The sequence below is a fragment of the Vigna umbellata genome, chromosome 5 (genome assembly GCF_029865625.1).
Source record: "Vigna umbellata cultivar VRB3 chromosome 5, Vumbellata_1.0, whole genome shotgun sequence".
Lineage (NCBI taxonomy): Eukaryota > Viridiplantae > Streptophyta > Magnoliopsida > Fabales > Fabaceae > Vigna > Vigna umbellata.
The window spans coordinates 28237255-28359150 of NC_142169.1; the positions used below are offsets into that span (position 1 = coordinate 28237255).

General features: G+C 33.7%; 11 protein-coding genes and 1 long non-coding RNA gene across 12 annotated transcripts in view; 4 read left to right on the forward strand and 8 right to left on the reverse strand.

The window, feature by feature from the left end:
• The window catches only part of LOC124823815 (putative pectate lyase 12), a 2845-nt gene extending 80 nt beyond the window's left edge, over positions 1 to 2765 (reverse strand). Inside the window, exons 1-4 of the mRNA XM_047296124.2 lie at positions 1996 to 2765; positions 1340 to 1800; positions 199 to 847; positions 1 to 114 (exon numbers count right to left, since the gene is read on the reverse strand). The exon at positions 1 to 114 is cut by the window's left edge and continues 80 nt beyond it. Coding sequence (XP_047152080.1) covers positions 1 to 114; positions 199 to 847; positions 1340 to 1800; positions 1996 to 2126 — 1355 coding nt within the window. The 5' untranslated portion in view covers positions 2127 to 2765. The remainder of the gene's footprint in view (positions 115 to 198; positions 848 to 1339; positions 1801 to 1995) is intronic.
• A 5690-nt stretch (positions 2766 to 8455) lies between these two features.
• LOC124823812 (carbonic anhydrase Nec1-like) lies at positions 8456 to 10537 on the reverse strand. The gene is made up of 7 exons (XM_088091887.1): positions 10398 to 10537; positions 10034 to 10242; positions 9782 to 9888; positions 9270 to 9384; positions 8964 to 9149; positions 8773 to 8829; positions 8456 to 8664 (listed from the first exon to the last, which is right to left on the reverse strand). The coding sequence occupies exons 1-7, from the start codon at positions 10483 to 10485 to the stop codon at positions 8584 to 8586; spliced, it is 843 nt and encodes a 280-aa protein (XP_087948013.1). The 5' UTR covers positions 10486 to 10537; the 3' UTR covers positions 8456 to 8583.
• Positions 10538 to 25778: 15241 nt separating this feature from the next.
• LOC148198047 (uncharacterized) lies at positions 25779 to 32927 on the reverse strand. The gene is made up of 4 exons (XM_088115704.1): positions 30428 to 32927; positions 29398 to 30337; positions 27035 to 29223; positions 25779 to 26989 (listed from the first exon to the last, which is right to left on the reverse strand). Exons 1-4 carry the CDS (start codon positions 32925 to 32927, stop codon positions 25779 to 25781), a joined length of 6840 nt encoding a protein of 2279 aa, XP_087971830.1.
• A 7782-nt stretch (positions 32928 to 40709) lies between these two features.
• TIM (triosephosphate isomerase) lies at positions 40710 to 44610 on the forward strand. Its single transcript, XM_047296126.2, has 9 exons — positions 40710 to 40971; positions 41231 to 41257; positions 42080 to 42149; positions 42798 to 42921; positions 43158 to 43242; positions 43343 to 43475; positions 43574 to 43747; positions 44080 to 44162; positions 44259 to 44610. Exons 1-9 carry the CDS (start codon positions 40795 to 40797, stop codon positions 44313 to 44315), a joined length of 930 nt encoding a protein of 309 aa, XP_047152082.1. The 5' UTR covers positions 40710 to 40794; the 3' UTR covers positions 44316 to 44610.
• Positions 44611 to 49120: 4510 nt separating this feature from the next.
• GAMMA-TIP (gamma tonoplast intrinsic protein) lies at positions 49121 to 50415 on the reverse strand. Its single transcript, XM_047296127.2, is given in 3 exon segments — positions 49121 to 49501; positions 49504 to 49827; positions 49923 to 50415. Coding segments are annotated over 3 exon segments (744 nt in total). The 5' UTR covers positions 50304 to 50415; the 3' UTR covers positions 49121 to 49462.
• Positions 50416 to 65600: 15185 nt separating this feature from the next.
• On the forward strand, positions 65601 to 66692 carry LOC124823810 (zinc finger protein ZAT5-like). The gene has a single exon (XM_047296118.2). The coding sequence runs from the start codon at positions 65764 to 65766 to the stop codon at positions 66541 to 66543; it is 780 nt and encodes a 259-aa protein (XP_047152074.1). The 5' UTR covers positions 65601 to 65763; the 3' UTR covers positions 66544 to 66692.
• A 10878-nt stretch (positions 66693 to 77570) lies between these two features.
• LOC124823820 (ras-related protein RABC2a) lies at positions 77571 to 80746 on the reverse strand. The gene is made up of 6 exons (XM_047296128.2): positions 80287 to 80746; positions 79792 to 79860; positions 79545 to 79610; positions 78812 to 78933; positions 78034 to 78162; positions 77571 to 77894 (listed from the first exon to the last, which is right to left on the reverse strand). The coding sequence occupies exons 1-6, from the start codon at positions 80423 to 80425 to the stop codon at positions 77784 to 77786; spliced, it is 636 nt and encodes a 211-aa protein (XP_047152084.1). The 5' UTR covers positions 80426 to 80746; the 3' UTR covers positions 77571 to 77783.
• A 5421-nt stretch (positions 80747 to 86167) lies between these two features.
• Positions 86168 to 87394, forward strand: LOC148198048 (uncharacterized). Its single transcript, XR_015786635.1, has 4 exons — positions 86168 to 86576; positions 86719 to 86766; positions 86901 to 87053; positions 87203 to 87394. It is a non-coding gene; the product is annotated as an uncharacterized LOC148198048 (long non-coding RNA).
• Positions 87395 to 87694: 300 nt separating this feature from the next.
• LOC124823822 (phosphatidylinositol 4-phosphate 5-kinase 9) lies at positions 87695 to 94633 on the reverse strand. The gene is made up of 9 exons (XM_047296129.2): positions 94457 to 94633; positions 92243 to 93766; positions 91221 to 91388; positions 90667 to 90832; positions 90093 to 90203; positions 89670 to 89857; positions 88968 to 89125; positions 88691 to 88853; positions 87695 to 88160 (listed from the first exon to the last, which is right to left on the reverse strand). The coding sequence occupies exons 2-9, from the start codon at positions 93460 to 93462 to the stop codon at positions 87881 to 87883; spliced, it is 2454 nt and encodes an 817-aa protein (XP_047152085.2). The 5' UTR covers positions 93463 to 93766; positions 94457 to 94633; the 3' UTR covers positions 87695 to 87880.
• Positions 94634 to 103259: 8626 nt separating this feature from the next.
• LOC148198049 (transducin family protein / WD-40 repeat family protein) lies at positions 103260 to 113380 on the forward strand. Its single transcript, XM_088116452.1, has 12 exons — positions 103260 to 103548; positions 103624 to 103839; positions 104312 to 105439; positions 106147 to 106269; positions 107378 to 107559; positions 107656 to 107887; positions 108034 to 108243; positions 109111 to 109239; positions 111595 to 111663; positions 111806 to 111928; positions 112718 to 112768; positions 112845 to 113380. The coding sequence occupies exons 1-12, from the start codon at positions 103315 to 103317 to the stop codon at positions 112980 to 112982; spliced, it is 2835 nt and encodes a 944-aa protein (XP_087972578.1). The 5' UTR covers positions 103260 to 103314; the 3' UTR covers positions 112983 to 113380.
• A 1404-nt stretch (positions 113381 to 114784) lies between these two features.
• On the reverse strand, positions 114785 to 116123 carry LOC124846849 (expansin-A16-like). The gene is made up of 3 exons (XM_047324217.2): positions 115874 to 116123; positions 115403 to 115721; positions 114785 to 115297 (listed from the first exon to the last, which is right to left on the reverse strand). Exons 1-3 carry the CDS (start codon positions 116073 to 116075, stop codon positions 114985 to 114987), a joined length of 834 nt encoding a protein of 277 aa, XP_047180173.2. The 5' UTR covers positions 116076 to 116123; the 3' UTR covers positions 114785 to 114984.
• Positions 116124 to 120138: 4015 nt separating this feature from the next.
• LOC148198050 (expansin-A32-like) lies at positions 120139 to 121323 on the reverse strand. Its single transcript, XM_088114758.1, has 2 exons — positions 121042 to 121323; positions 120139 to 120911 (listed from the first exon to the last, which is right to left on the reverse strand). Exons 1-2 carry the CDS (start codon positions 121256 to 121258, stop codon positions 120319 to 120321), a joined length of 810 nt encoding a protein of 269 aa, XP_087970884.1. The 5' UTR covers positions 121259 to 121323; the 3' UTR covers positions 120139 to 120318.
• Between the last annotated feature and the right edge of the window lie 573 nt (positions 121324 to 121896).

Below are 121896 nucleotides of genomic sequence, written 5' to 3' on the forward strand. Positions count from 1 at the left end.
AAAAGAGACGGCGGAAGGATTGTTGCAGTGGTGGACATGTCGTCGGTGTATTCCATGCCGGACTCCATAGATTCATCACCAGGTCCTCTGCTCCACATTCCGAGGTTGTTGTCCCTGTTCATGGTGAGGTGAGATCAACCAGAAATAGATAAACAAGAATTAGATAACATGTAGAGAGAAAGATTAATTCATTGATACCTGGCATTTCCAAGAACACCGGAGGACATGGTGAGAAGAGAGATACGATCGGCTGACTTAGGTTCAACGCTGTAGGCTTTCTCGTACTTGACCTCGAGGCCCTCGCCAGACGCCACGAAGAAGGCACCGTTGAGTAAAATGTCACCCTCGGACCTCCAGTTCCAGCCCTTCCACTTTGACTGTTGGGTGTCCACTCGTTTCGTAACCTCCTTGGCGAAGGGGTTTTGGGGTGCCATGTAACGGTTCCCCTGACTGTTAATGGTGGGTTCGCCGCTGCCACCGATGGCGTACATCTCCCACTCCGTGAAGTCGTTGTTGACGACGTGGATGTAGCCCCTCCGGCAGCGGGGCATTCTCTGGACCAGCTTCTCTCCGAAGTGGTTGAAGGCGATGGTTACCTGCATGCCGGAGTCTGGGAGGTAGTCGTCGCTGTGGCCCAGGAGCATCACCTCATTGTGGTGTGAGAGGTAGTTGTTCGAGATGGTTATCCCCGTCGACCCCATCACCGCGTCTATCAGCCCGTCCTTGCACCGCGACAGCGTGCAGTGGTCGATCCATATATCCTTCGACCCGAATATAGATATTCCGTCCCCGTCCGACTCTGTCCGGAATCCGTAGTGCTCCGGGCTTGACCGAACATTCGTGTTCCCTGCACAGCGCAACCCGCTTTATCTTCGTAACTCAATTTTATTCTTTCCATCATCCTCATTAGATGTTGGAATCTAACCATGTACAGAAATGCAGGAATCAACCCTAAAATTGCTGCTACTACTACCAAAGAAAGAGTATAGGTATGATCATTAAAGTAACTTATCCAAACGATTTTTATCAATATTTACTAAAACTAAAACGACTACTTTTTTAAAGCTTGTCCAAATATAAAGCAAACCAATCTTGAAATACTTTATAACTTTATACAAAACCCCTCCAAAACAAACACAACTTTATCTATTTATCTATTTATCAAGCCCCAGCGACTTGGTCACTGAGATGGGGATTCGATCGGATAAAACAAGGATGTCCCTACTGGAAGAAAAAGAAAATGTATCATTTTTCACAACCTTCCAATTTGGTGTCATTATAATTGTAGTTATTCTCATTCAATCAACAATGTATCATTATGTTGAGGAAAACAACAGACCTGAGGGATGACAATGATGGATGTGAATGTTGTGTATGATGACATTGCTTATATACTGCAGAGTAATGCAGCCTCCTCCAACGATGTGCACATCAGCACCGCGTCCATCAATGGTCTTGTAGCTGTTAAAAATCAGCTCCTGGGACAGCTTAATCATCATGTTACTGGGGAAGACGATCCAGAGTGGCTCGTTCTGTATCACAGCGTATCTCAGCGTCCCAGGTTTTGGGTTCACAGGGTCCCCGTCAGAGGAATCGGTGACCACGTAAAAATCACCACCTTTCCCTCCCTTTGCATACTGACCAAACCCAATGGCGCAGTCAGCCAGCCTCTGCCGGTTGTTGGGCCAATCCGGGTCACATTTCCAACAATCATCAATGGGGTTCCCCGTTAGACACGAAGACTCGTCTCTCTCTGACACTGATAACATCTCCCTTCTTGCAATTGAAGCATTAACCTTCCTACACAACAACCAAAACAAGGGTCAAAACTCTATCCTCTATAAAAGGTACAACTAGCGATGGAACGTCACCCTTTTTCCAGATCTACTCTATATTTATGTAATATTGTACAAAACTAACTACATTATCGAGTTCAACTACGATGATGAGCATAGCATGTGGTATACAGTGTATACATAGTGTGAATGTATGTACCTATGAACTTCGTGGGCAACAGCTTCGGGGTCTGGATGTGCTCCTGGAAGGGTTAGGTTAAGCATTGCCGTTCCAAGTGGTGAAAAAGAAGTTAGAAGTGAGAGTAGGAAAAGGCAGCTTGTCTGGAGCATTGTCGATGAAGAATGGGTTGCAGTTTTTGGTTGCGCAATGCTCTCAGTCCGAGTCACTCTGAGAGTTACTAGTTACTGTACCATGGCAAGTTGTCGAAAAGTGTTAGCCAGTGTTGGGTTAGCCGAATTAATAAGCAGGGAAAGTGAGTGATTGCAATGATAACTAACGAACGAGGTTTAGTGTGAACAGAGGCATGGGATAAACGAACTTTTGTGTATAAGTATAGTAATTATACGTGGTGGTATTTTACGATGTTCGGTGGTGCTGAAAAATAATGATTGTAGAGTGGTTCTTTTGATTAATTTATTGATGGAAAAAGGCAAAAAAGGGAGCGGTGAGTGAGAGAAGTAGAAGAAAGGGTCGCGCATTGTCAAGGAATCACCCTGCTCTCGAGGAAATGGTCTCTTCATTTGTTTGCGGGACAGGTAGACACAGACACTGTCACTGTTCCAAACAAAATTATCATCAATATTACTGCAATCTCTCTTCTTTTCCTTTTTCCTTTTTTCATACACAAACAGAAACTAAAAATGTCGTGTGAGATTTTTATGAATATACTTAGTAATGGATTTTTCGTTAATTCTGAGCGTTAATGAAGTGATGAATGCATGGAAGAAGATGAAGTAGGCTTTTGACTATTGGACCTATACCTACGTATGGGCGGCACAGGTTACGAGGTTTTGGCATGGTTGAAAGCTCAAGCATCCATGTAACAAGGCGCTGATTTTGAATGCAGACACAGATACAAACTTATTTATAATTCTGCTGCCGTTACTTTTCAAATTTTCTATTCACGTATATCTTAAATAACAAGTATTTTAATGTTTCGCAAATATTTCTTAATTCATTGTTAAAGATTCATTTCTTTTAAGATATCAAAACCAGTGAAGACTGTTTTTTCTCCCTAGATAAAGTGTGGTAAGGTTAAACTTTAACTACTTATTTGTCCTTTGTATTATTTTATATTGAAAACTATTTCCTACAAACATAATAAAACAAAAGGGTTAAATATGTTTTTAGTCTCTAAACTATTGGTCGTTTCTGGTTTTCGTCCCTCTTTCAAAGTAAGGTACAATTTGGTCCTCATTCTTTTTGAAACGTTCGTTTTAGTCCTCAGAATTTTGGTTTTAGTCCTCATTTGTTGCTAAATGAGGACCAAATTTTTAAACAGTGTTTAGTTTTCGAGGACTAAAACGAACGTTTCGAAAAGAATGAGGACCAAATTGTACCTTACTTTGAAATAGGGACGAAAACCAGAAACGACCAATAGTTTAGGGACTAAAAACATATTTAACCCTAAAAAAAAATAAAGAATACTTATTAAAACAGCATTTCCAATGCATTAGCTTTAGTTATGACATTAAATTTAAAACTAGGATCCCAGAATAAAAAATATTTAATTATAATAATTTTTTGAAATTGTAAAAAATGAAAACAACATTTTAAAAATTATAAAAGTATAAGTCTTCTAAGAACAATTGAGTATATTTAAGCCAAAATAAAATGTTAATGTCTTTACAATGAAGATGGTCTAATATTAAAAGTTGATAAAGTATTTGCATGCAACCAATATGTTTAATGGGATCAGCATGCTTTAATTTTATATTATAGTTAGTGCACATAAAAATGCTCTTAACCTTAAAATAAAAAATAGGAGAAATTATTAAAAAATGAATTTATTTGAATTAAGTGACGTAGAGCGAAACATTCCACAAACATGATCACATAAACTTAATTTTTAGCAATAAATTTATTTGAATTTACATAATCATAATATATAAGCCAAATTCAATTTTTTTTACAAATCCATTATAATCTACCTCTTCAATGGTAAATCAACCAATTTAAACAATTAAGATACTCGTCTATGAAAAATCTAATCAGTACTAGTAATATCAGAATTGATAGTTTCTCATAGTACTCGTTTATACTGTCATAACAACATAAATATCACAGTATCATATCCACCACAACAATATTATAATAAAGACTTTTGGAAATAAATTCAATCGTGAGAAAAGATTTTTGGAAATAATCTAAATATGAATTAAAGTACTTAATTGAATATAAATGACAAAATTAAATAATATAAAAGAAAAAAGATTCATAAACTCACTCTTAAAATTTTTGGAATAAAAGTGATATATATCAAGTCTGTATATAAATTGGACTTAAGCCACACGAATATAATTTCTAATTACTCATTTAAAAAAAATCATCATAAATGAACCCAAAATTACTATAGTATTATAATGTATCTTTAGAATGCTTATTATTCTTAGCACTAGAAAACTATTCTACTTAAAGACCCGTACAAAAAAATGTACAGTATCAATTTTCATGAATTTGGGATAAATTGTGGAAATGCTATTACCCAAATCAATGGGGGATGACATGCAGTCACTGTTCTACGGCTAACTTTTGAGAGTGCTTACATTATCTATTCAACCTTTTCTTTTGGTGACATATTATGGCCCCAACATTAAAGAAAAAGGTCAAAAGAAACCACAAAAGAAAATTGTAAAATTGAAAAAAGAAAATAATAATATACGTATCTATATCAACTACACACTAATCATACAGTTGCTTTGCAAAGTGTTGTCTTTTTTTATATTATCCCACTAAACCTTTATAAACTGTTGTAGTTTTGAACCAAATATAAAATGGCTTTTATGACACCGGAAAATAGTTACGAAAGTAAAATAAATATCTGCTGCATATTCCATTCACACATATATATATTCTTTTCGTCTCTTATATGTAAAGTAGAAAAAAACATCTCTATATCCGCGAGATACTGCTTCTTTATTTTTATATTGTTATTTTCTTTTTCAGACAGTTTGCTACCCTCTTTGAGTGTGGGTCCTCCTCATCACTTACTAAATTTCAAAATGCCTGTGTTTTGGTTTTGACAATTAGGTAACTCAATTTGCATTTGTTGTCACGTGTATTCACTTCATAAAATTAACACATGTAATCTCAAATATGTCTTTCAAATAGAGCCTTGCCACGACTGTGAGGTGGATGAAATCAAGAATAAACGAAGAGGAAGACATAAATAATAAAATAATTTTAAATAAAAAATACTCAAAGAACATATTACTTTTAACAAAAAAGTTCCATTTTAAAAAGTAAGTGTCGAAATTTAAAATAATTTAAATATTTTTATTTTATTTTTTAAGACACATTTTTAAGATAAATGTGATGGATAAAGTTTTAAAATAAAAAATACTCTAAATATATATTTATTGATCTTGTTAAGAAGTTTGAGCGTGATAATAGACATTCATGTGTAATCTAATAGTGGGTGAAACAATATATTCACATAAATCTCATCAGGATTGACTCACTCTGATAGCATATTAAGGTGGATTTAAGTCTGATAGCACCCACTTATGTAATATAAATTGGGCTAATGTTTAACCAATGAAAAACTTTCTAACATATTTAACTATATTACTTGATAAACTTAAAAAAGAAGCACAGTGTGAATATTTATTGTCCAAAATAGACCCATCTACGTTTCACGTTGAGGATTTGATATATAAGAAAGCGAATCTTTTGGGTATGCAATATCCCAAAAGACATTTACCTAATAATGGTTGTAATTTCAACGTGAGTTGTGATTCATGGTTTGAATTAGGGAGTCATTAAGGAATATAAGTGGTGAGGGACGACATACTGACATTTGAAGCAAAGTTTATGGTGGTACTAAAACTCATAATTATATCCTACATTTTCTCTATCACGTTCATATAATTACCACTTATCACTAATAACTATTTTGACCATTTCTTGTGAAAGAAAAAGAGAGTTGAAGAAAATGTTAAATAAATTATATGATTATATAATTTACAGTAGATATGATAATAATTGGAAGTGAGGTTTTGCGAAGATGCAGCACACTGCTACAGACTGGGAGAATTTATGTGCACCTTTTTGACTTTGTTATAGTGATGTGGGATCCACTGTCTGTGAGACAGTGTAATGAGTAATCCCCAATATGTGGCAGGTGAGGTTGAAGATTCTCACTCACAAAGAACGTAATTAATGGCAATTTATTTTCTGCAATTCATAGAATGGATCTATATGGGCCTTGGCGTTCTACAGTGTTATTTTGGAACTATCAAAGTATTGTAGTCTATTAAAGGATATAACAGATAAAATATTCGCTTTAAATTAAAAACAAAGTCGCAAAAAATTTTTACTAATATTTTTCTATTAAATTAATTATAAAATTATATTTAAAAAAACCTCATTAATATATTTTAGTATTAACATATTTTTATTAAATTAATTATTAAATTATATTTAAGAAAAATTATTTTATTTTTTAATATTAATGTACTTCTATTACATTAATTATAACTTTATATTTAAAATTAAAATTTAATTAAACTATATATTATAAGTATCTTTTAATTTTTTTAATTAAAAATTATATTTAATGAGTTTTTTTTCAGTAAAGTATAGTTTTGTTTAGAAAACAAAAATAGAATGCTTAGTATATTTATTATTTTATAATCAATTTTAATTTGTATTTTCTTTTTTTTATATTTTTTATTTATTTCTGAAATACTGATTATACTCATTGTCTCTCTTTGTTTTTTTTTTCTGTTTTTCTTTTATAAAAATATCATGCCGTAACACCTATAATAACAATGTTAATGTTAATTTAACGAAAATATCTAATTGAATCGTTTTAACAAAAAAATTAAGAATTAGTTGAACAAGAAATAAAGAAAATAAGGGGATCAAACATTGGTGCAAGAAAAGACTTTGAGAGTGGTTATTTTGAAAACTTCAATTAACCAAAGCATATTCAAGCAAACTAAAAAATGTAGGACATTAGGCTTCGGGATCATAATCGTCTTAAGACAAGATCGTCTAAAGATTAAATAATTTAAGCAACTCAGGCTTTGAAGTTTAAAAAAAACATTAAAGAAATATCGCTTTGTATGAAAAGTTTTAAACAAACAACGTCTAAGAAAAGAAAGTGTCTCTCTTATTTAAATCTTCTAATAAGACGTTATGGGTAACAAAAGGTGTTTTATAACCACATACAATAGCAGCTACAAAACACAAACAAAATACGATTCTTTGTCAATTTACTTTGAATTAAAGTTTTGTAATGTACATATATAAAGTAAAATAAAACTCAATCAAAGAAACTACTCTAGTAAACTATTATACAAATTCACTATAACTAACTCAAAATCTTAAAGCCAACTACAAGCCTTAAAAATGTTTAGAGCACCAAGTGAGGAATTGTGTATTGTGTGAAGAACCTGAACAAATAATACTTACATTAAGAATAAAGAATTATGAAACAGAAAAGAAAAATCACAAGACAAGAGAAAGAACCTCTTGTTGCTTTCAAAATGGAAGGAAAGAGAGGATCATAATCACAATGCAACAACACAGTTTGTGTTAGTGACATGGAAGAGAAAGGAAGGGAGGAGAATGGAAGAGTGCTTGCGAAAGAGGTGACAATTCACGTTTGGTGAAAGGGAAGAGAAAGCAGGAGTGGTAACGAAAACGAAATCGTGGTTCACATTTGATAACGAGGAAGAGAAGGAAGTGAAGGAGTATGACTCTTGCATGGAGGAATGATGTATTGTAAAAAGTGTTTCTTAATAGTTGAGTGTAAGCGATGCAATGGAAAAGCTTGGTGCAAGAAGTAAAATTTTTGAAATTGTAACTCTAGCGGATGAATCTCGATTATTTAAAGAGCTTAATATTATAATTGTGAAAAAAATTCAAAAATATCACAGCATTTTAAAAGATTTCATTTTCCTTGAAAGTGAAGTCTATTAGGCGATTTCGAAAATATTTTTGTATTAGTAAAATTGAATAATTGAAAGGAAAATTAGAACAAAAGATAATTTAACCTTATTTTTATTATTCTTGCAACTCTTCTGTTTATTTTAACATTTTATTTTTGACATCCCTTAATTAACTCACTAGACAATAAATTTTGTTAAATAAATTCTAATTCATAACTATTATACTGTTTTAAGAAAAAAATTATAAATTTATCTCAACATTATAAAATTATTAATGAAAGGAAGATCAGTATTCACTTTTATGCTAAAAATCTCATGTGAAGATATGCTTGCATGTATAAAATTATTAATGAAAGCAACCAAATACTTATTTTAAAACTTCAAAACCCATCGTTCAACTATAAATTTAAATTGGATAAGCCAAAAGACCAAGTATAACTCTTCTTCCTCGGTCAACAAAATTTATAATCCGAAAAATATCAAACAATCCTTTTGGTTCTATATAACAACGATATAGAGATAATAAACAATAAATCGAGGAAAAATCAATTCAAAATATTTATTCGTCTGTTATGCGCTTCCCCTCGGGAAAACGCTTATTTTACATAAAAAGAATGAAGCAAACCAATGTAAAGTGAATAATAAAAAAACAAATAGAGCAATGCTCGAACTAATACAGAGGCTTATTAACGTAGAGCCGTACGCTCCTCTGATTTAGAGGCTGTAGTGGCCTTGCGTTCCTTGGAGCATACTGTGTACATAACAAATATTAATATAAGATGAAGTCCATGAACAAATTTCAAGGAATAAAAACTTAATTTTGAATTAGGGTTTATTTTACTCAGAAGAAATTACTTACAGGTATAAGTACACTATTCTTCAGTAACTCCACTTGTCCTATTGAAACAGTTCTTATCTAATGAAATTTGGTAAAAATGCAGAATGATTAGAAGGTCATAATGATAGTTAGTAATAAAGGAAATTTACGTGCATGTGAAGTTGATTATGAATAAGAAGGATAACGTATAGAAAAGGTATCTAGCTATATACCTCCTTATCAATGGTCCAAATGATGCCTTCGGTGCAAGGAGGTGCAGTGAGTGATCCTATGTACCTGTAGAACATCTTACCACTCATGATCTCTGAGGGATCAATTTCTGTAACACTTTCTTCTTCGTTTTCTTTAACACTTTCTTCTTCGTTTTCTTTAGGAATGTCCACTAGGTATTGTTCCACCTGAAAGTAATGTATAAATATATATATATATATATATATATATATATATATATATATATTATCCATGCAAGATAACATATAGTTTTTCTCTTCGTTTATCGTAAATATCATTGCACGTACCCTAGAGAGCAATGGATCAGGAGAACCGAACTCGTACAAAACACCAACAACAGCAGTCTTGTTTGTTCCATCAGGCTGTGGGCTAACATGCACCATGTGCAACTCCAAGTCATACCTAGTAAACACCAAAATCAGAACATGTCATCCATGAAAATATATATATATATATATATATATATATATATATATATATATATATATATATATATATGAAACAACTACAGTCCGTAACTCCAACAAGATCATTTCAGGTATCAAAGAGATGAAGACAAATTTTTTCAAGTAAAACATTAATGATATGACAAGATTATCTCTCTCTCTCTCTCTCTCTCTCTCTATATATATATAATATATATATACATATATATATATATATATATATAATTTGAACTTCAAATCTTCTTGACGAAGTCAGTTTCTACTTCATAAAGCTTTAAAAAACATGAATAATTTAGAATATTTATATTTGAGAAGAAGGAAACGAGAAGAAGTGATTGTGAAGGGAAATTAACCTCCGGCCGTCAATGGTGTGTTCGGAGGGCCAGTGCCAATGGATTTGTTGGAGGAAAAAAGACGATCCATCTATGTCTATTGAGCCTGCATCCCCTCTCAAATCCACCTGCATCAATGAGAACGTAAAATTTTAACCAGAAGTCAAATTTAGTATATGATTGTTGAAGTTAGTAAATTTATAAAGTAAAACAGTCACATATTATGTTGTATGGTATTTAATGCAATATGAGCAACCAGCATTAACTACTTACTGCAACATCATGACCTCTGTTGGAGAGAGTAGCATATTGAGGGTTATAGGTCCAATACTTGAGACCCCCTGCCTTGGGAATCAGTTGCACAACGTTTCTGGACAAATCAATAGGAGATTGCATTTGCCCTGTTTTGCAGGCTGCCCATGCTTCTTTAATATCACCCCAGTACTCAGGCCCATTTGGACTATCTTCATCGTAACCAAACTCTGCACCATATCAAGAAAACATATTTACAACACCAATATTTAATCATACTTTATATGTAGCTTTACTTTTCATTTTTTATTTTTCTATGTTTCTTATGGAGCGAATTTACGGAATTGAAAACTTGAGCGAGAGAGGTTATAGCAATAAAATTTACCAGGTTCATCCTCATGAAGAGCTCTAGTTAATATTGCGGAACAAAATAAGATGGATATCAGAGAAATTGCAATCGAAATTCGCTTCATGTTTCAGGTGTTTTTTGAGAGAATGCTAAGTGCCACAGAGATTATTAGCTCTTGAATATGTTGTTGATGGAGAGATTTGGTGCATGTGCTTGGGTATTTATACACTGCCAAGAGTAGAAGAAGTGGTTTTGGATTTGGTCTGGTGGTAATTAATTAAGAAGAAATCTTATTTGAACTTTTCTTTATATGAATGTTACCAAAGTTTTTTCTTTAATTAATTAATCTTTCTCCTTTCAGCTTCTCCAATTTGCCTCTTATTACGTTAATTCGCTACTTTGGGTAAAAATGGTTGAGTATCCAAGTGTGAGTTCAAGTTTCACATTGAATAAAAATGAAAAAATATAACAGTATATAAAGGAGAAAGAATCGTTAACTTATTATCCTAAAGTTTTGGGTGAAAAGTGATATCAATTCCTTTGTCCCAATGTTATATCGGTGTGTTTCTGTAACCTATTAGTAAGTAACATAGGATAACCTCCTGCCCAACAAAAACCAAGAGAATCATTCTACTGTCTGATTTTTATAAGATACAAGATGGAATATTTTACGATGTCAGACAGTGGGAAAAAGCAAGTTCAATTTTCGTTTGTGGTTGACCTAGTTCGATGTTTCACCTTATGGAATTATTGACGTAGAGAGGTACTCTGTAAAAGAATTAAAATAGTAAAGTCAGTTTGGACATGGTCAGAGTGATCGCAACCACTATGGGGCGAATGAGTTCATGAACATATTGGCATTTATATATTGCATGTTGAAGATATCAGATTGGTTTTAACGAATGTTGCTGAAGTTGGTATGAATGAAGAGATGTAATTGGCCAAATGTTAGAAGCAGCCTATAAAGTTTTGTTAGGTGATTGAGACGCACACATAAGCCATTTGAAGGTGTCAGATTGTTTAACAGGTAAATAGATGAAGTGATGTAATTCACGTATCTATATATTATTTACAATTGATCGGAACATCACCAACTGGGGTAGCCATTATCCACCTTGCTTCAGAAACCATGTCTTTCATTCGACTGATGAACATGCATGAATTCCATCACCATTGGCATCCGACACTGACATACTTTTGCCTCCTGTGCTTAAATTACGTCACCTTTTAACTCACTCTTTTGCCATTTTCTAAATTAATTGTTTTTTTTTTCCTTTTAGTATGAACTGATAACTTATATATTGTCCATGATACGATGTATGAGTTCGACCGCATCATCTAAATCAATATCTTATCTGCATATGGCAGCAGTGGATTTTTTTTCTTCTCGTCTGTATAAATTCATTATTGACTTGTTAAATTCAGTTGTAAAGGACATTAAATTCAGGAGATGCTTAATTATTTGCTATTTTCCCAGGTATCATTAATTAAGTATTTTGCCTACCACCACGACATTCAAAAATTATGGTCCTTTAATTTTTACTGAAAATAATAAATAATTTATTTTCAAAATTTTGATTTAATTTATTTTTTCAATTTTAAAAATAAATTGATTTAATCTCTTTAATTAAATTTATTTGATAAATGAAATAGTTTAATGTATTTGAGTTGTTTACACGGATACATTTTTACTTTTTAATGTTAATCGAAAAACTTGTCTTAAATATAAAAAAAAAATTAATCAAATTTAATAAAAAAAGGGCTAAATTTATTCTTATTATAAATATTAAACACTAAATTAATTCAAAATTTTAAAACCAAACTCGTAAAAGTTAAAAAATTAAAAATATATTTAATTAATATATTTAAATCTTACTTTTTCTTTTATTTTAAAAAATATGCCGAAATCAGTGTCGTAAATATGTATAAATCTCTTAGTTTTGTGTCTTTTATTCGGTTAATTAAGGGAGTTGTTATTCTCCTTCACAATTGCTTCAACATTTCTTTGTTTTTTCTTTTGTTATTGCAAGAAAGTAATACATTTAAAAATGATGAAATATTCTATGAAAAATTATTTGTTTAAATATAGAAAGATTTCAAAATTTATAAAAATATAATTTGGCTATTTGAAATATTTTATAATTTCCTTTCTTTTTCAAATTCATGTGTTTTTTTTTTCATATTCTTTCTTTGACTTTAATATTGTGGGTTTGGAACATCAGTAACTTGATCAAGTCCAAGATATCATAAATTGAATTTGTTTTTTCATTGATGTCAATGGAATAACTTTTTAACTTAAAGTCAATATATAATTATTTGTTAGTTGTTACCATCAGTGTTAATTTTTTTTGTCAACCTAGACCAATGTTATTTCTCGTGCTAAAACATTAATTAGTTTGGATGTTTTCCGTCTGATGTTAATTGGAATTTTTTCATGGGCTCTAATGAGATTAATTTTCAACTAATATAAGTTAGAACCATTTAATAAATATTGATCTATAATATTTTTTAACTAATATTGTTGAAATTATTTATATGATGATATAAGATAGAACTGTTTCTTATTTAATGTTTGTTAAATTTTCTCAATCATTCTATGTTTATCCTTATTAACCAAGTTTTGTTTTAAAATGTATTATAATTATTTTTTTATCTCTACAGATTAAAATAGTAACTTTTGTATTTAATGTTAATTGAAATATTCTATTCAAATAAGAAATTAAACAATTTAAAATAAACATAATTAAAATGTAGTATATTTAAAATTTTAAAAATTATATATTTCGCTGTTCAAACGCAAATTGTCGAATTTGCAATTTCTAATACCGTTGATAGTTTGGTTTGAAGAAAAATTGCATAAAAATATTAAATTTAAACTAAAAAAAATATTTTGAAGAATCGAATAATTTCAAATAAACTGAACTGATATTATATTAAAAAAATTCTAAATTGTTACAAGTTATTGAACCTTTTTATTTAAAAGATGACTTTGCAAAAAGTTAACAAACAAACAAATTTGTATAGACTAAAAAATATTGTTCTATTTTTTCTCTGTAAGGAAAATGTTATTGATCAGCTTTTCTGGTCGTTATCCTTTTACGCACTCTTGATTCGATCTAAATACATGTAGTACATTTTTAATTCTATAAGGATCAAAATAAAAATATATCATATGAAAAAGAAATAAATTAGATTTAGATTTTTATAAGTTCAAATTTAATTTAGCAATAAGTTAATGCATAAAAAATTCGAAAATTTCTCAGTATATAAACTAATTTTAATTTATAAAAGGTTTAATTTTATTTTTCTTCTTTATGTTTTTGTCTTTTATTATAAAAGTTTATTCAAAAAAATCCTTGTACATATTTCAAGAAGGTATGAGTTTTATCATGTAATTAAATACACGCTGACATAGCGTACCTTGATAAGATGTCTACTTTTATCTATTTTTTTTGTATATTTATTGTTACTAATAAAATTAACTCTGTATTGTTTTATATTTTGTTTAATCGTTAAGTTTATTTATTTTTTAGTTATTTTGTGTTTGTTTTAGTTTAAATTTTCATTTATGTGTATGAAATAAGTAAATAGAAATATATTTTAGAAAAGGAAACAAGTTGGAATTCGAAAAAAAATAATTGAACAACAAAAGAAGGTTTTGATGAAAGAATGTCTGTATCAAAGGTCATAGGACCAACGTTCAGCATTACAAACAGATAGAGAAGCGTTACCACCTGCATAGGCCTATTCATTGGGTGAGAATATAGCTCACTAAAGCGTTGTCAATCCACATACTCAATGTTTGAGTCATTAGACAACGAGATGACTTGTTCAGTGAGTTGCAAGTTAGAGAACACCTAATTTTATTATGAATTGTTAGATAAGAGTGTTGTCGAACTTGATACACGAAATTATATATTTAGTCATGTTTCTACGAAGATTTTAGGGAATTCCTCATTTGTACAGATAAAAATCGTTTTACAGTGTTTTGGGAAAGACTTTTGAAGCTTCCTAGGGATATTGAAAAATTCTTTGTTTTCCTTCTTGGATCTCCTTCTTCATCCATAAAGGTTTCCCCTCTTTTGTGTTGAAGAGGAATAATATTGACAATTAAAAATGTTGAGGCGAATGAGAGACACAATTAAAACTTGAAACAATTATTAGGTGCCTTGAAAAGGAGCCTTCTTCTTTTCTTAGCATTCTCTAGGTTTCGAGGTAAGGAAAGCTTGTAATTTAATTGTGATTCTCGTTTCATGACTGTTTACTTGCTAGAATGATGTTATGTTTGATGATTTGGTTGATGTTGAAATATTGCATGTTTGTTTGGATGTATTGATGATTGATGAAAAGGCATAAATTGGGTAGGAATATAGTTTGATCGTGATTCTGCAATAATCTGCCAAATTCTGTAAATTGTAACTGAGAATCATTCGTGACCGTTCGTTTTTTTTTTTTGGTGTGTTCGGTCTTAACTGGATTCTCCTTCTAAAGAGAATTTCAGTTAATGACCGTTCGATCTTTTATTGGTAGGTTTGAACACTAAATACTTAGTTTAAGTTTAGTTTTCTATTTCTACTTAGTCATCAGCCTAGTCAGGGTATTCAAATAAGTTAAGTAATCAACATTATAGTCGTTTTCAGTATGTGAATAGATGTTAAGTTGTTTTCGTGGTCAGCTTTATATATATATATATATATATACATATATATATATGTATATATATATATATATATATGTATATACATATATATATATATATACATATATATATATATATATACATATATATATATATATATATATATATTATATACATATATATATATGTATATACATATATATATATATATATGTATATATATATATATATATATGTATATATATATATATATATATATATATATATACACATATATATATACACATATATATGTGTGTATATATATATATACACACACACATATATATATATATATATATATGTGTGTGTGTGTATATATGTATATATATATATATGTGTGTGTATATATGTATATATATACACATATATGTATACATATACATATGTGTATATATATACATATATACACACACATATATATATATGTGTGTGTATATATGTATATATATACACATATATGTATACATATACATATGTGTATATATATACATATATACACACACACATATATATATATATATATATATATATATATATATATATATATATATATATATATATATTTCTATTAGTTAGAGTGTTCGGTCTTTACAGTGCTAGGTCTGAGACTAGCACTCGATCTCTTCAGTGTTCGGTCTTAGACTAAAGATGAGTATTATTAGTGCTCAGTATAGTACTAGTTCTCGGTTTCTTCATAGCATTCAGTTTGCTACTGGTATTCGGCGCCAAACAGTATTCGACCTCAATAAATGGTGTTCGGCCTAGAGTCTTAGTATTCGGCCTATGCTTAGTAGTGTTCGGTTTAAACTCTTAGGAGTCGAGTCAATGAAGTGGTTAATTTGGTAAATAGCGTTCGGTCATGTTAGTTACTAAGGAATGTTATTCCATTCGGTCTCGTTCATAAACATGATAATACCTCTTTTGGTCTTGTTCATGATTACTATTTTATTTTATCATTCTGTTTGATTGAATTGATAGTTAAGTATGATGATATTGAAGAGTGATATGAATTGAGTAATATGGATGTAAAAGAGAATTCCAAGGAGGAATATCTCATGAATGGTATTGGAATGGTAAAGTATGAATGTGGACAAAGCTTAGCTGGCGTTTATCTTGATATTCTGTGATTGCTCATTCTCACGTAGAGAAGAGTAACTCATGTGTGGGAATGGCAGGAGGTCCTATACCATAAGGTGAACTTGAGCGGAACGGACTAACCTTGGGTGACAGCTGTTGAAGGTATCCCAGCTATTACATCACCCGGGTGCAAAAACGTCGTAGCTACACAAAATTCATACAGTCCGAATAGTCAGTAAAGTGGTCGGTCATTGCATGCATTGACGTATAATTATGGTTGGAAATGTATGATTGGATGATTGCATGGTTGACTTATTGATGTATATCAAATTTATGTGAAATATATGTTTTACTGAATTAATTAAATTACATAAGCTTACCCTATTTTCCTGTCTTGTCTGTATTGTCCGTTCGGCCGTCATTTTCTGTTGCAATGATCATCCTGTGGATGTGAGCAGAAGGGGAAGAGTGTCTACTGGAAGAAGTGGAAGTGAAAGTTGAACCATAGGACTGTTCGGTTGTTAGAATTGGTTCTATTTTATATAACCGATCAGTGTAAGCTTAGTCTTGGAACCGTTCGGTCTAGACCGTCGTTTTGTAAAGTTTAAATTCTGAAGTATTGTTGTAAGGCCGTTCGGCCATAAACGTACTTATTCTCTTTCATAACTGAACTGTAATATTGTTAACTGTGAATATTCTATGGTATGCTTTTATACTGTATTTTTGAGATGTTAGACTAAATGTACTCAAGTTCCTAATTATGTTAAAGAGGATTTTAAGTAACATTTTAACTATTTATTAAAATGTATAAAAAGACACAAATTCTAGTGAGCACTGTATTTATAAATCAAATTTTTTAAAAATAATATTATTAATTAATTCCGCTTACATTATTTTATTTGTTCCTCATTTCATTTTAAGTGTTGATATTTTGAAGAAAAAAATATTTTTACTCATCTATTGATTTCAAAATTAAACATAGCATTAATTATTTTTAGAAAATCGTATTCTTATTTTTTTTACATAAATTTGAGTTAATTAACACTTTTAAACGAAAATTAATGTTGCTAAGGCAATTAATGCTGCGGTTTGGTGATGGGTTCTTAAAGTCACATTCTTGTAATTTCATACATAAAAAATGTTAGATAATGCACTAAGTTGAACCAAATATTCAATTGATAGGAACATCTAAACTACTCTAAAATACATATAAAATTTATAATTAAAGAAATTAAAAGATAAGATTGGTATTTTTCTCCATTATATGCTAAGAAGAATACACTTATATAGCCCAAAAACATCTCTCATCAACAAAATTATTTCATTTTACAGAGATTAAATATTATACATATTATTTTTAACACTATAGAAACATTCTTTTAAATTCTTAAAATATTCTATAAAATTCTTAAGTAAATGCAAATACAACTTTGATTTATTTTCATTACAACTTTTTCATACATGCATTAATTTGAATTTTTTATGTAATAAAAGTCTATACCAAAACATTGTTTAATAATATATATTTTGAGTTTATTACTATATTAGAACTAAGCATTTCGATTATCAATCATACTTGTCACCAATGTTTGGGTAGTTAGTAATTCCATACACTGTTACATTAAGTTAAGCTAGTGGCATAAGAGACAGATAATAATTTATCTACAACTATTTGTAAAGAAATAAGTTATTTTTTCTACGTTTTTGTATTCAATGTTACATCTGTGATATTGTTTATATTCTCAAAATTTCATTTGTATTTTTTAAATTATTCGCATTTCTATCCAACACTACCATACAAATCATTCATTATTTATTTTAACCATAACTGTTAATTTTTTAATTTTAAAAATGATTACAATAGGTTAATAATTTTTTTACAACTTTTCTATAATAAACTATGTAACATTATTTTATTAGTTTGTATATTTGAAACTGATCAATCACGAACTAACACACAGTTATAAAAAAGTTATTAAAAAAATATTTTTTTAAATAATAAAGATACAAAAGTGTTTCTTTTCTAATAATAATTAGCAAACTTTAGTAAACGTGTGGGGAAATAAAAAAAAAAACAAAAAGAATATTTGCAAAATGTGACTGGTCTTGGAACGATCAAAAAGAACAAATACAAAGGATAATAGGCAATATAAAAGGTGACAACCAACAGGAGGAAATTATCCTTATTTGGTTTAAGAAAAAAACCTTAGAAGGATATAATAAAAAAATAAAGATTTTTTTAATTATTTTAAAGCATCTGAATCAAAGTAAAGAAAATTAAAAAAAAATAATCTCTCCACCAATTCCCAGTAATAAATTATACCAATAAAAAGAAAGTGACAAGACCAAAGAAAACCAAAACCAGGGCTTTGGTTTGGGTCAACTTGAGTCACTCGTTTAGATTCTTGAGTTTTTGTAATACGTGTCGCCACTAAAACTGCAAACCCAATATCAAGTCAAACTCCAAAACAATTTCACTTCATCAATTTCCGGTAAGGTTGCATATTTTCTTCCCACAAAAGTTTTGATGCCTTATTTCAACTGAGATTCCATTTATGTAAATTTTTCATAATACTAATTAGTATCCTAAAAGGATTAGTTAAGAAAATATATTCAGTAGAAAAATTATGAAAACATAATATTTAACATTTTAATACACTTTCATCATAATATTCAGTAAAATATATTTATTAATCAATTATAATATTCACAATTTTAATTCAAAGTATGAAGTTGTAGATACATGTGTATTGAGGATTACATAATATTTACCATACACAAAAACAATTACACATATGTAATTCATGTATACATTTAATATATTTTAAATTACTAAAAATTACAAATAAGAAAATGGTAACAAGTAACCTGTTGAAGATTCAGAAATGAAAAGCATCAGTGGAAAAATATTACTTAACTACAATTTTCTTTATCAAGAGTATTTATGGGCTAAGGATCAAATACAAAATATACTTGTCGCAACCGGAATCGCGACGGGACGACGATCCAAAGAAACGGGTTTTGAAAAGAGATTTGGAGTCGCCACCATAGTTTATTCTGGAAAACTACGGAAAAACCATAAAATGATAAGACACGGTCCGTGAAAACCAGATTCTAGGTTCGGGAGTCGGTTACGTGTAGGGAAGGTATTAACACCCTACAACGCCTGCCTTAAGGCAGTACCTTTAACTAAACGCACGAATATGATGTGGTTTTCAAAATGTTTAACTATCCCCTAAAATAAAATTATAAATAAACAAAATATATTTTTTAGTTTTTTGGGCCCGACAAGGATTGACCTTGCTCCTACGTATTCTCATTCAGAATGAGAAATCAGGGTTACGTAGTTCTTTTGGAGATTGGAAAGCTTGTTTGAGAAATTGTTTAGAAAATTTGTTTGGAAAATGATTACGGATAAATTTGGATTTTTGGGAAAATGAACCTGACAAGGTCTAGCCTTGCTCCTACGTATCTCCACTTTTGATGGAGAATCAAGGATCACGTAGTTCTGGCAAGGCGATATTGTTTGTTGTTTGAAATTGTTGATGTTTTTTAGTTTTTTTGAAAATTTCATATTTTTGATATTTTTATAACGGAAAAGGTATTTAGCACAAGGACGATGCGCGCGATCACACGTGTGCTCAACCTTTAAAATATTTTTGTAATTTTTTTTAAGAAAGAAGAAAAGGTTTTAGCACAAGGACGACGCGAGCGGTCACACGTGTGCTTAAACCTTTAAACGTATTTTTTGTAATTTTATAAGAAAGAAGAAAAGGTTTTAGCACAAGGACGACGCGAGCGGTCACACGTGTGCTTAACCTTTAAAACGTATTTTTTTGTAATTTTATAAGAAAGAAGAAAAGGTTTTAGCACAAGGACGACGCGAGCGGTCACACGTGTGCTTAACCTTTAAAACGTATTTTTTTTTTTTTTTTTTTTTTTTTTTTTTGTAATTTTATAAGAAAGAAGAAAAGGTTTTAGCACAAGGACGACGCGAGCGGTCACACGTGTGCTTAACCTTTAAAACGTATTTTTTTGTAATTTTATAAGAAAGAAGAAAAGGTTTTAGCACAAGGACGACGCGAGCGGTCACACGTGTGCTTAACCTTTAAAACGTATTTTTTTTGTAATTTTATAAGAAAGAAGAAAAGGTTTTAGCACAAGGACGACGCGAGCGGTCACACGTGTGCTTAACCTTTAAAACGTATTTTTTTGTAAATTTTGTATATATATAAATATTTTTATTTTCTATGTATTATTAAATATGTATTTTAAAATAAATAGATGTTTAGAATAAAATAAAATAAAAAAACAATAAAAATAATAACAACAATAACAATAATAAAAAAAAACAAATAGAATAAGAAAAAGAAGGAAACAAAATAAAATAAATAAAGAAAAGCAAATAAATAAATAAGTAATGAAAATAAAACAAATAATAGGGGTGCCTAAATAAGAAACTGGGGTGTCTAAACTATTTTCCATGTAGATGGACTGGGCCAAAACCCAAGCAGACAGGAGGTGTGGAAGTGAGAAACGGAGACTGCGGGGGAAAATTATTCTCGGGCTTGGCCCAGCACTGGCCCGGGGTGTATGGGGGTGCGCGGGTGAAAAGCGGGAGGTGCATGAGTATTCGCTGGTCAGGCCCAGTTCTCTCTTTTTTTATTTTATTTTGTTTGCAGAGTGGGCTTAAGCCCGAACGAAAATGGGGTGTGAAACATGAAACCGGGGTGCAGATAAAGTTCCTTTTAGTTTTATTTTTTTTGGCCCAAAATATCTTCAGCACATTAGGGGTTCATTTCCCTTCTCTTCATTCTTCCATTTTCATTCTTCCATCTCCCACAAACACAACCAAATCTCTCTTCTTCCAGCCAAGAAACTCCGGTGAAGGGTCGTCATCTCCGCACACACACTGCTGCCTCGCCATACCGACCACCGCGTGTCGCTGCTTCTCTCTCGAGCCCGTCCGCTCTCTCCGCCATCGGCAACCCAGGGAGAGTTTCGTCTCCGCCGCGCGTCGATCCGGCCATCCAGGACGTCGCCTTCGCCCTCCCTCTCTTCGCTTCTGAGACGATGACCCAAGGAGGGGTTTGCTTCCTCTACACATGCGCCACCGCCTCCGCCAAGACCGGCCGCCGCCAGTGCGCCGGTGGCCGCCGCAGATCCTGCCGGTTGCCACGCCAAGCTTCTCCTCTCCTTCTCTTCTACCATAGACGCCGCCACCCAGTCACCCCCTCTCGGACCACGAACCAGGGTCGCACCAGCGATGCGACCCGCCGCCCTCGCCGGAGCTCCTTTCCTCACCGGCGCCACCACTCTCCTTCTTTCATTCTCTATGAAATTTATTGATTAGTTTGGATGTCTTGTCTTCTGAGATTAAGAACGATGGGTGTCTGTTTTGTCTGAAACAGTGGTGGCCTCTTTTCTTTTTTGGAATTAGTCTGATGAACGTTGTAACATAGAAACTTTGAGGGAGTGGACTAAATCTGATAGATTGTGTTACAGGCTGAGGATGACAAAATTTTTGGTGCTTGGCAGGATGGAGCCGTGATTTGGTCTGTTTATTCTGTTTGATACAGGTGGAGGATGATCTTAAAGTGGAAGCTAGCTGCGACCGACATGCGCAGGGTCCAGTGGAGAGAAAAACTATTCCTCTTTTCTATTCTCTCATGAGAGTTGATATGAAAACACCTATGCTGTCTCTGTTTGCTTTTTATTACATGTTTTTCTGGATGCTAATGGGTACTGAAGCTTTGATGTTGGGGGTATGTGCCTATTTGTTATTGTTAACAAAATAGATGAAATTTACAGGCACCGAAACTGCATTTTGGGTGCAGTTCGAATGAACAGGGGTCTTGTTATTGTTAACAATATGCATTGATTGAACGCAATTTCATTCATCTTTCAGCAGGCATAAAGCAGACATACATAGAGCATATAAACGAACATGACCAAAAGAGGTTGAATGTCTGAAGAATTACCTTCGCAGCTTCAAGAGAAGATAAAACTTTCCTTTTTGTTTTAGTCTCCTTTTCTTTACTGGATTCAATCTCCTTTGCTTCCCCCGCCGAACTTCTCCTTCAGTAACCAAAATGATCTTGCAGGCACTGGAAAGTGAAGTGGAGTGGACTGCTAGGTTCCTCCAACACTCGTTGCTTCTCCTCCTTTTTTCCCTCCTTTCTCTCTTTTGACCGTGATGAAAAAAACCTTTTCAAAAGCCCACCCCCAACTTCTCTGTCCTGCATCCTGTGAGATATCTTCTGGCATGGGATTTCCCTTTTGTTTTTTTCTTTCTTTGATGTTCACTGTATCGGCCATCAGTAGGCAGAAGTTTGCTTTCAAAAAAAAACATTCTCCTTTGATGTATACTTGCAGTCGTAAGTAGGGAATTATGGGAAGAGGAGCCTCTGCCTTTTGTTACTGCCCTTGTAAATGTCCATTTTGAGCATTGTTTTTTTTGTAAATAGTATACGCTACTTTTTGCTTTTTTCTCTGAACCTTGCATACTGTTGTTTTACGCTGCAGGATGGAGTTGACCTTATTTTTTCTTTTCCTTTTTTTTTTTTTTTTTTTTTTTTCTCTTTCGTTTCAAAATAAAATTAGGTAACTAATATGTATATATGTAATAAAATAAATAAATAAATAAGAAGGTAAAATTAAAATATAAATTAAAAATAAAAATGAAAGAAAATAACATAAAATAAAATAATAAATAAATAAGAAGGTAAAAATAAAGTATAAATTAAAAATAAAAATGAAAGAAAATAACATAAAATAAAATAAACCTATTATAGTCAATCCGGACGAAATTGGGTGTTGACAGCTGCCCCTCTTTACTTAGATATTACTGGATAATATGAAAATTTGATATTTTCATATTATTGAAGTAAAAGCTAAGTAAAGAAAGAAACACTAATTTCGTTTGGATTTCAAAATGAACAAGAAACAACAGGGAATTCTGAGGGTGCCACCACCCTATGGATGGGTGAATAAGGTGTAACAACCTCGTGGAGGGTATAACAACCCTGCGGATAAGTGAATGAGGTGTAACAACCTCGTGGATGAATGAATGAGGCGTAACAACCTCGTGGAGGGTGTAACAACCCTATGGATGAAAGATTGAGGTGTAACAACCTCGTGGAGGGTGTAACAACCCTATGGATAAGGAATGAGGTGTAACGACCTCGTGGAGGGTGTAACAACCCTATGGATGAAATGAGTGAGGTGTAATAACCTCGTGAAGGGTGTAACAACCCTATGGATAATGAAATGAGGTGTAACAACCTCGTGGAGGGTGTAACAACCCTATGGATAAGGAATGAGGTGTAACAACCTCGTGGAGGGTGTAACAACCCTTTGGATGAAATGAGTGAGGTGTAATAACCTCGCGAAGGGTGTAACAACCCTATGGATGAAGAATGAGGTGTAACAACCTCGTGGAGGGTGTAACAACCCTATGGATGAAGAATGAGGTGTAACAACCTCGTGGAGGGTGTAACAACCCTATGGATGAAGAATGAGGTGTAATAACCTCGTGGAGGGTGTAACAACCCTATGGATAATGAAATGAGGTGTAATAACCTCGTGGAGGGTGTAACAACCCTATGGACGAAGAATGAGGTGTAATCAAAGGTTCGACGATTGTCCTACAGAGGAGCGCCGTCGTAGAAGGAAAACCTGTATTCAAATTTTGGAAACATCAGTAGATATTGAGCCGATCATTGAAGAGACTTAGAAGCAAAGGTTGTGTTAAACTTTCACTATTTCTCTTTCCCCTTAAGGATTTTTCAAACGTTTTTCCTTACTTCTCATGAAATGTATGATGTAATGCCACGAGGGTGCATGAGTGCATAAACACATGAGACCTTTATTTCGTTCTTTTCTCTTGCTCTCCTTTTTCTTTTCTTTCTTTCTGTTTTTTCATTATTTGTTATTATTTTATTTTATTTTTTTTGGAAATTCCATGTTTGGAACCCGTTGTCAATATTGTCATCAAACTCGATGTACATTCAAAATGCATTCATTGAAAATAATGTCGAGAAATGGTGAGCCCTTTGATGAAAAGGAAAATAGTGTAACTATTGGTTCAAATTCCCTTTATCGCTTTTTGCCATCCAAACTAGCTTGAACCCGAGAAAGTGCGAGAAATGGTTATGAAAAGTGGATGGCTGAATGACGGTTTGTGAATGATGGTTTTGTGGATGATGGTTTTGTGGATGTCGTTAATATTTCAACAATCAAGGCTTACAAGCCTGCCCCAACTTTGCTGTGCACAATAAGTGTGATTTGGAGAGGTGGACAGGTCTAGGTAGGGAGGAATGCCCTAGTTTGACGATTCTTTCTTGACGGGAAGACTTCACATTATATTTTTTTCATTTTTCCTTTATGCTGCTTTTCTCTTCTTCTAGCGATCGTGTCATTCGCCACATCATTTCGTTCAAGAGTTAAGTTCATGAGAAAGATCAGGACAAACATTCTTCAGTCGGCGTGGACTTTAATTGGCTTGTACCGTGGTTAAAGGTCAAAGGGTTTTGAAAGAAACGGATAATGAAGGCCCAAATAAGTGTTTGACGGTCGAATTGTCTTAACAAGAATCATCTGCAAGGTGTCGAGTCAACTGTCTCTAGGAGTTTGGAACTTCGGACGTCCTTTTATTTTTCATCATTTTTGTTTTGTTTTTTGTTTTTGTTGTTTGTTTTTTTTTTTCTTCTTCTTTTTTCTTTGGCTTTCTTTTTTTTTTCTTCATTCGTCTCGTTGCCTCTACTGTGACCCTTTTTAAAACTTTTCTTTTTTCATTTCTCTTTTCCACAAATCTTCTCCTTGACTTGGATGCCCCTGACGTTCCTTTGGATTGACATCGATATGCTAATGATTCTTGTTGAGGGTGATGAAGAAAAACAGTTATAACTTACGGCTCAAAGGGGGTGCAACTGGATAAATTTCTTTTATCACTTGAGTGAAGAAAAATGGCCACACGTCATTCTGAAGTTTGCTCGCCCTACTTCCCCCAACCTTAAACCTGAAGTGAAACTCTGCAGCGATTGACAAATCAATTTAATTTTCTTTTCCTTTTTTTTTTCTCTTTCTCTTTTTTTTCTTATTTTTCTCCCCGATCGACGGATCATTGGGTACGCGTATCCTGATGAAAGCTGCCCCAGTATTATATTCATGACAATCCTCTATTTTAAAGGGGAACGAGAAAGCTAGGGGTTCAAGTAGTATGAATGCAGATGCTTCAGTAGGAAAAGAACACTAGTTACTATGAATCAAGAAAAGACTCAACACTAGCATTTTTCAAAACTTTGTTTGCTTTTGCTTTTTGAAAGTACTATGCCCTCGGCAGACTTTATTGACAACGAATTCAACATGTGTCTTTTTTTTATTTATATATTTTTTTTTTTTTTTTTTTTTTTTACGACATCCCTCAGGAACGAGTTCGTGCTCGATGGATATACCTGTGATGCTTTAATTATTATCACTTTCTTTTTCCTTACTTTACTTTAAAACCCAGTGCGACATGAATCGTGTCGAAAGAAAAATCGGAAAAGTTGAATGATGGATAAAACCGTATGGTATTTATTGAATGAAGTAACACAGAATACAACATAATTCAAAAACAGTGTTAATATCCCTTAGTGGCATCCCCTATCGCGGAATCATCATGCGTAAAACTTTTTTACCGCATCAGAATTAACCGGTAAAGGTAACTCCTCTCCATCCATCCTGGTGAGGATTAGTGCCCCTCCAGAGAATGCCTTTTTTACTACAAATGGTCCTTCATAGTTTGGGGTCCACTTGCCTCTGTGATCCTTTTGTATAGGCAAAATCTTCTTTATCACCAGTTCGCCTTCGTGGAACTCCCTTGGGCGCACCTTTTTGTCGAAAGCCTTTTTCATTCTTCTTTGGTACAATTGTCCGTGGCACACCGCTGTTAGTCTCTTTTCTTCAATGAGATTGAGTTGGTCAAACCGAGTTTGAACCCACTCAGCTTCCTCCAATTGGGTTTCCATTAAAACTCGTAGAGATGGGATTTCCACCTCAAATGGAAGTACCGCTTCCATGCCATACACGAGCGAGAAAGGTGTTGCCCCAGTTGACGTTCGTACTGATGTACGATATCCATGCAAAGCAAAAGGAAGCATTTCGTGCCAATCTTTATAGGTGACTACCATCTTTTGCACAATTTTCTTGATATTCTTATTAGCAGCCTCTACTGCCCCATTCATCTTTGGACGGTAAGGGGAAGAATTGAGATGATGAATTTTGAACTCCTCACATAATTCCGCCATCATCTGGTTGTTTAGGTTGGTGGCATTATCAGTGATAATCTGGTTAGGTAACCCGTATCTGCAGATCAACTCCTTTTTTATGAATTTGGTCACCACTTTTCTAGTCACGTTGGCATAAGAAGCAGCCTCAACCCACTTGGTGAAGTAATCGATCGCGACTAGTATGAAACGGTGCCCATTTGACGCTTTTGGCTCTATAGCTCCGATAACATCTATTCCCCACATTGAAAATGGCCACGGTGCAGACAACACGTTCAAGGTCGTGGGCGGCACATTGATATTGTCTGCATACATTTGACATTTCTCGCACTTCCTCACGTGTGTACAACAATCATTTTCCATGGTCAACCAGAAGTAACCAGCTCTCAAGATCTTCCTGGCCATTGAATGCCCATTCATGTGTGTGCCAAATGTACCTTCGTGCACTTCTTTCAATATCAATTCGGCTTCCTTTGCATCCACACATCTGAGGAGAACCATGTCATGATTTCTCTTGTATAAAATATCCCCATTTAAAATAAAGCTGCCAGCCAACCTCCTTAACGATCTTTTATCGTTTTCAGATGCCTTCTCAGGATATTCTCGGGTCTTAAGATAGTGCTTGATATCAAAATACCAAGGTTTACCATCCACCTCCTCCTCGATGAAATGGCAATATGCTGGCTCTGCATGGCACTTCATTTCAATCATTGGTAATTCTGCATCTTGGTCAACTTCAAACATCGAAGACAAAGTAGCCAAAGCGTCTGCTAATTGATTATCTTCCCGCGGTATGTGGTTAAATGTGATGACGTCGAAATACTCCATTAATCCCCTGATGTAAGCTTGGTAAGGAATTAATTTCGAATCCCTAGTTTCCCACTCTCCCTTTAACTGGTGGATGACTAAGGCTGAATCTCCATATACATCCAGAATTTTCACTTTGGACTCTATTGCCGCCCGAATACCCATAGCGCAGGCCTCATATTCTGCAATGTTATTTGTGCAATTAAAGCATAATCTTGCCGTCATAGGTAGGTACTGATGCTCTGGAGAGATGAGAACTGCCCCTATGCCATGCCCCATCACATTCGAGGCTCCGTCGAATAATAATGTCCACGTTTCTTCGTCCCGGTTTTTTCTACCTTCTTCGAATAGAGCCATGATATCTTCATCGGGAAATTCGGACTGCATTGGCTGATAATCGCTGATGGGTTGATGAGCCAGGTATTCTGCTAACGCACTCCCCTTGACGGATTTCTGAGTAACATACACGATGTCATATTCTGACAATAGCATTTGCCACCGAGCTATCCTTCCAGTAAGAGCAGGCTTTTCAAAAATGAACTTGATAGGGTCCACCTTGGATATCAACCAGGTTGAGTGACTCAACATGTATTGCCTTAAGCGATGAGCAGCCCACGCCAATGCACAACAAGTTCGTTCTAACGACGAATACCTTTGTTCGCAGTCTGTGAATTTCTTGCTCAGGTAGTATATGGCGTGCTCTTTCTTCCCAGCTTCATCGTGTTGACCCAACACACAACCCATCGACTTATCCAACACAGTCAAATACAAAATAAGTGGTCTTCCTGGCTCAGGTGGACGTAATACGGGAGGGTCTTGTAGGTATCGTTTGATTTTTTCAAAAGCGGCTTGACAGTCCTCGTTCCAAACCACAGCTTGATCCTTTCGTAACAACTTGAACATTGGTTCACACGTAGCGGTTAATTGGGAGATGAATCTAGCAATGTAGTTCAGTCTACCCAAAAAACCTCGAACCTCCTTTTCTGTTCTAGGCGCAGGCATTTCTATTATCGCTCGCGCCTTATCAGGATCCACTTCTATCCCCTTTTGGCTAACCACAAAACCCAACAATTTCCCAGATTTCACTCCAAACGTGCATTTGGCGGGGTTTAACCTGAGTTTATACTTTCTCAATCTCTCAAATAATTTCTTCAAGTTGAGAATGTGCTCTTCTTCCGATTCAGACTTTGCAATCATGTCATCCACGTAAACTTCGATTTCCTTGTGCATCATGTCATGAAAAAGTGCCACCATCGCCCTTTGATATGTTGCCCCGGCATTCTTGAGCCCAAAGGACATCACCTTATAACAAAAAGTTCCCCACAACGTGATAAAGGTTGTCTTTTCCATATCTTCTGGCGCCATTTTGATCTGATTATATCCTGAGAAACCATCCATGAAAGAAAATAGCGAAAACTTGGCTGTGTTATCGACTAGAGTGTCGATGTGCGGTAGTGGGAAATTGTCTTTTGGACTTGCACGATTCAAATCACGGTAGTCAACGCACATTCGAACTTTGCCATCTTTCTTGGGTACTGGTACGATATTCGCCACCCATTGCGGGTATTTCGCCACAGCCAAAAATCCTGCATCAAATTGTTTCTGCACCTCTTCCTTGATTTTCAAAGACATCTCAGGCTTCATTCTCCTTAGTTTCTGTTTGACCGGGAGGCATTCCGGCTTAAGAGGGAGTTTATGCTGCACGATATCGGTATCCAAACCGGGCATATCATTGTACGACCAAGCAAACACGTCCTTAAATTCCTTCAATAGGACACGCAACCTTTCTCTTATTTCCTCTTTCATGGTTGTGCCGATCTTGACTTCTTTTATCTCGTCTTTCTCACCCAAGTTGAGTATTTCGACATCTTCCTGATAGGGTTTTATTTCTTTAGACTCTTGTTCCACTAACCTCATTAGTTCTGGAGAGGGTTCCGAACCATCTTCATAATCATCTTCCGTATCATCGACAGGGTGCTCCAGATTAGGGATATCGACATTGTTATTTTCAAAATATTCATTGTCATATCTGCATTATTTAAGTTTTTGAAAAAAGAATAAATAAACAAAAAAAACGATGGAGGAGGCTAAATGAGGATAAACACGATTCAAATATCACACTGAAAGCAAAATAAAAGCGTCAACCCGTAAGTCAGGAATCCTAAAGCCCCGGGTAAAGCGATAGGATCAATTAATATATTACATTTCGTTCGAATTAAACATCACAGGTAAATCCACAGTCTTCCAATTGCTGAGCCGCGCATCTGGTGAGCAAGCCCACACGAAGTTCGAGCTTTCAGATCCATCTTCCTCTTCCAAGACCGCTATAAGGCTAGTGTTCACCCATCCAGCGCTGCGAAAACTCTCCTTGATATCACAAATGTGAATCTTCCTCGTCCTTGGTTCCCGTCGTTCTATCCGAGCCAGACTACGCTCCCTCCTTTCCTCGATCAGCCTCTTCTTATCCCCCTTGCTGGGCTTGTACCCTAGGCCATACCTGCTTTTGTTCTCGACCACCTCCAATGGGGATGTCCGCCCCTGTCCGTGCTTGCCTAAACCGCTCCCGTACTTATAGCCTTCTTTCAGCATGACCTTGGCCGCCATGATAGAGGCCCATGACAGATATGGGTTTACTGGAAATGGTTCCACATAGGTGTTTCCCACGATCTCCAATGATTGGAAAGCTGTCTCGAGAGCTTCCTCGGCTGCTTCTATATAACGGGCAGAGGATGGCCCACTCACAAGGAGATCCTCCTCTCCAGAAACTATCACTAGCTTATCTCCCATGACATATTTCAGTTTCTGGTGCAGTGTGGAAGGTACAACTCCTGCAGAATGGATCCACGGGCGACCCAATAAACAACTATAGGCTGGGAGGATATCCATGACCTGGAAGGTTATTTGAAACACACATGGGCCAATCTGGACCGGCAACTCTATTTCGCCCATGACTTCCCTCTTGCTACCGTCAAACGCCCTCACAATCATTGAGCTTGGCCTCATATGCATTCCGTCACAGGGTAGCTTCTCCAATGTTGACTTTGGCATGACGTTCAAAGAGGAGCCATTGTCCACCAAGACACGCGCTATGACGTGATCCAGGCATTTCACAGAGACATGAAGAGCCTTGTTATGCCCCCTGCCTTCAATAGGTATCTCCTCATCGGTAAAGGTGAGGTAATTATTAGCAACGATATTGCCAACAATGCCCTCAAACTTGTTCAGAGAAATACCTTGCTCCACATGGGCCTCACTAAGTATCTTCATTAACAACTTCCTGTGAGATGCAGAATGCATGAGCAGTTCTAACAAGGAGATCCGGGCAGGCATGCGGTTTAGCTGTTCCACCACCTTGTACTCGCTCTGTTGTATGAACTTTAAAAACTCGCAAGCCTCTTCTTCGGATATCTCTCTCTTCTCTCCTTCGTCAGGGGTCTCTTTTTTTTGTACACCCTTCCCTTTCAAGAACTCCTTAGCTTTTGCGGTCATTGTTGCTTCCTTATTGTTGGCTCCCTCTCTTGTCAGCTCTGGTGGTGTAAAGATTCGACCACTTCTCGTCATTCCCCCGATGCCGGATATGTTCTCAATGGCCGGGTCAGCACCCTTTCCTTCTCCTAACGCAAATGCCCCATATCTCCAAGGGACAGCTTTCTCATTTTTGTAAGGAAAGGGGGATGGGACACAGATAACCACAGACGGTTTTTCTTCAGTCATCGGTGCAGGAGTGGTTCTACTGAAACGTATCACCAGCGGTTCCGGTAGAGTTACATCAGATTCCCCACCAGTTTGTGCAAACACTTCTTCCTCTTTATCCTCGCGGCATACTTGCATCAAACTTCTGTCAAGCAGGTCTTGCAGAATATCTTCTAATTCAATACACTCTTCAATAGAGTGCTCAGCATCTGGATGAAGTGCACATGATGTACCCATATCATAATCACCTTTCACTAGGCCCACTTTTAACAACGCCTCGAAAATAAACCTCCTAGAACTCCGGATTTCACTCGCATCCCTTATCAACTCCTGTTTTCCGGCCTCGATGGCGTTCGTCGAGGTACTCCCATGCCCGGACAATGGGTTATCCTCGATGCTAGGCTTATCTTCTTGAAACTTTAGCCAACCAGAGTCGATTAGAGCCTGTATCTTATACTTGAAAGCCACACACCGCTCGGTTGAGTGACCAATACCTCCTCCATGGTAACTACACTTGGCATCTGCATCATAACCCCTTGGGTATGGAGGTTGTACAGGCTTCATCGGGCAAATGGCAACCAAACCCTTTTTTACAAGTTGAGGCAACAACTCCGTGTAAGTCATAGGGATGGGGGTGAAATTAACAAATTGATTCTTTCTCGGGTTGGTGTTTTGACCCGCATTGATATTTGGACCCGCGTTTGCCCCGGCCCTCCACGCTTCAGTTGGGACTCGCGGTGGTTGATAATACCCTTGTTGTTGTTGTGGCCTAGTTTGATGATCGAACGAGGCGTTAGCTGCATAGGGGGGTTGGCCTAAGTATGGTCGATAACCATGAGTGGGAGCCTGACCTCTCCACGCAGGCATTATCGAGGCTGCATGCACCTCCCCTTCCTTCTTCTTTCCCGGATTGAAACCGGGTTTTTTGTAGTTTGTAGCTGCGGGCGGGCCATACACAATTTTCCCGTTTTTCAGCCCAATTTCTATCCTTTCGCCAATTATGATGACATCCGCGAAATTGACGGACACGTTCCCCACCATATGTTCATAAAACGGCGGCTGAAGAGTATTTACAAACATTGCCACCATCTCTCTGTCAAACAAAGGTGGCTCAACTTGCGCGGCCAATTCTCTCCACCGTTGGGCATATTCCTTGAAAGTTTCATTGTCTCTCTTCCCCATATTTTGCAACTGCAGACGGTCCGGTGCAACATGCGTGTTGTATACGTATTGTTTCACAAAAGCGTCAGCTAGATCCGCCCAACAACGAATTCTAGAGGGCTCTAAATGGGTATACCAGTTTAGCGCCACCCCAGCCAAACTGTCTTGGAAAACGTGGATGAGTAGCGGGTCATCATAGGCGTACGCAGCCATCTTTCTACAATACATGGTCAGATGGCTTTTAGGGCATGTACTACCCTTGTACTTCTCAAACTCCGGCGCCTTGAACTTATGCGGTATTTTCACACCAGGGGCCAAGCTTAGTCTTGCAACATCTCCAAAGCCGTAGCTTTCCACCCCTTCAATGGCCCTCAATCTTTCCTCAAGAATCTCCAGCCTGCCTTTAGCTCCTTCAAGGTCACTGATTCTCCCATGCACTGCGGTTTGCGATGCGGCCCTAGCTGAAGATTCATGATTAGCGACCACGTACGGCATTGCAGTTACTCGTGTCCCTTCAACTGTGTTTGTTTCGTTCCCTTGTGCACTCACCATGGGAGCTGACACGGAGACGGGTCCCCGAGTGCCGATTGGCGGTACATTGACAGTTGTGGGAAAGGAGAAAGATGCATGCTCTGTTTCTAAGTATTCTCCTACGGGAGGAGTGTAACCTGGGGGTAACCCATATGGCGGGAAAGGTATCGATTGGCTGGCGGTGTTCAACAACGGGGGATAAAAATGGGCATTTCCTCCGATCTGTGCGGACGAAGACTCTGCAGTAGTCTTCAAGGATTCAAGGGCAGCCAAGATCTGGCCAACCTGGTCTTTCAACTGGCTAACTTCGGCTTTAATGGATTCTTGCGACTCCTCCCAGCTTTCCATTATCCTTGAATTGGCTCGAGTCCTGTAGGGATGTCGCGGAAAATTGGCCGTTGTTTTCCTCACTTGTACTGTTTTATTATTTGATTAACTTTAAATTAGATGAGAACGAAATAAAGAAAACATGATGCATGTTGGTAACAGGTGGAAATCACAAGACCACGATGACATTACTGATGGAAATCAATACAAGTTGATACCAGACAAACCTTCCATATCTTTCATTAAAATACTCAGTTCAATACATCGCATAAAGAAAACGAGACACAAGGATCTCAAAATACATCACGCTCGGGCTCGAGCGATAAAGGATTTCATCTCGCCTACCAACCATTTACAATGATTAACAAAAAGTTTTATCTCTTCCGGCGGGCTATAAAAATGAATGCTCGCTTCGGCGTCCAACACCATCTTGGGGATGTCTTCAATTGCTTCGTTTGCCAAGGCCGCCAATTGGGAGAAACTTTCCTTCCAATGTCTCACAACCACTTCTTGCTCGGCGATGTGATCCTCCATTCGCTTTACCAAAGCCTGATGCCTTTCTTCGAACTCCGTCGACCTCCATCTTTCCTCTTGCTCCTCAATGTACTCCTCCATTTGTTTTATCATGGTTCGATGCTCTTCTTCTGCTTCTGCTAGCTTCCAACGCTCCTGGCTCATATCTGACTCAAAAGACACGGCCATTTCTTTCATCTCGTGCCCCGCTTTTTCTACCTGAACCTGCGCTTCTCTCAGTCTTTTCAGGGCCTCTCGCTTATCTCTTTTGGCTTCTTCGTAGAGGTGCTTCCACTGTTTTCCCTCTTCTAACGCCGCATTCTTCTCCTTCACTCTCATGGCGAGCTCCTTGCTTGCAGCTGCAAGATCTTGTTTCAGTCGGAATGTATAATCTCTTTCGGCTTTCTGACTTCTGACAATTTCTTCATAGGCCTGTGCTTTTTCTTCTTTATCATTCCTCATATCAACGAAATCGTTGCGCGCAGCTTGTAATTCCTTTCTCAACCTAGCATTCTTCTCCCTCAGTTTTTCCATCTCTATTTTCAACCCCTTCACCTCTTCGCTCTCTAGGTCTTGGGAGGACCCTTCATCAACTGGCTGATCGCTGATTGGCTTGAAAGGCAGTTTGACTTCCTTTACCCTTTCCAGGATCCAGGTATGATAACTAACTTTGTCGTCCACCACTCCCAACCTTAAATCCTTTTCAGCTCGCATAACGTTTTCCCAAGCACTTCTAACTTTCCTCAACGTTTCGGTGAGGTGCCCATCCTCATAATAGACGAACAATGTCGTAAGGTAGTCCGGTGAAGGTGCCCCTTTCATGGGATTTCCGAATTGCCTTTGAACCAAGACAGGGTTATAATTGATGCAATATCGGGTACCTATGAGGGGTACATTGGGAAAGTTGCCACAATGATGGATGGAGGGCTTAATCCCAAGCCAAGGAAGACGCCATTTTACTTTTCCACCATTCAAGCCAGCAAAGAATTGGGCCCACTCGTTTCCTCCTTTGTCCTTGGGCCCTTGGTGTGAAGGATCTCCCGATAAACACCTGACACTAACCGCCCCCTTACATACGCGCGCATTCATCCACTCATACAGTGCCGGCAAACAACAAAGAATTTTCTTCCCCTTTCTTTCATGGCAAAAACTCAAGGTCCCATAAACATCTGCGAGGACTGCTGTCACAGGGTTTTCTGATCTCGTCTTTCTTGCCACGAAGACATCTATCGCGGCATAATCCACAAAGTCCTCTACTTTGGGAAACAACATGACGCCATACACGGTAAGGGCTAACACGTCCATAAAAGTCTCCCACTCTTCCCCATCAGCTAGATGGTGCAAGTACTGTTCCAAATATCCTTGCGTCAGTCCGCGCACTTGATTCCTAGTTACCAACCTGTCTTCAAGTTCCTCGGGATGTACCTTCATTATGGCGGCGATGGTAGGGATGGAGGCGTGATGCTCCAAGTGTTGATACGGAGTGGTACCCTCTAGCGGCAATCCCAGGATGTGCTCAAACTCCTCTATAGTTGGCGCCAGCTGAAAATCTTGAAAGGTGAAGCATCTTAGCGGAGAGTCGTAATACTGTGCCAGGGCTGTGATAGCAGGCAACTGTACCTCTACCTCCATTAAATCCAACAGATTCCCATACTTCTTCTTGAAGTTTTCTCTCTTTATGGTCTTTAACCTTTTGCCTAAGTCTATCAACCCTGTCAAGTTCCCACTATGAGTCCTCAGGCGAGATTTTTTTCTTAACATGGCAGAGTCGGTCTGTTGTGTAGCACCAGATCTTGCATCAACTTCCATCTTGTACGAGATCAAGCGAATGCCTGTGATTTCCCCCTAAAACCAGCATGTTACCAAATGACGAATGAACATGATGCATGAAAATATAGTGAAGTAAAACAACATGGTTAACAAAAATGTATGCATGGTATGAGAATGCAAAGTCATTATTTTCAAAAAAAAACAAACAGAGTGAGGGTTACAGGAATGCACATTTCTCCCTTTGTGCCCTAATAAAGGTTCAGCGCTTCAGATTGAAAGTCAAGTACATGCAACCTCACAAGGATGGCTCTCTGAACCTAAAGGTCGATGGTCGCTAGAGCTATGGCCCTTTTCATTGCTTCTCCACAACAGTCAGAGTAATCAACTAGATGTGGAGACACAAATGAAGAGAACAGACTCTAGCTTGAGTTCTCACGATAGCCAGACAGGAAGTACATCCCAGAATGACACCGCTACACAACTCCTCTAATTCTAAGTTACGCTCAGACCCGGGTATAGGGCCCCACTCATGATATGCACAAAGTGTGTGTGTGAAGGGAGAATGCAATGCATACCCAAACCCTCACCTGCAAAACAACCAGAAAAATTCCCAGGCAGATATAAACATATTGTCTACCCTAGGGTTCAATATTCCACCGTTATTGCAGTTATTCCAAACATCAAGCATAGATAGAGAAAAGGGAACGAAAAACACAAAGCAAAACCACACCAAATTCGCGCATCTAATTAAATGGCTCGACTCTCTAAAAGTCCCCAGTGGAGTCGCCATCTGTCGCAACCGGAATCGCGACGGGACGACGATCCAAAGAAACGGGTTTTGAAAAGAGATTTGGAGTCGCCACCATAGTTTATTCTGGAAAACTACGGAAAAACCATAAAATGATAAGACACGGTCCGTGAAAACCAGATTCTAGGTTCGGGAGTCGGTTACGTGTAGGGAAGGTATTAACACCCTACAACGCCTGCCTTAAGGCAGTACCTTTAACTAAACGCACGAATATGATGTGGTTTTCAAAATGTTTAACTATCCCCTAAAATAAAATTATAAATAAACAAAATATATTTTTTAGTTTTTTGGGCCCGACAAGGATTGACCTTGCTCCTACGTATTCTCATTCAGAATGAGAAATCAGGGTTACGTAGTTCTTTTGGAGATTGGAAAGCTTGTTTGAGAAATTGTTTAGAAAATTTGTTTGGAAAATGATTACGGATAAATTTGGATTTTTGGGAAAATGAACCTGACAAGGTCTAGCCTTGCTCCTACGTATCTCCACTTTTGATGGAGAATCAAGGATCACGTAGTTCTGGCAAGGCGATATTGTTTGTTGTTTGAAATTGTTGATGTTTTTTAGTTTTTTTGAAAATTTCATATTTTTGATATTTTTATAACGGAAAAGGTATTTAGCACAAGGACGATGCGCGCGATCACACGTGTGCTCAACCTTTAAAATATTTTTGTAATTTTTTTTAAGAAAGAAGAAAAGGTTTTAGCACAAGGACGACGCGAGCGGTCACACGTGTGCTTAAACCTTTAAACGTATTTTTTGTAATTTTATAAGAAAGAAGAAAAGGTTTTAGCACAAGGACGACGCGAGCGGTCACACGTGTGCTTAACCTTTAAAACGTATTTTTTTGTAATTTTATAAGAAAGAAGAAAAGGTTTTAGCACAAGGACGACGCGAGCGGTCACACGTGTGCTTAACCTTTAAAACGTATTTTTTTTTTTTTTTTTTTTTTTTTTGTAATTTTATAAGAAAGAAGAAAAGGTTTTAGCACAAGGACGACGCGAGCGGTCACACGTGTGCTTAACCTTTAAAACGTATTTTTTTGTAATTTTATAAGAAAGAAGAAAAGGTTTTAGCACAAGGACGACGCGAGCGGTCACACGTGTGCTTAACCTTTAAAACGTATTTTTTTTGTAATTTTATAAGAAAGAAGAAAAGGTTTTAGCACAAGGACGACGCGAGCGGTCACACGTGTGCTTAACCTTTAAAACGTATTTTTTTGTAAATTTTGTATATATATAAATATTTTTATTTTCTATGTATTATTAAATATGTATTTTAAAATAAATAGATGTTTAGAATAAAATAAAATAAAAAAACAATAAAAATAATAACAACAATAACAATAATAAAAAAAAACAAATAGAATAAGAAAAAGAAGGAAACAAAATAAAATAAATAAAGAAAAGCAAATAAATAAATAAGTAATGAAAATAAAACAAATAATAGGGGTGCCTAAATAAGAAACTGGGGTGTCTAAACTATTTTCCATGTAGATGGACTGGGCCAAAACCCAAGCAGACAGGAGGTGTGGAAGTGAGAAACGGAGACTGCGGGGGAAAATTATTCTCGGGCTTGGCCCAGCACTGGCCCGGGGTGTATGGGGGTGCGCGGGTGAAAAGCGGGAGGTGCATGAGTATTCGCTGGTCAGGCCCAGTTCTCTCTTTTTTTATTTTATTTTGTTTGCAGAGTGGGCTTAAGCCCGAACGAAAATGGGGTGTGAAACATGAAACCGGGGTGCAGATAAAGTTCCTTTTAGTTTTATTTTTTTTGGCCCAAAATATCTTCAGCACATTAGGGGTTCATTTCCCTTCTCTTCATTCTTCCATTTTCATTCTTCCATCTCCCACAAACACAACCAAATCTCTCTTCTTCCAGCCAAGAAACTCCGGTGAAGGGTCGTCATCTCCGCACACACACTGCTGCCTCGCCATACCGACCACCGCGTGTCGCTGCTTCTCTCTCGAGCCCGTCCGCTCTCTCCGCCATCGGCAACCCAGGGAGAGTTTCGTCTCCGCCGCGCGTCGATCCGGCCATCCAGGACGTCGCCTTCGCCCTCCCTCTCTTCGCTTCTGAGACGATGACCCAAGGAGGGGTTTGCTTCCTCTACACATGCGCCACCGCCTCCGCCAAGACCGGCCGCCGCCAGTGCGCCGGTGGCCGCCGCAGATCCTGCCGGTTGCCACGCCAAGCTTCTCCTCTCCTTCTCTTCTACCATAGACGCCGCCACCCAGTCACCCCCTCTCGGACCACGAACCAGGGTCGCACCAGCGATGCGACCCGCCGCCCTCGCCGGAGCTCCTTTCCTCACCGGCGCCACCACTCTCCTTCTTTCATTCTCTATGAAATTTATTGATTAGTTTGGATGTCTTGTCTTCTGAGATTAAGAACGATGGGTGTCTGTTTTGTCTGAAACAGTGGTGGCCTCTTTTCTTTTTTGGAATTAGTCTGATGAACGTTGTAACATAGAAACTTTGAGGGAGTGGACTAAATCTGATAGATTGTGTTACAGGCTGAGGATGACAAAATTTTTGGTGCTTGGCAGGATGGAGCCGTGATTTGGTCTGTTTATTCTGTTTGATACAGGTGGAGGATGATCTTAAAGTGGAAGCTAGCTGCGACCGACATGCGCAGGGTCCAGTGGAGAGAAAAACTATTCCTCTTTTCTATTCTCTCATGAGAGTTGATATGAAAACACCTATGCTGTCTCTGTTTGCTTTTTATTACATGTTTTTCTGGATGCTAATGGGTACTGAAGCTTTGATGTTGGGGGTATGTGCCTATTTGTTATTGTTAACAAAATAGATGAAATTTACAGGCACCGAAACTGCATTTTGGGTGCAGTTCGAATGAACAGGGGTCTTGTTATTGTTAACAATATGCATTGATTGAACGCAATTTCATTCATCTTTCAGCAGGCATAAAGCAGACATACATAGAGCATATAAACGAACATGACCAAAAGAGGTTGAATGTCTGAAGAATTACCTTCGCAGCTTCAAGAGAAGATAAAACTTTCCTTTTTGTTTTAGTCTCCTTTTCTTTACTGGATTCAATCTCCTTTGCTTCCCCCGCCGAACTTCTCCTTCAGTAACCAAAATGATCTTGCAGGCACTGGAAAGTGAAGTGGAGTGGACTGCTAGGTTCCTCCAACACTCGTTGCTTCTCCTCCTTTTTTCCCTCCTTTCTCTCTTTTGACCGTGATGAAAAAAACCTTTTCAAAAGCCCACCCCCAACTTCTCTGTCCTGCATCCTGTGAGATATCTTCTGGCATGGGATTTCCCTTTTGTTTTTTTCTTTCTTTGATGTTCACTGTATCGGCCATCAGTAGGCAGAAGTTTGCTTTCAAAAAAAAACATTCTCCTTTGATGTATACTTGCAGTCGTAAGTAGGGAATTATGGGAAGAGGAGCCTCTGCCTTTTGTTACTGCCCTTGTAAATGTCCATTTTGAGCATTGTTTTTTTTGTAAATAGTATACGCTACTTTTTGCTTTTTTCTCTGAACCTTGCATACTGTTGTTTTACGCTGCAGGATGGAGTTGACCTTATTTTTTCTTTTCCTTTTTTTTTTTTTTTTTTTTTTCTCTTTCGTTTCAAAATAAAATTAGGTAACTAATATGTATATATGTAATAAAATAAATAAATAAATAAGAAGGTAAAATTAAAATATAAATTAAAAATAAAAATGAAAGAAAATAACATAAAATAAAATAATAAATAAATAAGAAGGTAAAAATAAAGTATAAATTAAAAATAAAAATGAAAGAAAATAACATAAAATAAAATAAACCTATTATAGTCAATCCGGACGAAATTGGGTGTTGACAATACTATAAAATATTTAAGAAATGGAAATTACTATAGTTTTAAATAGAATTTAGTGTGACATGCTTTTGTAGAAATCTTGTTTTCACTTACTTTTGTTTTTTCTTTCATATCAAAGCGCAGAAACCTAGGTATTAAATAATTATTTTCGTAGTTTTTTCTTTCATATCTATTTGATTTGTAAGAAAAAATTTCACACCTAAATTAAAATTCATGAATATTTTTACAGTAAATAGCTAAAAAAATATTTTAAATTTTTAAAATGAAATATAAATAAAATTATTAAAAATATATAATATAATATAAATTAAATTAAATATAAATTAAAATTTTAATTTTAATTAATTTAATCTAATCAAATATAAATTAATTTTATTTTTATTTTTTTATAAATAATAAATACTTACACGTATAAGTATTATGATACCATATTCAACTTGTTTATAAAAAATATTAAAATATTTACAAATGTTAATTATTTATTACGAATTTTATTTCTAGGGAAAAGTATTTTTGTCGTCAAATTAAATTTCTTTACATTTTAATATGATATATATTTATATTTTATTAAAAAGATTCTATGTTTAAGTTCTTGTGATCACATAATAAAAGTTTTGTGAATAAAGAAAAAACATTTAATTGTATTTTTCTTATCTTGTGGCGGTGATGGATGGTTCGTGAATAGAGTCTTGTTCCTGGACATGGTTACTCTGCTATGTTCATGTGTAGGGACCACATAGTTGAACTCAGCAATTCAAGAACCAAGAAAACCATGGCCTTCTTAAGTTACTTGTTTAACTTGGTAGGTGCGTATTAAATAGTAAAACAGTAAAAAGTAAAACACTCTCTCACCAACCAACACCAAACTACAAAACCAAAATCTAATCCAAACCTTAAAATTTACTACTAGCTTCGCACTCACCTCAACCGCAACCCAACACTGTTCTTGTTCTTCATCTTCTTCTTCTTCTTCCATGGCAGCAACCTCAACGTCACTGGCTTCTCAACTCTACATTGGCCTGCGCCGCCCCTGCCCCAAGCTCGATTCTTTCAATTCTCCGTCTTTTTCTGCCTTCGACCCTAATCTTCGCCTCTCCCTCTCTCCTCCCAAACCCTCACGCGCCGTTGTCGCCATGGCCGGCTCTGGCAAGGTGCTTTTGCTTCTTCTTTTATTCTTTTTAAAAACTTCAACTTTATTATTCTTTTATTACCCTTGATCGTTAAATAAAACTCGTCTCTTCGATTTCGGTGGGTAATACATTTCTCTTCTATGGGTTGGGTTTGCGCAATTCCATCGAAGCCTGTTAGCATCCATGCATTATTGGTTATATATTGCTTTATCTTTAGTGGTTGGTTATCCATTTGCCATTTGGTGTATTGATCTTTTTCTTCCTTTCTTCGTTGTTGCAGTTCTTCGTTGGGGGCAACTGGAAGTGTGTAAGTATCTTTCCCCCAAACTGTTTTTGTTGCTATTTTTGTTAAAATGCTATGTTTATTTTTTGTGATTCAGTACTTGAGTAGTTGATTGATGTTATATTTTATTTTAGCATTAGAGTGGTATAACAGCACACTATTGGAATGCAAATTATGCGCCATAAATCTCGGACTATGTTTTGGTTTTGAGTAAATAACCTATACTTTTCCTTGTAAGTATTGAACTTAATGTTTTTGTATTATGCATCTGGTTCAACTCACCACACTTTGCAACTTACGTCCCCTGACTTGACTTTTTTCTGTAGCTAGCAGTAGCAGTTTAGAGCTTGTTTTCAACCCTTTGTTCAAACTTTCTTTTAATTTTTTTTAGCACTAGTATCCTGGAGCCATTTCTTTCCATCTGCCATACCGTTCTTATAAAGAATGCACTCTACATTAAAGGACTAAAGGAACTCTTTCTTTCCTCTTGATCACTTTGTAGAGCAGCACAGGTTTATCTTAAATTAAACTAAATAAAAAAAAAATACAGTTTTCTTGCGATATCATATCTATCTTTCAGAAGAATTTCCTTCATACTTCATCAATTATCCCTTGGACCTATTTATTTGTGTAAAATAATGAACTTATATTCTCTTGCAGTTCTACCAGGTTATTTGAAACAGGTCCTTTTTGCATTGTTCAGTAGTTTTTGTTCTTTGGTTGTATGTGATAAACCACTCATAAGTACACATGAATCATTGGTTCTCACGGTTCAATCAATTACTAGTTCAGTAAACTCTGCATATATCTCTATCTGATTTTTAGTACTTTTTCTGTTTTCTTTAGAACGGAACAAAAGATTCCATCAGTAAGCTTGTCGCTGACTTGAACAGTGCAAAATTGGAGCCCGATGTTGGTGAGATGTGTTCAATCTTTATTTGTGTTTCTTGCTAAAAGATGTAGAAGACTATAAATAATTGTTATGCTTCTTCCCTACTCCTAAAACCTAAAATAATTCGTTGAGTTTGAACATTTTTTTTCTCTGTATGCTAGTGCAATGACACATTTGGTGTTTGGTTACAAAATGCTGATAAATGATGATATATTTTCTGGTTGGAAATGATCAAATTAATTGTTTCAAAAGGAAATGGATATAGTTCTCGATTATCCATTCCCAGTGCCAAAAAGTGGCAAAACGCATGGAACCCCATTCCAACCATGGGTCATTTGCAGAGAACTCCCTTGTACTTTGGAACTCGCCAACATGATTCATCGAACTTACCAAACTATACATAATGACTCCTCATAGGGGGTTTTGGGCACATGCCCAATAAGGTCAATATACACTATTTGTTTGGCATGTGCTGTGTGTGTTGGTGTGTTTGAAAGCTTAAGTAAATTTGCAAGCTATGATCCACAATTGGAGAGGTTCCTTGTTTTCTGGTCCCTCAAAAAATTGTATTGAGTATGTGATTCAAGTTAAAAAAAAACTCTTTCTTAATAACCTTGAAAAGTTATCATTTGCATTTGGTCATCACAAGCATTTCCATTTTGAGATGTACAGATGTCGTTGTTGCACCTCCCTTTCTGTACATCGATCAAGTGAAAAGCTCACTTACAGACCGGATTGAAATATCTGCCCAGAATTCTTGGGTTGGTAAAGGTGGTGCTTTCACTGGAGAAATCAGGTTAGCTTGCTCTTTCCTGCCAAATGTTAATTAATCCAGGTTTTCATTTTGTTTTTTGAATTATAAATTTTGGCAAGTTGGATGATTGCAGATACTATTTCTTTTATGTTCACAGTGTCCTTCATGCTGTTTTCGATGCAATTCCAATGTTTAAACCAAATATGTTATTGTTTTCTGGTTATCCTCAATTATGCTACAAGTTAATTCAGTTAGTTATTAAAACATGACTTTTGTAGTGCTGAACAAGTGAAAGATATTGGATGCAAGTGGGTTGTTCTTGGACATTCTGAGCGAAGACATATAATTGGAGAAAATGATGAGGTAAAGCAAATTGATACAGCATTCTTGCCAGAGAATACTACCAGTATATTTGCAAGAGATGATAATATTTTAGATATTAACCGAACATCGTCCAGTGCAGTTTATAGGAAAGAAAGCTGCCTATGCTTTGAACCAGGGTCTTGGAGTGATTGCATGCATAGGAGAATTGTTAGAAGAAAGGGAAGCAGGGAGAACTTTTGATGTTTGCTTTCAACAACTGAAGGCTTATGCTGGTATAATCCATTTAAAATCGTTTTTTTTTGGGGGGAAAAACAAAAGGGGGGAGGGGTTTCTGATTGCCAGCATAAAATTCGTTGTCGCTTTTATGCAGATGCTGTTCCTAGTTGGGACAATATTGTTATTGCATATGAACCTGTATGGGCCATTGGAACTGGAAAAGTGGCCACTCCCCAGCAGGCTCAGGAAGTACATGTAGCTCTTCGGGATTGGCTGAAAAAGAATGTCTCAGATGAAGTTGCATCTAAAACACGAATTATTTATGGAGGTAAATCTTTTGTTGTACCTGTAGTTGCATTGTGAACTTTTGGCAGTGTTACGGAAATTTAACATATACCATGATTTAATAAGGCTGCATGTTTATTCAATGTAACTTTGCAACATCTGAACTTTCTTATGATGCATTATTTAAGAACATAGCAGAATCATGTATTTTCACAATCAATGAACTGCTTGCCATATAGTGATAGCTGATATACTTGATAGGTGTAAAGCTGTGCACAACATATCTTGTTAACATTAAGATTGTCCCTGACCTTGTCTATGCAAAATGTTGGTTTAGTTTCAGCATATTTGAATATAAAATTGATCTGTTTTCAGGGTCTGTAAATGGAGGGAACAGTGCTGAGCTGGCAAAGCAAGAGGATATCGATGGATTTCTCGTTGGAGGTGCTTCATTGAAGGTACATACATAGTTTGTTTGAGCAAAGTAATCATAGCATAAGATAAAGAATTGAGGTTATTATTTATACTTACAAGTTGATGTTGTTGAGCTGCAGGGTCCTGAGTTTGCTACCATTGTGAATTCAGTCACATCCAAGAAAGTTGCGGCTTGATTACTTATTGTAGTTTGGGCAATATGAGAGGGCAATTCTCAAATGTGGCAATAAATAATATGGGTCTATTATAATAATAGCACTTTGCTTTTGTCATCCTGAGTTTTTCCAAAGAGCCAGTATTTTCTTTCGATTAGAGATACAGAGAGGCAATAAATTTTAAATGTTTCTGAATTATTGTTGTTTTCTCATAACGTCACTGTTAAATCTTGAATTTTATTTTCTTTTTATGGTCGCTCTCAGTCATGTGGTCTGGACTTTTGTGACTCGAAATGTGCCTTCATAAGTTCACTTTCTTCGTATTGTGATGAAGCTTAACATACTTTTTAGATTAAACTTATTTATCGTCCAATCGAACAATTCAGATAGTTATATGAGAAGATAAATTGAATTACTTAAAATTAAGTATATTTAGTAAGTCATTCAGTTCATTGGGTTCCGTTACTTGAGTATTCAATTATGTTCAATTCAATTTCATTGAATTGAGTTCAGCTTTATTTATGATTGGGCCAAAGTCATCAAAATCCAAACTAACTCACTCTTGTATGGGCCAAAGCAAGCACCAAGGATATAAAATAACCATATTGACAAGTACTTCTAAGATAATGGCTTTTTTCGAAGTCTTAACGAGTATGCTCTTTATATAAAAACTTATGATAATTAAGATATTTTTATTGTTTGTGATGATCACTTATTCACTAGCAACAATCCAAACTTGTTTGAAGAATTCAAGAAGGTGATGTCATATGAGTTTGAGATGACAGACATAGGGTTCATTTAGAGCTGCCAGGTAAACCGATTTGACTCGACCCGGTCTATCATGAGTTGATCACTTAATGAGTCAACTCAGCTCGGTTTGATCCATCACGGGTTAGTGGGTTAAAAGGGTTGATTCATTGGTTCATTTAATTATAAGTTTTTTTAAATAAAAAAATTAAAAAAAAAGTAATTCAAATCTAAATAAATGTCACTCTAAAACGATGTTAAACTCCAAAGACAATTCAAAAAAAAATTATCATACAATCCAAGCGTAATCCAAAAACATGTACAAAAGACGAACAAATAAGTTTTTAATATTGTTAATTTTTATCTCACTTGTCCATTTATAATATTAGAGTCTTAAACAAATAAATCTATAATATTTTTCTTTCTTAGAAACATTTTTTTTTATCACTATCTACAATATAATAAAAAAAATGTTAACTAATAATATTGAAACACAAAATAATAAATAATTAAATTAAATTAGGTGGGTTGGTGAGCCAACCCGACTTACCATGGATTCAACCCGGTGAGCCGAGTTCTCTAAATGAACCGGGTTGAATACTGACTCGCATAAAAAAGTTACATTTTTTTCAAACCCAACCCAGTTCAAACTCGTGGTGAACCGAGTTGGCTCGCGAGTTACAATCCATTTTTGAGAGCATTACATGTCATACTAGAGGTTAAGCAATTGGAGGAAGGTATCTTCATTTATGCAAAGGAGGTCTTGAAAAAATTTAAGATGTTTGATTATAGTCTAGTGAATACACCCATGGAAAGTGGGATGAAGCTATCAAAGTTTGAAGATGGAGAAAAGGAGAATCCCACTTTATTCAAAAGCCTCATGGAAAGTTTGAGATACCTAACATTTACAAGACTCAATATTTTGTATGTCATTGAGTAGTGAGTCGATTCAGGGGACTCCCGCTTCTACTCATATGAAAGTTGTTAAGAAGATAGTCTGTTATCTAATAAGTACTCTTGATTATGGGTTATTTTATTCATTTTATAATGATTTCAATGGATTTTGTGATAGTGATTATACCAGATATATCAATGATAGAAAGAACACTAGTAACTTATTTATATTTTTTTATAGGAAAATGTGATTTTTTATGAAGTTAAAAAAAAGTTTTAAAGGTTAAAAACAAAGATCGATGTGTAGAAGATTTCAAATTAAGAAAGAGAAATGTTATTATAAATTGAAATATAGAAATATATAAATGTCTCTAAAATTTTCTTAAGTAAACTCTAATATCTAAAAAGTCTTAAATTAGTGATGGATGTAAAAAATTTCATAGTGAAACTTTAATTAGATAAGCTCCTAGAAAAGAGTATAGATATCTCCATTAACCTTTATAAATATCCAATTCTACTTGCTCTTTTTCAGAAAAAAAATTTGACTTCTCTCTTCCAATTCTCACCTCTTCCTCTAACAGTCAGATGCTTCCAAACTATCCACATTGTATGTAGTAAAATAGTGCATTATGAGTCTGAGTCTTTCAGATTATGCCACTGATCTGAATCCAAATATGCTGTTTGTACTTGAAATTACAAAAATTGTCACGTGCTGTCATGTTAACGCTCTTATTGAATTGAAGAAAGGGGAAACCATATAATATAACTACATTTTTTTTCTTCAGTTTTCTGTGCAAATGACCAATGTTACCAACTTACGACGAATCTGTGACAGATAATATTGGTTGTACATTCAGACAATAGTAATGGGTACAACAATTCCATTTCAAAATTTGGACCAAAATATGTGACGAAACGTGGAAATAAATTAATAGATTATGAGATGATGAGATGATAAGATGAAGAATATAATTTTGCGGACGTTAGTTTATTACTAAATCAGTGGGAAAGCACACTAATGATTGCAAGCCCCACACAGTATTTTAAATTTCTTGTCAGAGAAGACCCAACAACCAGATTCGTGCTGGTGCTGCATGTTAAACAAAGTTGTGTTCATAGTTTAACTCGTTTTAAAAGTTAAACTGTAAAAATTGAGTTTTTTTTTTCTTAAAATTCATTACTTGGTATTGGAATAAAAAATAAGAGCCGTGTTTTGGGACACGCTTACGCTGAAACAAAAGGCGAGGGTAAGACAATAAAGCAACCGGAAATCACGAACAGCACCGAAGCATTATTGAGATTGGTATTGTTTTTGTTTTCTACATCTGTCTATTATTAACCTGGCATGTGAAACCCGAGAATAAGGACCCCTACAATGTATAGTGATCTACGGCTCCTGTCTTATTCATTGTAACAGAACCAGCGACAGAACTACAACAAACGCCGAATGATTAACATTAATTAACGTGGTTAGGCACATGCAAAATCTTCCCTTTAGCCATCGTATTGACTCTATTGGCTGTAATTTGTAAATCGGTTCAAATCCCTTCATTACTTGCTTCCAATATCCATAGAAATTAATGTTAAGTGATATTGCTTCGTTTACCAAATCGATGAATGGAGCCTCCAAAGTCAAATGAAATATAGCTGCAGATTATCATATGTCACGGGAAAGGATAGACATCAACTACCTGTTCGTTTTTCCGGACTGTGTACAATGTATGTAAAATCCAATAATTGTTCTACACTTTTTTCGAATTCTACATTAGTAGAAAGAACAAGTTTTTTATATCAGTATACAAGCAGACAAATTCAGTTGTATATCTAAGTGAAAAAGATTTACAAGTTTATGTTTTCTTGTGATTTTGGTTGAAGATGAGGTTATATTGTTTTGTATAATCGGTTATCTTTTTGTTTCTTCTCTCATATCAAAGCCAAAGATTCATTTTAGTAGTCAGCACAGATAAAAACAATGGAGCGGATGATGAATTTTAGGTTTGCAGATCCTTCTGATAAAAACAGTCTTTCTGACAAGGTTTGTGCCAGATTGACTCAGTGTTATATGCTTTTGTATAAAATTAGGGGAAAATCTATAAAATGTTTAGCAGGGATGGAAGTAAGAGACTGTAGCATTTTTGCGTATATGGTCTAATAAAGAAGAGATTTAGGTGAGTAAATGGTATGGATGGAGTGGACCATAGGCACATTTCCATGATGAAAAAGTGTGTTGGAGGGGCCAATTGGCAAAGTGGAATGCATAAAGTGAAAGACCTGTTTGGTTTGGATACTAGCCTTTCCAACGCTTTCTTTCACGTGCTGTGCTGTTTGGCCATCTCATCATTGGTGCGCAAAATCCATATTCCCATCAATTTACCTCCACCAACACCCATCTATCCATTCTATACCCATATTTAAGACAAAACTACCAAAACCATTTCGATCACAACTTGCTCACATTTATTTCATTTTATCCCAATTACACCATACCGCTTCAAATAACAAAATAATATCTTTACAATCTTCTCGTATTCTCTACCATTTTTGCTTTATATATCCTTATCAGATCACATAGTAGCTCATGTATATTTTGTTAGAAAACAATGTAAAGCTATGTGTTTCAAGGTAGAAAGTTCGGTGGAAAAGGAAACAGTATAGTCATAATTTGAAAATCAAGATACATAATCTAAATTTATGATATAGAATCTTGCTTTGTTATCCAATTCTCAATAATATTAGATAAAATAAATACAATAGCTTCACATATTGGAAGCCTCTGAAAGGGTGCATTATTCCCAAACAAGGAGACAAACTAGATTTCTGGAAAAAGTTATTAATGAGCATATAGATAACACTGACGATAGATGCATAGCTATATGATCCAGTTGAATCTGGTTTAGTTCCTTTCTCTAATCAACGCTCTACAATCATTCTTCCTGGCTTTTAATAGTCCGATACTGTGGTCGGTACTCGTACGTCTTCGTTAGGGAAGTGAATTACCCATCCACGCTGATGGACCCACTTCTTGCATGTGCCTCAACGATTCTCCCTTTAAGAACTTTTGTCGCATACCATGATTAACTTTTTTACATTTTTTTTTTTAGTTCAATCTTCTTCTCTGGACAGTCTGTTCATTGTCGCAATGATTGACAGATTAAGGGTTTAATAAATTAGAACTGTGCAAGAAATTAGAAAAAAGAGGAAAACATTTCAATTCGACAGAAGCAGCAGTGAAATGGTACATTCAGCCAGACCCCAATAATGATACATCCATGGTGGACCAGGTGAGAAAGAGAGAGACAGAGAGAGGATGCACAAATGATGATAATTTAACTTAAAAGAGAACATGATCATCAACCATCCAACCAAAGATCAAAGTCCACCGATTCAACACGAAAGGAACAACCCGCGAAAGTAGAATGAAGAGAAACACAAGGAAAAAAAACATACACAGAAGAGGATCGAAGAGAAATTCAATAATAGACAATTTTTTTTTTTTTTGTTTATTTTTGTGATTTCGGGTCTAGTAGTCAGTGGTTGGGAGCTGCTCGTGGGTGTGGCTGATGAAGACGACCTCGTAGATGACTCCGGCGAGGCCACCACCGATGAGAGGGCCGACCCAGTAGATCCAGTTGTTGTCCCAGGTCCAGCTAACAACGGCAGGTCCGAATGTGACGGCAGGGTTCATGGCTGCTCCTGAGAAGGCCCCACCCAACAAAATGTTAGCGCCAACGATGAAACCAATGGCGATGGGAGCGATGGTTCCCAAAGTACCCCTCTTGGGGTCAACGGCGGTAGCGTAGACAGTGTACACCAAACCGAAAGTCATCACGATCTCCAACACCAAAGCGTTACCAACTCCAACTCCAGCTGAGAGTCCAAATGCGGGAACAGTCTGTCAAGCACCGGAACAAAACTCGTATCAGTTCATCAAACACTTCAACTTAAAAGTTAGTTATGTAAAGTAAATAACGGTAATAACGGTCTTACGGAGGAGGTCACGAAGGCCAGGAGGAGGGAGGCCACCACGGAGCCCAGGAGCTGGGCGATGATGTAGACGATACCGCGGAGGAAGGTGATGTTGCCTCCGACGAAGGCGCCGAAGGTGACGGCGGGGTTCACGTGACCTCCGGAGATGTTAGCGCCGACGGAGACGGCGACAAAAAGGCCGAATGCGTGGGCGATGGAGGCGGAGATGAGTCCGGCAGGTGTGGCGGCGCCGTTGTCAGTGAGCTTGTTGTAGGCGATGCCGGAGCCTGAGCCGGCGAACACGAAGATGAGGGTGGAGATGAACTCGGCCAAAGCCGCCTTCAACGTGTCGGGGTGAGTGGCCTCCTCGGGCCTTCCGATGGCGATGTTTCTGATCGGCATCTTCAATCGACGGTGGTGATGATTACGACTGGTGAAAGATGAAGTGAACACCGAGATCACTCACTCAAATCACTCTCTGTTTCGCTGCCACTGGTTTTCGCTCCTTTGCTTGTTATATACCCACTCTCAAGACGCACCTGCCTCTGAGTCCACCGGCTCTACCCGGTTCCCGGTTATTTCTATTTTCCTATTTTTCATGTTAAGAAATCATGTTCAATACTTCCAAATATGACAGGAATCAAGCTTTTCTGAAACACCAAACCAGAAAAGAAATAATCTTATTTCTTGACAGCCTGTGACATGTTCTTCATATTTCAAATTATCAATTGTTTTCCTTTTTCAATTTCATTTTTATTTTATTTTTATTTTTGGTATAATGATGTATCCCCACCACTACTCCTTGTTCTTAATCCAGCGAAGCTTTTCGGCTATAGCCGTTCTACGATTGACACGTGTCCCAGATGGATAAGAGCCACGTCAGTCGCTGATAAGTGAATACGGTTTAATCTGTTTTTCCATCTGGATAGTTCGGAACAGCCCAATTTGCAGCCTAATATTTTATTTTCAAATGATGACTGTGCGGTTGTAATATTATATCATATCTCGTGGGATAAAAATAATACAGAGAGTATTAATTATATGAGAAAAGTAAATACTTAATCTATAATTATAAGGGCACAATTGATCATAATATAATGAAGGAGATAAGAGGATAAGCACTGTGAGTCTGTCAGTGACCCACAGGAAAAAAAGCTGGTATCATTAGCATACCGCGACTGACACCTGGGTAAAATGTTTTTTTGTTTATAATAAAAAAACATAAATATTGCAAACTGAATGAAAAAAAAAAAAATCAAACTTTGCATAAAGTTTACCTTTGTAGCAAAGAGGATATTAATAATCAAGAAATTTAAAGAATCAAAATTAATCTCCCTCTTTCATCCCTCGGTCGGATCAGTTTAGCTGCTCCCTCAATTATTGTTTTCTACCAAAATCGGTGGCTCGTGCATATGGAATCACTGATGCATTTTGTTTTTGGGCATCTAATCATGTACATATCAAGTTCTTTATGCTATTTTCCTTGAACAAAAGTTAAAAATTCATTTTAGATTTGTCCCGTTCTGCTCTCTTTTTTTGCCACCTTTGCTTATTTAATTTAATTACAGTAGTAACCATGGCTTTAACGGCTCTTGTTCAAGTTGAATGAATACGTGATCTGTAAACAATTAAACTGCCACAAGTTTACAACCAGATATATGCAAGAGTTGGATCGGAACCAAATCGTAACGAAAATGAATAACTTGCAAAATCTGCATCACATGAAGTTGTGTGCATCACGAGTTTCCTTAATTGAAAGCAAATATATATGCTCATGAATTTGGATTATATACTAAGCATATGATTTGCCAACTGAGCTACAATCACTATTTTTCTAATCATTGCATTATCATCTATTTAAATACCTTATCGTCCAAATATTATATAACCCAACAAAGAGCTCCTAGGATTTTTCGATCCACCGAAAAAATATAAAATCAAAATTATATTCATCTCACTGAAAAATAATGTTTTCAAACTTTAAAGAGTATAAAACTAACAAAAAGAACATATATATTGAGGAACAAACCACACTTTATGCTATTTAAAAAAGACACATTACCTAATTTGAACCCTCGTAGGCTATTAGTGCTATGTATTAATACTTGTTCTTTAGTGGCATAAAAACAAAATATTTGTATCGTTCAAAGGAATTCTCATTTTGGGAGGTGGAGTTTATACCAAAGATTAGCCCTCAATTAATTAGAAAAACAAAATTCCACATCATTAATGTTTTTATATATTGACTTTATTCATAATTTTACTTTGGGCCGGCACCGCTTTTCAAATTTTTAATTACATCTGTACCAAATCATGAGATCATTTTAGTGGTTGGAATTCGATATTATAAACAAGAGGGGTTATGCAAACCCAGATAGCAGATATGGCTAATGTCAATTTCAAACTAATAAAGTTACGCAATATGATTTTCTAATCAAATAACCTGTTGGACCTGTTCAAGTTCTTCGTAGTATACAGTTGATTTATAATTAGTCCCGGAGATGAGTGTTTAATTTGATATTTAGTGAAAACTCAGTCATGATTAGCTTCGTACAACCCCATTAATACTGGCCTAATGCAGTCATTTTCTTTCTCAGACTTTTTTGCCTGCATGATTTGCGTGACGCAACCAATAAAGAAAGTATCAATATCACTGGGAGGTTAAAGTATTTCTATTTATATTTATATATCATACATTCAAAACCCTTGTTTTTTCTTTCCGCTAATTAAACAGACAATAACATTAAAGATGAACAAATATAGTGTTGCATATGATAACTACATCTAAACATGTGATTAGGAATTAAACTTTTGATCATTTATGTAAAAAGTAAATAAACTTTAGGTATATCCGGCAGCATATGCCAGCTTTAATTCTCTTGTCATTTCTATTTAGTGAGTCTCTAAACATGTGGTGAAAGCAAACTCAGAGCAACAATGGCCCACCCACGCGCCAAAGTCCAAGTCTCACATAATTCATGATCTTTCATATCAAAACAAAAGAGAGCAAGTAATAGTTTTCACCTAGGGCCTCGGGCAGAAACAAAACCAACATTATATTCTATGATTTTGTCAGACGCATATAGTGTAGTTGTTTATCAAATGATTAGGTGTTGGAGGAGAAATTGTGAGGCCGAGATTCATTTTGCGCTCGCAATAACACTGATTTCTGCATAATTTAGCAAGTACGTCAACATGCTAATACAAACAATTATATAATACCTTAATAGAAGAAAAAAAAAACAATTAATGATGAAGACTAAATATTTAAAAATGAAAGACTAAAGAGAGTAGAAATGCGAAGAGATTGAGGTTTGGACCACATCACAACGTGAGACGGAGAGGTTGTCTTTGTCTGTGGTCACTTACGGTATAACCATCCAAAAAGCATTCTAAATTCAATTCCATTTGCATCATTCACCAACTTTTTTTCTCACCTTTAACCCAAATAAGTATCAAACAACTACTGTTGATGCCTTCGTGCTTAGTTCATTTCACGCTGCCATAATGTCTCAAGATGAATGGTCAGTTTCTTACTGCTGTAATTATGTTGTATTAATGGTTTTAAATGTAAATAGAAATAATTTAGAATTAATAAATCATTAGTGATAAAGGATGAAATTATGAGACAGCCGAAATAATTAATGGAAAAAAAGAATAATTAGTCTAAGTATTTATATTTTGTAAGAAATAGAGGATGAATTGTTATGTTATGTATGTAGGAAAGAGAAATAGAAGGTGGCAATAGCGTGGAGGTGGGGACAGCATGTGAGGTTACAGACTGGCGTTGTGATTGGTCAAAAGGAAAGTGAGAGCATGTTAGCAAATACAGCTGTAATCAGTGGGCCATCACGTGAACAATAGTAATTTTTTATTTTAATATTTGGCGCCATAACTCATTTTCAAAATTCCTTCTTTTATTATTTTAAACTTGTACACAGCATGTTCTGTTTTAAACACATTATCTATAGAATTTTTTATTTAATTAGTTCAGAAATTCTTATAATTTTACTTTTTTTAACTGTTTTTTCTAAATTTAAATAACTATGTATTATAGAAAAAAATACTTACATATTGAAAAAATATATATAATAAAATTATAAAAAGTATCTTTTATAACTGTTTCTTATAAAAGTATTTATACAATTTAATGACATTTTTCATTTTAATAATTATTATAGTAATACTTTTTATTAATTTCATCTAATAAATCTTAAATAGGTATTATCATTTATTTGAAACTAAAATTCATTTAAATCAATAAAAAAATTCTATTTCAGTTGAAATTAATTATTTATTTTAAATAGAATTACATATACTTTTGAAATTTAGATCAGTTTCGTTTTTATCCTTTTAAAATATTTTTGTTGTATATTATTTATTGCACAATTATTCAACTTTAAAATATTAACTATGAATATATTATAAGTAAAAACATTACATGTTTATTGTTATTAAAAAATATAATATTAAGTTGACCTTTTATTTTTAAATGGTCACTCAATTTAACCGTGAAATTTGGGAGAAAAAAAGTAAAGTATGATATTTTACTGATTGGAGTATTTTATTTTTAAGATGATTTTTTTCTATTTTCTTAAATTTTAATTTGTATATTAATAAAATTGTAACCGTTATTTATTATTTTTAATTTAGTTATATTATCATTCCATTATTTATTATTTTTAATTTAGTTATATTATCATTCCATTATTTTGTCATTTAAAATGTTATATTATTTAAGCTTATTTTTATCATGTTTTATCATCTGATTTTGTAATTTTACAATTTTTTTATTTCTTATATTTGTAATATATAATATATAAAAATAATTATTATACCAATCATAAAAGTCCTTTCTTTAATGATAAAAAGATTATGACGTTATCCGTTTAGTTTTTAATTGAAATTGTTAAAATGAAGATAAAGTTAATTTAAATCCTTAGTCAATTAATTTTGTTTCACGTGTTTATATAGTATGTTATTTTTTCTTTATATTATACATAGTTAATATGTGATATAATATTAGGCTAAATATAAGAGACGATGAATATAGTTGGTGAGTTGTTTTATCTTTAAAATTACTGTTCAAGTAGGTTTTAATAGTACACATATGTTAGATTTTTTTTTCAGCCCTTTTTTAACACATAATGTTCAAAAAGAGCATTTTCCATATTATTTTTTCAATGTTTATGATTGCCCTTTCCATTTCTCCATCTGTTAACAAAATCAATGAAATTTTGAAAACTATAATTTTAGAGTTAGAGAGAAATATTTGGATAAAATTATATTAAAATATTAAAAAATAAATTACTAATATGTAAATTATGTTTTCAAACAAAAAATTAATTATGAACTTATCTTTTTTGATAAAAATCATATTAATACTTAAATATGTTTTTTTACAAAGATAATATACACTACTGCTATTTATAATCTCTATAAAAACATGTATGATACATGTTTTCTTTATGGAGAGATTATGAATACCAATAAGTAGTGTATATTATCTCTATCAAAAATATGTTTCAATATTAATATGATATATATATATATATATATATATATATATATATATATATATTTATTTATTTATTTATTTTTAAAACATTAGAAACTGTAAAGAAACTAGAAAAGACACCAAATGTCATAATATATTAATTAATATCCTTATATATAGAAGTAGAAGTCTGAACTCGATCCTAAAAACAAATTTTCTTTTGAAAATATGACTCTCTTTTTTGTACATTTGAAGGATTTATTTCCTTTCCTAATATGTGATTATTATAGTATAGTATATTAGTAATATAACATTTTCAAATAGCCCTAAAAGTGAAATTGTTAAATACATTGCTTTCTTTAAATTTCATGTTTTGAATTTTTGTGGTGCTCTATGACCTATCATAACATTTGCATTAACCATAAAGCGAAACAATTTAATTATGAAGAGTTTTATCTATAGATAAATGGTAAATAATTAAAGAATAAAAAAAATCTATGAATAGAAAAGATATATTTGTTTTTTATTTCATTCAAAAAAAACTTCTTTTTACAACTTAAATCCTCTGAATAATTTCCAAATTTAAATAAAGATTAATTATTATTACTATATTATCAAAGTTGATTTTTTGAATAGTGTAATCATTCTTTACTAATAGTTTTTTTTTTTGCTTGCTTAAAATAGTTTTTTTAGTGTAGATGTTGTTGGTATAGCTTTTACAGTTTGAATAATATATGTCAAAGGGCCTTTTTAATTAATAGATAAACTTCATTTAGATAACAAAAAAAAAAGTTAATATTTGTATTTATTTATATAACACACACACATGTGTGTGTATATATATATATATATATATATATATATATATATATTCTAATTAATTATGTGGAGGTATTCATTTTATTATCATGTGATATTTTCAATAAAGACAAAATCAGGATTGGTTCAGAGTGTAACTAGAAAAAATAAGTAGATGTGGTATTTTTTGTTTGTGTATGTTTGATAATTGATTTAGTTTTATACATTGAATCGTTATCTTTTATTTTTTATTTTTCATATTATTCGTTTTGTTTATTTATTTATTTTTATGTGGTCTGATACAAAAGTCATGTCAAGATTTTTGTTTATAAAGAAATGACAAACTTACTAAACGTAATCTAAATATAAAGAGTAGAACAATCTTTTTAATGTCAATGAAAAGAAAACAAATTATTATATAATTAAAGTTATGAAATCATCAGAACAGTGAGACTAAAACTTTCTTCTTCATTTGATCAAGAACATAACAATGTCCCTTGTTACTACAATGCATACAAATCGTGTTAGATTCTCCTGCAACAATTGTCTAAAGCCCATCGTTTCATAATCCAAGGTTCACTTTCGTCTCTATCATATACTAATTGTTTCGGTTGTTAGGATCGAAATTATAATTTTTTAAAATTTTGTGTGCCTAAATATATTTTTTTTATTTTTTTTTCATCTTTTATTTTATTTTATTTAATTGAAAAGTTATTTACAGAAAATATTTAATGTCAAAGTTAATATTGATTTCATAATTATAAGCATTAATATTATAGCAATTAATATATAATAAATATAATTTTTTTATGTCAAATCCATATTTATAATTTTCAGATTAAGTTTTAAATTAACGATGACTTACCCAATTATTAATAATGATACAATCAATGTAGGGTTCATCACAAGAAAATGACGTACAACCATACAGTGCGCTAATATTTTAGTCATGAGAACCTAAAATTCCATCAACTAAGCAATGGTACTTTTGAAGCGTTTCACTAACTTCGTTCCGTTCAGAACAAATTTTCCTAAAATGTGATGTCTAAATTGCCACTCAATCATTTATATAAAATGTTGAAAGTTAAAGATTTAATGTAAAAAAAGGAAGTAATGAGTAAGTATTTAGATAGGAAAATGACACTTGAACAACCATTTTTGACAACATTTAGACACGCGCACACGTGTCTAAATTTGAGTGGTCCATTTTCATTTAATTTTTCCAACTGGACCACTCAAATTTAGACACGTGTGCGCGTGTCTAAATGTTGTCAAAAATGGTTGTTCAAGTATCATTTTCCATTTAGATATATAATTGAAATTTTAAAAAAATAGTTGAAGACAGCAACTTTTAGTAAAATAAGGTGTTGTATATGTAAATAATAGTGTGAAGAAGTCCCCGACCAATGGCCAATCATGATTGGAACCTTTTCCAACCAATGGCACGACACAATTAAAACACTATTCTTACGTTTTGAAATACTTCAAATCAATTAAATCTCGTTTCACTTATCCAATACTGCACATGCCTCTCTCACCCTGGATTTTCTATTACAACTCACTCATCAACTTTGAAACGCCAAAGTTCTAGGAACCAATTTTAGATAAAAAACTTATCAGAAAAAAAACTATATTCTAATATAATATTGCACCTCCTTTTTTCAATTTTACCACCTAATCAATCTTATATTCTAGTATTGAAAAGTACTAAAAAAATAATTTCATGATTAAAAGGGCTGGAGAAAAAAAATAAAAGAAAAAGTAATTGTTAAGCAAACACAAGTGTCCCCATCGCCCACCGTCCACGGGTTTTGTGGTATAAAAACCACAGCAGGAGAACAAAAAAGACAAGGATGTTACGTTTATGTATTGTTATAAAATCATAGCAGTACACAAATTAGGTGAAAAAAATAATATTGTATTATTCCACTCTAATGAGATTTCAAAATTACAACCGCTCATAAATTCTGCTCCACCTAATCATCAATATAATAGAATGTTTCGACCACGTCCTTTACATTTTATTTTGTCCGAATCATTCAATTCGATATATATAAGATAGCTAAGAAATTACCGAAACAACATTGCTTTTATTTTGTTTTTTCAGTGAAAGTCGGTTCTTAACTACAAAGTAAGCACCAATAAAGTTTTGATATATTTAATAATATCATAGGGTAGGAGGAAGTTTTGATAATTTGATTATTAAATAAAGTTTATAAAAATGATACGGCATGTGTCGTTATCGTATTGTGGTCGCATATCGTGAAGAAAGTGAAAGAAGTTTAGAGAAAGATGTGAGCGCATCGAGCAATGAATTGGTTGGGCCGAAATAAAAAAATCTTGGGCTAAGATGGGCCCACAGTGAAGAGAGCAGAGATGATTGTGAACCACAGAAGTTCGATGATGATGGAACGTGAGACAGATGGAGATGAAAACATGTTTAATATATGTGTGCGTGGCTTAGAAAAGTAATTTACGTAATCGTATGGCGTGTGGTTGGTTTTGTTGTGAGTGTTTTTGTTACAAAGCAAAGTGAGAGTGGGTGAGGGTTCTGGTCGAGGTTGAAAGGTCGGTTGGGTCGGCCACACTCGCATTATTATGAATCTGGGCACACTGCATCACAAGAAAAAAAGAAGATATTCTTCCGATTTGTGGGGACTTACACATTCCGCACTCTACCACTGTGCCTTTCTTTCTGTACAAAACAATTTCTACTACATAACAACATACTACGCCAAACACCAAGTTTCAATTCAACTTATAATAACCATAACTTACTTTTAAGTTCAAATCTAGTATTCGAAAAATATAGTCCACAGTAAAGACATGATGACTATATTTTTGATCGGGTTCGTTCTAGGAAAATGTAGAAATTTCTTAAGGTCACGTGCCTTTCTTACGGGTCAAAGATGGCTATATATCTTTGTCCTTTCAACAATTGGGTTGCAGTCACCCGCGATTGTACGGTCTGATTATTGTTGGTTTGTTGGGAGTGTCAAAAAGGGAGAAAAGTTTCGTATTACAGGGGAATTAGATATTCAACAAATAACCTATATGCAATAAAAATGTAGGATAACGATTGATTTATGTCAGTATTTATGGTTATGATTATTTGTTTCGATTGAATTTGTTTGAAGGTCGGTCGTTCTTCTTTATTCTGTTCTTTTCTGATTGTCCAATGTTCTCTAGAAACACGATCCTGAGGTCTATATTTTATAAGGATTCAATTTCGATCGGTATACTTCATATAGTACATAATTTCGATCGGTATACTTCACATAGTACATTATTGATTGTAAAATAATTTTGGATCAATTATATAATGACACGTAAATGATATTAAAATGTTACTAAAAAAATGTTGTTAAAGTATCATTATCTAAAAATTGATCTGCGTAATTTTTTTTTGTAATGTTTTAAAGGATATATAGAGTTTGGTTCTCACTTTATAATTAGAGTTGTTGATTATTGTTAGCCCCCTTTATAGCTCGACTTTGATTTCAAGGTTTGTGGCTTCATTTGATTAGGTTTGAGAAAAAGGTCTCACATTAAATGGAGAGCATCTATAAGAGTAAAATCAAATCTAAATCCTATATTATTAAATTGAATCTGAAATTTAAATCCATCTAAATTGAATTAAATTTAAATTCTTAACTCAAAATTTCCAAATTATTCAATTATATATCTTAAGTTAATTTTCTTACTTGCACTTGCCTTGTTTTTCAAGAAATTAAAACTTTTAGCGAATGAAAGAACTCAAAATCTACATAAATCCGTTGAAGAGATTCCAAAGTTAGATCCTAACAAAATTTCTTTCAAACTAAGTTTAATTTACTCCTGTTTCAAGTCAAATGCTAGATTGAAAGGAATTGTGAAGAAAATAAATCTCTAGAATATCATAGAAAAAACAAATTCTAGAAAAGTCATTTATAGTAAAAGTAAAAAGTATTTTATTTATATTTATAATCTTATTATCATTATTTAATCCAAATATCATAAAAAATCTATAAAAAATATATCCTTGTTTCATGTTCCTAGTAATTTTAATTGTGACGAGTTTGTTAGACAGCTTAACTTTAATTAATTGATATTATACAACAGTTTTACATTATCAATGCATAGTCGCTAAACTATTATTTTTATTTTTTATTTATAAAACACTGATCATTTTTACACTTTGAGCGCAAGAAAAAGAACAGCAATTTTCCATCGGGCTCATATATGCTGTTCATATGATCCACCATTTTCATTCAACAACAGATGGATCATTTCTTTCTGCACCCCGTAGTTTCATATGCAATCTCTAGGGTAGTTGAAAGATCAAACTGTTCTTCTGCCATCCTTTATTGGTGTTGCCCTTGGGAAGAGAATATTCTGCATTGTATGATCTATATATATATATTGTTTATAAAAAATAATTTTTAAAATTTAAAAGTCAAAAATTTTTTGGAACAATAAAAAATGATATTGAATTGTAGAATTCAAAAGTCATTTTCTTATAAACTAAAATGACAAAGCAAAATTTTCATTTTCTAGAGGTGCAGAAGAAAAATAGAGGTTACAAAAAGAAGTTTCCTAACAGATGTTATATTCATAGTCCAAAAATTAGCTCTCTCGACTGTTTTTGTTTGACTCGTTGTCTCTTTCTTCATGAAAATGAGAAATTATGATACTTTTAAAGACTACAGTTTGAGTATTTTTTAAAATTACGGGGAAAAAACTATTTTTATAAATATAGGAAACTGTTTCGGTAGATATTTTCGGGATCGAGACACAAACCTTCTCACAAATGAATGTTTTGTTTGGTGATTGAGTATTATGAACTCAGTAGGGTGTGAGTAGAATGTGAATAGAATGTTTTGAAATATGAATTGAGCATACTTGGCTGATGACCCTGACCTTGTATTAATAAGTTGTCTCATAGATCTAATATGATACAGGTCCAATAAAATATAAACAGACTTACCTTTCTCATAAACAACATATCAATATCTTAACTAGATATTTTAGATTTAGTGTTAACCGAACGGTTAATAATTAGTAACCGTTCGCTAAATACTATATCCGATACATAAACAAAAATGAAAATACAATATTTTCGCATAAGACATACCTAATATCTTCTTTAGATTTTTTTTTTTTGCAAATTATGACATATTCGCATGATGTAAAATTTATCTGATATTATGCGTTATATTTACAATTTAACGTGAGTGTGTCTTAATTTAAATAAGTAAAATGTTTATAAAAATATATTATGTAAAATATCCTATAAAAACAATACAAATATTTTTTTTTTATTTCCATTTTTTTTGGTAAATATATAGCTGAATTAAAAGTTAAATAAGAAGTAAGTATATTATTGAAAAAAAAATTATCAACTTCAATTTTTAAAATGACAAACAGAATATTTTCTTTTAAAGTTTTACGTTTAAAAAAGGGCATGAGGGAAGTGATATTATAATTTAAAGCTAACACATAGTTATATCTACGCAAACACTGGAGTTATTATATTATTTATTTTAAGAAAAAGAAGCAACTTTCATGTCAGTGATTTTTCTGTTAGGTGTTATCAAGTGATTTACCCACCTTTTTTATATGCGCATATATAATTGTGATATGGTTCTTCATACGAACTACAATATCATAGAGAAATTAGAAAAACTGTAAGAAATTATTAGACTGCATTTTCATAGTAAATTTCAGAAAAGACAGAAAGCGATCAATGGGAAGACAAGAACTACGTAGTTGGTGTCGCATGTACGATGAGATGTGGTGTTCTGGTGACACTTTGTCTCTTGCCTAAGCAACATTAATGATTATATATATAATAATTAGATCGATAATAAATAATTGAGAATAGATATATTGTATATTAAGATCGATAATATGCAGGTGTTGAAGAAGATGCTTTGCTTTGAGGCATTAACTGTTGCAAAAACTAAAACCTAAACCTAAACGTGATGCTGAATTGGTGTGTAAGAACTTTACGTGCCTCTATCAAATAAGCCCTTACGCTAAGAATATAACTTCATATGACGGAACCTCAACACTTCCACCGCAGCAAACTCCATCCTTTACCTTATTCTTTACTTTTCTTCATTCATTTCTTTCCCCAAAATCATTCTTCTCCAACACATATGTTATGCATACTATAAAAAACACTCATTTACTCTAAAGGTTAGGTATCACTTTCTCTATTTTATCTCAAGAAAATTAAATTACCACTCTGTTCTTTTCTCATGTACGCAGGCTATTAGTAAAAATATTATCAGTGTTATCATCTTTTAATAGACAATTTTTTTTTAGTATAAAAAAACTTCATCTATCTACTTCAGATCCTATATGCAAACAAATACTGAATTATAACGCTTTCAACAGAAATAAATATATATTTAATTTTAATTAATTATATCACAAATTCGAATATTATTTTTAAAAAAATCATGGAGCTAAATGATTTATTGATAGTTTAAAAAAGTAATTTTTAAATCAATATGCTAAAGTTATATTGTTAATACTTTGATAATACATTTATTTTATTAAATAAACATATGTTTTGTTAATAGCTTTAATATAAATTAGATATCGTAAGTAATAAAATTAGTAATTTAATAGTGGTTACAATTAAAAAAGTCATTGATCTCGATTAATATAAAAAAATTTACAGTTGTTTGACTTTTTTTTATATAAAATTGTATCATTCTGAAAATTCTTACAAAGTAATATATATATATTATATATAATGGTATATATACGGAAGTATTTAGGATATTCCTACTAATTATATAAAATAAGTGTTTCGCCTTATACCTCTATTCTTTCGTCTGTTTTACCAAAATTACAAATATGATTTTTAATCTTTTATTAATTTTCTTTTCTTTTTCTCTTTTCTTTTACTTTTTATTTAGAAAGTTTATAAACTCTTAATCTTATTAAGAGTTTATGGTCTTTCTAAAATCGATTAAGAAAAAAATATATTTCAAACTAAATTGTTGAATTCTTAATTATTTTTCGAAAACCGATTAAGAAATAAAGGATACAATGAGTGAAGAAGAAAAAAAGTAAAAAGGAAAAAAATAATTTAATAATCATATTTGTAATTTTGAAGGGGAGGAAGAAAGAAGAGAGATGCAATGAAACACCCATGTAAAATAAATATTTAAAATTACAAAATTTCCTATGATACTACATTTAAGAATCTCTTGAATCTCTCTACGCGTTTCAAAAAAAACCCAGAAAATGCACGATTCTGAATCTCAATGTTTAAAATAATTTTCAATTAAAATTAAAATATACAATTAAATATTAACCATCCACCTTGTCAAAACTCTCTCACATATGCAATCTTATTCATCCTCCCGTTAATGATGTTAATGTCGTCAATCAAAGACCAAAATCGTTTTTAAAAATTAAAAGATTAAAATGGAATTTTCAAAAACTAAATCTTTCTTAAAATTCAAATAAAATTAGAGAACCAAATTAATAATTAAGACTTAAACATGCTAAAGAAATGTTACAAACTATTAAAGTTATCCTAAGGTTTACATAAGTACATGCCTCTTATGTACACATTCACTAAACGCACCTTTCAAAGTACGTCCAATTTAACGACTTGTTGCTTTTAGTCAAAGACGCAACTATATGCATCATCTTTACCATCTTACCCCTATCAAACTCTCCTTTTTAGTAAAAAAAAAATATCATGTGGAGAAGTTGAATAATGTGATTGCCTAAAAACATAAATAAATAAAAGCTAAATTTGTAATTAAATCATGTAAAAAATAATTAAAGTAACTTAAGGTTGTTAAATTGATGTGAAAGTAAAGTGTTTACTCATCAATGTTCTTCAGTAAATTTTGTTCCCAATCATATACCTAATAAACTTTTACACTCATATCTAATATTTTACTTTTCATCTTCTTATTTTCCTTAAAATATAAAAAATAATTATCATGTTATTTTTAAAATTGGGTTATAAGTGGTTGGTAGAGTCTGAAAATATTATTATATTTTTTTGTGTGTCTTTGTCTAATTAATAACCATGTTAATATATCTTAAAATTAATTAAAATTGGTTGACTTCTATACAAATATAAATAATTATATTTAACATAAAAATTCTCTCTCTCTCTCCCTCTCTCTATATATAATTTAATAATTTTAATCAAGTTCACTCAACAATAAAAGAGTGCTTAATATTTCATTAGAACAAAAAGTCTTTTCAAACCTTATTAGGTTAATCTCCCTATTGATTTTAATTTATTACATATAAGCTAGTACTTACAAATAAAGTGGCATGAAGCAATTCTTTCACCAAACATACAGCAGTGACCAAAATCAAACAACCTAACACTTTTTTTCTCTGACATCCATAACTAGCATAACAAAGTAAAATCGCAAGTAAAATCGAGTGAATATACAAAGATATACATAGCAATATGAGCAAAAATTAAGCTAATATATATATATTTTCAAACAGCTATTATTATACAAATTTTTTATTAAGAAAAATATAAAAAAAAGAAATAAAAAATATACGAGAGACCATATCATAATTTAATTTTGATGTAAGAAGAAAAAGACAAATTCCTGGACTATTGATTATTTAGAATAGGTATACCCTTTATAACTATTTTTAATGACACAAATAAATAATATTAATATAGTCTGTATTTCCTTTTGTTAAAACGTTTATACTTATTTATTTATGTTGATTTTAAGATATATCAGTAAAATGAACATAAAAAATTTACGAACTTTTAGTCCATATATTATTTTTTAAAAAAGAAGAAAACACATTTGATAAAAGAATATTTTAGAACATATAATTGACTGCAATTTATATACCTCTCAGATAAACATATTTACACATACCAATGATTTTGGATCATGTGTATGCCTGACTTTATTATATAGTTGACTGTCTTGTGCCACACTGATGCAGTTGTGATTAATTTGTAGAGAAAGAAACGTTCAGGTCAACAGCACATGAACTAACTGTTTAGCAAGAATAAACACACGTAAATAATGAATCATTTAATATTTAATATGATGAGAGAGATATAGATGGAATTATAAATTATTGAAAAATAAGATAGAAATAATCCTACACTTGGTTAAAATGGGATTGGAATTAGTTAAATTAAGCTGCAGTGGTTGAAGTAAAAGAAAGTAAGAAGGAAAAGCTAATAATAAAAGGTGGTGAAAGTTTGGAAAATGTGTGTGGTTCCAGGCTTGCAAACCAATCCTCCAGAAAGGAATCGTTGCCAAAAAGTAATGGGTTTGCTTCAAAGCCAACCGAATCTCACTCGTTTCCTAGCCTCCTCATGCTTAACATTGCATCTTTTCTCTCTCTCTTTCTCTCTTTCTTTCAACACTTCACATCTGTAATATAAGACTTCCAAGTTTGGAAACGCAACTCTGGCAAACCCAAAACACGTTACTATAGCTATCATAGGTACCCTTTTCCCTCTACTTCAAACCATTCTAAATATTAACTCCCACTCTCTTCATTGCGCTTCTTCCATTCTCTCTCTCTCTCATCAACATCATCTTCTTCATCACCATGCAAATGCAAGAGGAACACATGCAAATCATCAAGGGCAAGCGCACAAAGCGTCAGAGGCTTCCGTCCCCACTTAGGTTAACCATGTCAACATGTTCCACCGCAGACAACTCCGCAGCTTTTGAGCCTCCGACAACCTCAGATGAATTAAGGAACGAAGAGGATGAAGACTTGGCCAATTGTTTGATTCTCTTGGCTCGAGGCCATAGCACTCCAAAACCCTCACACGGCAAAGAATCCGGGCTATATGTTTACGAGTGCAAGACTTGTAACCGATGCTTCCCTTCGTTTCAAGCCCTCGGTGGCCACAGAGCCAGCCACAAGAGATTTTCCAAGGCTGGTGCAGAAGAAAAGCAAGTTACTACTTTTGGGGATAATATTAGTAAAATTAATCGTGATGATTATTGTCTCACCTTACAATTATCAACGGTTTTGTATAATAGTAGCAACAGCACTAGGAGTAGCACCGTTAATTCTAAATCTAAGGTTCACGAGTGTTCCATATGTGGGGCAGAGTTCTCGTCTGGGCAAGCCTTGGGAGGGCACATGAGAAGGCACAGAAATTTTCTGAGTTCACCTTCGATTGGGGCAATTGCATATGCTGGTGATAGAATCCCCGAAATTCCAGAAATCAAGAAACAGAAAGATGTTTTGAACTTGGACTTGAATCTTCCGGCACCTGAGGATGATCACCACAGAGAATCCAACTTGCTTCCTTTTCAGTCCAAAGAAAAAGTCATTGTATTCTCTGCAACTTCTTTGGTGGATTGCCATTACTAAAAGCTCAACTCTTTCTTCACTGTTAACCTTCATTATTGCTTTTTCTTCTTCTTACGTTTAGCCATGTAACAACCAATTGTTCATTCTTTACATTCATTATATGGTATGTACACTATTAAATTTGAATTTATTCTGTTAGTGGGGTTTCGGTATTGCCAATTTCTTGAATTCTTGTATTTTAATTATCGTTCCATTTTTTGGTTTTTGATATATAGTTCGTATGATGGTTCCTTTTTCTATTTCACATATTCCACCGTCATGCACGTGAGAAAATTGAGAGAGAAAGTGGGTGAAAAATTAAAGCAGAGAAGAATAAAGCTGCAGGTATGAATGGGTGAAAGATAAGTTGCATCAAACTGATAGCAGAAAACGAAAGACCCAATGGCAAGCAAAGCCATTGGCTAACTTCCTAACTCATGGAACTTTAGTCATCAATAGTAATTAATGAATGAAGTTGTTTCAGGGAACAGAGTTTATATAAATTAGTTAATTAAATAAAGTGTTCTTTCATGTTTCTGCAATCAATGCTTTAGTTAAGGATATATTTCATCAAGGTTTTTTTTTCTTCTATATCTCGAATGAAGTGTTTACGAAATTGATAAAATTGATTTTGATTTCTTGATTTTGAAAGGGAATTATTTAAGTTTAAATATTGTCATTATAAAACAAAATAATAGCTAAAGTTAGTATAGGATTTTTTTTTTCTGATGTGAAAATTATTTAACATTGGTAAAAAATATATATGCTGATTACTTTTATTAAATTAAAATTATATCGATCATAGTTCACACACAAAGAATTTATAATCATAATAAAAACTTCAATAAAGGATTGTGTTTTATAGAATTCAAGTATTTTTTAATCCTTCTAACATAAATAAGATTTGATTTTGACATCTATAAAAATTTATTTGCTTTTCATCTATAAATTAAAATTTCACTTATTTTATTCTGTTGTATAATGGCATTGGTTAATGTTTATGTGTTGAATAAAAGGTGAAGTCAACATTACATACGTGAACATGTTAGTATTGTAATATAATGACAATATGCGATGTCTGAAAAAAAAGGTTTTGAATTTTGTAAATTAAATATTATTTATCTTAAAATGAATATTAGGCTCTAATTAAAAGTATAGCTTTGAAGATGAAATTCAAAGAAAATATTGTTATAACAAGAAATACAGCCAAAATTTACACATTTTATAAAGATTAAAAATAATGCTTTTAAATTTTATGGGAATAAAAAACAAAGAAATTTTTTATGAGAACGAAAATAAAAACTTCTTAATTTTATAGAAACTAAAATCGTATTTAAGTCATTTCAAAACAATAATTAATTATATGACAGTCGGCATATATGACTAAGTTTTATCACTTCTCCTCTCAGTTTCAAAAAAAATAACTATAGTTTCTTTCTACGTTTGGATCATCAAAAAATAATTTTGCTAATTGAAGAACTATAATATTATCAACAAGTGATAAAAAAAAGGGTTTAGGTACCTACCTACATTTATATTAATATCTCTATTTTCTAATACAAAATATGAATTGTTAATATATTTAATTAAGAGCACTTCAATAAAAATTGTTATTCTACAAAAGAAAAGGAGAAGTTATATAAGAAACTCTTCTATCTTAATAAATTTATATTTATGAGATTTATATCAAAATAGTGCTTTTATTGACAAGCAATTCGTATTTGAAATTAATATAATAACTTTTGGTTGGTGGATAGATTGACAGCATTTCTATTGGATGATGACATACAAACACCCCATTTTCTTTTCAACATCCAATATTAATAAAATAGTATTTTTTATTTTAAAATATAAATAATTCAGAATAAATCAACTAGAAAAGTGGAAAAAAAAATAATCTTTGTATTAGGTGTTGGAGAGAGGTATAAAAATTAAGAAGTGTACATCAAATGGGAGGCATTTCCTTATTGGAGAATGAATTCATAACATTAAAAGTGGTGTTGCTTCGAACGTCAATGTCAACACACCAAAACATGCATTCACATACTCATGCACATGATTTATATAAGTTACATGTTACCAATGTTGACTTAAATTCATTTAAATATAAATCAAATTATGCTTTTAAAATAGAACAAATAATTTGGTTTATTTTCAAAATTTAGTTTGAAGTCTACTTGCTTCTCTCTTAAGTTTATATTTATCATTTTCTCCTTTTACTTTTAAGCTTTTTTTAGCATGTTATGTGTAATATATGAAATACAATGATTGGAGTTAATGGTCATTCATAGACAATTATGAGGTATTAATAGGTCAAATTACCTTTATCAGGTATTAATACGTCAGATTACCTTAGGCTTTACAAATATACGGTATTAATTATTGATGATTGAGTTTGATTCCCTGAAAATGGATAACTAATCCATGGACTTGATTGCCACAAACTCTATAAATAATACAACTGATGTCAGGTTTTGTGCAAGTCAACAACCCATTGGAGTGGATCGCGTTCTCGGAGAGGATTGGAGATCAAAAGAGAGCAGAGCAAGTAACGACGACCGACCCTTGGACCAATTCAACCGAAACATTTTGGCGCCCACCGTGGGACCGAGCAACATCCCCATGAAACCACGAGGAACCAGACGTATAGACGTGCGTTCGACCTCGACATTGCTACTTCAGACCAATACCAGGTTTTGCAACAAGAGTACAAAAGACATGTCTTTTGTTTTGAGAACTTTCAGGAAGATTCAGTCCTATGTACTTTCAACCTTGACAGGTTCCACTTTTCATTATAATTTGTAAATTATAACTCATATTTTTGTGAGTAAAAGCATCCTGCAGAGTAAAAATATTATGCACAGGATGGTTCAGAGCTGCGTTCAACCTTGTCAGGTTCTACCAACTCTTGATTTTAAATTCTAAAATATTATGCACAGATGGTTCAGAGTTGCGTTCAATCTGGTCAGGTTCTACCAACTCTTAATTTTAAATTATAAATTATAAAATATTATGCACAAGATGGTTCAGAGCTCGTTCAACCTTGTCAGGTTCTACCAACTCTTAATTTTAAATTATAAAATATTATGCAGAGGATGGTTCAGAGTTGCGTTCAACCTTGTCAAGTTCTACCAACTCTTAATTTTAAATAAATTATAAAATATTATGCACATGATGGTTCAGAGCTGCGTTCAACCTGGTCAGGTTCTACTAACTCTTAATTTTAAATTATAAATTATAAAATATTATGCACGGGATGGTTCAAAAATGCGTTCAACCTTATCAGGTTCCACTTTTCATTATAATTTGTAAATTATAACTCATATTTTATAATTTAAAATTAAGAGTTGGTAGAACCTTGTCAGGATGGTTCAGAGTTACGTTCAACCTTGTCAGGTTCTACCAACTCTTGATTTTAAATTATAAAATATTATGCACATGATGGTTCAGAGTTGCGTTCAAGCTGGTCAGGTTCTACCAACTCTTAATTTTAAATTATAAATTATAAAATATTATGCACATGATGGTTCAGAGCTGCGTTCAACTTTGTCAGGTCCTACCAACTCTTGATTTTAAATTATAAAATATTATGCACAGGATGATTCACAGTTGCGTTCAACCTTATCAGGTTCTACCAACTCTTAATTTTAAATTATAAAATGTTATGCACAGGATGGTTCAGAGTTGCGTTCAACCTTGTCAAGTTCTACCAACTCTTAATTTTAAATAAATTATAAAATATTATGCACAGGATGGTTAAGAGTTGCGTTCAACTCTTAATTTTAAATTATAAATTATAAAATATTATATGTAGGAAGGTTCAGACCTCAACTTGGTCAGGTTCTACCAACGCAGAAAGGTTCAAACTTACCTTCAATTATGACAGGTTATAATGGCCGCTCGGGGGAAGTCAGAAAAATGACTTCAAAAATCCTTGCTCAACGGAGGAAGTCAGAAAAATGACTCCTGCCTCAAGACCGCTCGGGGGAATTCAGAAAAATGACTTCAGAAATCTCCGCTCAACGTAGAAAGTCAGAAAAATGACTCATGTCTCAAGACCGCTCGGGGGAAAGTCAGAAAAATGACTTCAGAAATCTTCGCTCAACGCAGAAAGTCAGAAAAATGACTCTTGTCTCAAGATCGCTCGGGGGAAAGTTAGAAAAATGACTTTAGAAATTCCCGCTCAACGCAGTAAGTCAGAAAAATGACTCCTGCCTCAAGCCGCTCGGGGGAAGTCAGAAAAATGACTCATGCCTCAAGACGAAGTCAGAAAAATGACTTCAGAAATCCCCACTCAATGCAGGAAGTCAGAAAAATGACTCTTGCCTCAAGCCGCTCGAGGGGAAGTCAGAAAAATGTCTTCAAAAATCCCCGTTCAACGTAGGAAGTCAGAAAAATGACTAATGCCTCAAGACCGCTCGGTGGGAAGTCAGAAAAATGACTTCAGAAATCTCCGCTCAACGCAGTAAGTTAGAAAAATAACTCCTGCCTCAAGCCGTTCGGGGGAAGTCCGAAAATGGGCTTCAGAAATCATCGCTCAACGCAGGAAGTTCGAAAAAGAACTCTTATTAGTCAACTACTCAACAAGTTCAGTTTTGTAAGGTTCCAATGTCTTTTCATTATAAAAATAAATTATAAAATATTGAAGCATTTACTTTATTTTATTTAAAAGCATGTTTTTTGGAGTGAAAATCTCTTGCACATGAAAAAGTGTCAAAGAGAACTCTTAGCATTTTCTGTTCAGGAAACAGATCCAAAGAGAACTCCTAGAGTTCGTAGCTCAGTACAAAGAGTAATGTAGACTTAAAGCATCGAAGATAGACTCCCTAAATACAACGTGAGCGACCTCTTTTAAAGCTCATAATAATCCCTATGCACATCTTTCGAATAAAAGAGCTTGTTTGGGCTTGGGGGCTTATGTACTATATGAAATATACGGTATTAATTATTGATTATTGGGTTTGATTTCCTAAAAATATACGTATAATTAATCAATGAACTTGATTGCCACAAACTCTATAAATAATATAACTAATGTCAGGTACAATCATCTTTTACTATCCCAATAAAAATATAGACCTCTTTATGAAATATATCTGACTTGGGCGCCGGAGTGTCTTGTGCAGGTCAACAACCTGTTGGAGTGGATCGCGTTCTCAAAAGATGATTGAAGATCAAAAGAGAGCATAACAAGAAAGGACGACCGACCGTTAGACCAATTCAACCGAAACATTATGAATAAGCATCTATTGAGCAACTTTATCAATCATTCATAACAGTTTGATATAACTTCAGTACAATTTATGACAGAGTAATGGCCAAGCACCTTAATCCTCATTATTCATTCCATCTAATAAAGTCTGAAAGTGCTCAATATATATTCAGCACATTGTACAAAATAAAAAGAAGAAAATAAAGAGGATTACAGCCTGTCTAGCACAATAACAGAATGCTAGAAATATCTACCAAAATCTACCACAGTAACAGAAAGCAAATAAACATAACAAAACAGGGGTAGAAACGATATTTCTCACACCCTCCCTCAAGATGGGTGGTGAATGTTTAGCAATCCCATCTTGGATAAATTGATGTTGAAAGGTCCAGGATAAAGTGACTTAGTAAACATATCTGCCAATTGATGCTTCGAAGGAACATGAGAAAGAACAATGAGTCCATCAAGAACCTTAGCACGAATAAGATGACAATCCACTTCAATATGTTTGGTGCGTTCATGAAAGGATGGATTCTTAGCCAGTTGAATGGCAGACTGATTATCACAAAATGTAGGAAAAGGACTTGGAATTTTAAGGCATAAATCATCAGCAACATACTTCAACCATTGCAATTCACAAGCAACAGAGGCTAAAGCTCTGTATTCAGCTTCAGTAGAGCTCCTGGACACGGTGGATTGCTTCTTTGATTTCCAAGAGATAAGACAATTCCCATAGAATACACAATAACCAGTGATGGATTTTCTAGAGATGCAACAAGTAGCCCAATCGGAGTCAGAAAAAGCTTGAAGTCTGTGAGGATTGCTGGAAGGATAAAAGAGGCCTAATCCAGGACAACCTTTGAGGTATTTCAAAATCCTGAAAACAGCATTGAGATGAGAGGATCTGGGCTTGGACATGAACTGACTAACTTGCTGAACAGCAAAAGAAATATCAGGCCGTGTGTTTGTTAGATACTGTAGTTTGCCAATTAATCTCCTATAAGAAGTAGGATCTGAAAGAAGATCACCATCATCATCATTTAGCTTATCGGTAGGATTTGAAGGAGAAGGTGCTGGTTTACATCCAGTGAGACCAAATTCAGCTAAAATTTCTAAGCAATATTTTCGTTGATTCAAGACAAGACCCTGTTGTGATCTAGCAACTTCAAAACCAAGGAAATACTTGAGATTTCCCAAGTCTTTGATGCGGAATTCTTGATGTAAAAATTTCTTAACAGCAACAATATCATCCATGCTATCACCAGTTAGAACGATATCATCCACATATATTAGAAGAGCAGTAAAAGAGGTAGCAGACTGTCGAAGAAATAATGAATGATCAGCGGTACTCTGAGAAAATCCATAAGAAAGTAAGGCAGTTGTGAGCTTAGCATTCCATTGTCGAGAAGCTTGGCGAAGACCATAGAGAGACTTGTGCAATTTACAAACCAAATGAGGTTCGGGAAGAATCAAGCCCGGCGGAGGTTTCATATAAACCTCTTCATCCAAATCACCATGCAAAAAAGCATTATCAACGTCAAGCTGGTGTAAAAACCAGTTATGAGAAACAGCAATGGAAAGGAGAAACCTGACAGTTGTAAGCTTCACAACAGGGGAAAAAGTATCAAAGAAATCCATGCCTTCAGTTTGTGTGAACCCTTTGGCAACTAAGCGTGCCTTATATCTTTCTATAACCCCAGCTGCATTCAATTTAGTCTTGTAGACCCATTTGCAACCAACAACTCTTTTCTTTGGTGGTAATCGGACCAATGACCAAGTTCTATTCCTCTCAAGAGCCTTAATTTCCGCAAGCATGGCCTGCTGCCAATGAGCATGTTGACAAGCCTCTTTAAAAGAAGATGGCTCAATGAAAGCAGATAAAGACATGCAAAAAACAGTGTGAGAGTCAGAACATTTGGAATATGACAAGTATGATTGTAAAGGATAAGCTGTGGAGCTAGAAGTAGGAGCAAAAGAAACAGTGGAACAATCATAATCAGACAAATAAGCAGGTGGCTTCCTAATTCTAGTTGAAAGTCTACCAGGTGGATCAACAGGTTGTACAATATCAGTAGAATCATTATGAAATTGCATAACTGGTTCAACAACATGATTATCATTATTACTAGAGATAACATCCGAAATAATACGAAAATCATTAAAGTGTGAACCAGATATATCAAAAGCAATCAAAGAATCAAATGATTGTTGGGATGCAGCAGTACCAGTGTGATGATGATGAGAAACAGAATATGGAAAATGAGACTCATAAAAAATGACATTACGAGAGAGCAAAAGCTTATGTGTAGTCATATCATATAACAGAAAACCTTTGACCCCTGATTTGAAACCAAGAAAAATACACTTAGAAGCTCTTTTGTCTAATTTGGTTCTGCCAGAAGTAATAGTGTTTGCAAAGGCTAGACAACCAAAGACTCTAAGCATTTTAAAATCAGGAGTTTTTCTAAAAACAATTTCATAAGGAGATTGGTTTTTGAGAAATGGAGTTGGGAGCCTGTTTATGAGATGTACAGCATGTCTTATAGCAAAAGACCAAAAAACAGAGGGAAGATGTGATTGGAAAAGTAAGGCGCGAGCTACATTCAAAATATGTTGATGTTTACGCTCAACTATTCCATTTTGCTGGGGTGATTCAATGCATGATGTTTCATGAAAAATGCCTTTAGAAGAGAAGAAATCAGTTAAGAAAAACTCCTTGCCATTGTCAGATCTTAATCTTTTAAGTTTAGTGTCAAATTGATTTTCAATGAGATGTATGAAATTGGGAAGAACAATTTGGACCTCAGCTTTTGATTTTAGAAGATAAACCCATGTGAATCTACTGAAATCATCAACAAGTGTTAAAAAATATTTATGACCATCAATAGAAACAGTGCGTAAGGGTCCCCATATGTCAGCATGCAACAACTCAAAAAATTGAGAACTCTTGGAGGTGCTAAGAGAAAAAGGTAATTTCTTATGTTTGGCAAAATGACAAGTGTCGCAAGGAGTACAATTCTTGTATATAATATCAGCATGTTGAGAAGATAACAATTGTAAAATGGAATTTGAAGTATGGCCTAGTCTATGGTGCCAAAGTGCACTGGTATTGACTGCATTTACAACGAAAGCATTTGATTTATTGATAACATCAGTTTGGAAAGGTAAATTGCAACGCATAGCATTTGATTCTGCAAGACAATACAAGCCATTAATCTTCCTAGCTGCTCCAATCATCTTGAAGTGAGATTTCTGGAAAAGAAGACAGTGAGAATCAGAGAATACTGCCATACAGTCAATAGTGGAAACAAGTTTGGAAATAGAAATTAGATGAGCAGAAAAGTCAGGAACAAAAAGAACATCAAGAAGGAATAAGTCACCTATGTGAATATTCCCAGAGAAATTGGCAGTGACAGTAGTGTGATTAGGCAATTTAATGTGTATGGGTGTTATGGCATGAAGGTTATGAAATAAGGATTTGGTGGGACAAATATGATCGGTGGCACCACTATCAAATATCCAGGGAATAAAATCAGAAGATATACCTGAGTGTTTAACAGAGGCTTGATTCACTGAGGAATAGTGATCCTTACTCTGTTGAAGCAAAGCCAAAATTGCTTGATACTGGTCTTTAGAGAAAGTGAATTGGTCATTGGGAGGACTACCATCCAAATCAAGGTGCTGTAGAGAGGCAGCTGAATCTACTTCAACCAAACTGGCAGAAGCTTTGGTGTTGGGCTTGTTCTTTTTATAACCAGCAGGAAAACCAATGCGAAAATAACAGGTTTCAATGGTGTGATTGGTCTTCTTGCATTTTTCACAGAATTTGTTGTTCTTGAAATTGTTCTTACTAGCATTGAAAGGGACTTTGTTGGAAGAGTTGAACCGTGGTTGAGCATTCGAAACTGCAGTGAAGGCCAAAGAATCGGAAACAGGATGTTTAGGATTGGTGCTAATGAACTCACGTTCATGCTGAAGAACCATAGAAAAAGTTTTGACAATCGAAGGCATGGGATCCATTATCATGATTTGAGAACGAACTTGGGCATAGCTCTCATTGAGACCACGGAGAAATCGAATCACATAATCATCCTCTCTTTCTTTTTGAAGTTTCGCAAGAAGTCCACAAGCACAGGGAGTTAAGCAATTGCAGTTGAGAACACATCTATAGAGCTCCAACTCTTTCCATAGGATTTTCAATCTCGTATAATACTCAGAAACAGGTAAATCACCTTGATGACAAGCGAGAATCTGATCCTGAAGATCAGAAACCCTAAATTTATCAGCATGGGAGAATCGATCCTTGAGATCTCTCCAAATCTCTGATGCTGTATCCATCCACATCACCGATTGCTTGATCGAAGAAGTCATGGATCGTGTGAGCCAGGACATCACCATTCGATTTGAGCGACGCCAAGCTTCGTGAAGTGGATCTGAGAGAGGGGGACAAGGAAGAGTACCATCAATGAACTTCTCCTTGTTTTTGGTCTCCAGTGCAACGACCATGTCACGTTCCCATTGATGAAAATTGCTCTCCGTAAGGAGAGGGGAAACAAGCACCAATGCTGGGTTTTCTGCAGGATGAAGATAAAGTGGGTTTGCCGGATTCACAAGGTGATCCGGTGTTTGTGTAATAGGATGGCTCAGGGAAGCCATTTTCAGAAAATGAGGAAGAAGAAAAAGAAGCTTCAGGCGGAAGAAGCAGTGGGTGTTAGCGATGATACCATGACAGAGTAATGGCCAAGCACCTTAATCCTCATTATTCATTCCATCTAATAAAGTCTGAAAGTGCTCAATATATATTCAGCACATTGTACAAAATAAAAAGAAGAAAATAAAGAGGATTACAGCCTGTCTAGCACAATAACAGAATGCTAGAAATATCTACCAAAATCTACCACAGTAACAGAAAGCAAATAAACATAACAAAACAGGGGTAGAAACGATATTTCTCACAATTTAGACTAACACAGTGTTGGTATTTTGTGAATTTTTAGATGTTTTAGTTTTCTTTTCTTATCTAAAGCAATTGATGCTGTGAAATTCCTTATTTAATAGTTACAACAGTTGAGAGATAAATAGGAATTTGTAATATACCGTAATTCATTTCTATTAGTAGAAAATTAAATACAAATTTAATTCATTCGAAGGTGTACTAATATTTTAAAATATAAGAACGGAAATAAAAATAAATAAGGAAAGAATAAAGTGTAAAATGAGCAATAGACCAAAGATCAATAGAACCTTTCCGTCGTATAAATACATCAGCATTAGACATAGAAGCGTGCAGAATATAAACACAAAAATACTGTTTCATGATAAAAAAAATACAGATATTGTCTATGATTTCAATTCAAGTTAATTTGATTCAAGCTGAAAATGGAATACATGAGCTTAAACGAGAAAAGAACTGTAAGTGGAGCAGCTTGTATTCTTTGACTAAGCCATCTATATAATTTGTATAGGTTTGCAAATTTACAAGTGTTAAAGTTTATGAAACATGAGTTTTCGATAAGAATATCGCTTGTAAAACATAATACTAATGACATACGAGTCCAATTCACGTAAAAGAGATTAATATTTCTTCCTCCTCAATTTTATAAATCCTTTTTATATATTGATCAATTTTCTAATTTTTATTCCAAACTTAAATTCATAATTGAATTCTCAGTCATGTACAGGTTATGTTAAGCAGAGCTTAAAATAGTAGTACTTTTGAGGAGCCAGATTCTGGTTTTAGATTACTATGGTTTGCGTTTAAACGAAGTTAACCAAATTGCTGGATAATAGAGAATTTCATGAAACTGCAGTTGTAGAATCAGGATTGACTTGGGACTAATGAGCAAATCAAATGATAGTGATTGAAAGGAAAGCAAATTTACAGAAGCTAACAGGTGCCACTGTTGCCAATTTCCCCACTCCAGTAATACAAATAATTAAACAATCAAAAGACAATGGAAGTAAGAAACTAAGGAGGAAGCTTACATATACAAGATTTGTCCAAGATGTGCTAGTTAAGACTCAATGTCCACTCCACAACGTATTGTTTTTAAGAGCAACAACCACTATTTTGGGAGGCTTGGGGCTCTTGCTTCTGCTTTAAAACACTCCTTTTAACTGCTGTTGATCCTTCTTCCAAAAGACTGGGAGCTTCCATTATCTACAAAACGGTCCCACATTCACTTATACAAAATATCATCCCTTCCAAGTAATAATTAGTTTAGTTACTTCTTATAACCAAACACTTCATTTCTTGAACAAGACAGAAACAGCGTTGAAGCAAACTTGTAATACTGTACCTTTAGAGCAAGTTCCTCAAAGCACTGCTCCACATTTTCCCTAGTTTTAGCACTACATTCAAGAAGCAAACATCCCAATTCTTTGGCAAGGGCTAAACCCTCTTCTCTGCTCACAGTCCTTTCAGTATCCTAGAAATTGAGAAACAGATGACAGAAATTAATGAACTTGAAAGGGAACAGTTTCGCCAGTCATGTCAAAATCTTAGACGATTCATCCAAGGAATCCTATGAAGTTATTTTTTTCTTTCATGAATTTAAGGATGTTATGATCTTAGCCAATGCCATATGCATAGGGAAACGACGTTGATGCGAGACAATGCCATAGTATTAGCTCACTAATCTCCATATGGCTCTTCAACAGTCTCAGAGGGTCCACTAAATTGTTAATCACAGGCTTATGCAGATATTCACTAAATTCACTGAATTGGCATTGAGTTCATAAAGAAATGCTACATGGCTATGTAGTGAAAGTGTTGTGACATCAAGAACATCATATGTAAATGGGGCTCTAATGATAATGCAGGGATCTAGTTTTCTGATGGATATCATGAGATAGATAATCATGAGTTAGTGCCAGAATAGTATGGAGCAGTGGAGTGAGAATCATGTATGCATGTCGAATTGTATCTACCATAAGTAAGTTGGATTGGACATGGTCTTAATTTGCTTCAAAAGGACAGACAAAACTTGAACAGATAAGATTAGAGCATTCATGACAATAGCAAACTCATTTGCTTTTGTCATATATTCGGGCCCTATATTTGAGCACGGAACTTACTCTATCAACTTTGTTTCCAACTAGCATCTTCACGCAATCCTGATTAGTTGAGTAGAGTTTCACTTCCTTAGACCACACTTCTGATAGGTTTGTAAAGGTTTCTCTCCTTGTCACATCATAAACTAGAAGTGAAGAAAACGAAGCACTCTATAAATAGAAATCATTAGAGTTTCAAGAATGTTAACTAGCAAATGGTCAAACACATACTTTGTCCACTTTAAATACACAAAATTATGGTTTCAGAAGGTCACCTTAAGACCCAAGAAAATACATTTGAGAAATTCTTCTTACTAAAAAAGGAACATGAAAGACAAGGGCAAGAATCATGTTACTACTAAAAAAGATAAAACAACTGGGGATGTCATTAAGAAAGGCCTATTTTCCCTAGATGCAAATCTAAAACTTATCTAACGATTGATAAAAATAACATCAGAATTCATTTACTGTGAAGTATAAACATGTAATAAAAAACATAGAGCATACCCTGAAACCAAGGTTCGAAATAAATGTCATAATACCTTGCAATTGCTTCATTTTAGTCCATCTTTACCAGACATCACTCGTAAATAAAAAAGTATCCAGAGTGTATATCGAAGCATAATGTTAACACAGAGTTCAATAGTAGTTGAAAAGATAAATTTTTCCCTAAAGATATTCTAGAAAATTCTCTCACGTGGATGAATCTAATAATCCTACATTTTTGTAGTTATGTGCATTAATAAATTGAGCATACCGAGAATGATTCCTTGTGCTTTTCTATAGTAAGAACTGGTTAGAGTCCTGAACCTTTCCTGCCCAGCTGCAATAGATGTGAATGTTATTTTAACTCAATAGATCACTTAAGTTGGTCATTTTGGGCAACAAATAACCAAAACACTACGAAAGGCATTTCATTCTATCTGTTCTAATCAAAAGCTGCTTGCATTGACAAACGGTCTAATTTCAAGAACTGAAAGCACAAGATTTGACTCTATCATTACCAGTATCCCAAATCGTTAATTTCAGTCTCTTGCCACCTACTGTGAGCGTTTTGATCTTAAAATCAACACCTGCATATCATAGGAACGACATTAGATCATATCAAAAGACAAACAACTCGTGACCGAGGCAAGAAGACGAATTAAATTGCTAGTTAATTCAAGTAGCAAAAGAACCAGAAGCAGTTAAATCCTACACAAGTAACAGGCAGAGACAATAACCGAAGACCAACAGATTCAATCACGAAAACATAGGAAACTACAGAATAACTGATCGGAATTGGATGAGCCCGAAATGCAAAGCAGCTTTTAAACCGGAAAACCATTTGAAAAAAGAAATCACAAACTCAACAGTGTTACTGTAAACAATAGATCGACAAGTATGCGGTATCATTTGGTTGCAAACAATGTGTCAGAAGTGTGACACCTAAATCCCAAGCATGCAAAGGTTAAAAATAGAAACTTGAAGGGTCGAATGTAATGTAATGAATGAATTACCAATGGTGGGGGTAAGATCTTCAACAGAACTTGAAATGAAGCTGACAAGTAGGCTACTTTTTCCCACCCCAGAATCTCCGATCAACAAGATCTTGAAAGAGAGATCAAAGCCACTGCTCTGACCGGAGGATGAACTCATTCTTTCCACCTCTGATGAATGGGTTACGTGTGGCTCAAAAAGTACAGTGAAAGAGCAAAAGAAAGTGAAAAGAAAGAGAAATAGAGAGAGAAAAGGCTAAGGAGGTTGAGGGTAGGCAAGGCTACGCTGTAAGGAAGAGCAATGGGGTAACACCTTTGATTTATTTGGTGTGTAAAGAGAGAGAGAGAGAGAGAGAGAAGGTAAGAAAGAAGATAAAAGAAAAGGAAAAACGGCCACGCTTTGGCTCAGTTCAGGCACAACCACCTATCCTAAGCTCACACACACCCCACACCAGCGTATTTATTCTTTCCTTTTCTCTCTCGTGATACGTGTGTGTGATGTAGTTGTTTGTAGAAGTGTATCATATAATATTGAGTTCCCAACTTCATGCCATGCCCACGTGCAAACCATTGATTGGTGTGGTTTAATCTCAAACAGATGCTGCTATTCAAATACCATTCATAATCATTCCTCGGAAGCCATTTTCAACTGCGCCATTTTTGGTTTTATTATTGTTTTTCATTCCTCCTTTCATCTCAAAACCAACGACGTCACGCTCCTTTTCCCCTTGTTTTTACATGCCTGAAAATCACCTTTTGCGACCATTATTGTTGCCTTTTCTTCTTGAAATTCAAATTTTAACGGCACTGTAAAACTTGTACATAAATCTATGCACTATTATAACTTGGTTGTAGATTTCCCCCACACATTCCACAATCTATCATTATCTTGTTTCTTTCTCTTTTTAATGTAGGCGTGCTCGTCCCATCTGGCAAATCTGCAAGCTCGGTATTTTATAACTTAGATTCATATCTACTTGTGTTTCTGCACCAACTAATAAATTGTTGGCTTTTTATGTTAAATATGTGATTTTTAAATTTGTACCTACAACATTAAACGCGAACAAAAACATGTTATAAAAGATGGGACTTGTCATTTCCACCGAATGTACAGATCAACTTGTAACTTATGGAGTGTAAAAGAAGCATTTTTTAGCAATGCTGCTTCAGCTTTATCACACAAATTTTCCTCAAACCCATCAATTTTAAATATTAGCTCATCCAAACATTAATACTAAAATCTTTCAATTTTCAAAAAAAAAAAATCTACTAATTTTGTTATTTAGTGGCTCAACATTGCTTAACTAATTTTAGAATATATGTGTGAAACGCATGTTTGAATACAATTTATTTTTAAAAAAAATACATTATTTTAGATATAGGATGGAGAATATTCACAAAACATTTTTTTCATTTTTTTTTTCAAGTCACTTTAGGTTATCCTTTTAGTCAAAGTCTTTTTTTGTCCAAATTTTACATTTAAGTTAGTGATTAATCTAATCAGGTATTCTTAAATTGATAATAATGCAACCATCTACTTTGATATATATTTATAGGTTTCGATATAGACTTATGATTAATAGACTTCTAATCACGGTCCATTAACTAGTAAAGAGCGTTTACCAATAATCTTGATTGAATGATGTTTAATTATATTTGTTATTTGGATTGGTCAGCCCTTCGGTGATCTTGACGGACCTTCTGCACCTGACATACATGTTTTTTTTTTCATTTTTAAATATTTACAATTCTTTTATAAATGTGATCCTAAGCACTTAAAGCAAATAAATTTTCATGGATATAAACTAGTAGTGAAAAAAATAATTTAATTGATCTTGATTTTTTAGTAATGATCATTACAAAGACTTATAGATATAAAAAATTGTGATCTTTAACATTTAAAATTTAAAAGGCAAACCGAAATAAGTAGGTATCAAATCATTCTTACCACGTGTTATTTTTTTCACTTTAATTTCTAATTATCTATCATCGGATTATCTTTACATTTTTAGAATATAATTAAGATCATATTCAACCTTAAATCTTAAACCAACAGTTGTAAGTTTTATTTATTTATTTATATAACATTTATCTTACTAGTATCTACACATTGTGTGACTTTCTATTTTTTTTAAATTTTCAATAATCTCTTTTAGATTGGATTTCTATTATATTGGTATACCTATCTCAAATCAAAATATTTTTTTAACAATTAGTACTTAAGTGATTATATTTATTTGATAATGGAACTTATTTCTTAAAATATAATATATTTTTATATGAAAAATCCATAAATTTAAGATAGTTATTTTTTGTTTTACATATTGCCATTCTATCCTAACCATTCTTAGACGTATATTTTTGTTCTCAAATGAGAGAATGTGACAAAAAAAATCCTTTTTCAATTAAAGTTAGAATAATTTTCTTTAAGTTGATTCAATACATCAAGTTTAGTGCTCACATAGATCTTGTTAGAAAAAACTTCAATTATGGCTCTAATACTATATTAGAAAATGGTTTTAAGCCTAACTCAACCCCACAAAACCGGTTTGTATGGTGAGGTTTGCACCTCACTTATATATTATAATTTGGTTTTATCTTTAGTCGATGTGTGATTTCTAAAATAAAACATGTATTGCAATCTAACTTACGTGAAATAATTTCTTTTGATTAAAGTTTGATTTTTAACTTGGTAATTTTTTTTTGAAGAAATTGAAAATATAATTACAAATTGTGAAGGTTAAAAGATAATATAATATAAATGTTCCAAGATTCTTTTAAAAAAAACACTACCCAAGTCGTAATATTATACCCTAATTCATAATAAAAGTTTGCACTTCTAAAATAAAACATGTATTGCAATCTAACTTACGTGGAATAATTTCTTTTTATTAAAGTTTGATTTTTAACTTGGTAATTTTTTTTTTAAGAAATTGAAAATATAATTACAAATTGTGAAGGTTAAAAGATAATATAATATAAATGTTCCAAGATTTTTTTAAAAAAAGCACTACCCATATACCCTAATTCATAATAAAGGTTTTCACCTCACTTATATATTATAATTTGATCTTATCTTTAGTCGATGTGTGACGTCTAAAATAAAACATGTATTGCAATCTAACTTACGTGGAATAATTTCTTTTGATTAAAGTTTGATTTTTAACTTGGTAATTTTTTTTTAAGAAATTGAAAATATAATTACAAATTGTGAAGATTAAAAGATAATATAATATAAATGTTCCAAGATTTAAAAAAAAAAACATTACCCAAGTCGTAATATTATACCGTAATTCATAATAAATATAAGTAAACCAATATTGTATTGCCTATCAAGACTTCAATTCAACTTATTTAACCAAAGTCATCAAAATAAAAAACGATCTAAGTTAATACAAATCTCGTCATATGTTATGATGATTTCTTTTCAATGTAAATTATATTGAAATTATCACACACATGCTCGATTTTAGTATTGCAAAAATTTAGTCACACTTCACTATTTTAGTTAATTTAATTAAATGTAATTTATGTTAATAATTTATTAAAACGACTTCAGTTCAATAATCAAACTCGTTAAGGAACTTCTTCCAAATAAGTTCGTCCTTAGTAAGCACGATCCTTCAAATAATTTTTAAAAAAGTAACTCAGATGTTTAATGTTATAATAAAATTTGATCGGTTCTACAAAAAAGCCGATGACTTCTTGACAATGTGTCTCTACTTATATCACATTATTTAAGTTTCCCTATATGAGTGAAACGACTTCATTTAATGTTGGCAGGTTGTATGTCCTTCATTATTTATTCTACATTCGTACAATTTCAAACCATAATTTGAATTTACATTGTTTTGGAACTCTCATCATTTAAAGATTGTACTATAGCACATGATTTTCATTAATCATTATTTTCAAATCTAAACACAATTATTTATCTAAGTTATTTGTCCTTTACCTGATCTACAAAAAAAAAAAATTCAATGATAGTTTAGTTGGTATATTTTTTTAAATTTAAAATATTTAACATATAAGAAAAAATTGCTTAAAATAATTTATTCTGTTGGAACTCTCATTTTCAGCGTTACATATATAAAGTTGGAAAATTTTATGTGTAATGGAATTAGATTGTACTTTGCCTCCAACAAAATAAATGAAAACATGTTGCAGATGTTTCATTGATCTTAAATCCTGTAGATACAATAAATAATATATTCATTAAAGAAGAGGAGATTTTTGTGAAAAGGAAGTTGAATTTTCCCTTTCATACAACAGTTTGAGAATTCAGGATTTGTTCAATCTTTCTACTCACCACGTTATATTGCCTGACAAGAAAAACGTACCAATATTAAATCTCTAATCCAACTATTGTACATAAAATAAATTATTAGATTGCAATACTCTCTTTATTACATAATAACTCTTATTTTTTTTTCTTACAGTAACCATGTGATTTTTTACAAAGTTGACTCAATTTCTAATAGGTGGGATATTGTTTTAAGAGCTTAGAACTCATATACTTCTATTTATACTACTAAAAGTATTTTTGGTAATATCAATAAACTAATTATATAACTTATTTAATTAGCCTAAACCTAATTAAACCAGACTCTAAAGTGTAACAATAACAAAACATAAATTACAAAAATAAAAAATTATGGGTTTCTATCTTAATTACTTTCAATATTGTTCTTTGAGTGATTTTTAAAATATTCAATCTCATCATATAATAACAGGAAAATTACCACTTTTAAAGAGGTGTGAGATTTTTAACCTAAAAAGTTCAATCTCATCTTTGTTATTTTTACTTAATATAGGATTTTCAATTCATAACTTTCCGATATTTTTTTACTTCCTTGAATATTAAAATAATCAATTTTGAAGGTTGTCTAAGTTAATTTTGTTTCACCTATATAAGCGTCACCTGGTAAAAAAAATCGCTTATAAAGAATGTAACTGAGTCCTTACAAATAAAAATGGTCCCAAATTCATTTATCATATCAACATCTGAATCCTTAACTCACCTATGTAATATGCCTCTTACGATTCTTTTTCAACTTTAAAATTTGGATCAATGTCCATGATTACTTCATACTTTTGATCCTTTCCTTTTCCCCTTTTTGACATGTGCATATAGTCAATGCAGATAACAAAAGAATGTTTAAGAAGAATATTGGAAAATAATATATTTATATACTTGTGACAAAATATATTAAAAGTTACCCAATTATTTTGAAATCTGGTGTCTCCATATTTCAAGAAATCACTTTTTGAACAAATTTAAGGTAAATTAAGATTGATGAAACTAGGTTTGAAGTCAGGCATGAAAATGGTAATAGAAAAGGAATTGAATTGTGGTAAGTAGGTAGTGAATTGAGATGAGGGTATTGGTTTGTTGATAGAGGAAAGGGAAACAAGTTTGTCCATGGATTTGGATGTTCAGGTGTGCCTTTTTTATTCCTCAGGTAAAGGAAAGAAAGGAAAGAGATGACATGAGAGGTGGAGTGTCACTATCAAAATGGGGTGGCACCAATATCAATGGCCCATATCATGTCACCAACAAACTTCCATTCTTGACATTGGTTAAGAGGTCCATTTTCTTCCTTCATTACATATTTTAACCTAAAAATCACACTTTCTATCTTCATCACCACCTCTGCTTTTTGAATCAGCATTTATCACTCATTTTATTTTCAATCAAGATGTCATCTCACACTTTTTTCTGCGATTATTGTATATCTCACTTTATTGGATAATGTTAATGTCACTTTTGTGATCTTGATTTTGTTTTTAAATTTAGTGTTTGAAACTGTTTCTGCCAATTTTTTGTTGAATGGATAATTTTCATAAAATATAGGATAATCACTGCACTGATATATATTAAATTTATGTAATCTACATTATACAGAAATTAGGGATTCCTCGAGCAAAGATAAGCATTCTGTTGTTTGATTGGAAATCAAAGTTTCAAGAACAGAGTTGTACAGAATATAAATCTATTCAGCACAATACAGTATATGATTGGAAATCAAATATGAATATTTGACGGAAGGGAATTTGGCATACAACAACTATAGTTCCTGACACGATAACAACTTATATATTTGATGCTCGTCATGCTCATTCTAGAAATAAAACTAAGAACTGCTCATTTGAGTTATATGATAGGTTACCTGTTATGTTTTTAGATCGAATGAATTGTTCTTTAGTTTATCTGAGTCTTAGAGATTCTCTGCTTCTCACTGCAGACAGATACATCTTCTGTTCTAAAGGAGTCAAATGAATACATTGAATTCCTTCATAAACAAGTTAAGGTTTGGCCATTCTTGCTACCACTGTTAATATTCTAGTAATTGGTTTCATATATCGCAAACATACAAACTTGGACCTAGAAAGACATAACAGATTCTAAATCATGTTTAACAAGACCTTTTTTTTCTCTTCCTTTTTTGACAGCTGCTCAGTGCTCCATGCCTTGAAACTTCAGCAGCAGCCAAGAAGCAGGTAAGCATAATATGATATGATTGATTATAATAAACACATATGTCTTGTTTTGCAATGGTTTAAATTAGTTGATGCCATTGACGAGAAACGCACATGCCTTACTGTGAAATGGTTAAATTATACTCTTGATACAGGTGATAGCAGAAAATCCACCTATCTGGAAATGAAAGGATGGATGAATATGGAGCTCTGTGGTCTGCTTCATTTCCTTGACAGGAGCTTCAAAGCTTGATTTCTGATCAATGGAAAGAAATGGGGCAGGGTAGAGATATGTCTACTGATTTCAGGTTATATATGGTTAATATGATTTTACTGAAATGAGAATTATATACATAAAATTGGCTCCTTTAATTTGTGTCTGTGAGATAAGATAGCTATGGACCTAGGCACGTATATAGCACCAGATTCTGAACCTAACCATTGCATAAAAATGCAGGAACTATTAAAATGCTGAGATAAACACCAGATCCACCTAAAGAATCTGAAAGGAGAATTGTGTGATTGCTTTATTGAAAACAACACATGTTCTTATCCTGAATGTTCTTAAGTAATTTATGCTTTGCTATATTTTTTGACACAGATAGTTGTTTATATATTTAATCTATAGTTTCCTTATAGTCGCAGATATGAGAAGAAATTCATTGTGGACTTTGAATTTTGAAATTGCTTTAATTATGATAGATAACGGATGAAATAACTTTAAAGACAAATGATTAAGTTATATAGGTGTGATTAGCATTATCCCTAGCAAATTGCATTAATTCATTAAGATTTCTTGTATTAGCATACATAGTTGTAAAAGAAAAACAAATAAAACTTATCAAATAACGGACCTTTAGAAATAATAATCTTCTTAACATAAAGTATATTTTAGATTTATCTTCTTTAAATTGAACAAAAAAAAGAGATTATATCCACATTGTTTAAGAATTGGTTAAAATTATTGAATACTTTAAGTATAACAAGTTTTTATGTATATTTACTTTGAGATACTCTTTATTCACTAAATTTCTAATATCACCGTCATGCCCAATGGTCACCGACAATAGAAATTCTGGAGCAATCCACACTCTGTAAACAAATTAAGTGGATAAATATAACCCCAAAATCTCAATTATCCACCTGCCATTGGATTTGGTGGAAACACTTTTTGAATAAACTCCAGGAAACGACTAGAGTAGAATGTAGGGTCCACAGCTGAGATAGACAATGAATCAAACTGAAGAGATTTATAAGCATGTTCAATCTTCTTGGTCATGTTATAGTCCTGCAATATATCAATGATACCCAGGTACAGCACCACATCGTAGACCTCCTGGAACTTTGGTTTTTCTTGTTTATCCGAAATCTGCTCTGCCCTTGAAGGCATGTTCACACCAAGCTGGATTTGGAGTCTGCTTAACAAATTGGAAAGAGAAATATGCAAGTCGGTATTTGTAGTATTGTGGCAATGATACAATTATAGCGTAAAGGAATCATTATAATCATTAAAATCCTGAATAGAACGCCTAGAATTATTAGAATAGTCTACATTATAAGTAATACATGTGATAATTTGAAGAAAATAAATAACCAATTTATCTGTTTTACTGAACCGTTTCGATCACATTCTATCTAGTTTGTGTTAAACTTAGATACAGTCCCAGAGTGTTATTTGTGCTGTTTTCCTATCAGAACTAATCATTCACTTTGATCATCTATAGAATCGTTCAATACAAAATTTTTATTAGATAGATATGTTACTTAGGTGAAATTTGAATTCTGATTAAAAAATAATATCAACACCTAAAGAATTGTAAATAAGTTTTGTCCTTTGATCTAACCTGCATATGCTGGGAACAACAGAACTCTCAAACAGTCTAGCTAACCTGAGTTATTTAACCTGAAGATTAAAGGCCAAGGCAAAGTAATTAAGAAACCACACCTTGCTGTACCAGGTAGAAGTAGATCCACCTCCTCATCACCAGCAGATGAAGCCCGCAACCGACTACCCCTCACATGTGAGCCCACAACAACACTGTTATCATCTGCTCCTCTAGGAACTAGAACAAGACCTTGTGGATAGGATGCTTCATCCTCCAGAGGATCTATCAAATCATCGTTAGCATATCACAGTTTTTAAGTTGATCACTTCATTCATGCTTATATATTGCACTAGAAAAAGCAAGAATATAAATCTATAAACTAGACAATCGATTCACCTTCCTCTGCAAGCATTGCTAATCCATCCACACTTCTACTTTGGTTGTATGATATGAGAGGACGCAGATGCTGTGGAGCTCGATAGTGAACACCTAGAAGAAGGCTGTAATCCATAATGTGTTGTGCTTCTAAAAATTTGCTGTCTATTTCAATCTGCCTGCACAAAAGTATGAGTAGGAGGAAGTATTCAGTATTTGCAGTGGATTAAAAAAACGTCTTACATTTTGTATCAGGATGCATGGTTAAGATATATTATGCCAATTAAAAAAATATTTGTATGCATGCTGCCTATATGCATCATAAAAAATGGACTGCAAAGATCAAACAAAATTTCGACATGAATAGTTACTGTTTTCAATAGCATCATAATTTATTGGAGACACAGTCTGCCCACATATATTTACATATTCATAGCTCACAGTATCAAAACATGACCCAAGGGTTTTTGCAGCATATTTCAGACACCAGTAATGTACTAAACAGAAGATACACACGTTTTCTGTTGTTACCTTTGTCCAAGAAGAATATCTTATCTTCCTTTTCTTATATGTACGTTATAATAAAGTTTCTTCTTTTTGTCTTATTTTTACACTTGGGTAATCCTTTTTATGGTACTGAAAATTGATCTCTTTCAATAAATATTTTTTACCGTGTATAAGAAACCCAAATGCAAAAGAAAAATCGTTATAACTACAGCTTACTTTAATAAAGACTCCCGCCAAGACGGTTCCAAGTAGAAACAGTAGTTCAGATCCAAATCCTTTAGTGTTGTATTTTCGTCAATTTCTATCTTGTCTGATGATCGTCCAAAGGAAGAACCTTTTAAATCAAATCTCCGATGGATCCTCAGTTCCGTGCAGAACATATTTCCCATTACAACGAAGCGAAACTGCAAAAGGGAAAATTATATCCAAATATTAGACTCCTAGTTCAGGAAATGCATATGAAAAAATTAAAGAAGCGGGATTGATTGACTCAAATATCTGATGTTGTAAATTCACTTTATGATATTTTCATAATTTATATTTCAGATTGCAAGTATTAGGAAACGTGACATTCCTTCTTTATTGATACGGAAAATGACCCATGATCTGAAAAATGCTGCAAGGCAATGTGCACGTTACCTTTTGACCACTTGAAGCCTTAATCCTGTGCAAGCCAAAGAATTTTGTGATAAGTGTATTTTCGTATGTCTTCACATGATGATGATAGTCTGGCAGCATTCTTAGAAGAACCTGCATGCCAAATGTTGAACAATGGAGTTTTTATTATACACTGAAAACAAGTAGATGATAACAAGTGAATACTAAGATAACATTACTAAAATTGTAAGTTGCCTCAGTACGTATTAGCTAAAAGCTTCTTCTTTTACGAGTTGCCTCTGAAAAAGGCTAACATTATTCTACAACTACAACAAAAGCTCAATTGTAAAATCCTAACTCTGGCACAAAATTATTACGGACTCAGCAGGAGAACTAATTAAGCACTCTCTCGTTCCTTAATGGCTGCGAAATTCCATACTAAATTTCTACAAATAAAGTGTTAGCTTCAATTTGTTATGAGTACATTGAATGTACGCAATAGAGTCCACACGAAATATGAGAGATTCACCTGAAACATTTGTAAACGTTATTGAAATACTATAACGCTACCTTCGACCTTTTATTGGTTCTAACTGAAACATTTATAAGAACGCACCTTCACTTCAGACATTCTCAATGTCTTGATCATGAAACGATCATCCTGAGACAGGAAAAAGACACTGCCACTTTTCCCTGGAGAAGATAGTTCCCTCAGAGTATCGTTTCCACAAATGGACATCATGTAGTCGGCAGCGTCAATCTTGAATAATTCTCTCAAATTTCTGTAATAGTTTATACCAAACAAAATCATGGAAGGACTTGTGGAATTTAAGAATGCATATTATGATCAATCAAACACTTAAGTCCCACATTATGATCTTACATTCTTAAATCCTATATTATCTCAGATTTGGAACACGTTTGTTCTTCTGAACATAACGCACAAAACTAAGGATAATAGAAGCACAGGTATGTTTCAAAGGAGACAATTCAATTCAAATTGGAAACGTTTACAGTATGATGGGAGCTAAGTAGGCTAACTATCTCAGAAAGGGTTTTAAAATCTTGCTTAAAGAGACAGATTTACATGCAAACCTAGACGGTTTAACAATTATATTAGCACCACATGAAAGACACAGATCATAAAAAAAATCAGGAGTAACTACTGACCTGAACACCATGGGGCAGTAATCTTTCCATTTAAAATCCTCTGATGGATGGGTAGGTGTTAACTGAGAACCTTCTTTAGGAAAATTCATCCAAAAGCTTGCTTTGGTACCAAAATCTGATATTCTTACTTCTCGCGTAGGTATAGGTGTTATCTTGCCCACGGTATACCTAACCAATTGAAGGACATTTACAAGGAAATCCATGGAAAAGCAACCATATTGAAGAATGATGAGACAGTTATGTGAACAACACGAATTTAGTAACTAATAAATTGCGCCATTATGTGTTTTGTAACCATTATTAAAAAATGTGCTTGGTGTATTGCGAGAGGACGAGTCTCTGTTAGTGCTTAGGCCTATCTATGTATTGTGTATTAAGAGAGGTTACTCTCAATGAGGGAGTCTGTCCTTTAATTTTCTTTTGTTGTCTGGGGTCTGTTGTAACTTCTTTTCTGGTTTAATCCAGAATATATAAATTAAACTAATTGGTTTGTGTGTAGTTCTCCAGTCTAACCAAAAACTTCACATGTTAGGAAAATCCATGCAAAGGAAAATGAAGATAGTCTGTTTAGGATAGCATTTTAACTTCAACTTATGTGACTTCAGTTCACAGTTTTCGGCCTCCTGACGTCCTAATCTTAAAATCGGAGTAATAAAACAAAATGAGATGTCTATGTTCCACTGTATAAGCTAATCAATACAAGCGAGAAACTTTGTTGAATGAAAACAGCTTATAATTGTCATGCGATTCTCAAATCTTTATTGGAGCTGCACACCAAAAGAAGTTAGGTATGGGACCTTAATATGATTGACGAATAGAACCATCAACCAGACCTATATAATAATTATGGTTTTATGACTTGGGTATTGCCTTCCAACTTTGGATTCATCTTGAAATGTTAGCATATGTCATGTGCCATAGAATAAAGGCAAAAGCATGCAGAGAATAATTTGAGTGTATTGTAACAAATGATAACAACTGAAGCAGTTTGAGTATGCTACAGGTCAACATAGTGTCTTTACCTTATTCCAAGCTGCAAACTGAGCATTAGATCATAACTCCTGTGACCTTTAATGATTATTTCACCAGGTTTTTTAATCTCTTTGGCAAGCTTTTTTTTAAGTCGCCTTGCCCTTCTAGACATTGATGAAAACATATTATTTAACACAACCTCACTTATCAATACACCTTGCATGTACTCTCGTTCCAAAATTGGGATCGTTGTATCAACCTCTTTGTCGCTACTTTCTGGCACAGAATCTGCTAATCCTAATGCTGAATCATATCCAATCACTTTCTCAATCGACACCTCAAGACTCCAACGTCTTTCAAGAGACACATTTCTTCTATTAGACTGTTCCAGATTTAACAGGTTTCCTTTTGCAAGATTATCAGATGAAACATGACTTGACAGCTGGTTTTCTGGTACCTTGACATCTCTCACTTGCGTCTGTTTTCTCAAATCTGGCAATAGCCCTCTTTTTCTCAAGGCACTGAGATAAATTTCTTGCATTGATGGAAGCCGGCTACCTCTTGGGTAAAAGGTTCCTTTGCCATCTTTTAGACCAAATGCCCAAGTCCCAACATAGCTTCCTCCATCACTCCAAGTGTAAACTCCAAATCCATGCATCATGCCATTTAACCAGTTTCCTTCGTACGAGTCCCCATTTATCCAGGTGAGTGTTCCTTTCCCAGACATTATCCCACCTTTCATATTCCCCACATAAACATTTCCATTGGTCCAGGTATACTTGCCAGGGCCCTCTGCTGTTCCTTGCATCCAAGAACCTTCAAAGGTATCTCCATTAGGATAAACTTCATACCCCAAACCATGTTTAAGATTCAACCGCCATCTACCTTTATAGGTCAATTTATCAGAACGGATATATGTCCCCGTGCCATGGATATATCCACCGGAGAAATCACCTTCATACACTGCTCCAGAAGGCCATCTGATCTTCCCATAACCATTTCTCATCCCTCTCCTCCATTCACCCTCATATACACAACCATCACACCAAACGTATGTCCCATAGCCCTCAGAAACATTGCCATAAAGGGACCCAGAATATGACTCTCCATTAGAAAGTAAGAGTTGCCCAACAGTAAAGCCATCACTTTCACCGTTTGTCAGCGTAGAAGGTTGGTCTAATTCATCAAGCACATCAACAGATTTCGTTCTCTCTGTAAAAGAAAGTGCTCCTCCATTTGAATAATCTGCTATGGCCAGGGGGCCAGACATTCATAATTACCAGAAGAAAGATTTCCTTGTAGAATTTCAAGTTTCGCGATTTCTCAGCCTCTCCAAGACAAGAAGGTTTGCATATAGGAATTCCAACCCAAAGATGCACTCTTGAAACTCTTTGTCCTGGAATTGAATATGCTATTACTTAAGGTACAGATATAATTATACTCAGCGTCTGGATCGACTGAAAAGGTTGCTACAGCTTAACCAATGGTTTCAGATTCGAACACTGGGCATGCAATTTGTATTGCCTGTAGTAGTTTTATGCGACTCGAGTAGACGTGTCTTCCACGAAGGATGCCTGTAGTCTCAAACAAGATAAAAACAGATATGTTATATTCTAGTTATTACAAGGGAAGGAGAAAAAAGAAAGACGGCCGAGAATTCAAGAATCAAAGTCATATTACAGCGTGTGTGAGTGTGAAGAAACAAGTTTAATTCTAAAGCGCAGTAACCAGACACGCTATGTTCTTCACTGAATTTTGCAGACCACAAATTACTAAACAAAAGGACAGACCGCAAAGTACGATCATAATATTAAAATGGAGACAGAAAACAATTAAACAATAGTATCATAAAAAAATTATAAAAAGAACAAGAATTAAATGAAAAAGGTAACAACTTTTTCCGTCATTATGATGAAATTTATCAAAGAAAATAAATGAAGCAATATACAACAGAGAGTAAGTGTTGGGGGAGAGTCAAAGAAAAACAGAAGACTAATAACAACAAAATCTGCAGCAAATGAAGCTTCTTGGTCCTTACATCATTACATGGCTAAATAATACTTGGAATTCCAGTGTTGAGATTTCGTAGGCTTATAAGGATAGGTTCCGTAGCTTTGAATACAGAAAGAACGGCCAAATATAATACACAAGCAAGTTGCAGAAGAAATTGGAAAGCGAAGATAACAAAGATTGTGAGATACGACATTAGTGAATAAGAAGTTGACATCCATTAACACAAGGGAAGAAGTGTGAGAGAAGTTTACCGGAGAATTGTGAGCAGTGATGAAACAGTGTTGTTGCCGGAGAATGCAAGAACAAGAGAAGAACTCTGTTCAAATGGAAGATTATATACTTCTAAAATTCTCAAAATTGAATGAGTTCATTTTTCAAAATAGCTTTTTAATGACAATTCAGAACATATGTTAGGTCAATTGATCCAAATCAAGTTATGGGTCGGCTAACTTACAATAGCGGATTAATATGAGCACATCAACGCATTAAAAAAGTAAAAATGATTTGGTTTTCCATTTATTATTTTAAATGATTGTCATTATTAGATGTAACGATTGGTCAGGAAACTATAATCAGCATTGATTAGCAATATAAATATTTCATAATGTAAAGTTTGAATAATTTGTTAGACGATCCTTCCAATGAAGTAAGATTGAGAAATTCAATGGCCACACATACTTACATCAGAGACAATAACATTACATCGTGCCTCATTTGTAAAAGAAAGCGCCACCTACTAACACCAACAAATGTCACCTATCATTGTAATAACACTGTCACGATAAATTTGATGAAAAATATTATTATAAAAAAATTAAAACCAACTATATATTAAGGTTCAGTAATTAAAAAATAATAATAAATAAAAGTCAACACAGATTTCTAAATAAAAAAATCATAAGTGATAAACATTATTATAAAAAAAATAGAGAGAAGAAAACAATATTGTGAAACAGACTTGGTAAATACTGTAGAGAGAATCATTATTATTATGCTATATTTAAAGTACCATGTCAATTTTCTAAGGACATGTATAACACATCATATAAAAGTATACATAGACGTCACTGTAACAATATAAATACCATGAGATATATAAATACCATTATATATATATATATATATATATATATATATATATATATGTGTGTGTGTGTGTGTGTGTTTAAAATATTAATTTCAAAATAATAGATAATATTTTATATGTTGATTTTAGTGAGTCGCTTGAACAGGTCTTTGAGAATGCTTTATAGCAAAGTAAATGATAATTTAAAAAATTCAAAAACTAATTATTTAAAGTTTAATATATTCGTAGACTGTAACATTAAATGTGCGCACGAATTCTCTATTAAATACATTGCTTTTAGAATATTTTCCACTATGAACATACATAACTTATTAGTTTATAAATATAATAACTAAATCTAAATGCACTCATTGTTATGAAAAAAAATAGAAACTGCGGTTATAAGACAGCAATTAGATGTTATGGATGGCCTACTTGTCCTACGTTTCAAAGACGGTTGGTGAATTTGTGTCCCTGTTCATGGCCTGCGCTGTCTGTAACATGTTTGTGTCCTAATTACTTTATTTAATCACAGATTTTTTTTTTATCACAAATTACTTTAAAGATAAATTAAAAATAGTGTGAAAATATATTGATGATATTTTCAATGAAAAAAATATATTTTTAATTCGATGATTATTATATACTTAACTATGTTGTCATATATTGTAAATATCTTATGTTATTATTTTTACTATATGACATTTGACTTTTTTTTTCTCTCGATCATCTTGTTTAAATAAAAAAAAACGTTTTAAGGATAGTAAAGAATCTTAAATGAAGTATATTAAATGTTTTTGCTAAATTCTATATATAGTATAATAAATGTACTTCATATAATTGTTTGTATTAATTTTCTCAAACAATACCATTAAGGTATGAATTAATAATATCACTTTTTAAAAGTAAACTTTAGTACTCTATTTTTTATATCTGCACTGATATAAATTCAACAAATCATTAAATGTTATTATTTTATTTTTTTATATGCCTCTTGATTAGACTGGAAAGTTCTGTTTCTATTGTGAACTTGTTTGAAGGTTCATTAATGTTATTATTGGTAAACCTTAAATGATTAGTGAATAAAAATGAAACATTATATATTTTACAGATGCGGATATGATTGTTTTAAAAATATTGTAAGACCAAGATATATGACTGTAGAGGTAGTCAAATTACATTTTATTTGGTTATTTTGAAAATAATTTACTACACATACATTTTTTTATATATTCAGATTTTGGTCGTTTTTAATTCTTTCAAGTAATTATTGTTATCTTGATTATTTTTTATCAAATGTTTTGTTTTATATAAGTCCTCAACATTAGTTTCACAGTTGATCATTTCGTAAAACTAAAGTAAAATTAATCAAGTAAAAGTAAGTATATTAATACATAATAACCTATAGAAATAGTTTTTGTTTAATATGGTTCGGCTTAAATAATAAATAAAAAACAAACTGATGAGTTTTTATAACAATAAGTAAACGTAATTAATTTAATTTTTTTTATTATTCAAGATTCTTTTATTCAGTTATGTTGACTCTTGACTGATTACATAATAGAATGAGTAAAAAAAGACTTTGTTATTTGTACAAGGAAAACTAAATGGAACATATTTTATAATAAAAACCTTATTTCTAGCCAAATTAATAGTACAAAATTAAGTAGGCATAGTTGTCCATTATTATTCTCCTTTCTTTCATTTTCATAGTGTTTAGTTGTCCATTATTATTCTCCCTCTCTTTCGTTTTCATAGTTCTTTTTCTTTGTTCTTACGTTAATAGTATACTAGTTATATTTTTCCCATTATAATATTATCTATTAAATATTTTCTATAATCAAAGTTACTATAATATAATACAAATTATAAGAAATAATATAAAAATTTGTCTTACTTTCTATATAAAATTTTAAAAATAATATACAAAAAAAAACAAACATATATCTTTTCAATGGCAATATGATAAATTTCGATCAATATATAATTAAGAAAAAACAATGTATTCATATTAAAAATAGTTTGAATATATAATATTCCTACAAAATTATTAAAATCCAGTTTTTAAAAGTTATAAAATAATATGTTAAGTTTGTTTTTTTTTCTTATATATATTTTACATCATTTTCACTTCATATATAATAAAAATATATTAGGTAAGAATGGGTGAGTAAGACATTTGAAAGTGGCCAAACGAAGCTTTGCAAATGAGTCTTAAATTGGTATATTAATAATGGGCTTTTTGTGGCCATAACTTAATGATATCTCAACCCCACTTTTATCATCTCATCATTACCAATTATTATATCAGACAATAAGAGTCGGTAATTATCATTACTCACTTGCACCAATTTCTTCCATTTTTCTTTCTTAATTTTCTCTCAATTTGGTTGACTAACTCGTAATAACATTTGTTTCTTTCCAAATTCTATGCCCAGTTGCATTTTAATTTCTCTGGCGGCCACCGACTCTCTCCACCCATTTAACTCTTTCATTTGGTTTTTTCATATAATAAACTCTTTAATTTAAATAATCCAAGCTACTCCTCGTTGGTTCCTGCATTAATTTAATATTTACAATTTAAAAAGGAAAGCAATGTTTTATATAACTACAATTCAATATTAACTAAGAGACTACGTTCTAGTTCAGCTAATTATGGATGTACTATTTAGTGAATTAATTTAATCTGTTTTATTAATTAATAAGTTGAAAAAATTTAAACTAGAATGATCCATTACGAATTGATGAATTAAATAAATTGATTTATTGTTTTATTTAATTATAAGTTTTTTTAAATAAAAAAATATATAATTTTTTTTTTAATTTAAATCTAAATTTTTTAGTGATGATGATAAATTTCAAAGACAAATAAAAAAATTACCATACAATCCAAATGTAATAAAAAACAAACATAAAAAACTAACAAATAAATTTTTATATATTAATATCTTTTTGTCACTTATTTATTTAAAAAGTTAGAGTCTTCAATAAATAACTTTATAATATTTTTATCTCTTAAACATCTTAGTACTTATCTCCATTTACAACACAATAAAAATATATTAATTAATAATATTGAAACACAAAGTAATAAATAATTAAATTAAATTAGGTGGATTTGTGAATCAGAAAATTAACTTATATAAAAAAATTACATTTTTTCAAATCTAATCCAGCCTCAACTCGTAGTGAACCAGGTTGGCCCGTAGATTTTAATCCATTTTAACAACACTACTATTTTTTATTTTACATTAATACATAAATGTTAAATTTTTGTAATTTAATTTAATTTACTGAAATAATTAACTTTACTTTTTATTTATTTAACTTAATAAATAGATCTAAACCAAAAGAGCGTGTTTGATGTGGAAACATAAGTGAATGTAATCTGTTTGGTGGAGGGTTTGCTCTCAAATTTGAACCACATAATTAGTCAAAAACATGCATTGAAGGAAAAAATATAGACGATAAAGAAAACGTTAAAGAATAAGATATGCATCTACGTTTACATTCGACAAAATTGTCTCTATCAAAATAATGACCGTTTCTTTTATTTGGCAAATCATTTCAAAGAAAAATACAATACTTGCATTGAATTATAACACGATACATGTTCATTACTAGCCGTTTCACTACTATATATAATACATGTTAATTTTTTTATTTAATCGTTATCATCTCTTTCGTAATTTGCTTCTGTTTTTTTTTAATTTATGTTTTTGGAAAAACATTATTCACAAAGGCCTCTCTTCCCTTTTTAATTTAATACATGAAAATCATTTTTTTCCCTTTTTGAGAGAAAAATAACTTTGAAGACAAACTTATAGTTACACACGTAAACTTGAAACGTGGGACGTGAATAGTGCCCATCATTGTAAGAAAATTCTGAATATTGATGGCAATGTAAAAGGTGAGATCTTACTTTGAATATATATATATATATATATATATATATATATATATATATATATATATATATATATATGATTTCATATAATATTAACTTAATTTTCTTATCAAATACATACTTGCATAGTTTAGATTAGTACGGTAGCTAATGGTTCTATATTAAATTGGCTTTTGTTAATGCAATCATTGCCTAACAAAATAAAATCAGAAATATAAATATTGCTAGTCTATATACCAACAAAACAAAAGTTCATGTTATCAACTACATTAGGTGTCTATTTGGATGTATTTTGAAAGGTCTTTCAAACTTGTGTCACAAGTATCTAATGATTTTAAATAAGATTAATGTTTTGCTGAGTTTTTTTTTCTTTTGTTATGGTCTCACTATTTTGATTAATTTCCATTTAGTTTAGTATAATTTGTAGATAGTAATCAATGTAATTTTTTTTTTATTAACATCACTGGGTTGATCAATGGAAACGTTGCAAATGTAGTAAGATGAAAATATATTTTATTAATAAAATAATGATAAATTGTTTTTTGTTTTTTTAAAACCACGTAACTTTAATGTTGTGTGTTTTGAGAAGTACTGATGATTCTAGGTTATTGTTGTGAAAGACTCGGAATATTTAATTTAGAAAGATGATGATAAGTCTCGTTGTTTAAAGTTGTGTTACTGTTTGGTGGTTGTGAGAAGGTAGTGATATCTCATGATTTTGTAGGTATTTTATAAGGTGAGTGTTATTTTGTAATTTGTTAAATAATATTATGATTAGTAATTAATCTTCAAAAAAAAAAATTGTGAGTATTGTGAGACCCTAGATAATTAGCAATGATAATCTCTGTCACATCAAGTTAATGCACCCACGTTCATGGTTCAGAAACATTAAAAACGCACTTTGCACTGCATGCACGAGTGCCACATGTCACGAGAGAAGCTTCCAAAGTCAGAGTGGGTGTGCAGGTGTCGGCAGAGGAGACGTTCGTCCAAACGAACGTGGATTTAACAAAACTGAGTTTTTGAAAATCTCTCTCTCACCTGCACGCACTCATCTTCTTCCTCAGAACTCAACCATTCATTTTCTCTACCTTCTCTCTAGAACCAGTCCACCTTCTCTCTACTGTAAACTCATCACTTTCTTCTCCGATCACGTTTCAGAACCGTGAGGACGTTCCCTGAGACGTGGGCGTTATTTTGGACCGAACAGAATTAGAATCTAAGTTGGTAAGTTCACATCTCTGATTCGCTCGTCCATTAGGGTTCATGCGAAACCAGGTTTTGGGTTCATGCATGGGTTATATCTGAGATATTTGATTTTTGGTGTTTAGATTTAGTGGAAGTTGTTAAGTGAACCTTGGAGTAGAACGCTGTAAGAGAACAAACCAATCCTTTGCATTAGGACAAGTTGCGTACGAATCCGGGTAAAGGAAGCTTATTGATTTAATTTATACTTGGATGTTTGTATGTAAGCATGATATTAAATGAATGTAGGAAACATATGTTGGTTGAGCATGCCTGAACGATTGCTGTTATGCATGAGATGAATATGATATCTGTTGGTTGAACTGCATGATGATTTTGATACGTATGGTTTGAACGTTGGATGAGTTTGTATAGTTGATTTGTTAATATGATGAATTCTATAAAGTATGTGAAATTAATGGTGTATATGAAAGTATAAGATTATGAATCGTATGAGAAATGTGAGTTGATATAGTTGAAATAAATCTGGATATAATGATTTTCTCTATGATAAGTTACGCTCGTCATCGTACGGTCTTATACCGTTCGGTTTCCCTGAAATTTGACTTAGAATGGAATTCTTTCATTCGGAAAGAATTTTGAATCTAGAACGAGCGTCTCCATTCTAATTACTATGTTTGAGCGTTCGGCTCAGCATAAAGATGTCGTCTACCTTAAATTAAATAATATTAAAATGAGTAACGGTTGGTCTTATACCAAGCGTTCGTCCTAAGTAGCGCTCGATCTTACACTGAGCGTTCGTCCTCTTTAGTACTCGGTCTTATACCAAGCGTTTGTTCTAATTGATTATCTGTCTTATAACTAGCGTTTGTCCTAAGAAGTGTTCGGTCTTATACCGAACGCTCGTCCTTACTGTTGATTTTCTAAATGAGCGTAAATAGCGTTCGTCCAAATTATTAGTAACAGTATATTGTAGCGTTCAGTCATTGACTGACAGTCTACCCTTTAAAATGATTGTTCTCTGTGTAATTAAATAATTGTCTTGTTGTATCTTTATCCATTTGGGTTGATCAAGAATCTTTGTACCTAAATTATTCTGAACATTCATTTTGTATCTCTAAGAGTCGGTTCGTTCAACTGATTCGGGTAGCCTTGACGTTCGTCGTATAAGTAGGTGTTAGGTTATTCTGATTGACAGCAAAACTCCTAAATCTAATTCTTAGCGTTCGTCTTCGTTCTTCAGAAGTATGAACGTTCGTTATTTTATACTTTTAAAACTGAAGCTAAAGATGATGATAAATTGTAAGATGTTGACGTGTGAACACCATTTTGAATGATTATACGATTATGGAATTTGAACGAGCGTTCCAGGGAGGAACGACTCTTACATATATTGAATATTAAATTTGGTAAAGTATGACTGTGGATAAGTTAAGACTCGCTGTCCATCCTGATGTTCCGTGAGTACTCATCCTCATGTAGAGGGAGTATGTCATGTGTGGGAACGGCAGGAGGTCCTTAGTCCATAAGTTAACATGGGCGACGTAAGAACGGACTAACCTCGAGTGGCAGCTGTTTGGTGTATCCCAGTTACTACATCACTCGGGTGCAAGGACGCTTGTAACTACATAGATTCATACAGTCCGGACGGTCGGTCTAATATATATATATTTCGGATGATGTTATATGTTAAGTTATGTGCTTATGTGAATTGAAATGTTAGAGTATATGTTGATGTATAAATTAAATTACTTAAGCTTACCCTTTCGTTTTCATTGTGTTGTCTATTGTATATGTACGTTCGTCCTGTCTTGCAATGATCATCCGTGTGGATGTGAGCAGAAGGCGAGGCCACTTTAGAGGATGTGATTGAAGAAGAAAACTTGGTTGAAGTTGAAGTGAAAGCGGAGCAGTAGGACGTCCGTCTTTCTTTTGGTTTTAAGCGTTTGATTTTGGATTGAACGTTCGGTTATTGATTTTTGTAAAACCGTTCGTCCTAACTTCTCGTAATTCTGTACTTAAGCCGTTCGGCTTTTGCACTTTGTTTATTAACATAAAGACTGCATTGATTCACTGTTAATTGTAATTAATTCTGATTTATAGTAATTACTGTATTTTGGGATGTTACAGGTATTAACATTTTCTTTTATAAATATATGCAAACTTAAAAAGATTAAATATATAAAATTTAGTAAAATTTAAAAAGAAATTATTTTATTTATATAATAATTTTGTTTGTATATGTCATTATCAAAAAAGATAAAAATAAAAACCTATTGCTTCTTACACCCCATAATTACTAACTGCACTCTCACAATAAAAGACAAAGACTCAAACTGCACCACACCACCATTGCCGTGATCGCTTTTGCCACCATCATCACCACTATGAAAGAGAAGAATGAAAGATCTTTCTGGAGACATATTTCATTCAAAAGAAGAAGAAAGAGAAAATGCTGAGACCACTAATTCAAGAAATCTCCTTCAAATTCAAGAAATCTCCTTCTGATACGTATTTCATGTGTTCTAAAAAAAAGCGTTTTAGAAATATATTTTATATAAGGATGTTTCGAAAAATTTATTCCAAAAAATATTATATATTGCAGAAAGTTTATTTTCAAAATCCCATTTCATAAATTTCGAAATATATTTTATACATTTTGAAAATTCCAAATATTTGATTTCAAAAATTCTATTCGGAAAATTTCGTACTAAAAATTCTAGGTTTGGAATTTCGTTCCTAAAGTTAAAAAAAAATGTTTTGAAAAGTAAAAGCCACACTTTTTTGGAGGATAAAACAATAATTTTAAAATTTGAGGGGTGCGCGAAGGTGCAGGAAGTAAAAGCCGAAATAAAAAAAGAAGAAGCTAAGAGTCCGTAACCATAAACCCTTAAACCCCTCGACTCAGAAATAGTCATCGCGGCAAAACCATGGTGAAGGCCTACCTCCGATTCGAGGCGGCAGCGTCGTTTGGAGTGATAGCCTCGGTGGATTCCAACATATCATACGACAGCTCCGGCAAGAACCTTCTCTCTCCGGCACTCGAGAAGATAGGCGTTTGGAACGTGCGGCAGGGCCTCTGCACCAAAACCCTAACACCTTCTACCGCGTCTCTTGGTCCTTCCCTCGCCGTCACCTCCATTGCCTCCTCTCCTTCCTCATTGGTAATGAACTTCGAATCTCGATTGTGCCAGCGTGAATTTGTGATTCTCTTAAACTGTTTTATGGTCGTGTTGCAGATTGCTGGTGGTTACGGGGATGGTAGCATACGGATTTGGGACTCTGATAAAGGAGCGTGTGAGACTACGCTAAATGGTCACAAGGGAGCTGTCACCGCTCTTCGTTACAACAAGGCTGGTTCCTTGCTCGCCTCTGGTAGCAAGGATAATGATGTTATTTTATGGGACGTGGTGGGCGAGACTGGGCTCTTTCGCCTTCGTGGTCATCGTGACCAGGTTTGGTTTTCTTACCTTTGGGTTTGGAAAGACTTTTCAGTAAGCACTTAATAGAAGAAGGAAAAAGAAACAAAATTAATGAAACTTATGTAAGTGAAAATGAACTTATGTACATCAGCTTTAGAGAAGTTACGAGAAAGATCTTATATAAAAGTTGAAGTAGGTAAGTTCGTTTCAACTAATGGGAAAATTTTAATTCATTTTACCTTCTTGTTTTCTTCTCTTGTGAATAATTATTTGGAGGTTTATCTAAACATGGTCTTAATTAAAAGAGTTGTATAGGTTTTGGATAAGAGAATAAGGGATAATGGAACGGTTTTTGATACACTGTCATCTTTTGAATTTCATTTTAAAAGTGAGGAAAATAGAGAAAAATAATATTTACCTGAAATGAGACTGTTGCTCTTCCTTTCCCCCCAAAACCCTCTGTCTCAAACATACCTTGACAGTTTCGTTTATGTGGTTCTGGCAGGTGACTGATGTTGTTTTTTTGAATTCTGGGAAAAAACTTGTGAGTTCCTCCAAAGACAAGTTCTTGAGAGTGTGGGATCTTGATACCCAGCACTGTATGCAAATTGTGGGTGGACATCATAGTGAAATATGGTCCCTGGATGTTGATCTAGATGAAAGGTATCTGGTCACTGGTTCTGCAGATAGTGAACTTCATTTTTATGTAATCAGACATGAGTCTGTGGATGGAAACTCTTTAAATGGGGTTGAAGAATCCTCCATTCAAAGCAAATGGGAAGTGCTGAGGCATTTTGGTGAAATTCAGCGACAAAGTAAGGAAAGGGTTGCAACTGTGCAGTTCAACAAGTCTGGAAACCTGCTAGCTTGCCAAGTTGCCGGTAAAACTGTAGAAATATATCGTGTATTGGATGATGCTGAAGCAAAGCGCAAGGCAAAGCGAAGGGTTCACCGAAAGAAAGAGAAGAAACACAGTAAAGAGGCTTTGGACGAAGTAGAAAATGGAGACGGGAATAATGCTAACAAAGGAGATAACTCTTCTGTCACTCATGTGCCCACAAAAACAACTAACCCTGAATTTACTGTGCCTGATGTTTTCAAGCTGTTGCATACTATTAGAGCTAACAAAAAGATATGCTCCATTTCTTTCTGTCCAATCACTCCAAAAAATTCATTGGCTAGTTTAGCATTGTCTCTGAACAATAATCTTCTTGAGTTTTACTCCATTGAACTTGGTGAAACCAGAAAAACACTTGCTATTGATCTTCAAGGGCATCGTTCTGATGTTAGAAGTGTCACGCTTAGTTCAGACAACACTTTTCTGATGTCAACCAGTCACAATGCAGTAAAGATTTGGAACCCAATTACTGGCGCTTGCCTAAGAACCATTGATTCTGGGTATGGACTGTGCAGTTTAATTCTTCCCACTAACAAGTATGGGCTTGTTGGAACTAAAGATGGAACCATAGAAATTATTGACATTGGAAGCGGCACTTGTGTTGAAGTAATGGAAGCTCATGGTGGTTCTGTTCGCTCAATTGCTGCCCTACCTCATAAAAGTGGTTTTGTCACTGGAAGTGCTGATCATGATGTCAAATTTTGGGAGTACCAGTTGAAGCAAAAACCTGGTCAAGTATGTCCATCACCTTCATATAATTTCCGTTTCATTTTCTTTTTAAGAATAAAAAATTGTTTTCAAAAATACCCAGAATTTTAACATTTTGTTTGGTTTTGTATTATACTGCACATAGAGCATAGGTAAAAATCTAAAACTTCTTTTTGTTTATAATAATGCAATATTTCATTGAGAAGTTCATTTGTATTTGTCTTTATGTTTTATATTTAATTGATAGAATCAAATACTTAAACTGTAAACACAAAACTGTCTCCACGTAGATATGTACATAGAAGTTACTGAATACTGGTAATGATGACGGTACAAGAAATTTAAACCAATAATATTCAATATTTCCATTCTCATACTAAATTTATTAATAATTAACTTGAACTTACATTATAAAAATCAAATAGAAGATCATCTCATACCTTCTATATGGATGCAGTTAACCTATATTTTCTTTAATAGCTTTTTCTCAGGTGATGCTACTCCAAAAAGGTGAAAGAAGATGATCTTATGTTGTTTATACTGGAATTGTTTTGTTTTCTCCCATTTTTTTTTTCTAATTTATTTGAATGTGCTCTCCCAGCCTCTCTTTTCCAATTTTCGTATACTTTATTTATGTGTCCTCTAATTAGTTCCCTGTTAATACATGCCAAATCATCTTAGTACAAATGGTTATCCAATTTGTTTATTTAGCAACTTTATTTATTTTGTTTCAGGCTACTAAGCAACTCGTAGTGTCAAATGTCAGTACCATGAAAATGAATGATGACGCCCTTGTTGTTGCAATTAGCCCTGATGCTAAATATATTGCTGTTGCTCTATTGGATAGTACTGTGAAGGTTAGATGCCTTAATCTTTCGTGTTCTGTTTATAATCTGTGGTTTCCAAAAACACAATTATCTTGCAGATTTTACTTTGTTTATTGTCGTTTTTGTTTTACCTGTGCACCTGAAAATGAAAATTTGAAGAGTTTACATTGTTTAGCATTTCTTGGTGATTTGGGAACCTTAGCATTATTTCTACGTAGTGGCACAGAAATTGAGGACACTGCACGCACACATGTAAAAGGAGACTCTAAGGAAATAAAATTGAAGCAACATAACAAAAGATAATTATAATTACATTGAAAAGCCATTATTTTACTGGATATAATGTATTGCAAAAGAATAGTAAGTGACAATTTTATTTGATAAAATGATATGCCTTCTTTTAATATTTAATATTATATTATTGGTTGACTTTTCTAAAATATAAAACCATTTTCTAATAATGTTAGCCTGTGCCCATCTGTACGTGGGTGTCGGCTCTGGTAAACAACCTTATTGAGGTGGCATTTCTAATGTCTGAGTTGGATTTTTTTTAATCGGGAACTTAATCAGTATTTTTATGTCTGTCAGAGGACTTGAGTAGGTATCGTCCTTCATAGGATTTGATCATTTCATATACAAATGACAATGTGGCTAAGCATATTTCTATTTGCTTCAGAGGCATTTGGAAGATTTTATGAAATTTCATTCGAGCTTAAGAAAATAGATTTCCACTCCCATAAAATAAGTTTTTTTAAACTTATTTCAGCAAGTTTCTTAGTGTAGCTTACCCAAAATACTTTATTTGTGTTTTCCAAGAAGTTTACCACTCAAGTTTTTGCCATAAGCCCTGTAGTGGCTAGAGCTTATTGAATAAGAACCTAATGATGCTTTTTATTCAAATGCATCTGTAGTTTGAATGCTATTTTGCAAATATAGTGAGTGATACAGGCTAAAGTGATAACTTAGTTAATTATATTTCTACTAATGCTGCTTTTCATAGCAAATGCAAAATTCTTGGTGTGTTGGACACCTATGTTGGGTACTTTTATACTATGAGATTATGGTGGGTCTTGTATTTATGCTTTAGTCCTATTTTCTGGTTTCTAGTGTGTTTTAAATAATTTCGTTCATCATTCAGGTTCACTTTGCAGACACATTCAAATTTTTCCTTTCATTATATGGCCACAAGCTGCCTGTTCTGTGTATGGATATCTCATCAGATGGAGATTTAATTGTGACTGGCTCTGCAGATAAAAATTTAAAGATCTGGGGTTTAGACTTTGGTGACTGTCATAAATCCATTTTTGCGCATGCTGACAGGTGCTACACAATTATTTGCTGTTCTTTATTTCTTTTCTTAACTGGGGATCTTGGATGAATCCGTATTTGAATTATATTATGCTATTTATGTGGCAGTGTTATGGCCGTACAGTTTGTTCCCAAGACACATTATGTGTTCAGTGTTGGAAAAGATCGCCTAGTAAAATATTGGGATGCTGATAAATTTGAGTTGCTGTTGACTCTAGAAGGACATCATGCAGATATTTGGTGTCTTGCAGTCAGTAATCGTGGGGATTTCATTGTCACTGGATCTCATGATCGTTCCATCCGACGCTGGGATCGCACTGAAGAGCAGTTTTTCATTGAGGTATTCACAACTTGTATAAGATGGTCTACACGTGTTAAAAGCAGGACAAAGGGCCCATGTCTCTAATTTTATTACAGGAATACTTTCAATTGAATTTGCTTCATTAAATATATGTCACTGGAGTAAGTAGAACATTTCAACTGCAGGAAGAAAAGGAGAAAAGGTTGGAGGAAATGTTTGAGGCTGATCTCGACAATGCATTTGAAAAGAAGTATGCATCAATGGAAGAAATACCAGAGGAGGGAGCCGTGGCTTTAGCTGGGAAACAAACCCAGGAAACCCTTACTGCAACCGACTTAATTATTGAAAGATTAGACATTGCAGAAGCTGAAAAAAAGCGCATTGCAGAACATCAGGTTTACGTTTGTTCCCTTGTAGATGACTACCTGAATCTAAACTCACGCATTTTCTGAAAAGTAAATCTTGAAAACTTGCTTGCATAGTTAGTTGCATTTTTGCAATATATGGATACCCATGCATAAGCAAATGGGCTTTTAAACAAGTTTAGTAGCCTCTACAGTGCACACGTGCTCCCTAATCTATGACTGCCATGGCCTAAATTGTTCTTTTATCTCACAAGTGAATCTGGAAAACATGCTTGCACAGACAGTGTCTTTCTAAACAAGTATGCTAGTTTTTCAGTGTACAATTCCTGTGTTAGCGCCTGTATAATAGAGAACAAATGACTCCACACTTGATTTCTGCAAGTAATTATCAAATTATACATTATCAAATTATACATACAACACAACTAAACAACTTTGGGCTTGAAAATATGTATACAGGAAGTTCAATAAAGTGTTATTTTCTCCAGTAAGTAAGGTTAGTTACATCAAATTACACCTTTTGGTTCTATCAAAAACTTAAATTTCAATAAATGCATTTAGTATGAATGATTGCAGAAAATATATTATATTCATCTTGTGTGACATGTAACAGAGTGATGAGGAAGATTGTCTTATATATTTTGTTTTTAGTACCTAATGTCATTGTTGCAATGATTTGATTTTAGATTTCAGGAGAAAAATAAAAAATAATTACACATTTAGGTTCTATCAAAGACTAAAATTTCAATTCTATCGTTTAGTATGCATGATTGCAGAATATACCTTTAGTTCATCTTGTGTGACATGTAACAGAAAGTGCAGAGAAAGATTATCTTGCATATATTGTTAAATAATGCCTAATTTCTTTGTTGCAATTATTTTGAATCTGTATTTCAGGAGGATAAAAATAACAGAAATGTTGCTGTTTTCCAATCAAATCCGCTTATGAACGGGCTTTCACCTTCTGATTATGTTTTAAGTGCATTTTCAAATGTTCACACCAATGATTTGGAGCAAACATTACTGGTATGTTTGAGAATTGCATTTTTTTTTGCATGATCTCATGCTCGAATACAAGGCATTTCAGGCTACTGCATTTAGGCCCATTCCATTTTTAGTTTTCAATATGTTAATCTTATTTTTAAACCATTGCTTGGGATATGTACTAGCCTATTGAGTTGGTTGAACTTCTTGATTCATTACTATTTCTGCATGTCACATTTATGCTCTCTACTAGTTTTTTTTTTTTTCTTCTTTTTATCTATATAATCAACCATTTATGGAGAAATCTTGACCTTTTATTGTAATCCAACTTGGTTACATTTCCTCACCAACTCTATTTGGTTTAAAATATTTTATCCTCAATCATAATATTCCTCAATATCATTTTTAGTTTCTAATTTGCTATAAGGAAAAATGGTTAAAGGGCTCATTTGGGTAAACAACATGGCTAAGGACGTATTAAGTACTTAAACTTGAGGATGAAAATATGAGAAAGGATGCGTGGTGATAATTGTTTCTCAGCCGATTCATGCCTGTATGCACACACACACACTCTTAGGAAGCTAAATGTATATGAGAGGAGGAATAAAAGAGGATGGCCGAACGATAGTGATAGACGAGGGCCGAACAGTAATGTTAATGACAGAGGAGGACCCAACGGTAATGTTAGAGGAGGGCCGAACGAGAATGATAGAGGAGGACCAGATGATAATGTGGAAGTAATATCCGAACGGACTATGCGGGAGAGGGGAGGGAGTGAAGGACCGAACGGTGGAGAATTTATGTTAGGAGGAAAGTCGGGGGCGGGAAAGTTGGTTAGTTGTTAGTAGAGAGAGAGTATAAATAATTACAAAATAAGTGGAGAGGGTTTATCAGAGAATTTGTTTAGGGTTTAGACGGGACCTCTTGGCCCGTGGAGGAAGGGAGGCTTCCTTGGGGAACATTTACTTGTATTTTCTTCTTTCTTTACACTACAGATTGAATAAAATACTTATACATATTTTATATCTTCCGTTGTTGAGTGTGTAAGTGAGAAGAGAAGCTATTGTTTAGGTTCCCTGAATAAAGGAACCTAACACACACACACCAAAGATACAAAGGGAAGATATAAAAAGACAACACGAATTACTGTAGGTGATAAATGGGTACAATACAACAAAACATAGCTTTTCAGCTTTCCCGGAGTTGGTCAAAAGATTAGTTCTAAGCTATTCTAATACTCCCCTCAAGCCGAAAATGAAATTTTTTTGTACCAAAATTGTAACAGATTGAATATAAGGCCCTCTTAAGGATTTAGTCAAAATATTTGCAAGATTATTTGAGCTGACAAATATAGTGCAAATTCCTTGGAAGACACCTCAAACAATGACAATAAACTTTTATATGATTGGTTATGAAATACAAGATTTGAAGCCATGTGAATTAGTGTTAGGTTATCACAATACATACTCATTTGTAGGAATTCGACAAAGTTTCAGCTCTTGGAGGAATTGTTTTATCCATAGAAGTTCACAAGTGTGTGACATCATTGTCCTATGCTTAACTTCAACACTAGATTGAACAACCACATTATATTTCTTGCTCTTCCAAGAAATAATATTACCTCCAATGAAAAACCATTATCTAGAGGAAGATATTGCCCAACAAGCATCGCAATACCTATATACATTTGAGTATTTCCCTTTTCATCTATGAATCAATGTCCTAGAGCCTTTTTTGAGGTATGCGGGGATGCAAACGACAACATTTAGTGAGCAGCACAATGAGCTTACTAACAATTAGATAAGTTTCCCAACAAGTATTTTATATCTTTCTGGTCTGAGAAAGGTTCACTTTACTCGATCATTAATTTTATTATTTGGATCCATAAGACTATGCTTGGGTCTATAATCAATCATACTTGTTTCTTTTTAAGATATTTAAGGCATTGCTTTTTAGAATACTGTCTTTTGATTGAGCTACTTTGATATCAAGGAAGTATTCAAGATTATGAGATATTTCACATTGATTAGAGATATGATCAAATTGTAGTATATAAGTAGATGTAAATTTATTTCTTAAGTTTTTATTTATTGAGTTAGACTTAAAAGTCAATTTTCTAAGAAAGACATTTGTTTATAAGAGATTGCATAAGTGTTTCTCCAGTTAAAATGTCTTGTGGCATCATTCCTTGTTATGACTGAATTGAGCACACACTTCTTAGGGAATGCTTAACAATAAAAGACTAAATTATCTGTTTCTTTATGTTTTAGCCTAAATTTGTAGAACTTGGCTAAATTTTCCAAAGTAGTCATGTTAAGATTGGTGGAGATCATAAAGAATTTGGTATAATTTACAAATGTACAAATCTAGTCTAACGTATATCATTACATTATGCAGGCTTTACCATTTTCAGATGCTTTGAAGCTTCTCTCGTACTTGAAAGACTGGACTTCATATTCTGATAAGGTTACCCTTGATATATGAAAAATTATGTTATCATACATAGTAATGATGTTGATGATGATAATTAAATTAACAATAATAGATGTATACAAATTTTAGATATTTTTACAAGATACTGGTATTAATGTCTTTCTGATATTTGCAGGTTGAGCTTGTTTGCAGAGTAGGTACGCTGCTGTTGCAGACACATTATAACCAGCTTCTTGCCACACCAGCTGCCCGACCTATCTTGACTGTTTTCAGTGACATTTTTTATGAAAGGGTCAAGGTAAATATGCTAGGTTTTTACTTTTATTTTTTTAGATAATTGAAGCTTTGTCATATTTGGTACATTAAAATTTACTGCTAGAAAGTGTATTTAGATTTAAATTAATTAATTCATTATGGAAGTTTAACATGTCTATGAGTGTGGACTCCCTATGAAGAAATTGGTGATACTTTTGGATTGTATGTTTTGTTGTTTGGACCTAAATTTTCGAATTTAGACGTATTTCTGTGATACGTTTTTGTTGTCAAAGTTTGGTTTAAAAAGCAGATGGGTTGTGGTATGCCCAATATTCAAACTCTTGAAAATTGCCTGATGAGATAAATTGGAGCAAATGATAATGGACCTTTGTGAAGGATGATGAAACGCTGGCTAAACTTTACGAAACTTACTCTTCTGATGTTTCTTAATTATTTCTTATCCTAATGTTTGAGAGGCGTGACATGCTAGGGACTATAGACATCTTATGCATGACATTGCGAGTCCTCAGACACCGTACTATCATATCTAACATGGGCATTTTACAGACCTACGGTGTTTCAAAAGAATAAAATATCTGATGGTTATGGGTGATAATCCTAATATAAATAGTATTATTTGTTTGTGATCAGAATGAACTTGTTGTAGGTAGCCCAATAATTTTAAAATTTAATTTATTATTATCCAGCTTTTATTTTAGTAATAGAAAATATTTTCGAAATTAAATATTTTTGTTATTTCGTTAGTTTCAGTATAGTTAACTGGTGAACTTGATTGTATCGTTGACAACTTGTTGTCATAACCTTATGCTAGGGATGGAAGGATATCTTTGGGTTTAACCTCGCAGCCATGGATCATATTCAGGTTTGTATAAAAGTTCTTCCGACCAGTTTTTCGCCACTGATAAACACGCTGATTCAATTTTGAAATGATCTTTCAGCAAATGATGGCATCTAGATCAGATGCTCTTTTTCATGATGCAAGATCAAAACTGCTAGAGATACGTGCTCGACAATCTAAACGTTTAGAAGAAAGGTCACACACTGGAGAAGTGAAGCGAAAGAAGAAAAAGACATAAAGTATCGTTGTATATTGGACACGGTTATGTGCTGCATATGTTAATGACATGGCTATTTCAATCATGGTGGAAAAATTGATGAAAAATTGCAGATTCAGAGTTAGTTTTCGTAATATAGCATGCATGTTCAAGAAAAGAAGATGCTGAGTTGAGGTTCGATCACCAGAAAGGCGTATGACCTTGTCAAAACGGTACATTTTTCCAGATTGTTGAAGTTTTAATCAGCGGCTTATGTCTTGATGTCAAGATGTCATCATCATTTGGAGAGTTAGTTTTTCACAGTATACTTTTGCTGATTTGGGTACCTCAGAAAAGGTCTTACTTTTCTATGTAATATGTGTAAACATTATAAATTTTGCCTGAATTTAATTTAATTCATTATACAACTTTTTCTGATAGTTTATTTACTATGTTAGCGAGAACTTTTTCTCGTTAACTTAAGGGCATCGCCTGTCAAGTCGATAAATAGAGTGTACTTGTGTCTATATATTGTGACAAAATAAAAAGCTTAACTTTTTGTTGAAGATAATATTTTATGTGATGTATTATACTCAACAAAAAATAGAAGTTGTATATTTCCTAAATTCTCTACTAGATTGTTTCCCTATAAATAATATATTTTAGTTTGAATATATTAGAATGGAATAATTCTGCCATCTATTTTATTACCGGAAAAATGTAAATTATGAATTTGAATTATCGTATCGTATTTGATGAGCAAATTTTTTAAATATACATGTAACTAGTTGAATTGATAATGTGACTAACTGATTTTAATCTCATTATTCATATATCATTGTATAATCAAGAATGCTAGTTCTTATTTCATATTAAACTTAAAGCTACGAGTTATACAAATTTGACCAAAAAAGAACAATGGAATTATACCTAATTTTCAAAACTGCAAACAGGGGATCTGTGAAATGAGCAGTGAGAAGACATGCCTTTATTTTTCATTTGAAGTGGGGAAGAAAATATTTAGGAAGAGGAAAACCTTATTATAGAATTTGTGAACAACGAACTAAAGTATTTTAACAAAGTAAAAAGTTAATTAAATAGATTTTACATAATTTCTCAACTAGCACAAAAATAAACTAATTAAAACTAAAAAAGCTAATTTAAATATATGTTAAATAATAGTCCATTGTGTGTGTATATATATATATATATATAAACAAAAAAAACAAATATATAAACATAATTTTCTGTGATTTTGTTTATTATTTGAAAACAAGATAATTAAATATAATATTTATTGTACTAAATTAGACATTTTAAGTACTTACAAATTCATTGTATATATAATGTGAGATTTCTTTTTTTAATTTTGGTTATGTTTTTTTTTAACTTTTCCACGTTGGTATCTTCCATTATAAATTTGTATTGTAAAACTTTGAAAGATTATTAAAGGTTTAAATGCTTATTTCGTTTTCATGTTAAGAGGTGAATTTTCATGTTAAGAGGTGCATTTCTGTTTAGTACCCAGTTTTAAAAGTAAAGACATTGGGTTCCTATGTTATGAAAAATATATGAATAAGGTCCACACAAAAATAACAAGTTCAACAAATCATCAAAGAAAAAGTTGGATAACAAAAGAGAGAAGAGAAAAAGTACAGTCACATCAGCATGGACTTAACGCCGTTGTTATCAACTTAACGGACAAGACCTTATTCGTACACTTTTCATAACATAGGAACCCAATGTCTTCGTTTTTAAAACCGGATATTAAAGAGAAATTCACATCTTAACATGAGGACGAAGTAAGCATTTAAGCCATTATTAAAAATAGAATCCTATAAGAATTGGTGTACACAAAATGAAAAAAACTATTATTCATATTTCATGTCTTCATTTTTATTTTCCTTTTCTGAAAAATAAATCAGACATGTTTGGAAACAAAAAGTGATGTAGGGATAATGTTTATCTGAGCTAAACTAAATTGCTAAGTAGACAAGTAACCTAGTCACTTCCTAGATAGAAGGAGCAAGTTGCAGAGAAATATCTAAGCGAAGTTCTTGCCAACAAAAGTCTGACCAAATTTCCAATTACTGGGAGCTATCCAGCGAGAGGTAGAGTACCTGAGATCACTGCTTCTCACTCTGAAAGACAATGCCTCTCCCACTAACATGACATCACTTTGCCATTTTTGACCCCAATTTCGCTTCAAATTTGTCCAATGCTTGATTTTCTTGTTACCCTTTACCTGCACTTCTGTGATGTCTCCAGCTCCTCCAACATTCCACACTGATACCAAATTAAAATAAGGATTCCCAGTAATAGTGAACCGAATTCCTCCTTTCTTCTTGCACGGTACCCTGCAAAAATGTAAGACTCCTACACTTAAATAAATATCATTGGAAAAGTTTTTCTACCATTTTAACTACCACCTTATGCAAATATCATAAGCATTTATTCGTAACCTGCGATAATTGACTGGGACTATGCCAGCCTTATACTCTGCAATTTTGAGATATGCAGGTTTGGCCAAATCAAAGTGTTCGCGTGGTGGGTTGCACCATCCTCCATCATCACCTGGTATATCGTAGTTTGGAGGGCAAAGGTTGGTTCCCGTCACAAAAATAGAGGATTTCCCTGCCTTACATCCCGCACGAGAATTTACACATTTGATCTCGTAACATGCACCACATGTCTGTCCATCCTTGAACAAAACGGAACTCAATGCTGTCGTGTCTAGGCCATAGCCATCCTTAACCACATCATCGTACCCACAAGCTCCACCTGCATGCAATGTGATCAGGTTTCATTAAGAAGATACTAGTAACAACTTTATGTATATAGTTGTTATATTAACACATCTTTTATTTTCAGCATGGTAAAAAAATTTAGAATAGCTTTAAATATTAGTAATGAAATCAGGTAAGAAATTGTACCAAATGTTTTAGTGTCTCCATCGTAGAAAGTTGCAAGAGCTTTCTTCCATCCAGTAGGCCTAAAAATGGGACGATGCTTTCTGAGTTCACCTTTCTTGTTATATTTGTTAGTGCTTTTGCCAGCAGCATGGACATTAGGAAGTGAGAATGCAACAAGAAAGAGCAATGTTGTGGTTAGGATGGCTCCCGAGAGGAAAGCCATGACAACTTTTCAGATTTGGTTTCAGTTCTCTCCAATATATGAGATGATTCTTTGATGTTTTCCTATATTTTCTCACCTGTATTTGTATGTATATATAGGAAAATATTTTTAGCATGTGTGACAATTTTAATTGGCTGCCACTTTCGTGGATTATTACATTATGATGACCTGTTCTCTCGGACATCCTTAAAAAATTAGAAAGAAGAATGGAATATTTAAATTTATTATTGTAAAATTACAAAATTATAAGATTAGAAAATAATTAAGCTATAAAATTAAAAAATCATAATAATTTAAATTATAAAATTATAAAGTTATTCAATTAAATATAGTGTAGGTTTCTGGACCATTTAATTTGGATCAACAAAGGTCAATGTCCAAATTAAATATTAAATTACGGTTGTTTTACCTTACACCTCCAATCATTTCATTCTCTACCTTCAAAATTTTTTAAAGTTTCAAAACTGCTCTATGCAATTAAAAAGATCCTACACCCCACTTTTTGTATTTCATTGGATTTCAAAATCTGATGAAGGATTTTTTCTTCATCGAATTTTAAAATCCGATGAAAAATTGTTCATTTTGGATGAAGAATATTTTTTTCATCGAATTTAAAAATCCAATAGAGATTTTTTTTATCAGATTTTGAAATCTGATGAAAGATTTTTCATTTCTTCATCGGATTTTGAAATCCGATTAAGTCTTTGAAATATCCTTTATCGAATTTCGAAATCTGATGAAGAAAAAATCTTTGATCGAATTTCGAAATTCGATGATGAAAAATGTGACCTTAAGACTATTTTTGGAAATTGGAGGCGTAAGATGAAATGTTTGGAGGTGCAGGGTGAAACCTCCCTAGATTACTTATCCAAAATACAAAGCCCAAATTAAAATCTTAGACTACTTAACCCATACTATAAAGTCTAAAAGAAAATATTAGACTATTTGGCTCATAATACAAAACCCAAATTATTCCTACTCTACTATGAGTTTCATGATGGCTCAAGATGACTCGAGAGAGAGAGAGAATTTAGACTCATTTTACACATATGACTTCAACTCTTCTTGAATGTGATTAGCCATAGCTATGGAATATGCCATCACCCAACCTTAGGAATCCTTCGCCCAACGGAACACTAAACACTTGCCCAACCAAAAAGCCTTGTGGCCTAAAGAGTAGAGCAATCCAACGTGTCAAATAAGTTATATCTCACCCAACGAGAGGGTATTCTTGCCCAACAAAAAAAGTAATTTTTGGAGAACTATTAAAAATGTCAAGAGTTGAAGAAAAAAAGTAGTTTTTTGTGTGGGAATGCAATTAAGACTCAAGACATAGGTTGAGACACTTCTAGGACTCAAAGACTCCATCTTTCCTCATCCATTTTCACCATTTCAATCCTTTCTTATGCTTTTGATGTATAGGAGTAGCTAAGCTCCATTTCATTAGGGTTGGATGTAGTGTACCTAAACTTCTTTGTAGTTTTTTGTGTGAAATAGAATATTTCGTTAGTCTTGTGTTCTATCTTTTTAATTTTAATGTGTATGATGGAATATCTATATTATTTGGGTGATGTTTAATTATTGAAAAATGTTTTGGAACTTAGACCTAGATAAAACAACCAAGAGGTTTGGTTCTAAACATAAACCAAAGCTCTTGGTCATTAGACATCTTTTCCTAATGCAAATCTTGTGTTTGAATATCTAAGGGATTAGTATTTTCACATAAGGATCTATAACTTGTGTCAAAGGGATTAGAGCTTGTATATGATGTGTGAATGCTTAAGTATGTTAGAGATATATTGTGTAGATGATTGTATAGAATTTTAGTCATGAAGTTGAACCTAATAAGTATTTACCTGGATCATTTTATTATAATAACTTTCATATTTAGTAACTTTATATGCTTTTAACTTGTTTCGAATTAATTAATGTTCACATTCTCTATCTAAGTTAATAAGTAATCATAGTTAATTAGTTAAATAAATGCAAGTTTTTTAGAAACAATATACTTGGACTTATCATTTTTACAATGGTATGATTTAGTATTGTCAATGAGTTAACAATGGTCTCAAACATGCCAGGAGACATTGGTTTGATAAATTGAAATTAACTATGTTGCAATTTGGTTTTCAGTCCAGCATGATCCCTCTTTATTTTTCTATCAATATAAAACCGTTTACATTCTTGTATATGTTAACGACATCATAATCTCAGGAACTTCTACATCTTTAATTCAAGAGCTCGCCCATAAACTGCATTCTAATTTCTCTCAAACAACTGAACAAACTTGATTATTTCTGAGGTATTGAAATTAACTATTGTGTAGACAAAAGCATTGTGATGACTCAATAAATACATCAAAGATTTGCTACAATGGCATATGCTTGCAGACTGTCTAAATCTGGATCATAGATTGTTCTTTTACCCAATATACAAATATGTTATTAAGTCTCTTCGGTATGCTACTCTCATAAGGTCAGACATCAATTATGCAGTTAATAAGGTTTGTCAATTCATGGTTGTTTCGGATGTGTAGGGCTGTGCGGTTCCAAGTCTTCCAAGTCCTCCCGTAGTCTTGTCTCCGTGACGGATCTTCTCCTGGCGCTTTGGCTCTCCTCTTGATCCGGAGGGGTGGAGACCTACAAAAGATTCTCCGATGCCAAAGTCAGTTTCAGAGCAGTGGTTATTTTCAGTAGTAGCAATAAATGTGCATTCAATGTAACCTCTCTACCACTCACCGTGGACCTGTATTTATAGTTTTCGCTATGGGCTTGGGATTAGTGAAAAGTTAATCACGGCCCAAAACGGCCCGATAGCTTCTAATTTCTACTTACCTTTAAACCAGGCTACTTTCCCTTAAATTATGTTGATTAGTGTTTCGGCGGGCGTGGACGTCCGCCCATGTGAAATGGGCGTCAGCCTCGCGCGCATAGAGATCCGCCCATGTGGGGTCCGCCCATGTGGGCTCTTTGGTACGGCGTCCGGTTTTGCTGGCCGTGTCCGCGGGGATCCGCCCATGTGGGATCCGCCCACGTGGGATCCGCCCATGTGGGATCCGCCCACGTGGGATCCGCCCATGTGGGCTCTTCCGTACGGCGTCCGGTTTTGCTCGTCGTGTCCGCCCATGTGATATGGGCGTTCGCCTCGTCCGTATGGAGATCCGCCCAATTAGCTTGGGCGTCCGCTCACATGGATCCTTCCGTACGGCGTCCGGCCCTTGCAGATACACAAGCCCCCCAAGTCCTAGTGCTCGTAGTGAACGTAGGACTTTGGGTCACCTAACAGACAAGATTTGATGCAGTGGCTGTCGTGCCGGGCTGCTCTGTGATGGTAGGATTCCTTGTGAGTTCTTCAAAGTTTTTCTTATAAAGAGGTTCGGCCCGGTTGGTAGGTGTTCCTCCCTGCTACAAGAGGGTTAGGAGAGTTTATACCGGGTCTAGGTTCAATCTTTGGCCGGCTCTTCAACGCATGAGCCTCCGGTGTGCCTTTTACGATTGCGTACAGGCATTGTCGTAAGTCGCCGTAGCCTCCGGAGTGGACTCCGGTATATCTTTGGGTAGGCGATCATTGGACAACCGGACGGTCCTTCCGTATTGGACAACCGGACGGTCCTTCCGTATGGCGCCCGGTATTTCGGGCGTCTTTCGTACGGCGCCTGGCACTTCGGCGCCCCTCGTACGGCGCCTGGTACTTCGGCGCCCTTCGTACGGCGCCTGGTACTTCGGCGCCCCTCGTACGGCGCCTGGCCCTTCGGCGTCCTTCGTACGGCGCCCGGTATTTCGGGCGTCTCGGTATTTCGGGCGTCCTTTGTACGGCGCCCGACACTCTCTGGTACAATGGTAAATCCTTTCTTTCTCATTGGATAACTATTAAAAGAATTCTTTATCATCTTAAAGATATTATTTCCTATGGCTTACACTTGCAACCCACTGCTAAAAATAAGTCCATTCATCAGATTTTTCTTTTATACCTTTTCATGTTTTTCATTGTTAATTTCGTATTATAATTTTGAAAGATTACTAAAAATAGAATAGGAAAGGAATTAGTGTAGACAAAATAAAAATAAAAAATATTCATATTTCATGTCTTTATTTTTCTTTTCTTTGAAAAATATGAGACATGTTCGTAATAAAAGGTGATATATAAATATAGGGATAATGTTTATCCGAGCTGAACTAACTTTCTATGTAGACAAGTAACCTAGTCACTTCCTATGTAGAAAGTGGAAATTGCAGACTAAGATCTAATTGAAGTTCTTGCCTTCAAACGTTTGACCAAATTTCCAATCACTGGGAGCAATCTTGGGAGAGATAGAGTGTCTGCCATCACCAGTTCTGACCTTAAAAGACAATGTCTCTCCCTGTAACATGACATCAGTTTGCCATTTTTGACCCCAATTTCGCTTCAAATTTGTCCAATGCTTGATTTTCTTGTCACCCTTCACCTGCACTTGATTGACGTCCCCAGCTCCTCCGACATTCCCCACTGATACTAGATTAAAATGAGGATTCCCAGTGATTGTGAATCGAATCCCTCCCTTCTTCTTGCACGCTACCCTGCGATAAAGGATTGGGACTGCGCCAGCCTTCTGCTCTGCAATTTTGAGAAATGCAGGTTTGGCCAAATCTAAGTGTTCGGGTGTGCACCCATGGCAAGCGTTTGTTGTCGTCACCAAAAGAGGGGATTTCCCTGTCTTACATCCCTTACTAGAATCTGTACATTTGATCTCGTAACATGACCCACATGACTGACCATCCTTAAACAAAACTGAACTCACTGCTATCGTGTCTAGGCCGTAGCCATCCTTAACCACATCATCGTACCCACAAGCTCCACCTGCATGCATTCATGCAGTGAGATTTTATATTCACACTTCGCATATATCTTTTATTTTAGACATGTGTTAATGGTTATAGAATTCGAAGAACTTTAGATATAAGTAATGAAATTAAGTCAGAGATTGTACCAAATGATTTAGAGTCTCCATCGTAGAAGGTAGCTTGAGCTTTCTTCCATCCAGTAGGCGCAAAAGCTGGTCGATGCTTTCTTAATTCACCTTTCTTGTTATATATTTTGGTGTTGTTTTCAGCGTTGGTGTTGTTTTCAGCATGGACATTAGGAAGTGAGAATGCAACAAGAAAGAGCAATGTTGTGGTTAGGAGGGCTCCCCAGGGGAAAGCCATGACAGCGCTTCAGATTTGGGTTCAGTTTTCTACAATGTATAAGATGATTATTTGATGTTTTTTGATATTTTTTTTTTATTTTTTATTTATTTTCTCACTTGTATCTGAATGTTTATATAGGGAAAAGATTTTAGCATGTATGGTGGATATTTTAATAGGTTGTCATTTTTGTGGAATATTGCAGTAAACAGCTCTCTCGGCCATCCTTAAAAAATGGAAAGATGAATCATAAATTTAAAACATATTACTATTGTAAGTTCATTTACTTTGTCAACTTCTATTCGATTGCAAAAACATACATGACTAATTTAGGATGACAATATAAAACCATGTGTGGATATGCAATTTTTATGCAATTTTAGGATGACAGTATATTACGGATGCAATTTTTATGGAATATATTGTTTTTTATTTTTTTTTTGCTAAATATTGAAATCTCATTCTCTATCTCATGTTTTTATTTTCGAATCAGTAAAGTTTATATTAAGTTTTAATTCGTTGAAAGAATATAGTATAATAGTTATTACTGCACTTTTAGAAAGTATATTTTAACTTTTAATTTACGTTTAATTTATGTTAAATTAATACCATACCTTTATTAAATAAAAATCCGACCTTAGCTAAGTTCTAATTTAATA

Coding starts and splice junctions, on each gene's coding strand:
- LOC124823812 (XM_088091887.1), bottom strand. CDS start 10,485: ATGAAGCGAATTTCGATTGCAATTTCTCTGATATCCATCTTATTTTGT. Junction 9,385..9,781: donor CACACCATTGACGGCCGGAG/GTTAATTTCCCT, acceptor GGTGTTTACTAG/GTATGACTTGGAGTTGCACA. Junction 8,665..8,772: donor AGAATAGTGTACTTATACCT/GTAAGTAATTTC, acceptor TTATGTACACAG/TATGCTCCAAGGAACGCAAG.
- LOC148198047 (XM_088115704.1), bottom strand. CDS start 32,927: ATGGAAAGCTGGGAGGAGTCGCAAGAATCCATTAAAGCCGAAGTTAGC. Junction 30,338..30,427: donor TGAGGCCCATGTGGAGCAAG/GTATTTCTCTGA, acceptor TACCTATTGAAG/GCAGGGGGCATAACAAGGCT. Junction 29,224..29,397: donor ATGTTTAATTCGAACGAAAT/GTAATATATTAA, acceptor TAAATAATGCAG/ATATGACAATGAATATTTTG.
- TIM (XM_047296126.2), top strand. CDS start 40,795: ATGGCAGCAACCTCAACGTCACTGGCTTCTCAACTCTACATTGGCCTG. Junction 40,972..41,230: donor CCATGGCCGGCTCTGGCAAG/GTGCTTTTGCTT, acceptor TCGTTGTTGCAG/TTCTTCGTTGGGGGCAACTG. Junction 43,748..44,079: donor AACACGAATTATTTATGGAG/GTAAATCTTTTG, acceptor ATCTGTTTTCAG/GGTCTGTAAATGGAGGGAAC.
- LOC124823810 (XM_047296118.2), top strand. CDS start 65,764: ATGCAAATGCAAGAGGAACACATGCAAATCATCAAGGGCAAGCGCACA.
- LOC124823820 (XM_047296128.2), bottom strand. CDS start 80,425: ATGAGTTCATCCTCCGGTCAGAGCAGTGGCTTTGATCTCTCTTTCAAG. Junction 78,163..78,811: donor TTGGAAACAAAGTTGATAGA/GTAAGTTCCGTG, acceptor CTCAATTTCTAG/GATACTGAAAGGACTGTGAG. Junction 77,895..78,033: donor TTGAGGAACTTGCTCTAAAG/GTACAGTATTAC, acceptor ACCGTTTTGTAG/ATAATGGAAGCTCCCAGTCT.
- LOC124823822 (XM_047296129.2), bottom strand. CDS start 93,462: ATGTCTGGCCCCCTGGCCATAGCAGATTATTCAAATGGAGGAGCACTT. Junction 91,389..92,242: donor AGTTTGCAGCTTGGAATAAG/GTAAAGACACTA, acceptor TCAATTGGTTAG/GTATACCGTGGGCAAGATAA. Junction 88,854..88,967: donor AGCAATGCTTGCAGAGGAAG/GTGAATCGATTG, acceptor ATGATTTGATAG/ATCCTCTGGAGGATGAAGCA.
- LOC148198049 (XM_088116452.1), top strand. CDS start 103,315: ATGGTGAAGGCCTACCTCCGATTCGAGGCGGCAGCGTCGTTTGGAGTG. Junction 107,888..108,033: donor AAGAGCAGTTTTTCATTGAG/GTATTCACAACT, acceptor TTTCAACTGCAG/GAAGAAAAGGAGAAAAGGTT. Junction 111,929..112,717: donor TTTTTTATGAAAGGGTCAAG/GTAAATATGCTA, acceptor ACCTTATGCTAG/GGATGGAAGGATATCTTTGG.
- LOC124846849 (XM_047324217.2), bottom strand. CDS start 116,075: ATGGCTTTCCTCTCGGGAGCCATCCTAACCACAACATTGCTCTTTCTT. Junction 115,722..115,873: donor TGGAGACACTAAAACATTTG/GTACAATTTCTT, acceptor CATTGCATGCAG/GTGGAGCTTGTGGGTACGAT. Junction 115,298..115,402: donor GTCCCAGTCAATTATCGCAG/GTTACGAATAAA, acceptor ACATTTTTGCAG/GGTACCGTGCAAGAAGAAAG.
- LOC148198050 (XM_088114758.1), bottom strand. CDS start 121,258: ATGGCTTTCCCCTGGGGAGCCCTCCTAACCACAACATTGCTCTTTCTT. Junction 120,912..121,041: donor TGGAGACTCTAAATCATTTG/GTACAATCTCTG, acceptor GAATGCATGCAG/GTGGAGCTTGTGGGTACGAT.